A 144179-nucleotide genomic window follows, 5' to 3' on the forward strand; every position below is an offset into this window, starting at 1 on the left:
GTGTCCTAAGGATAGTATTCCCGTCCATGCTCTGCGCAGGTAAATTGAAACTGTTCTAAGGACACGCGCGGTATCAGTGGATATTAAAATTGACTATATGCTGTAGTTAAAATGTTTGATTCAATGGTTGTGATACTGAGTTATAAGCCACCATGGGTGTGATATGCTGCAGTGGTTGTGGTCAGGGCCTAGCGTCTTGGGTGCATGGCCGCAGGCCATAGAGCATAGGCCATACTCCCAAAACTCTAGGCCCTGGCCACAACCGCTGCAGCATATCACACCCATGGATCACACCCATAGAATCGAATATCTATCAGGTGGTTGTGGGCAGGGCCTAGAGTCTTGGGTGAATGGCCATTCACCCAAGACCGAAGTTATAAGTACTGAAGTTGTAAGCCACCATGGGTGTGATATGCTGCAGTGGTTGTGGCCAGGACCTAGAGTCTTGGGTACATGGCCGCACCGAAGACCGAAGTTATAAGCACTGAAGTTATAAGCCAGCATGGGTGTGATATGCTGCAGTAGTTGTGCCAGGACCTAGAGTCTTGGGTTCATGGCCGCACCGAAGACCGAAATTATAAGCACTGAAGTTATAAGCCAGAATTGGTGTGATATGGTGTGGTGATTGTGGCCAGGACCTAGAGTCTTGGGTACATGGCCAAAGGCCATGCACCCAAGACCGAAGTTATAAGCACTGAAGTTATAAGCCACCATGGGTGTGATATGCTGCAGTGGTTGTGTCCCGGACCTAGAGTCTTGGGTGCATGGGCAAAGACTGTAGGCCGCAGGCCATACACCCAAGACTCTAGGCCCTGGCCACGACCACCGCAGCATATCACACCCATAGATTACACCCATAGAATCGAATATCTATCAAATGTTTGAAATCTACAGTTTCTGTACTGTTTGATTTGTATAGTTTGTATGTGAAGTTTTGGCTATGTCATGTTGTTAAGATTGTAGAGTTTGGTAACAAGCAGTGCAGTACAACATATCCATGCAAGTGAACATTTTATATTGTGGTGTATGGTTAGATGTTTCCTTCAATGGTTCTGTTATGCAGCAGTATTTATGTGTTCTATTAGAATATACATACTGTTTGATTTGTTGAGATTGGATCTATTTTTTTCATGAGTTTGGTAACTGGAGTGCATATTCTTTTTCAATTTCTGTGATAAAAGAAAAGAGCATGTTAGTATATGTATTTTATAAAGACTTATTACATTGCATAATAGACATTTCAGCTTTTTTTTTACCCTCATATTTAGTTTACAAACCAGTGTACTGTGCAATTTGCTCAGTTTCTGTGTTTGTTTTTCAAATCATTGGGTCTGTGGGAAAGAAAATCCATGTTGGATTAAAAAAAACATGTTTTGTTATGCTACAGTCTATTTGTTTGTTTTCAGTGTTTACTTGTTGTTTCTGGCTAATGTTTTATCTGTTGGCTTGTTGCAGATTTTTGGAGCAGTTAGATACCTGTTGGCGGATTCTAACTGTCTATTTTTTGTTATAATTTAGTGGTATTCATTTATCTGTTTGGTTGTTATAGAATCTTGGGCCAGTTAGATACCTGTTGGCGTATTCTAACAGTTTATAGTTTTTTAATAGAATTTTTGTTAATGTTTAAGTACAGATTAGGTATTCAATTTTGGTTTTAAGAAGATTAAATAAGTGTTTTTAAGATGTGCTGGTAATCTCTGCTTTAGAGTAATGGTTCTATCATTACATTCGAACCATCTGCATTTCTTTTTTATATATGCAGTGTAGTGACCTGCATTGGTTGTGGCTCCTGCGTGGTAGATTATACCTATTGTTGTGAAGGTTTTCCACCAAGTGATATTTGACCGTGTGTGAATCCAGTCAGCTTGCAGTTGTTTTTGGTACCATCTGCATTGTAACGTAGAAGCATTAGTATTACATAGTTACTATGTGTTTGTATTAGTAAGGTGGAGCGATTATCTGAATTGCAGGTAGTACATAATCTACCATGGTTTGCATTTTGTACAAGTTGCTGAAATGGAACAGGTTCACAATTAGGTATGGATACATACACGAAGCGCTGATTAGGGATTTTTTCCTGTGTCATATTGTTGCAGAGAGTGCATGTATGTTTCCAGATGTATGAAATCTGGAAGATTTCATTTATAGGTATGTTTCTATTTTCCAGTACTTGCAGTAAGTACATTAGAAATTCTTGTGGATCTTCTTGTGAGTTTATAGTGAATTTCACTATTCCAGCACAGTAGTCCAATTCTTGTCTCAATCCATGAACACTACTCGTGTTGTCAGGATTGTGTGTTGCATTTCTATGAAGGACTAACATTTGATAACAATTGGTCTGTACTGTGTAAGTAAATGTTGTCAACAATTGGTGTCAATTGAAATAGAATATTCATTGCTACATTTGCGTAGCAACTTACACCAGTTAAATTTGAAAATTTGAATGGACCAGATACTTTTGTGTCCAAGTCATTTTTTTGGAGTGTGTTTCTTTTTTTGAAGAAATACCTGAGTTACTTTGAGTAATAGGTTCTTCTTCGGCTGTGGTAATTGATGAAGTATTAGCTTCTTTTGCAGTCAGATCCTGTTGTTTGAATTAGTTTTCTTTTACAACGTTTTCCTTTTTGTGGAACAGGATATGTTTTTAGATGGAGGGTGTATATTGAACGTAGTCTATTGTATTCTAAAATGTAAGGAATATCAGTGTTTACTTTACTTGCATCAAAGTTGATTAGAAATACACTGTCAAGTGTACGTAAGCGTGATAGTTCTACATAGCTCATGCCTTCTTTAAAGACTGTATTATCAATATCTATCAATGCTTTGTCTACGGTAAGACCATGAATGGTGACTACATATGCTAGCGTTAGATAAAATTGTTCTCTGCGTACATACATGTCTTTGAAGAGAAGGAATCGAGCTGTTGAGCGCCCTATCCTTTTTACTTCTGAAAGTTTGTCGAAGAGAATATTGACAAACTGAATGTTGTTGTCACGTGGGTATTTTTGAAAGCCAACAACTGTACCCAGTGCTCCATTAACTAGTCCTTGCTCCACGTCAAGGTTACTTTTAAGCATTACTCTACAGTTTAAGGATGATTTTTATATTTTCTCCAAACCACCTGTGTTGGAGATAGAATTTACTAAGGTATTTAGTCTTGTTGTGGTTGTTGACACATGGTAGTGTCATACCATGTACGTCCAGTTTGATGTGGAGCAAATTTCAATTATTGGTTGAATTTCTTTTTTCAACATTGTTTCATTGAATTTGGAACAGCTTGCAAGAGTTGGCATTAAGGACATACAATTGACATTTGTGTGTGATAATTGTTCAATAAAATCAGTAGCACATGAGTTATCACCATAAAGTGCATGGATGTGCCAGGTTTTTAATATTGCTTGTGCTTCTTGAGATAGTACACCAAATCTAATACTTTGTAATATGTTGGCGCAAATGAGGTCTGCAGATTGGCACATGTTTTCTGTTAATTCTCTGTATTGGAAATGTTGCCAAAGGTTGACATGTCGTATGCTGCCAACAGTTTTACGGCAGAGTTTGTGTCCTAAGGTTTTAAATAGGTTCACCTTTCACTGGTGTCAATTGAAGAAGATCTCCGAAAACAATAATGTGTTTTCCTCCAAAGAGCTCTTCATAGTTTGTTTTAAGTACTTCTTGCAATCTGAGGTGAATCAAAGCCAACATTAGGTTGGAGACCATGCTCACTTAATCTATTAGTAGCATTTTCATTTGTTTTAACACTCTGCGTAGTTCCATTGCAGCTTCTGTAGAATGTTTGTAATTGTCTAATTTGTTTTGGTGTTCTACTGGAAGGAGTAGTAATCAGTGTAAAGTGGCACTGCCTATGTTGTAGGCAGCTAAACCTGTGGGGGCAGTTACAACAGCTGACAGTTTGTTGTTTGTCAATTGTTCAAGGAACTTGCTGATGATTTTGATTAAGAATGTTTGCCTGAACCAGCTTCACCACTGAAGTATAGTAGTATAGGTTTGTAATTTTGGCAGGTACATTCTTTATTTTCATGTTGTACACCATGGGCAATTTCTTTTGTTACTTCTTCAAACATGGTGTGCTACTCTTTGATTAGTTTTGATTGTAGTACAGTTAAGTCTTCTGTATCTTCTTCATAGTGACACATGGTGTTTTCTACTTCTGTCATAGCTAATTCTGCCTCATTTACTGTTAGTGGCTGTCCCAGTGGTTCTAAGCTTCCTGTTACAGAAGGTTGTCTGCTGTTGGAGTGTGCTTATCTAGTTGGGCCTGGAGTTCTTCTTCGTGTTGCTGTTCATTGTGCAACATTGTTTTGTACTGCATAAAGTTTACATCAGTGATAGTGATTTCATTTGCTTTGAAAGCATCTTCATAGGAGTCATAGTTATCTAGTATCTCTTCTTCTTTTCTCCATGGTTTAAAAAGTTGTAGTAGGGACATGTAATATATTCCTTTCTGTTGAGGAGTTTTTAATGACAATTTGATATGATTAATTAAGCTGCATTTGGTAAGATTCACTAAGCTGCCTTCACAATCTGTCACTCTCTATCTACCTTTTTGTTCATCAGGTTTTATATTATTTTTTTGTGTACAAAGTTTTGGGCTATGTGGTATAGACACATGGTTTCCAAAGTAGTACTCCTGTGTGGGTAATATTGGTCTAGTAAATTGTTTTTCAAAATGTCTTAGCAGTTGGGATCATTTGTGGCTATTGTTTCTATGCCCTCGTATGATTGGAGAACTCTTTTTCTAGATTTAGCAGGACCAAGACTTAGCCATACTATATTTTCAGATTTTCCATACAAAGCAGCACCGGTTAAACTGCAGCTTCATAGGAGCCACATTCTCTATGAGAGAGCATTTGTATGCCTAAGCTGTACAATTTCTGACATAGTGTTTTGTCTGATGATAGGTCATTCCAGAGGTCTTGAAGCTCTGCTTTTTCTGCTTTTGTTAAGTAGGCTGTAACATATCGTGCAACTGCAGTGGAATTGTCTGCAATGTACTGCACATCTATGTTTGCATTCCATAAGAGGGCAATGATTGCATTGTAATCATTGATATATTTTGATTCTTCTGTTCTTTTTATGTAATATGTGCTCTTAGGTGATTTACCTTTAACACTATGTCTAACTGAAGACACAAAGTTGTTGACTTCACCTGTTTCTGTAACTGGTCTAGGGAAGCCAAAGCGGCATTTGGTGTAGTATTTCCATTTGTTTTTGTATTTGCGACAATATTTGCCTTACTAGGTCACTATGTGTCGTTTGTCAAGGAATTTCACAAGTGACATATTTTTGGATGAACTGCAAAACAGTGGCATCACTGCCCTGACCAAATTTAGGAGCATCTTTAATCCATAAAAGCATGTGGATATGTGGTGCTCCTCTGGCTTGGAATTCTTTTCTCCAAAAGAAGTGTTGCACTTCTCCGAGGGGAGGAACAGTTTTATTACAAATAAAGTGTAGCATAGCAATGAAACGATGGTGGAAATATCTTGAAACATTAACAGGATCTAGAGAGCAAAGTTCTCCAGGTGTTATTATAGCTATATTTGTTTTGTTTTTGTTTGATATGCGTAGGAAATCATGTAAATCTTCCCATGCATATTCTGCACAACTTAATGTAACAAACCAAGTGGGTGGGCCAAGGTTTCTTATCATATAACGTACATCTCCGGGACGTCGGAACCAGTACTCTTTTGTACCACGCATGTTTGCAAACAGATTTGTACTGCTTGATTGTAAAACCTCATCTTTTTTCTTGCACTTTTTGTATTAATTGCATAGCTGACATATTTTCAAAGTGGGTTCCTGATTTCAATATGTGTGCAACTCCGTAACATAGAGTTGCTCGTTCACTTTCAAAGAGTAGGTGGAATATGTATTCCACATTTTGTCTAAATCTGGGATCTTCAGAATACCTTCCTCCTTTGCCAGTACGAAATAGTAGAGGAAAAGCATGTGCTCATTGGTGATCCCTTGGTTTGTCGCATTTGGTATGTTTCTAGTGCTTCATTATGGTGTCATTAGAGTGTAATGGATGAATTGTATAATGGTCTAAAATATTGGATACTGATGCAGGATCTAGAAGTTCAAATTGATCAGTTTCTGGTGACTCTTGAATTATTTCAGTTGTTTCTTCAATATTTATTTCTTTGTAGTATTAATTATTGTCTTTTAGATATTGGGAGTCCTTCTTGTCCTTGGACACTTTTCCCTGCTGGGAACTGAAGGGGTTAATCATTGCATGAGCCAGTAGGAGGAGTTTCCCTTTCAAAAGGGCTTGATCACGCGGAGCGCGTGGAGTCCGCGCCGAGTCCTTCCTGTCCTTGGACACTTTTCCCTGCTAGGAGCTGAAGGGGTTAATCACTGCGTGAGCCAGGAGGAGGAGTTGCCCTTTCAAAAGGGCTTGATCACATGGAGCGTGCTGAGTCCCCGCTGAGTCCTTCCTGTCCTTCGTGCTCCGACGTTCATCGTGCAGCTGACCACTGTGAACCGCTTAGTGGGCTAATGCTGGATGCGCCAGTTCGAGGTCCAGAAAGCAAAAGCCTCACATGTCACAGGGGCTCACTGGAGTTGAGCTGACATACGGGTGACTCACAGCTGTCCAAGAAAACAAACGCCGGCAGGTAGGCCATTGGGTGCATTTTAACGCCTTTTCACATTTTCCCTACGAACAGCAAGAGGGTGGGGAGGTAGTTGGACTCAGGCAGCTCCTTAAGCTGCCGGGCGTTTCCCCACCCTCTGCATTGTATTGTATTGTATATGACACATACTTTTGCCATAAACTTCAGTGTCACACTGCGGTATGGAGTGTGTGCTATGAGAGCTGGATGCACTGGATTACAGGGACAATAGGGGCCATCTGAAACATTGTTTTTTCCTTCTGTTAAGCAGTGCCTGAGTCTGGGAGTTTGCTGCCTCTGACACTCTTTTGCCTTTGCCTTTGACTCTCACACTTTGCAACAGTGTTGATATTAGGGGGGCTGCAAGTTCTTCTCTTCTCCCCCCCTTTTCTTTTTTTTTTTGGGGGTTGCGAGTCAATCTCCAGCCTTCCCTTTTTCTTCATTACTTGCCCACATTGTCCTTTCTAACTGCTAATTTGAACTGGTTAAGAGTATATGAATTGTGCCTTTATACCCTGTACCCTGAACATTTTATTATTGTAGTGTATGGTTTATTGTGTTAGGCAATTTGTTTTATATACCATTTATATACCATTGTTCGGTAGAGGGCTTTATGGTAACCCATTAGATATCACTGGGTAATTGTTAGTCGTTGGCAAACGTAGAAAGCATCTACTTGCTGATTTTTAGATTTTTCTTTTTTGTTCCACTGTTCTTATTTTTATCTGTTGGCTGGATTTGAGTGGTTACCAGCTCTCATTGTGAGCCAACAGGTTGATTTTTACTACCTAGCCCAATTTAGCTCATTAAGACTTGAAGTATGGGGAAAAGAAAAGCCGGGGACAAAGGGAGACCTGGGGGGGCAGGAGACCCGGGGAGGGGGGTGAAAAAAACAAAAAATGTCAAAACAGTAAAAGCAGGCAAAGCCGGAAAAACCCTGGCGATCATCATTCCTCACAAAAATCCCTTGATTCCTATATGGATGTGCTGGCTAACAAAATTGTAAGCTGCATGAATGCTGCTGAGTGTGTCGAGAGGGTTCTACGTTATTTCGCCGAACGAAATTTCATCGCCGCCCCTTTCATCGCCAACATTTTTGTTTTTATTTTTTTATTTATGGGGGGCTACGTCCCCCCAAACTCCCCTTACTTAAATAATCATACCCCAACCCGCACAAACACCCCCCCCTAAACATTTTAAAAAAAAAATGTTGGCGATGAAAGGGTCGGCGATGAAAAGTCCCACGATGAAAAAGTGGTCGACGAAATGCGTGTATACCGTCGAGAGAAAGGACGCTCTGCTTTAAGAGGACCTTTGCCAAGGTAATAATGGGGCTCTTGGCCCTGAACTCTTGCAACCTGAGAAGAGGCTGAGGGTTGGGGAGGGGAGGGTTACTGGGGGACTGGGAGTAGGTAGGGAGTATGACCAGGAATTAATCCCAATGGGCACCTCGAGGGTGAGTAGCCCAACACTAGAGGCTCATGATAGTTTGCTTCTGGACTCCTCGATAGCATGCAAGGGAGAGAAGGAGTGGTTGGAAGCCCTTCTTGATGAAAAGTTTAAACATTTTCAGGTGATACTGCAATCCCTACGTGGACTGATGGATGGGGTCCTTAATACATTAGCCATTATGGATGATTCCATAAGAACCATATCACTGAAGATATGTGGCTTGGCCAAAGGAGGGTCAGAAGGGGTTGTTGAATGTAAGCCTTGTACCATGTGTCAGCTAAAAAAGGGAGGCCTCCCTCTGAGCGGTGATAGGGTGGTAGAAGAGTAGGGCCAGCAGCAAACACCAGTAGTAGTTACAGTGGATGTGGAAGAAGGGTCAATAGCCAAAAAGGTAGGGAGGAAGCCTAACTGCAAAGTAGTGTTGGACAAAACTTTGAAAGCCACAGTACCTCCACAAGGAGTAGGGGAGCAGACAACTCTTAATCTTCCGCCTGAGGCGGTTCCATTTGTGGGGATAATTACTGATCTGCCCGGTTTACCAAAGGCCGGATATGAATCGACCCTCTCCCTAATTAACAAGGCTTCGCATTGGTTGAATACCAACTTGATGGGGCCCAAGATAGATCCCGCCATCATTCGTATGGCCAGAAGAGTGGGCTGGGTTGGTAGTAGGCCCAAAAATCTGCCAGGTGATTGTGTAGTGGTGACCTTTTCGGATGCAACTATGGTCAATGACCTTCTAAATTCCAACCTAGTTCGAGGACTTAAGCCTAATGGAAACCAACTATTTAGTAAGCTTCTTCCTCTGGACTATTTTTATGTGAGGGCAGGGGGGCTGGGGGTGTGGGTTCAGTCCCATGGGAGCAGGGCTAGGGAGGAGGACGAGGGGAAACAAAATCCCTTAGCTCGCCCGGAACCAGTCTGTCAGATAGTGGGTGGTTGGAGTAGGATTCCATCCAAGAGAAGGAACTCTACTGACAAGGAAAGGGACCCCCCCCGGTGCTTTGGATCCGGCAAATCAATTCTAGATCCTAACTTCTTGCGAGGATCTGGATTGACAGACGGTTGCACCGGTTGGGCCCCAAGTCTTGGTAAGTGGTGTGGTGGAGCAACAGAATGCCCTAACTCGAACCAGAGGTGTACTGGCAGACAAACTGGTTGAGTTCTGTCTGCTTTCATGGAACATTGCAGGCTCTTCAGGAAAGTTGAGCAATGGGTCCATTGTTGAACTACTCCAAGCAAATGGGGTGGTAATTTTACAGGAAACAATGGCATTGGACACCCCACATCTAGATGGGTTTGTCTCTTTTGGAATCCCTGCTAAGAAGAAGTTGAGAGGTAGATGTTATGGGGGTTTGTGCATCATGATCAAGTCCTCTCTTGACTGTGGAATTAGGGTGATTGACACAGGGATGGATTTTCTGCAGGTGACGGCCCTATCCACAGTGAAGAGGGACTCGATATGTATCATTCATTTTTACAATAGTCCACACACCTCGGAAGCGGATATACTGACAAACGTGAAGGGGTTAATGGAGGACTTGCTGTGTGCGGGTATGCCTAAAAATGAATTCTATGTTTGGGGAGGTGATTTTAATATAAAAATGGGGATGGGCATGGCTAAGGATGCTTTAGATCCCTTGGAGGACATGTCTGTGAGTATCCCGGCTCCTTGTATGATACACGAGAGAGTGTGTTCAAAGGGATTGCAGATGTGTTTGTGGCTGTTGGAATGGGGGTTGCAAACAGTTAACGGCTGCCTAGCTCCGGACATTCCAGACAAGATGACCTTCAACAACCATATGGGCTCGTCAACAATTGTCTATTTTTGCATTTCTGTTGGTCTATGGGAACGCACTACAAGATTAGAGGTGATCCCCAATGTCAATAGTGACCATCACCCTATATGTTTGTCTCTTGTGGGTCTGTTGGTGGTTGGGATCTCACGGGACGTGGCACCATGCCTAATAAAAGGGGTGACCGGTGGATCCAGAAGAATCAAATGGGGGACCATTGTAGAGGAGAAATTGCATTACAAATCTATTATGGGGAATGCACCGCTTATGGTGGATATTTTGGGGCATACTCTACCTGCAAAGGTAGTTGTTGATAGATTTGTAGGAGTAGAGGGGGCTCTAACAATTACATTTACAAAAGCAATTAAGGCCAAGGGGAGAACATTTCAGAAGGGCTAGTTTGATGATGCATGTAAAGGAGCAAAGCAAGCGTTACTACTGATCCTCAAGGACCCAGCTTCCAGTAGAAGAGCATTAACTCAGGCGAGAGCCCATTTTCAGAATGAGCTCAGATGAAGGAAAAAGGAAATTGAAGGGGTGGCCTGGGAAGGCTTTCTGGATGCCGCTAAAAGAAGGGACCAGAAGGCATTTTGGGAGTTTGTGAAGGGTGGTCCAGTTGGGTGTGGAACCCATGTGGAGGAAGGAGCGTGGATAAAGCATTTTGGGAGCCTTTTCAGGGTTACTCCCACTGAGGGGCCTGTAGCTATAGCTGTATCAGTTTGAAGTGGAGGAAGTCAGGAAGGCCATTCTTCAACAGGCCCATAATCGGGCACCAGGCCCGGATAGGATTCCGGCTGATATGTTTCAGGACCCCTTGGATTTGTGGGCTCCCCTTCTAACGATAGTGTTCAATGCTTGCATGAAATACGGTACTTATCCCTGTTCATGGAAAGGGCTATAATTTTCCCGATTTTTAAAAAGGGGGATATGGCTTACCCCGGGGCTTATAGGCCAATCTCACTGTTGGACTCTTCCTTTAAAATTTTTGGAAGGGTATTGTTAGCCCATATAGAAACTTGTCTGACAGAACAATCCAAACTTTCAGACATTCAGTTTGGGTTTCGGCCAGGAGTTGGCACCATGGAACAGAGTCTAAACATGTACCTGTTAGTGGCAAATTTGGTTTTCTGTAAGGGTGAGGTGGTGTATTTGGCATTCATGGATCTGAGCACGGCTTTTTACAAGGTAGACAGGGCAAATCTCTGGGCCGTGCTTGGGTCGCTGGTTGTCCGGGGGATATCTTGAGGGTGTTGGTCGACATACACACGGACAATGAGGCATGCGTGCGTAGCGGACTGGGGGGTCACTGCACGGCCTGCTTCAGAGTTGGATGTGGTGTGCTGCAGGGCTGTGTGTTGGCCCCCATATGTTTTTGTTTGTTCATAAACAGTCTTTTTGGAGTCCTCATAAACATTTTTGATGGCTTTTTAGTTTTGAGGGTAAGGGCTTTCCCCGTCCTTGCGTACGCAGATGACACAGTATTGATTGCCAGAACACCAAGAGCTTTACAGACCCTGATCAATGCATATACACCATTAATGTGCGAATTGGATCTAAAAGTTAACACCAAAAAATCTGCTGTGATGGCATGCGTGGGCAGGAAGCGGCCTGTGGCTATGAGACTGATGCTATGTGTGGGAGAGGTGATACCCAGGGTAAAGGTATTTGATTACCTTGGGATAAGCTTCTCGGAAGCTTTATCTGGAAAGGCACATTTGGCTAAACAATCTACGAAAATGAGGCAGCAAATTGGGGGCATATTCCGTTTTATGGCACAGTGTGAGGGAGAACCACTAGAAGTGATTTCGAAGATTTATAGTGCCCAAACAACGGCCGTTACATTGTATGGTGCCCCAATATGGGGCTTTCAGAGGGTTGAAGAAATGCAAATAAAAGAGAACAAATTTATTAGGAGACTGCTGGGGCTCCCAAACTCAGCTGCAAGTATCGCAATTCACTGCGAAATGGGAATGGAGTTTTGGGAAGACCTGTGGGCGTTGGCCCCGATTTTGTTCTAGGTCCGGCTATGGGCAAATTAATTTACCTCCCTTTGCCATTTTATCATTCGATCTGTATTGGGAAAGAGGTGTGGCAAAACATTCCTTGGCTGGACTATATTTCCAAAGCCCTTGAGGAGGCCAACTTAGGCACTCTTTTTCCGCCTGAGGCATTAATAACAAAGGTAGAGGGGAAAAGTCATAAATTGGTGCTGAGTGAGGCTTTTACTAGGAAAAAAACACTACTGGAGTTTGGAATCAAATATGGTCAATTAGATTTGTTGATCAGTAGGCCCTCGGTGATTCAACAATACCTAATCTGGGGTTCCTATAAAAAAAAACAGTGGTTAATCACAAGGGCAAGGTTTGACTCCCTCCTTCTGCAAGGAAATTCAGTAGAATGAAAAGGGTTCCCAGACTCTGCTAGTTGCCCGGTGTGTGGACACCAGCATGAAGATCTGGCACATATATTACTGTTCTGCATTGCTTATGCTGGGATACGTAGAGCCATATTGTTACCGGCCCTGAAGAAGTCAGAGATCCGCAATTATAAGGCAGCACTCATCTTTCTTTTGAGTGCAGATACTATTTATAGTGCCTGGGCATTGCTCTCCTTTTTGAAAAGAGCAATGTATTTTAGAAAGGGGCTGATGAGGCTCCAGGGAGATGGAAGTTCTTAATGTAAGGATGGAACAAAAGGGTATGTGTTTCATCAGGGATTAAATAATTGTTATATTTCCTAGTAGGGAAGGGATTATTGTAACAGTGGTTTTTATTAATATCATGTTTTACTAAGAATAGAAACATCATTGTATTTTTATGGATTTTTGTAGGTTTTTTAAAGGAGAATATTTTAAAATATGAAATTGAATATTGGGGAACTGTGATGTTGTTTTTTTGTATTTATATGTGTATGTTTAATGGATCTTTGCATCCGAATAAACTTTTTGACTGACTGACTGATATTGCAAGGCTTGTCTAACTTTATGTAAGTCCAAGAGTTGTTACCAATTTCTTTTGTCTTTTGTTGGTACACCATTTACTAAGACAATTAAAGATTGCTCTATTGGACGATGCACTCCTAGAGTGTGCACATTTTCTTTCAGATCTAATGGTAAATAAACTACTTTGCCACAAATGCCTTTCACTAAGTCAGAGGGAGGTAATTTTGCTGTTTTTGTTTGAAGGCGTATTATTGCTTGAAATGGGTGTACTGTTTGAATTATGATGCTCGCATATACATTGAGTTGTTGGAGGGGTTTTGGTAGTGGGAATAATTCCAAGTTATTTTTGATAGCACGTGAAGGAGTTTGGTTGTTGTCAAGTTTTGTAGTGCAGTAACTGCAAAGTATTAAGGGGGCAGTTATTTAGTATTTGTTTTCTGCTACAAGGTAGAGAGCTAATTCAAACCATTTGGAATCTTCATTGTCTTCTATTTTGTATGTGACATCTATAGTTTTTGTGTTACTTTTGTAAAAGGTTCTGCGGCAACACACACACACATCGTTTGGTACTTCAGTGGATGTACTTTTAAATTTGAGTATTTCTTTTTCGTTTGTGTGTATTAGAAGGTTGCCATGTGCAGAATTGTTGCTAGTCTGTTGTAAAGCTATTGCATTTTGTAAGTGGCTTTCAGTTCCAAAATATTTTCTCTGGATACGGTTGATTTCTTCTTGTATGTCTTTGGGTGTAGCATGTAGAAGAGTGTTATTTAAATTGGCTAGTTCTAAAGAAGGACTTTTAGCATAGTAGAGTTTATAGACTCGAATTCTTATAGTTGAATGCTGTGTTGATATCATTTTGATATCATGGAAGGTGCTTTTGCAAATAGGTCCTGATGTGCAGGCTAATGAATGTCCTTGTAGTCCTGTGTATTTGCGCACTGGGCAGGTATCCATATTTTGCAGCAGAATTATTTTGATTTTGTCTTTACCTTTCACAGACTGATTGAGGAAATGGCGTAAAGATTTGAAAGATTTTTTGGGAATGTTACACATTGACGTGCATGGCTATTTGTATACTGGACGTTCTGGTTCAGTCAAATGGAGAGGTAATTCTGAGTTTTCTGGGGATATTTTTGTAAGCAGTATTTCTCGTTCCATTATGGTATTATTAATTTTTTCATAACCTCGTCCACTGCTATGGATGGCAATTGTGTTTGTTCGGTTTTGTTTGTATGCTTCTTCATTAAAATATGATTCTGTGGTCATGAACTCCATTCACCTCCACAGATATTTAAGAAGTTATTTTTGTTGACATTCCGTTTATTGAGAAGTTATTTTTGTAGTTTAGTAGTTAGTTTTGTTAGTGGTTTCATCCTGTTTAAAATTCAAATAATTAACTTCCTTTTGAGAAGGATTGCACTGTCGAGAGCTTCTAGGATTCATTTTCTATGGTAGGTTTTAAGGGTTGTGCATGATTTCGCACCTGTTTTTATAAGATTATGAAGGACTCTGTGGCGGAACATTTTTGCTAAAATACTTTTTTTGGTATGGTTACTGGCTAGTATGTCAAGATTTATAGGTGCAGTTTTAGCAGTAGTGTTAGTTGAATTCCTGTAAAGCATTTTTTGTTTTGTTTTACATTTTGATAGAGGAGGCATAGTTTCTGTACTAGAGGCTTGTTTTATTATTAGCTGTTTTGTTTGAATGTTTTGTACAAACTCTGGTAGAGATGGATGCCTATTTTGGACGCTTTTATTTTCATTTGCTCTATTTCTGTGTTGCTTTCTATGGACTTGCTTTTTGGTAGGCATTCTTTGGGGTCTGTTGAAAAGAAAAAGAAGGTATGGGTTGGGCCGTTTTGCAATGTATGTGTTCTGTGTGCATGAGTGTGTGAGTATGATGGGAAAGATGTATGTGGTGGTGTGTGATTGTGCATTGGGCAGTTACAAGGAGTTGGGAAGGGTATTCTTGTATTTGTGTGTTACTATACTGGGGTTCAGATGGCCGTAAAAAGTATACTAGTGGTGAAGAGATGCACTAATACTAAATTTAATGGTGTAGAATTAAAACAGTTCTTTGTTCTGCAATACTAACATTCTAGGGGCTGAGTTATGTCATTTGTGCACCGAAAAACAGGGATTTGTGCACCAATCTGCCTGCAAATCCCTGTTTAAATAATGGGGATTTGTGGGCAGAATGGTTCAGAAATCGCTGTTTTTTTTTGTGTGCGCAAATTACATGAATGAACCACACAGTGTCTTTGAGGAACAGTAAGAACATTAAGGTAGTATTGTACTTACTCTTTTTTTGTGGAATGAGCAGGTTTATTCGGATATGTTGTTTGTCGTTTAGATGCTGCTGATTTTCAGGAGGGTGGTCTTCACTGCAATTGTAAAAGAAAGAAGTTAGTAATTTTGTGTGTTTATAGCACTGATGTTAATGTAGACATTGATTTTTATGTTTTTGTGGTAGTATTCTTGTTTGATATCTGAACATAGTGTATGCATGCGTTTCATTTGACTATGTGCAGCATTCATATTTTATTTACAATATGTTAGTTCAACATTCTTTGCAAATGAGTACAATTTTAAGTGCATGAAATTCATTCACAAAGCTGTGTTGTAGATAGCAGACATGTTTGGAAGTGATAGTTGATTATAGTAGATGGGAAAAATATCAATAAGTTAATTTTATAAGTAGACATACCAACAATCGGGAGCCCCAGAGACGGAGATTTCAGCACAGCAATCAGGAACATTTATTTTTCTAATACGATTGCATTGGACTTAGCATTAATTTAGGTGGGAGGCAGTAAAACATTGTTCAATTTTTCAATGAAAAATCGTGAGTCTCGCGCCTAAATCAGGAGGGTTGGCATGTATGTTTAGGTTATGCGGGAGACAGTAAAAAATAGTGCGATTTTTATATGAAAAATCGTGAGTCTCGTGCTTAAATCGGGAGCATTGGCATGTATGTATAGGCTATGCAGGTTTATTGGCATTACTCTGTTTATATGGATTCATAAGAGTTGTACATGTACTCTGAATAAAATATGCATACCTGTAGCTTGTAATCATGCATATGGATATGCATGGAGCTGTAAGTAGAAATCTTCGAGACTTGTACAGTAATTTATTTAGTAGGTACTTTCCAATGATATGAGACTTGTACTCAGAGTGATCCACAGTACATTTGAAGTGCGGAACTCTGATGATGGAGTTAGATGTAGAGGTCTTGGATGTGACTGGTGGATGGTTGTGTCACTGCTTAGCTGTATCCAATGAGGAAATGGCACCGAGAGTGATGTGGAAAGGGTAGAAGGGCTGGCTAAGAGTTACATGCCGCGCGGACACCGTGGCTGTCCGCGGGTAGGGCGTGCCTCATCCGGGGTTTTCAGCAAATCTAGTATGGAAAGGGGACTGTAGGAATCAGCCAATCAGATGTTGACATTGTGGATTTTTGTAGAAAGAGACTGTGTGTGTAGTGAAGATGGCAGAGGTGGAGAAAGTCAGGGTGTTGGTGCTCGGAGATATGTTTGTCCATGGTTTACAGCCGTATTCTCAATGCAGGCATGTGGCAAACAATTTCGATGTTAAAGGAGTGGAGGTGGTGTGGAGCGCTGTGCCTGATTGCAATGTAGAGGCAATTCTCCAAGTTTGTGAAGATATGCGTAGGATGAACAGTCCTCATCTGGTAGTTTTGCACTATGGTACTTTCCATTTGGGCTACGTGAGTGCCCCTACTTTGTTGGCAGATTTCGACCAGTTGCTTCAAGGAATAATGAACATCCTTCCAAATGCGAAAGTACATTTTTCTGGATAACTACCTAGGGCAATATGGGACAATAGTTCTGTTTTTTGTTCTCAGCAAAACATTGCTAGGTGTGCAATCAATTGAGGCATGCGTGCTATCATGCTTAAAGCTGGTATGTTTTTCAGCAACAATGAGAATATTGATTGAGTAATGCTGTTTATTTTGAAGAAGATGGTGTTTCTTTATCTTTTTTGGGAAATGCCATGCTGTTTTGGAATGTAAGGGTTGCTTTGGAGAAGGTTCTGTGAAGATTTTAGTTAAAATACAGGACTCAGAGCCCACCTCAAAGGGTAAATCGGGCGCACTCTTTAAATGTACATTCACCACGCTCAGATCTTCGATATGTTCGTGGACATGGCGGTAGTCTGCGGACAGTGCATATTACAAATGTGGATTCTGGGGTGGAGAGGCATGCAAATGAGAATGAGTGGAGCTAGGGATTGATCAGTAAAGTTTTGTGGGTATGTTTTGTAAGGAGAGATTTTGTGAGAACGCCTTTTTCCTGAGAGAAGAACAGATAGCTATGGCTGGGTGTTTTCGAAAACAGATTATCTGGATTTTGGGAGACTCATGGATACATTGGTTGGAGGTGCATGCAGAATGTTGTGGACTAGCTGCAGATCTTGGATTCCCTCATGTGGAAGTGCACTGGCATGGAGTGCGTGGAATGAAGTGGCTGGACTTGGTACCTCTCTGTGCTACTTTAGAGACAGAGCATCATCCAGATATAATTATAATTCATTATGGAGGGAACCGTTTAAGACATGTGTCTGGAATTTCTTTGCAATTTGCAATGAAAGAAGGACTTGAGAAGGTCATGGACATGTTTCCAAATTCCCAAGTAATTCTTTCTCATTTTTGCGCAAAGACAAATGTGGCTGCGTTCTTCTTCATTTGGTCCACAAATGAAGAAAGCGAGGCGCAATGTCAACAAGGCTGTTTGTGCCTTTCTAAGAGATGTTGGCATGTCCTCTTTTCACAATGAAAATATTATGTTTCTTAGCACATACATTTTTCGCAGAGATGGAGTCCATCTTACATATGCTGGCAATACGATTTTTCTGAGAAATGTACAAAATGCATTGCAACTTGTTTTGGAATTATAGTCATCTATTTTGCAGTAGATGTTGACGATTCCAAGTTTTTCAAACACACAAAAACACAGCCGAAAGGCTTTTTTCAGAGCCACCACTTCCTCCCAGAGAAAAGTGCATTAGTTTTGCTAGGGCAGCACCCCAAAATGTTATCTGTCCTAGGACTGTCCGTGGACTTTCAAAAAATATGGGGGGCCCTGCACTGTTTATTTGACACTTCTATTTTTAACCTGTGAAAGGCGTATCTGAAAAGAGCCTATTTTTGGATTTTTGTTGTTTTATATTTTTTTGCTTATTTTACACACAACACACTAGGAGAGGAGGGGAAAATAGGGTAAGGAAGGGACAACAACCAAGGGGATGAGAAAGGGCAGGTGGAGAGAGGAAGATGTAGGGTTGGCCTTATTTAGGTAGGTTGCAGGTCTTCTGGTGGTCCGTGACCGTAGTCTCGAAAGCACTTCGAAGACTCTCCCACCTCCAGAGTACTGCGTTGCAGTACATACACAATATTATGACCCTCGAAAGGTAACGGTCAACAGCATCGCGAATGGCCTGTGAAGCAGATGGAGACATACGCTCTCCCACAGGAATGTGTCTTTTGGCGAGAGGAGCGGAAACTGAGGATGCTGTAGAGGAACTCAACCTACTACTTTTATCACAAGGTACAATCTTGCGAAAGTCCTCACTGTGGAACGAAGTTAGGTGTTGCTTCATGGATGTCGTACCAAAGCTGTACGAACCACGTCTCCCATGACTCAGCATAAATTTGCACTGGTTACAGGTGACCCTGTTCGCACATGCTTTTGGTACGTTACCATGAATGGTAAACAACCGCCACACCCAAGACTCCCGTTGAGTGCTGGTAGCAGGGAGTTCTTCAACCTCATTCTCTTCATGCACTTCATCCTCGTTCTCTACATCCACACACGTGTTCCCCTCTTCAGGCCCATGGCGAGGTGGTGGTGGTGAAGAGTTTGTGGGTGGTGCTGAGGCAGATGTAGCAACAGCAGTCATGGATGCCTTTAGGGTTGATGAGATAATCTCAGCAACAGCAGCAAAGGCAGCAAAAGTAAATCTGCAATAGCCAGAAGTACAATGAAGTTCAGCTCTGTGGTGTGGCTTTTTATAGGGATGGAGGGGTGCGCCTCATGACCATATCAAACACTCAAGAGCATTCAAAAAGTTACAGAAAGTATGTGGAAAGCCAGGGCCATTGTTTGGGACATGTGAAATGGTGAATTGTTACTGTAAAATAATTTGGATTGTCTGAATAAGTTATTTTAAAATGTTGGGGAACCGGACAGAGTCCGCAAATTAGGACACATGCCCAGCGTGGGTGCGGTCACATGATGACGTTGGGAACACGTCCGCGAAGGGAACGGTTGTCCAGAGGACACCAAATGCACAGAAACGGTCTTGCGCAGGCGCGCGGGTGTTCTACGGACAGTGTTTGGGTCCTGAAAGTAATTAAAAGGCGACACAAGTTAGATGAACAGTTACGGACAGGCGCGATGTTCTCAGGACTTACAGTTGTGGTGCACATCTGCGTACATGTTCTGCAGACTGAACGGCCAGGTATAGTGTCCTTAGGACACCTCCATTTTGTTTGACTACGGACACCCCGGACACCGTGTGTGTTCTACGAACAGTTCCATCTTGGTTGCGAACGTTATAGACAGGTATAGTGTCCTTAGGAAACCGCCATTTTGTTCTTTTACGGACATCCCGGACACCTGGTGTGTTCTAAGAACAGTTCCATCTTGGTTGCGAACGGTACAGAGAGGTATAGTGTCCTTAGGACACCCCCATTTTGTTAATGACGGAAAGGCCAGACAGATGCACTGCTCGCGGAAATTTTGACTGCGTTTAAAAAAAAAATAAGACACACAGAATTTCATTAAAGAAACATAACATTTTTTTATTATGTACATGTACACAATTTATGAAAGAGAGGGGGAAGCAGAAACTGATACAAATATATGGGAATTAGGGGTTTGGAGAGGATGGATGGGAGGGGATGAAGGGATGGAACTCTCAAAACATTTATCTTGGTGTTCAGGGTTTGGGGATAGTTCATTGGGACATGGAGTGGGGTCACAGGTACAGGTGGGACAATGGTACTTATTTTTTTCTTTTATGTGGTCCTCCACTAACTGTTTCAAACCATTGACCCTTTTCTTGAGCATGTCTATTTTCTGTTCCATGCGTTCCAGAGTCTTTTCCAATGTGTCTTTTGGTGTAATATTTTCAATGTTTGTATGGTCTGTTAAAAATAAATATATACATATTAAGTACACATAAAGTAATGATTATTAATTTGCTTATATGGAGAAGTGTCTACCATTATTAGCACTGTCTTCAGACATTTCTTCACGTGGAAAATTGTCCTGAAGCCACTTCAAAGTACTGCATATTTCTGTGTGAAAAACAAAAATATATTAATTGTAGTGTACCTCATACAAACAGTTTAGACATATATAAGAAAAATGAAGTTTACTTACTAGTTTCTGGTAAGTTGTATTTGTAGTGTTTTGTAGGTCTACTGTTGCTTCTAGCTCTGCAGTTTCTGTGAGGTAATTATGTTGGAGGCATATATTTTTTGTTATGGTATAATCCATTTTATTATATATGGTATTTAAATGGATGGTTGATGTATTAAATATGTAGGTTCCACTGCTTATTTATTATTATATATAATGCGTTTATGTGCTGCTTTTTGAACTTGTGCAGTGTTTATATGGTTTGATAGAACAATTTTAGATACTCCCTGAGTGTTTGGGTAGTGTTGATGTCATCCGTGACCGTCCGCAGACATTAAAATCATTAGCGGAGTGTTCGGTATGTTCTATGTTACATGTATATAAAGTAAGGGAATCGTAGTAAACATCTATCAAATTCACACTATGAAAATGTATATTCAGTAAAAAAAATATTGCTAAAGGGACGTTATGGTTCCAAGTAAAACCAAAAAACCACTGAAATTTGCTAGTTATGGTAAGCTAAGCAACCATAACTCCTGCCACCACCGTGCACTGCTAAGACCAACACCCAGGACATCACTGATGACATCACATGTCTGGCTCCCCCTTTTTTCATTTACTGACATATCTAGGCCAAATGGTTTTCTTCAGTAACAGTCAGGAACAAAAAAATTAAAAGGTACTATATTTGTAGACTTATCCTTCAAGTATGTTCTTACAGTAATTCCCTTAGGGTCCAGTCATCTTTGATGTCCTGGGTGTTAGTCTTAGCAGTGCACGGTGGTGGCGTGAGTTATGGTTGCTTAGCTTACCATAATTAGCCAATTTCAGGGGGTTTTCAGTTTTACTTGGAACCATAATGTCCCTTTAACAAAGTTTTTTTACTGAATTTCATAGGTTTTTTGTAGCGCAACTTAACCATAATGTCCCTTTAACAAAGATTTTTTACTGAATATTACATGGCCACGGTAGTTATGGTTAAGTTGGTGTTTCCATAGGAAGAGCACTTTTTGGGTGGCTTATAACTTCGCTCCCCCTGGACGAATCCTCACCAAACTTTGCAAAAAAAGTATATGGCCCACTCTGGATTTTGCAAAGTTTGGCGAGGATTCGTCTAGGGGGGAAAAGTTATAGGGGGGGTCCCAAAACTTTTTTTTTCCCCATAGACTGAATGGGAAAAAACTTTGCGCACGGCTACAGCCCGAACCGCTGGACGGATTTACACCAAATTTGCGGCAGGAGCGGCGGCCTGGTCCCGAAAGCGTGCTTTTGCAAATTTGGTGTAAATCCGTCCAGTAGTTTTTTTTAAAAATGACCAAAATGTAAGGCAAAAAAATTAGTGATATCTGTGTTCGCTTTGCAGACGCACTTCCCTCTTCGCTCCGCGGACACCACCCCAATTGGCCCAGCGGACATGCAATGTGTTCGCTGATTGGGCGGCGTGGTGCGTGATGCACGTCAGATTTTCAGTCGCGCCCGCCATCTTGCATTTGCGGACGTCCGCAGACAGCGCAGTGAAAGTTTGTTCAAAATGTGTATTTAGTAGAGTGTGTTGGTGTGTAGAAGTCTTTGGGGAGGATGGGGGAGTATGAGATAGGTTCAAAGTTGTATTTTATTTATGTGCTAGACGCTTTTGTTGTGTTCGATTTGTCTGCGGACAACACGGCTGTTCTGGAATGTTCGTAAATAAACAGAATGGATTCGGTGTCAACTTGAAAGTGTTCTAAGAACACTCGTGGGGTCTTAGAATATTTGCAGGGGGTGTCCTGGAGACGTTGTCTGTATTGTTCGTTGGCAAGGTGAAAATGTTTTAAGAACAATCGCGGTGTCCTGAAATGTTTGTACATAAAGAAAATGGGGGTCTCCTGAGGACGCTGTTTGTATTGTCCTCTGGCAACTTGAATGTGTCCTAGGACCTTCCCCCTGTCCGCGGACATAAAAATGGTTGCAATACTTGCATCTATGGGTGTGATATGCTGCGGTGGTTGTGGCCAGAGTATAGAATGTTGGGTGCATGGCCATTTGGCCATGCACCCAAGAGTGGATGCCCTGGCCACAACCACCGCAGCATATCACACCCATAGAGGCTTTCAACTTTGGGTCAAAAACTAATTTATAAGGAACAATGTTATAAGCTTGTATGGGTGTGATATGGTGCGATGGTTGTATTTATCTTGTTATACGTACTATTTGGTTTAGTAACGGGAGTCCATGTTTTTCTTGTTCATTTCTGTAATAAAAGAAAATAGCATGTTCATATTAATATTTTATAATGACTTATTGCATTGTACAATCAGCATTTTCTTCTTTTTATTGACCCTCATATTTAGTAGATTACAAACCAGAGTACTGTGCAATTTGCAAAGGTCTGTGTTTGTTGCTAAAATCATTGGGTCTGTGGGAGAAAAAAAATCCATGTTGGATTAAAAAAAAAACCTTTTTCTGTTATGCTACAGTTTATTTATTTGTTTGTTTTCCGCGTTTACTTGTTCTTTCTGCCTAATGCTTTATGCATTGGATTGTTTCAGTTTTTGTGAGCAGTAAGATATTAGGTATTTGTTTGGATATTGTAAAATTTTGGCCCAGTTAGATACCAGTAGGCGTATTCTAACTGTTTATGTTTTGATATAATTTCGTGATATTGATTTATCTGTTTGCATATTTGTAAAGTTTGGGACAGTTAGATACCAATTGGTGTATTCTAACTGTCTATTTTTTGCTCTATTTGAGTGGTATTAATTTATCTGATTAGTTGTTGTAGAATCTTTGGGCAGTTAGATAGGTTTTGAAATATTGTGACAGTTTATATTTTTTTACTACAAGTGTACTTAAGGTTTAAGTACAGTTCAGTTATCAAATTTTGGTTTTAAGAACATTAAATATGTGTTTGTAAGATTAGCTGGTAATCTCTGCTTTAGAGTAACGCTACTATCATTACATTCAAACCATCCACATTTTTTTTTTTATATATATGCAGTGTAGTGCCCTGAGTTGGTTGTGGCTCCTGCGTGGTAGATTATACCTATTGTTGTGAAGGTTTTCCTACCAAGTGATATTTGACCATGTGTGAATCCAGTCAGCCTGCAGTTGTTTTTCGTACCATCTGCATTGTAACGTAGAAGCATTAGTATTACGTATTTACTATGTGTTTGTATTAGTAATGTGGAGCGATTATCCGAATTGCAGGTAGAACATAATCTACTGTGGTTTGCATTTTGTACAAGTTGCTGAAATGGAACGGATTCACAATTAGGTATTGATATATAGACAAAACGATCATTGGGGATTTGTTCTTGTGTCACATTGTTGCAGAGAGTGCATGTATGTTTCTGCATGTATGAAATCTGGAAGATTTCATTTATAGGTATGTTTTTGTTTTCCAGTACTAATAGTAAGTACATTAGAAATTCTTGTGGATCTTCCTGTGAGTTTATAGTGAATTTCACCATTCCAGCACAGTAGTCCAATTGTTGTCTTATTCCATAAACACTATACGTGTTGTTAGGATTGTTTGCTGCATTTCTGTGAAGTACTAACATTTGCAAACACAATGGGTCTGTACTGTGTAAGTAAATGTTGTCAACAATTGGTGGTAATTGAAATCGAATATTCATTGCTACATTTGCGTAGCAACTTACACCAACTATATTTGAGAATTTAAATGGTCCAGGTAGTTCTGTATCTAACTGATTTTTTGGGAGTTTGTCTTCCTTCTTTAAAAAGCTTCAAAAGCTACCGCACACATAAATACAATGTTTTTAAAGCTGCGGTTTTATTTCTAAGTTTTCCGGGCTCCTCCAGCTCGGAAAACTTAGAAAAAAATCTGCAGCTAGTGCTTATTTTTTTAAAAATAAATAGCACTTACCGAGATGCAGCTGCAGCTTTTCTGCCTGTAGTCTCCGGTCTGCGTCCTCCGAGTCCCGGTACCAATGAAAGAAAAGCCACCCAGTGGTAGCTTTTGTTTACTACAGCTGGCTGGCTTTTCCTTCATTAGTGCCGCAAAAGCAAGCACAAGCGGACATCCATTTCACAAAATGGAAGCCCCCATGTGCTTCCTTTTTAAAATGTTGAGCTTAATTTTCTCAAAATTTTACATAGGGACTTAAAAAAAAAAGTGCCAATCGATTTTTTTTATTATTGCCCATCTTTTTTTGCAATAACATTTTTTGGGCGAACCATTCCTTTAAGAGTAAAAAGGGGAAAATGAGTAATAAGAACCCAAAGAACAGAGAAGTAGATTTAAACAAAAAATGCAAGGTGAAAATGAAACACAAAATGAAGAGTCAGGATCAACAGATAGTTTATCCTTACTTGATATTGAAAATTCTGTTGATACCCCCAGAGAAACAACAATTCCCCAAAAGGCAGGTCTGCTACCTGGGGAGTATTTTGAGCCACAGATATTCCAAGGGACAGAAATTACAGGCACCATGCAAAATGCAGATAAGTGTCACACAACAGAAACGAACATTCTGTCATGTGACACTTGTGAAAATACACAGCCAATAGGTTCCAGAGTGGAGGTAAATATAGAGGATCCAAGCAATGGGGAAGGCACAATGGAAAATTGGGGTATGGACACTAGTGGTCCCAAATCAGAGGGGCAGTCAGTGGCTGCACTTCAAATGGATTCTAAGCCCAGGAAAATAGATAAAGAATTGCAAAAGGAAGTGGGCAAAAACGAGGGTAAAATTCCATTGCACATGTCTCTTTGCCTAGCAAAAAGTCAAAATGACCTAAGAAAAGTAAGTCCTGAAATTAGTATAAATTCACATTTTGTATGCATTCTAGAAGAGGTTGAGGATAGGTACTGTGCTCCTATCACTATTGAAGAACAATGAAACACATTTGCAATAATTGACATAGGTGCCCAAGCAACAATAATGTGAAAGGAACTGGTTCAAAGTATCAATGAACAGATATCCCCACAAAACCATGTAAAAATGAGGCAAAGTGAAGGCCTATGCACAATATCAATGTGGAAGAAATACCTATGGAAGGTGTCAGTGAGGTTTGCGGGAAGCAAAGGATGAGACGGGAAGTGTTGGTCACACCCATTAAGGAAATACCCTTCCTCATAGGGATAAAATGCCTGAGGAGACTGTTGTCCCTCATTGATGAGGTAAATGGGATATTGTGGTCCTTAGCCAAAAACAAAACATTGAAACCTAAAAAGAAATGACCCAAAGCAACAGTGTAAAAGAATGCCAATTTGTTGCTAACTTGGAAAGTGCATTGTAAATATATCTTCAGAATTTCTGTGTGCCTAGTGCCACTATAATTCTCATGTGCCAGGATGAAATGCGAGGAGGAAAAGAGAAGCAGTCTTTGGAGATTGATTTGGATCCTACGAAAAACTGACAAACAGAAGTAGATGAAAACATAGTGTGTTTTTATCTGAATGAAGAAAAATACAAACCAAATATTACTCCAGAGTCAAACCAGGAAAAACGCATTTCAACAATTGCAGAAATACACATGGGAGAAGGGCAATGATGGATCCCTATCCATGTGAATGGGCATTCTGAAATGATTGAAGCCACTTTGGCGATTGAGCCTGAAAGGAGTTTCATTGATGAAATGTTACTCTGGCACATACTTGCCAGAGAGGAGATCTCAAAGTTTAAAATAAAAAATTAACACATCTTTGACCTAGATGACCCTGGATTGGGACACAGAATGTTCGGAAGATTACAATTGGCTCTAAAAGCATTCATCACAATGTGTGGATCGTGAGCGGAACATAAAACAAATTCTATTTGGGAAATGATATCATGTACAACATGTGTATGGTGTTAGACTTTCTAAATCCAAAGGTCTGGTCCAGATTGGGTGGAGCTGCACCCTAATTTCAAGACAAGAGACAAGCTTATCTTTGTGCCCAAATGATGCCATATGCAATTGAACTTCATGTGAAATAGGATGTTACCATGCCTGCATTTACCAGACAATTTACAATAGCATTAACATACAGGAAGGGAAACCAGATGAAAGATGGACCCATTCAAATCCTGGTGGACAATAAATGGTGTCAAGAGATTCAGATGAAAGAAAATACAGCATTAGGAAAGGCAGTGCAAGGATTTATTGATTTATTGATGTATTTATGTATTTATTTATTTATTTATTTATTTATTTATTTATTTATTTATATTTATATTTATATAGCGCGCAAGCAGCCCAGGGGCATTGAGGCGCTGTTACTTGCAATAACTTAGTTACAGGGTACAGGCAAGATAGCGATTGTTGACACATTATGAATACTACAAAGCATCATACTGTTGTTACAGATATTGCATTTGGTCATATATTACAACTTATATGATAAGTATTCATGCTGATGTGACGGGCCTTATGTGTTAGGATCTTACTACAGTGCTGATTTCAGTAACTCAGTGATCAGGAATATTCCTGAAAGCTATGTGACTGCACAGGGAAATTACCCAAATCACTGGATTCTAAGGCAAAGGCCATCTTTAATCAGTCTGTGTACCCTTATGATCCAAGTGACATGATAGGCTGTCATCAGGAGGATTGTGTCCTATTTGAATTAGGTGAATCTAAAAGAGAATAACAGCATATTGAATTAGAGGTCAATATTCAAAACTATCTGAGGGTAGCGGCTCTCCAAAGAGACACTGACACACAGTTATAGGAAAGTACAGAGGTTCCTCCTTTGGAGGATATACCATAGTCTTCTAAAATGGTAGTGCAGCAGATTCAAGCTGCAGATACTTGCATGAATGAAGTAGAAAAAGGCCAATTCAGAAAAATATGGAGTTCAAACAGGTTTTTGCCAAAGATGCCTATGACTGTGGGCTGACCGATTTGCATGTTGCCACACTACCAGAAGGACATGAGAGGGAGATGGTATTTGTGCAGCAATATAGGTTGCCCCTGGCACCGGCTGAAATCTTTAAAAATGAAGATTCTAGCAGCATCATTAGGCCTATTCATAGTACATCCAATACTCCCATTTTAAGTGTGCTAAAACCCAATGGTCAATGGTGTTTGTGTGCAGATTTAAGAGAATTGAACAAGAGAGGACCTGTTTTACAATGGTCACTTCCATTTATTGATCAGGGCCTTGCGCAGATTCATGGGTCAAAAGTATTTACCACCTTACAGCTGGATACTGGTGTGTCCCACTAGCTGAAGACATTCAACATTTATTTGCATTTTCATTTGAAAAATCACAATATGCATTGGCCCCAGACACCTTTTGGATATGTCAATAGTGGGAGTGAGTTTTGGATATTCCTGAACAAGCCACTACCGGATGCATCTGAAAGGGGAACAATAGGTTATGTGGATGATGTGCTAATAAAAAATGATGATTAGAAAAGCCATTTCAATGAGATTAGACCTGTACTTAGTCAGCTACAGAAGGCTCGGGCAAATGTATCTCTACAGAACGCACAGTGTTGTTGAAAAAGAGTAAACGTCCTAGAACATGAAGTGACCGAACATGGATTAAACACACAAAATAAAAAGGTGGACGCGATTCAAAAACTAAAAGATGCCACTATTTGAAGAGTTTAAAATGTCTATTGGGAATGACAAGTTACAACAAAAAGTGTATTGAAAAGTATGCAGAGATTACACATTCCTTGATGAGATTACTGAGGCCGGTTTCCCGTGGAAATGGGAAAAGGAACAAAGTGAGGCATTGGCCATGTTTAAAGGGTGTCTGATGAAAGCACCATGTTTGGCATATCCAATGAAAAGTCAGGATTTCTTTGTAGAAATAGAATTCACAGATCAAGTATGCCAGCGTGTTATATCAAGAATACAATGCAAATAACAAAACCATTGTATATGCTAGCAAGGCATTGTCACAGGTAGAGACCAAATATAGTGAATGTGAAAAAGTGCTTCTGACCACTGTCTGGGCATTACAACATGTCCATCCCATAATTCCATAGGAGCGGGTGATTGTTGAAACAAATCATCAGCCTTTACAATTTTTGCAGAGTAAAAGGATCAGATCAGGAAATGTGTACCAGTCAAGAATCACTTCATGGACATTAGCACTTTAGGGATTTCCAGTAAAAGTCACATACAGTTGCTCAAGGGCTAGCAGAGTTGCATGATCGTGCAGCTGTCTGTGCACCCGAAGACAAAGAGTTAGAGACAGTTTAAATGAATTTGAGTAATCCCCATACAAAGCGTTCAACGTAGAAGCATGTAAAGATTTACCAACTGTGTTTTTAGATGAATGTGCATACCGTGTAGAAAATGATAGTGAAAAATAACTGTTGGCAGGAATAGGAAATGTGTGGTTTAAATACAATGGCATTCCAAGAATAAGCATGAGGATATGCCCCAAATTGGCCGCCATATATAAGGCAATATCTACAGCAGTAGAAAATAGGCCTAAAGAAGTAGTTTGTCACTGATTCTGATTATGCGCCAAATAGTTTTGTGGAGTATTTACCTAGCTGGAAGATGAGAGGTAAGCTCACATATAAAAAGAAGCCACTTACTCATGGCAAGATGATTCAAGCTATAGACAAACTTGTTTCCGAAAATGACCTGAGCATCCATTGGAGGAAAATACGTGGCCATTTAAGAAAACACCAGGTGAGGATAAAGAAGGAAATGACAAGGCAGATCAATTAGCCAATATTGGAGCTGTAATGGGGGAGTTATTGTCTATTGAACACCGGCTTGGTGAAATACAGTTGGATGCAATAACACGCTCCAAAACTCCAAAGATAGTTGAACAGCCTGTGGCATAATGGCATTTAGATTCTCCAGATCAAGTCTTGATTAAGGCGCAAAAGGAGGATCTTATTTTAGGCCCATTTTACGATCATTTGCTACATGCAGAACAAAATCCTCTGACTGAAGAGGACTGCAAAGGGAAAGAGGAATTGAGGATGTTATTGAAAACAAAAAGAGAATTGTTTCACAGGGTTTACTGATGATTAGGGAATCCGTGACAGGCCAAATCCAAGGGGTAGTGCCTTTGTCATTTCAGGTATTGCTGTTGCATCTTGCCCGTGACACAATAACTGCAGGCCACAGAGGTTCCCCGAGAAATTGTGACATTATAAAAGATTATGCCTATTGGCCACACATGTCACAGGATGTTGAACTCTACAACAAATGATGTTTAGTGTGTGTGCAATTTCAGCCTGCATCAACAGCTCACAGAACACCATTAATGAAAAGTGGTTTGGCACTCCCATGGTCCAATCACCAAGTCAATTTTGTAGGGTCTGAGCGAAGATCGGCAATGGGAAACAGGTACATGTTATTTGTTTAATGTCTAAATGGGTGGAGTGCATTCCAGCTCAAGACTGCAGTGCTCAAACAGCTGCCCCTTTACTTGTGAATCATACATTTTCAAGATTTGGTTTATCTCAAAGAATAGAATCAGATTGTGGAAGTAATTTCTCTACTGCAGTAATGACAAAAATGTGGCAAATGTTGGTTGTGAAAAGGAAGTTGCACATTTCATACAGGCCCTCCTCTTCAGGGGGAGTGTAAGGGTGTAACAGATGAAAAGTTGACATTTAAAAAAGGTTTATAGCTGAAGCAGGATCTCCCTTGGATCTGCAACTTCCTTTGCTATTGATGGCTCTCAAGTTGACGCCATCTAGATCGACATATATCAGCCCCCATGAAATTTTGACAGGTAGGAAAATGGTTTTGCTGCAACAACTACTTTACCGAACAAATGAACAGGTTTGTGTAAATGCATTCACAATCCATGAATATGTGGAAGAATTGAGAAAGCACTTACAATATGCTTTTGCATTTGCACAAAGAAATTTGGAAAAAGCCGCTGACAAGAAAACATCTGTGAGAGAATATGAGATAGGTGTACAAATTCAGCTTTGGGAAAGGTAAACATAAAAAACTCAACATTTCTTGTATCATGGCATGGACCATATAGAATTTTAGATAAGGTTTCACCTGTGGTCTACAGAATTGCTAAAAAGGAGGGAGAATTAAAAGTGGGACAATCGGTCCACGTTAATCAGAGTAAGCTGTTCCACCAAAAGCATGAGGTGAAAAGACTAGAGCAAATGGAGATCAGCAGGGAGTGAGCCACGTGAGTGTGTTCTGAAGATTACGCATGTGCACATTAAATAGGCTTACCATAGATGGTAAATAGGGGTAAATATTTTGAAAATTGTCAAATTGAGGTGTAAAGAGGTCAGAAAGGGAGAGATATGTCAGGTGGATAATTGCGTACATCTTTATAATGACATGTGAGAAAAGGAGGGATGAAACAGGTGATTACATGAATGGAAACATGAGCCAGAGTGTTCAGGAAGTAAAAACATTACAGGGCCTGCGGCAGCGGCCCTGTAGTTATGGTTAAGTTGCAGAACCCAAAGGAAGAACACGTTTTGGGCAGCTTATAACTTTGCTCTCCCTGGACGAAGCCTTACCAAACTTTGCAAAGAAAGTATATGGCCCTGTTTAAATATTTGGCAAGTTTGATGAGGTTTCGTAAAAGGGGGCCAAAGTTGTAGGGGGGTCCCAAAACTTCTATTTTTTCCATAGATGGAATGGCAAAAAGATTTTGCTCACATCTAGGGCTCAAACAGCTGGATGGATTTTCACCAAATGTGTGGCAGGAACTGCAGCTTGTTCCCAAAAGCGTGCCTTTGTAAATTTGGTGTAAATCCGTCTACTAGTTTTTTAAAATGTCTCAAAAGTAGGTAAAAAGATTAGTGATGTCTGAGTTTAGTCTGAGACCCACTTCCCTGTTCGGTCTGCGGAAGGGCATTAGAATGGCCTAGAGGGCGACATGATGTCCACGGATATTGGACGCACCCACTGATTGGATGGTGAAAAGAGTGAAGTGCGTCAGATTTTTGGAAACACCCGCCATGTTGGGTTCGTGGACAGCCGCCGTTGTCCGTGAACATTGCGGTAAAAAATATTAAAAAACACAACATTGCTCTTGTCAAACTTATCAAACAATCACTGGGGTGGTGGAGGGTGATGAGGATGGAATGAGATATGGTTGTAAGAAGCCAAAAAGATTGTGTTTTTCATCCCCGATGTCCGCAAACAGTCCGGATGTTCGGGTAGAGTCATGTGATGTTCGCGAACACTTCAGATGTTCGAGGACATCTATGCCTATTTCTGCATTACAGGCTTGATAAAAATCAGTTTTTGGATAGCTTATAACTTTGGCGCCACTAAATAAAACTGCATGATATTTTTGAAATATATTCTAGAACTGATTCTGAATGGTTTTGGAAAGTGTGGACCTGTTTTGTCAAGAAGGAACAAAATTAGAGGGGGTCCCAGAATATTGTAAAGGCTTATAAATGTGGTGCCATTTGATGGATTTACACAAACGTTTGCAAAACGATTTTAAATCTAGATATAAATGTTTTTGTAAAATTTGGTGGGATTTTGTCAAGAGGGGGCTAAATTAGAGGGGGTCTAAACATTTTTAGATGGCTTATAGCTTTGTTGCTGTTTGACAAATGTCTTCAAATGTTTTCAAAAAGATCATAGACCCAACCTTGAATGTTTGTATAAAGTCTGAATATATTTTATCAAGTGGGGGGCTACGTTATATGACTATATATGTACATACATTTTGACACTTTTGAAAAAAATAACACATGGGCAGATTTCAAGAAAACTCGTCTAAGGAGCATTGGCAAGGACCTTAAAGCATGGTTTTGCAAATGGGCCTGTGTATTATTTTTTGACAAGTGTCATAATGTAGGTACAAAAAATAGTGATACACCTGTGGTATAGCCTGTGGCCATGGGCAGTGGCCCGATTGTCCGTGTCATGGCATAAGGTCATGAACCAAACAATCTGGCTACTGCCCATGACCGCGAGAGATGACAAATGGGGTTAAAGTGGCCACATCCACCGCGGACCGGCTATGTGGTAAAGTTCTTCGAAAGTGTGGTAGGTTTGAAAGGGAAAAAATGTGCTTGTGGTAATATGGTCATAGGGTTCTCTCTTCACCTTCTTTTGGCTGCCATGGAAAGGCAAGAGTAGCTCTGTATGGAGCCTCACCTTCCCTTTCCATGGTGGCCATCTTGGAAAGGATTTTCCTTCCTAGAGCGGGACGCTGCAGGCCTCTCGGTCTAGGTAAAAAACAACTTTTTTAAGCATCCCGGGTTCCCGCTTTGGGAACCAGGGATATTAATGGCCTTCATCCCCCATTGCAAGGGTTGGAATGGGGGAATAACAGTCCGGACCCCTTGTTATTTATTTATTTTTGTATTTATTTGTAATGCGCTGAAGCCTGCAGGCATCAGGACACACACCGACACACTTCAATTGGGCAGATAACTTGGGCTGCCGGGCCGTTATCCCCCATTTCCAGATGAACGCCACATTATTCCCATTAGCATAACACAAAATGCCATTGGAAATGTTGGAAAATCTTATTGAGTCTATCTACTTTATTGAGAAATGTAAAGTAGATGGAGCCTATAAGATTTTTTTTTAACTGCGAAAGGTGGTTCCTAAAGGATATGATATGGTATTTGTAACGCGCCTATACACAAGTGTTTCAAGGCGCGACGAGGCAGGGAGGGAGGGAAACAAGGGGAAGACAGACAAACGATCCTACTAGGCCAGGTGTCATTCAGATCGCGCAAGTGCAGAGGTAAGGGGAAAAGGAGAAAGTGCAAGGAGAGGAGGTGGGGAGGAAGTGCAGTACAAGGTAAGTAGCGTAATAAAATAATAAATAATAAATAATAAATAATAAATAAAAAGGGCCCGCTGGTGGCAAGTGCGAGGTAAGTGCAGAGCAAGTGCTGGGAAGGGGGGCTGTAGGGATACAGTGACAGTCCCACAGTGCAGGGGGAGCCAGGGAGGCAGTGCAAGTGGAGAGTGGCTGGGCCCTGGACCGAGGTCGCTGAGAGTGGCCCAGATGCAGGTTTAGTGCAGAATTCAGTGGGGAGTTAAGCAGGTTTAGCAGGGGAGAGGGAGAGAGAAGGCAGAAGCGAAGAGGAAGGTTTTGAGGTACTTCCGGAACCGGAGATGGTTCTCCTCAAGTTTCAGGGAGGCAGGAAGGCTGTTCCAGAGGGAGGCCCCTGCTGCGGAGAGAGATCTACCCCCAGCTCGTTGCTTCGAGAAGCGGCTGACCATGAGGGAGTTGGAGACGGATGAGCGAAGGGCTCGTGAAGGAAGATATTTAGGAAGAGAGAGTTGAAGGTATTTAGGCCCCAGGCCCCAGAAGGCCTTGTGGACAATGCAGAGGGTTTTGAACTTAATCCTCGCAGCCACTGGGAGCCAGTGAAGAGATTTCAGTCCTGGAGAGATACGGTCCCTGGGCTTGAGGCCAAGGACAAGTCTCGCAGTTCTGTTCTGGATAAGTTGCAGAGGGCGGAGAGTGGAGGCAGGCAGATTAAGATAGAGGCTGTTACAGTAGTCCAGCCTAGAGAGAACCAGGGCTCGGGAGACAGTGAGCTTCTGGGGGAAGGAGAGGAAGGGAAGAATACCTCTGAGGAGGTGCAGCTGGTAGTGTGACTTCTTAGAGACGTCAGATATATGAGGAGAGAAGGAGAGTGTGGAGTCGAAGATGACCCCGAGGTTTTTAGCCTTGCAGGTAGGGGCGGGAAGGGGGCCAAGGGAGGCCGGCCAGAGAGCTGCAGGGAAGGAGGGAGTGGGTGTGCCGATGAGTAGAATCTCAGTCTTACTGGCGTTAAGGCAGAGGTCATTGGCGGCACACCATTCCTGGATAGCAGACAGACAGTCGGAGATGAGGGAAGGAGAGGAGGAGGGCGAGGGTAGCCTGAAAATGAGCTGGGTATCGTCCGCATAGCACTGGAAGTGGGGGCAGAGAGCGGCGATGCGGTGGGCAAGGAGTGCCAGATATTGGTTGAAAAGCCAGGGAGAGAGGTTGGATCCCTGGGGGACACCACAGGTGGAGAAAAAGATGTCAGAGAGGAAGGAGCCCATTTGGACCTGGGAGGGTCGACCGGAAAGGAAAGAGGTCAGCCATGCCAGAGCCTGACCAGTGATACCCAGGTTATCACGGAGACGGTTGAGCAGGATGGCATGGTTGACAGTGTCAAAGGCAGAGGAGAGATCGAGCAGAATGAGAACGCAGGGAGTGTTGGAATCGAGGTTCAGGTGCAGGTCCTCACGGATGTTCAGGAGAGCAGTTTCCGTGCTTCTGGCCGCTCTGAAGCCGGATTGATGGTCATGAAGATTACCAACAGATTCAGCATGGAGGTTAAGCTGGGAGATGGCCAGTTTCTCCAGGAGTTTGCCCAGGAAGGGAGTAATGGAGATTGGGCGATAGTTGGCCGGGCAGGAGGGGTCGGAAGAGGGTTTCTTGAGGAGGGGGTGCACAAGGGAGTGCTTGAGGGGGGATGGGAAGACTCCAGAGGCGAATGAGTGGTTGCAAAAGTCAGCCAGGGCAGGAGCCAGGGAGTCGATGTGGTCCTTGATGGTTTTGGAGGAACAGGGGTGAACCTGTTTAGACGAGGCTTTCATAGATCGGACTTGTCTGGAAACCTCATCAGCAGAAAAAGGTGGAAAAGCAGAGAAGGAGGGCGGAGGGGCGGCTGCAAGAGAGCAAGAGGAAGAGCCGGGAAGAGAGGGAGGGAGGGAGGAGAGCGGAGGAGAGCGAGGACAGGATGTCCTGAGTTTTTGAGATGAAGTGCGAGGCCAGTGCAGTGCAGAGGGCCTGGGAGGGGACAGGAGAGGTAGAGACTGCAGCAGGGTTGGCCAGCTCCTTGCAGATTTTAAAGAGTTCGGCCGAGTTGTTAGATGCCTCAGAGATGCGGGCTTGGATAACCTTTACTTTGTTGTTTTTTATGTATTTATTTGCAGCAGAAGAGGTTAGAACCTAAGGGAGTGGCCATTTTTCATTGAATTTCACAGGTTTTGATTAGTGCAACCATAATGTCCCCTTAACAATGTGTTTTCAGTGAATATATAAACAGATAACTAAGAGAAGGGGTATTGTAAATAGGTACATGTTTAGTTACGTTGCATTGTTTTTTCCTTAGATGTTGTGTTTCAAACATATGCCTGGAAGAGTGCTGTGTTATGTTCATTTGCTTAATTTATGTTATTTTCAGATGGTCCTGAAGAGATGTCCTTGCTACATTATGTTGTATTTTGTGTATAATGTGCATTTGTGTGTATAATTCATTTAATTTCAGATATCTAAATGAAAACACTTGTGTATAGGCGCATTATAAATGCCATATCATATCATATTAAGGGGAAAGTGAATGGATTGGTGTGCTTGATTCTTAATTTGTCTTTTCTCTTTGCCTTAGAAATTAACTGATTTTGCCGCTAGCGCTTTGGGACATAGAGCACGCTGGATCCCTGGAAGTCCTGGATACAAGGAGTCCCCTGGAAAAAACCCTGGACTGGAAAAATGGGTGAAGATGATGGCTCCTGTTGGAAATCCTGTTTACAGAGGAAAGATGGACTGGCTGTGTTTCCTGCATGGCAGAACAAAACAGCACATTTGTTAGTCATTTTTGGTGTTAGTAGTCATGAACAGTTCATGTGTCATTTTTGTGGAAGGACAAGTTCTGATAGAACTCGGACCAGTCACAGGAATTCCAGTAGAAGAAGCACTGGGTTTAATATTAGTGAATAGTAGGTTGGTGCACCAGACTATGTATATTAGCCAAGGTCCTGATTTGGCAATTGAAAGATTACTTAATGGATCAGAAATAAAATCAGAGCAAGTAGAGGAATGCGTGCGGCCCCATAAAGAGCAAGCTCGAAGGGCAACCAAGGAAGTAATGTTGCAGTTACAAAAGACTTTTAGGAGTTCATCGAGCATCAAGAAAAGGAGGGGAAAAGGGTGGCTGGTCTTTTGGTGGCGACAAATGTGATGACTATAATTGGCACTGTGGCGGGCACAACAATTTCTACAGACAATGCTGTATCTGTAGACACATTGGGTAACAAGGTGCATGAATTGAGTTATGATTTGAAAGACAAACTTTAGATGGACGCAGGGGTGGACAGAGTGAAATGATCCATTATGTGAATCAAACAATTTTGTCTCTTAATGAGCAAGCCACAATTGTAGAGCATACTACCAATATCATTGTTAAACATGATAACTGCTGGATGATATTTTAAATGTGGTAATCACCTGATGTCATTCGTCAAATGATGGCACAGATTCAGTGAGATTCCATTATATATTAATTTGGAACAATGGAAATAGGTTTTCTACTCTGCATTCCATTTGTCATTCCAGAATTGATTTACCAAACTAAGCTTGTACATAATGTACGGTTTTCGAAAGATGACACATATGTCAGGATTATGACTCCAGAGATGGTAGCATTTCAAGCATGGGAACCTGAGTCATATCTGATGCCAAACTTAGATACCTGTCTAAAATTTAAGGAGTAGAATTATATATGCCCAGGCAAACCATTTGTACCTGATGCAGCGGGTTCTATTTGTGTGTTGAGTGAAGACCATGGGGTCTCTGAAGGATGTGAGATAGCACATAAGTAATACAACGTTTGAGGATTTGGGGCATGCTAGATTGATTAACCACAGGTGGATGGTGAGTCCTTCTGTGACAAATTACACAATTGCTCACCTGAATTATGGTTGTTTTATTGGCAAGCAATTGCAGCATAGCATGTTATGCATACCTGTCCCTAAAGATACAGTGGTGTCAGTGGGCGGATTTACCCTTTTTTATGCAGAGGGCTATTTGTGGGAAGGGAAAGTGGAACATTTTAATTTTTTTCAGAAAACTACGTTTCCCACTGATCCAGTTATTCAATTCCTACGAAAACATAAAGCATACAAACAATTAGAATACATTTCAACAAAGATAAAATGACTTTAGGCGTGGCAGAGACAGATATGTTCAATTGGGGGACCTGGATGGAAAGAAGTTTAGTGGTTTTGGCAATTCCAATGTTGATTATTTTGATATGGTTGATTGTACTTACAATTAAGATGAAGGTGAAGATATTTGTTTTTTAATTGCAATGGGAAAATAGAAGATCCACTTAGGAGAAGCATATGTATTTTCAAACATATATTTTCTTTCCTGCAGTGATTTTTGTTATGTCCCAGCAGGAAAAAAGTAGGGTGTGTGGGGAATGTATTCGGAATGGTAGAGCCTGGAGTTGTCAGAAACGGTTGCTTGGGGGCAGTGACGGTTTGCCAATGCTTTGCTTTCACAGTGCTTTCACGTTGCGAGGTGCCTTTGTCGAGTGAATACATGTCCGCAGTGGGCAAAACTTGGTTTGACCATTAGGGTCTCTACCAGGTCTGTTCGTTGAGTATGTGAGAGAGGGTGATACCCTCTGATGAGGAAGTGGTTTGTGAGGTGGTCTGCAGTGTCCCAAAGTGGGGAGACGAGAGGAGCTCCTGGTTATCATTCCTCCAAGCCTTAGTGCCCAACTAGGGACCAGCTAGCCCTCCATGTGGGTAGGACCTTCTGTCATTGCAGTGACTTCAGTCCGTTGAGTCAGGCACTTTGTCTATCTTTAGCTACAAACTCTTTTAACTACCACATGCAGGAAGATCTGATGCCCCACTCTTATAAATGAAATTGTACTTGCTTAGAAGCGGAGCAATTCCACCCTTACCAAAAAAGTTGTTGGCAAGGGAGGTTCTTCTAGCGAAGCACAAATACGCTGCTTGCACCACTAAGGCCATGCCCACTCCCAGCTTGGGAACAATAATTACAATTGAATAGGTTCAAGAAAAATAGGTGCTGTCAGAATACTCCTGTTTTTTTGTCACCCTCTGCATCAAGAAAGAATACATATTTTCAAACTCTGTTGTAGAATCAGTCTTATTCTTTATCTAAAGTTGTACAGTTCAATATAAAATGGACGCTCCAGAGTTAACATCAAAAAAAGGGGGAGGTCATTGACCTAAAGTACAGAAAATATTTACATCACACGGAGCCAAAAGTTTTTCGGTAAAACAACCATTTTGTGTGTGCAAGACAAAATCAAATTCAAATTTCACTTGTCATGGAGTTCGCATGAAAATGGCAAACATATAAACATTTGGACATTTACAACATCACTTGAACATTTCAACAAAAACAGGTCATTTTCTTTGTGTAAAGCATCATGAATATACTGCAGTTGGGGATAGTGCGTCTACACCACAGTGTTTCAGCCATTTCTAGGTGGGCCTTCATCAGGACGGGGGTCTGTACTGTATGATGTCTGCGCTATGGGTGTATTAATTCCAAAGGTTCTGTTATTTGAAAGTTGTCACAAGGGCTGATCTCTGTCTGATCCTCTCAGCTGGAGGTGAAGTTTCACTTTTGAATGAGCCTAGTTTCTCTTTTCTTTAAAGTGGGCACGCGGACAAAAACCTGTCAGTTAACAAATATACAAAATACAGAGTAACATTTGCAAAACCCAATATCTAGCTTATATTTCAAACTTAAACACAATTCATTTACATATATTTTCCCTGTGATGAATCATAGGCTTCAAAATGCACCGCTTTATAAAACTAAGCTTTTCCTGCAATAGTTTTCAAAACATTCTATTTGTGATAATGGCCAGAGTTCTGCCAACATTGGCCTTGAATTTTGCAACAAAACTTGGCACAGCACGGCCTTCTGTCACATCTGAGTTTTATCGCATCCACATTTGACAAGTTTATAATGATATTCGCCACTGTACACTGTACACTATCTAATATTGTGCATTCAATCATTAACACGCTCCACCTCAAATTAACTGAACTCACCAAGGATAATCTTTGTGTCAGTATAGTTGTCGGGCAGAAGAACTCTTTATCAGGTCCACACCCTTTTGCACCTGGAACAAGCCCACGGATTCTTCCCCTAGCATTTCTGCCGTACGTTTCTCCAAAATGTTGCCAAAGAATAAGAGCGTTTGAGACTGCAAGCTTTCCTGAGCCAGTGAGTGAGAGAAAAAAAAAAAACCTTTCCTGACAAGCCTTTTTCAGCCTTTTTTTCTGAGACCTCCCTAAAATATGGGTCCTACCTAGATAAACTGTAGAAATGCCTGCCCAATTACGTGACCTCATGTGTCATTCAAAACCACCTCCCCTTTTGTCAAGCAGCCAGCCCTCTGGAAAGCCTGACTGTGTTCATCCTTATTGCTTATAATTGTAGCAACGGAAGCAAATAGCCACACCTCAGTGCTGTTTTCCTGCTCTGAAAGTCTTTTAATCAGTACAATGTCCTTAGCAGAACGGATCTCGCATTCCACACTTCTGACTTGGCACATCTTCATTCAAACACAGTGCAGCCTTAATTCTGCACTTATTATTTATTGCATTTCCAAAAGCTCACTATGCACAGCCCAAATGCCATGCACGCTGGATTTATCAATCTTCACAAAGCTTATAGAAGGCATGAACTGATTTGCACTGATTGTTAGTATGGAATATGTTATACGTTAGATGGATAAGGTAAATTAGTATATGATAGTCTCCTGTTTTTATTTTTAGTGCAACTCAGCCCACAACTGTGGTGCCGTGGTGCAAAGTGATAACACCCTTCTGCGCAATGTCCAATTCAAAACCTTTATTTTTTAGCATCGGTTCTGTGCATTCCCAATATTGAAATCTACTAGATTCAGCCTGAGCTGAGTCTCACACTCTTGCTCACCCGAACTGGGACCGATCATTTACCCTTGTTGAAATGTGGAGTCCTAGTTGAAATTCAGAACTTTGCTAAAGTGTGGATGTTGAAATGTGGAGTCCTAGTTAAAATTCTGAATACTATTATTTATTTATTGTATTAATTGCTTATGGTTATACAAAACCTTTATATTAAAAACAGTCATAAAAGCAACAGATGACACATTTTTGTTAAAAATAAAGATAAAGACAAAATGCAATGAAACAGTGCAATTCCATTATTTTTAAAATTCTAAGCACGTGATGTAAAACGAGAAGAAACAGATTAAAACAGGTAATACAAAACCAATACAGCAGATTAGTTAGTGCACTACAAATGTAACTCATTTTTTAATAGAGATGTCCAGTGGAAGTTCATTGTTATTTAAAATTCTGACCCCGAACCACTCACTATTTAAAAAAACATACTCATGGACAAAGTGGTTGAAAAGTTGGTAGCGTAAGTCTGTCAAGACGGGGCAAAGTATAATCAAGTGAAAAAGAGTTTCAACACTCATTGCACAATACCTACAAACTCTCTCTCAGCTATGAATACTCTGTCTCACACCAATAACCTCTTTTGTTGGGAATACATTTAATTTAAAATGTAACATGTAAAATCTGTGTTTTCTGGCGGGACGTTGTGTAAGATAGGAAGGCAGAATATTAAAAGCTCTTATTTCACATTTAAGATGATAAAAAAGTCAATATTTCATAGCTATATCTCTGTTCCTAATCCAGTCAGATTCAAAAAGAAGCCTTTTAGTGTTGATTGAGGCAATCATCAATGGAAGTGGCTCTAAATGGTAACAATATTTCTTAACTTCTGATAAAGAATCCAAAGTAAAAGGTGAATTAGCCTCAATGTACTTATTCTGTGCTCAGCTTTCTTGGGTTGGCATACAGATAGATGTAGAAGGTGTGGTAAAATGCAAAGCAATGTTAGTCACTGTAAATTGTGTTCTTCTGAGATGCTCTGAATGATAGTTCATGTTTCATTTACATGGTAAATGTATTCTGAGATGCAAGCCAGAGGGCAAAATGTGGTATTGTGAATAAAATACCATAAAGGGAATATGTGCATTGTTTAGAGTGTACTAAATCCATTTCTGTGCGATATTCATATTATCCTGTGGATGTTAGATCATACAAGTGTACCTGTATTTCTGACTTCATGCCCTCACCTCTACCCTTGTGTCATTTGAACTTTGAAAGGTTAGAAATGTGTGTTGTTTGAGTTTTGTAAAAAATGTACGTGTATCTGGGGCAACAAGAGGGTGTTCCTTTATATGGATATATGGATGGCTATAAAAGATAGATTATAAAACAAAGTTTTGTATGTGTTTTGGTGTTCTCAATTGGTTGGTGCTAGTGTTGTAATTGTGATAGGCTGCAGTGAAACTGTGTTGGCCATTCTATTACTTTGCTTACCAGTCCTCTTTTTCTGACACCGATTTTCAAAAGTAATATTGCCACCATTTTGTAGACCTTTGCCATTCTGACTGCAGAACCCATACTGCGCATATGCTGAGACTGTGAGGTTGATGTAAAGGTTTATTTGCAGTGTGGTTTGTGTCTGCTATATTAAGTAATTGTTTTTGTGTTACAGAAGATTACAAATTAGATTATTTATTAAGATTATATTCTGTGGTACATGGCCATTTGTTTTTGAAGGGATAAACTAGAAGATACTGAGGGCCTGATTCACAGAGTGTTTTCCTATGCACCATTGTAAAATGCTTCTGTGAATCAACCCCTAAATGTCAGTTAATATTTACAGGTTTATTTGCAGTGGATGTTCTGAGAGTGCATTTGACCGGAGATGCAGAGCTTGCGTTGTCTTAAACTATCGCTCACTCTGTTACAGATTTCTATTTGGAGATTCAAGAAGATTTGGACAACTTCCTTTCATTCACTTCACTGCAAATATATTGGTTTGGTGTGCTGATTCATGTAGAATGTTTGTTTTGTAGAGGGATTAAGGTTGATCTGAGGATAAAGGTGTATTTGCTTTCACTTTCTCTAAACGTTCTCTGCACCTCCACCATGAAGTACCTCCAGCTCTCTGCAGTTTTGTCCTGGGAAGGAAACGTAAACAAATCAAAAAAGACATGAGAAATATCACTATGCCACTGAAAATAAAAAACAATGTTTTAAAAATAATTTACTAAAATAATGATTTGAATTTGCTTGAACTTGACCTACATTTTCTCTGGAAGAAATTGGCATCTCCCACCATAATCCCATTGTGTGTCATTTGCATCACACACCTATTGCAATGATTCAGATCTGTTTTGGGCAGCAGTAGGAGAGGTTGGGTCAAGGTGGAGGTCATGGAAGGTATGGTGGTGGAGGTGGACGGAGCAGAGTTTGCTTTCTGTGGAATAAAATGGGATCAATCAATGGTTAAAGGTTTCTTTGCTTGCACTTGTCCTACACTTTCTCTGCAATTCTGATCTTGAGACACAGCTACTTCCCTATCAAATGGCATTGCAGCGCCTGCAAGAATCCTACTATGACATACAGTGTAAAGAATCTTTAGCACAAACAAAAAAAATTGGGTGCCTGTAAATGGTAGCAGGTGTGTGGGAGTGAGGGGTCATTTGAGTCCCCGCCATACATTCAGTACAGCTTAGACCACTTGCTCTTCCAATGGGAACAAATTTAACATCTCGCTCTTCCTCTGAGATCACTGTCCCGCGTGTGAACTGGCCTGAACCAGGCCTTGCAGCTCATCTGTCTCCACAAACCTGCCCATGCCCTCTTACCCTCGCTGTTGGAAAATTACTGCCAGTATAAACTCGTGTCCCTGTAAGGTATTCTCTTGATGGACCAGATACGTGACCCTGCCATGTAGCCCACCCCAGTGTGCCCAGAGCTAAAATCAGACCTCTGTCACAGTATATTGCATCCTGCAACTAACAAATCTCAACATGCCCCCAGTCCCTTGGATGAGACCAGACCCATCCTACGAAACAAACGTTCAACTTCTGCTTGTAGCTAACATCCACAGCTTTAAATTGCATCTAGAACAGCGTCCCAAATCCATACATTTCTCCCGTTATCGCGATTATCGCACAGTGAAAGGTTTGCCGCAAATTTCGTTTTTGGGAAATTCTGACATGTGTAAAACAGCTTTTGATTGCTTTCTTGGTATTAAATCATTGCTTGTGTTTATGTGCAATTATCCAAAGCGGCTCCCATAACAATGTATACAATTTCAACAAATTAGATTATATTTAGTGTTTTTGCCCAATCCATTCTCAAGATAACTTTAAAAGCCATTCAGACACCTTGACAGTCCATTCTGTGTTTCTCTTGTGTTTGAAAGGGGGAAAGTGGAATTGATATACTGTTGAATTCTGCCATTCCTGAAAACCTGTTCTCTCCTCCTATCTCTTTACATTGTCTATTGGGGGGTTGAGAGGTGTGCAGGGGGAACCTTTAACCACAGTGCTGTTTGACCTGAACACACACACAAAAGTATTATGTCTGTGCTGAATTGTTTTGCTCACTATTACTCTTGTGTATTAAATAGATTACTCTGTGTTACATCACCCCATTGGTGATTATTGTATACCCATTAAAACATAGTGTGATTAAATTGTAAATACATAAATACATATTTTAACTTTGCAAACCAGCCTGATTCCTGGTTCAGTGTGACCGGGAGGGTTCCAGTAGAGGGGCGTGATATGAGTGGTATATTGTTCAGAATAAAGAACTTTTATACCAAAATAAATAAGGATTTCAGTTGTGCATTACACGCTAGGCATTGACTTGGGTGTGTGCCAGATTGACAGTATCCACTCTCAAGGGAGGCAGAGGAAGGAATACGAGAAACAATAAATGCTCTGTTACAACAAGGGATAATAGTATCATCTAATTCACCAGGTAATATAGTGATTTTTCCAATCAAAAAAGTGAAGGGTGGGGCTTGGAAGATGATCCAGGACCTACACCCGCTTAATGACATCATACAGAAAGAATTCCCATTAGTTCCTAATCCAGCATCAATATTGTGTAGCATACCTAAGGATGCCACATGTTTCACAATAGTGGATTTGAAGAACGCTTTCTTCTCAATTCCAAATGACCCAAGCTCTCAGTACCTCACAGTGTTCACGCTAGTGGGGAGCAGATATGAACATTGCAGACTACCGCAGGGATATTGTAAAAGCCCCAGCATTTTTTATAGGATTTTGCATGAAGACCTCGGAAACATTGATGTAGAAAGCACGATAATACAATACGTAGACAATTTACTTGTCTGAAGCAAGTGTGAAGAGCAGTGCAGGGCTGATTCAATAATATTGTTGAATTTGTTGGCCACAAAAGGGTACAAGGTAGACAAAGGCAAACTGCAATATTGCCTAGTAGAGGTATTCTACTTAGGACAGTTAATTTCAAAAGACGGCAAGAGGATATTGCCCAACAGGGCAGCAGCCATATGCCATATGATAATATCAAAAACAGTTAAGGACATGCAAAAGTTTCTCGGCATCTGTAATTACTGCTGCGCATGGATACTTGACTAAGCAGCATACACACGCCCACTGCTTCAAGCACTGAAGGAAGCACAAAAGAATAATGTCCCAATAAAATGGACAGATTAGATGATGACACAGTATTTCAAACTGCAAGATCTCATTGTGCATGCACCAGTTCTGGCGAACCCAGATTATGACAGGGGCTTTTACGTATTTTCACACTGCAATGGTACTCTAATGACTGCAGTGCTGACACAGAAAACATCACTAGATCACAAGCCATTAGCTTATTACAGTGCCACATTAGATTCACTTATGCAAGGGCACTTCACATGCGAACAGCCTTCAGAATAGAAAAAAGCGCCACTATTGTATTGGGAGGCTCAGTGACCCTATATGCAGAGAACTCACTCTTTGCTATCCTAGAAAGATCCAAATCAACATTAACGACACAAAGGGCAACAGCCTACGAGATAATAATATCCAGTCCAAATGTCCATGTGGTCAGGTGTAAGACAGTAAACCCAGCCACATTCATCACTGAACCGTGCACAGTAGGAGACATGCAGGGACACAATTGTGCTACATGTGAGGTAAAAGAGGATGATATTCCCAAAGCGAGTGAAAATGCACTACAGGAAGGAGAGATATACTTCATAGATGGATCAGCATCAATAGACAGTGAAACAGGAGAAAAACATGTGGGAGTGGCGGTTGTAAGAACGGAGGAAGAAGGATATGAGATCATTGTACAAAAGCACCTCCCCTCTCATTACTCCGCACAAGCAGCAGAATTGACCACACTAATTGAGGCATTACGCACTGCTAAAGGATGTGTAGTAACGATGTACTCGGATTTGGCATACGCTACAACAACAGTACACTCAGGGCTGTCACAATGGCGACGGAGAGGGTTCAGGGGGGCAGATGGGTCGCCAGTGCAACATGCTGCATCACCAAATGAGTTGATAGAAGCACTGGCAGAGCCGTCAGTAGTAGCAGTGGTGAAATGCCAAGCACATACCTATAAAACAGACGCAATCTCATTGGGAAACGTGGCAGCAGACGCAGAAGCGAAAGACGCTGCGTATTTCAATGTTCCACCAGCAATCGAATGCATTATCAAACCGCTGAGTACAGGCACATTAGAGGAGGGAGGGATACAACCATACACCAATATCCCAAATAATACAGCTTCAAAGACATGCACTGGTAGAAGAGCAAGAATTATGGGCCAAGAGAGGGTGCAAACAATCATCAACAGAGTTAATATGGAGACAGGAACTAACACGGAAAGTGGTGATGCCAGTAGAGTTGCTGGAAATAGTCTTCCAACAACTACACTTTCTGACACATGTCACTAAACAATACATTGCAGCAGATATACAGGAACATTGGTTTATTCCAAACTTCTAGGAACACTTGTCAAAATTCACTATAGAGTGCTCAACATGTCAGACATACAGTTCAGGAATGACACTGAGGATGCTGTGAGGAACATTACGGCATCCTGTGGGCCCATTCAGAGAGCTCCACATTGAGTACGCAGACATGGGATAAATATATAACAGAGCAAGGTACTTAATTGTAATAGTTTTCCCCTTCTCACGATGGGTGGAAGCTGGACCATGCCCCCACTCAGACGCAAAGTGCGCAGCACAATTCCTAGTACGAGTGGTGTTCTCAAGGTGGGGCATATGTGATGTAATAGGATCAGATAATGGCACATACTTTGTGAATGACCTCTTCAAGGCAGTTACGTCATTACTGGGGGTCAAGCACAAACTGTGTTCGATTTATCACCTGATGGCTAACGGAGTGGTGGAAAAAATCAACGGCCTGCTCAAAAGTAAGTTATCAACGTTGTGCAACTACTAGCACTGTTCCAACTCAGGACGCAGCCAAGTAAAGACCATCATTTGAGCCTGCATGAAATGGTGGACAGGCGCATTCATATGCCACTCTCCCCAGTAAGAAGTGCTTCAGATGCTCACAGAGCTGCCACAGTGCTGCGGGAAGAATTCAAGGAATACCTTACCCAGTTAACATGCATAGTGCATAGCATAGCATGACAAGTTGCACCACCATTTACTGAAAATGCTGTGACAGACACTGCAATGCCAGCCCAAGACAGTCCAATGGGTCAGTTAATGCTGGGAGAGAATGAATATTTGTGAAGTTTTGTTCGAAGATGGAACTCTCCAAGGTTCCACAGACCATACAAAGTGATATACTGCACATCCACCGCAGTAAAAGTTAAGGGATTGAAGTAATGGGTGCATCTATCAGATGTGAGAAGAGCATGTGATAGTGCAATCCCTCAATGCGAACAAACTGACAGCAACAAAGTTGTTAGTGGATAAAAAAGAAAGTACGAGAAAGTACAAAGTGTCAGAAAGAAAATTTTAAGTAGTAAGTAAACATTGATTATACGTTTTCTTTTGTCTCTCTCTCTCTCTCTATCTCTCTCTCGCTCTTTCTCTCTCTCTCTTTCTCTCTCTCTCTATCAATTACGAGAAATTTCATTGACAGCACGTACAGAAAAATTATGTGCGTTACTGGGAAAGAAAAAAAGGAAAAAAAAGAGTTAATTAATGATGAAATAAAGTAATGTTAGTGAAATACATGAGAAAAATAAAACAAATAGTATTAAGGTGTGCACACCATAGAAAGTATTATTTAGCAATAGTAGATACGATTAACAATAAAATGACAACAAAATGAAATAAATAATCAAAAGTATGCATGTCACTTAACAATTTTATATTGCCCCTCCAGGTGACAAAATGGCCAAAAGGAGTGCACTCACAGATGACAACACAGTTTTAGTTAGTGATAGGGTAATTAATAGATTTAATAAATATTATAATTTAGAGTGCAGCGTAAAATATTCTGCAATATTGTTTTCGACTATGCTATTGTTCGTGGCATGGTACTATGCTGTGTTTTTCATTATTGATGATATGAAAATGGGAGTAGCGGGGAAAAGCTAATACGAGAAGGATCAATACCTTATATGGGCAGGTGTGAAAACCATGTGGAAACATAATCATTCTGTTAATAATGTTTCTGTTAATACAAACCTCACTATGTTGTACATGAATCGCATAGCAACAGCCCCCCTCCTTCCACTTGCTGCTATGAGCCCAAGTAATGACAATGAGATCAACCAGTATGATGGTGATTACTTTTGGGAGAATGAATCTAAACTGATAAATATTGATGTACAAACAATCACAGAACCTACCTCACAAGGCACTATAATGCACTTTTATGTTCCTAGTACCCAGGAGACCCCAGAACTACAGGCTGGGTACACTGCAAATGAATTCAATGACACAACATGGGCAGGAGTTTTTCCCATGAATTATCGAAAAGTAAAAACAATGAATAACCAGGAAGGGGGAGGAGGAGACGGAAAAAAAGGGGGGCGGAAGGGAAAAGATATGATATCTATAATGGCATGGGATTAGATGAAATAGAAGACCCCCGCCACCCAGACCAGTCAAATAAATGATACTCAGACATGAGTGCTACAGCAAAACAAGCCACGAATGAGAGCTGCTATGTCTGCTCTCTCATACCACATGCATCAGGCATGCCAAAAATACTTGTACCACAAGAAGTACCCTTGTCAGAAGCCTAATGTTTAATTCATCTCATATTATGTAGAATTCGGAGCACCTTCCAGGCACACACGGTTACAATAGAACTGCTGCAGAACGAGAAAACATGCACAAGCAGGCGCCAAGGAGTATTCTGCATTAATGAACCATTTTTCATCATAAAAGGAACAAGATTCACAGAAAACAAGTGGCATGATGGAAGGATCGAGTGTAAAGATGAAGCACTTAGGGGACTAACTGAAGAAAGCTTTCAATGGGTCAAAGAAACGTGTGCCCCTGTCTGGTCCCAGCACATTGCAAAACTCACCTGGGTTACCACTCTAGAAAAACCTATCAAGACCCAAAAAGAAATACTACATGAGCTTTGTTTTCACGGAGAAGGGAAGGTGGAAATGAGTGCCAACAAGCAGTGCAACAAAACAATCATTATCCCGGATATGAAAAAAGGTACAGCTGCGTTGATGGACATGTATTGGGTCTGTGGCAAATGACCCTACCTGCATCTACCGGCATCATGGAGAGGTACTTGTGCCCTGGCCACCCTGCATTCAGCTCTGATGGTAATCCCAGAAAGCCATATCCAAGGAGGAAAAGGGCAATTGGCTGGTATATCAGCAGCAGGACAATCGGCTGGCTTATAGGCAGCAGGGCAATCGGCTGACACATCGGCAGCACCCCAACTAGCAATAACAGAACTTCCTTCATACGACATCTTGTCAGAAATTGACCTAATGGACAGACTCTCCAGCAAAAAGCAGTCATCAAACTACCTTTCCAGCGAATCATCCGCTCTTCTCGCTGACATCCCAACAACATACAAACTCTTCAATTCTGCAGAGACCATTTTTGCTTCCATCCTAATGCCAGAACTCCAGGCACGAACAAACACCAAATGGTTACAGATCGTCCTCTGGGAGCTGATCCAACTGGCTAATGACACTGAGGAGGGATTCAATTTGTTCAACGTGGAACTTCGCGCCTTGCACTTAATGACAATGCAAAACTGGTACATCCTAAACCTTCTCACAGCGATGGATGGCGGTGTTTGCCAAAAAATCGGGAGCGCATGCTGTACATTCGCACCTTCTGAAGATGCAGATAATCGGACTCTCTCCCACGTAATCTCAGCACTACAGAGTCTGGGAGAGAGGATGTCAAAAGAAGGAGGAAGAGAACCAAGCAACTGGTTTGACAATATGTTCAACTGGATACCATCCTGGTTCAACACCATGATGAACATTTTTGTTCCTGTCATCGTTTTTATTTTACTATTTTTCTGTGTGTGCCAATTAGGTATCCAATGCTGTGCAAAGTCTATGCCTAACTCAACAATGATGATGGTAACAATGGGCCGTCAGACAACGGTGGCTACTATGATAGATGCACAGATGCAAACTGGAGAGCCAAATCCACCAAAATATTGCATGACAGCTGCATATTGCCAGAATGGGGACAGGGTAGATAATCTATATTACACCACCATAAAAGAACCAAGGGAGCTGCAATGGTACAGTGAAGTGTGGGTGGACCTGGATGGGGATGAAGGAATATACATGACATGCACACCAGATGAATATGCAAGAGTGGGCCCTAGCTTGAGAAGTGTATGTAGGGCTTGGATGCCAATAAAAGGAACACCTGCTTGGGATGAAGTGGTTGCAGAAGCGGAGTGTTATCAAAATGAGAATACGAATAATTAATAGTTTGTTACTTTAGATGTAACGAAAGGGGGGAATGTGTGGCAGTGAGGGGTCATTTGGGCCTCACCATACATTCAGTACAGCTTGGACCACTTGCTCTTCCAATAGTGGGAGACACCCCCATTGCCCTTATGTTAACATCAGCCTTATGCTGGCATTGGCATAGATGGGACTGTTGCGAGAGACACTTGGCATCCATTTTGTACACCCACGTCTCCATCTTTTTGGACTAGGCCTCACTGCAATAATACAAAAGGCTTCTCTCCCTTGTGCAGTGCTGCGCTTACCGCGCACATGGCCCCACCCTTTCTCACTGTGCCTGAAAGCTTTGCAGCTCCATTCTCACTCTCGAGCCAGAGGCAATTGCAACAAAAACAAATGTAACATCTTGCTCTTCCTATGAGATCACTGTCACGTGTGTGAACCGGCCTGAACCAGGCCTTGCAGCTCATCTGTCTCCACCAACCTGCCCCTGCCCTCTTACCCTCGCTTTTGTAAAATTGCTGCCAGTATAACCTTGTGCCCCTGTAAGGTATTCTCTTGATGTACCAGATACGTGACCCTGCCTTGAAGCCCATCCCAGTGTGCCCCGAGCCAAAATCAGACCTCTGTCATAGTATATTGCATCCTGCAACTAACAAACGTCAACATGCCTCCAGTCCCTTTGATGAGCCCAGACCCACCCCACGATCAATGTTATTACACTGGCCAAGACCCTTAACAAGGTACCCCATATAAATCTCAACAAGTTATGGTGTGATTACATATATGCAATGTGTAGATTTATGATGATTTGCTCCAAGGAGCTGTAATGACTATTGTTTAGTGCATGTTTTTTGGTAGTATCTCATGTTAGCTTAGTTAGCGGCCACCCTGCCTCACAGCGACCTGATCCTCACCCCCGCTTGGACACAGACAGATGGACCTCATGACGCTCACCCTCACGCCAACCCAGCAGCCAACCACGGAGGAGCAGCACCTATATGCGCCTATACAACATGAGCTTGTGTCCAATAATAATGAACTTTGCAACATTCATGTCTGACATCATCTATGACGCTTTCTGCCCTTATAATCAATGGTAAGTGTATTGTTTGCCAGAGCCCTCTCGGGCAGCAGAGTTCTCTGGATGCCAATTCTTTATAAAGAAAGACTAAATCTTGCAACCTGTTCTCTTAGTCTCATTCCTCATTGTGGTGTGTCTCATTTATTGGTGTTGCACGTGCTAAAACGGGGATGGGCCTTTACACAGGTTTGGTTGCTTGTTTGTTTGTTTATTAATTTGTATGGCACACCAAACCCATAGGTAGCTGGGCGCAACAGAGAACAAAATACATGGATACTTTAAGCTTAGTTACAGAGTAAGGCACAAGGGTACATGAAAAACATTGCAAATGAGTCATTGACAAATCGAGTGAAGGAATATACATATGCACAAGGGGAGAAGGTTAGAGTCAGGACAGGGTTCAAAGGCTGAGGTAGTTCATGGTAAATCCTGAAGGTTATTGGAGTATAGCCATTTGAGGATATTGCGTCTAAAGCTGTAAAAGGATTGATCTATTCTCATGTCAAGTGGGAGAGCTTTTCAGTGCTGGGCCGCCTTAACTGGGAAACTACTGCCACCTGTTCTTTTTTTAGCCTGAATCTCAGTATCTGTAGGCAGTAGGAGTTGGCAGCTCTGGTACGGCAAGTTTATGTTCTTTTCACTATTCTCTCTACAAGGTAGGGGGGAGCTGCATTATTGAGGCATTTATAGGTTAGTGACGCTGTTTTGTGTGAACTCCTGTCACTGATTTCTAGCCACTGTTGTTCTCTTCTTAAATTGGAAATGTGTTCTCAAGTAGATAAGTTAACAGCAGTTCTAAGGGCATTATTTTGCAAAATTTGCATTTTGTCAGTGATATATTTGTTGGCTCCCAAATACAGGGCATTGCAATAGTCAAGTTTGGAGAGTATTAAGGCATTGGCGAGGATGATACAGCTAGCTTGTGTTAGGAAGGCTCAGCATGCCCTAATGAGCTTGCACGTATAGAAGGTGCAGGATGCTAGGGAGTTTACATGTTTCTTCAACGTCAGGGAAGAGTCAAGGTGAAAGCCTAATGTTTTCACTACTTTGGCTACTGTAATTAAGTTGCCATCGATGTTGAATGCAGAGTAGTGAGGGCTAGGTTTCTTTAGGTTTGTAGCAGAGCCAAGGAGCATTATTTCAGTTTTGTCATCATTCAGGCAGAGGCCATGAGTGGGCATCCATGCCTGAATGATGATGTATATTTGGATGCGCCCCTGCCTCACCAACAGACCAGCCCCTGTCGCCTTTGCAGCCCACACGGCCTCCGCTACAATCAACATGCCCAAGGAGCTGTGTCTAAGCTCCATGACAATGAAGAATGCACAGCCAGCTGATTCGTCTGCCGCCGCCCGCAGCCCCTCCTCTCTCACTTTAAAGGGAGAGGAGTACAGCTGCCAGGCGAAGCCGCCACACGGCGAAGGCCACAGGAAAAGGCCTACGATCCTCTCTGCAGCTCGATGGCGCGGATGGCGCCTTCACGCTCATGCCGGCTCACACAAGGTAAGGCCTTCAGCCTCAATGCCCGCCTGCCACACATCCTACTAAGGCCTACCCAGGTCATTACCATGTTCACCATGCCGTGCTGCTACAGGAATGCATGACTATGGTCACGCACCCACCCTTCGATCCCCAACACCTATACTCCCAACATGGGATACCGCAATGTAAGGGTAGGCATGAGATGCCAGCCATCTTACACATGCACCTTGCCACCAAGGCCAACATTAACCTTAGGGCTGCCCTGTACACTGCAGCTACACTACGTCAGACCCGCAATGTTTACATCACTGACCCAGCCTCCACAGCCGCCTCAAACGCTAAGCCCAATAATAACTTTGACTTTGCACTTTTACCCGTGCCCAACTCCAGTGTTGTTACTATGCTCAATGCCCATGCTGATGCCCCCATGAGCACTGTTGCTACTGCTCTGCCCAATGTTGTTTCTGGGTTCAATGCCCATGCTGATGACCCCATGATTGCTGTGCCTAATGTTGCCTCTATGCTCAAGGCCCATGCTGATGATCCCATGAGCACTGGTGATACTGCTCTGCCAAATATTGTTTCTGGGCTCAATGCCCATGCTGATGACCCCATGATTGCTTTGCCTAATGTTGCCTCTATGCTCCCATGAGCACTGGTGATACTGCTCTGCCCAATATTGTTTCTGGGCTCAATGCCCATGCTGATGACCCCATGATTGCTTTGCCTAATGTTGCCTCTATGCTCCATGCCCATGCTGATGCTCCCATGAGCACTGGTGATACTGCTCTGCCAAATATTGTTTCTGGGCTCAATGCCCATGCTGATGACCCCATGATTGCTTTGCCTAATGTTGCATCTATGCTCAATGCCCATGCTGATGCCCCATGAGCATTCCTGATTTCATACTACCTACTATATCTGAGCCATCGTCCACACTGACTAGCCCTCCCACCTCCGCGTCTACTGCTGCCTACATGCTCAGCTGCGCCTTGCCCAATGCCCGCTCTGTACCCGCCCACGTCCTTGACATGAACAACCTGCTCATTAAGGACGACCTCGACCTCCTCATCCTTACTGAAACCTGGCTCAATGAGAGCTCAGGCCCAGCATTATCGCTGGCCATTCCATCTGGGTACTCCATCTTCAGGAAAGACTGCACCTCTCAGAGAGGTGGAGGCGTTGCCCTTATTGCCAGGGAAACTCTTGCCATCAGAGAAGTTGAAGGCCTGCTTGACAACAATAGCGACTACCTCACAGGTCATACTTCTGGGAGACTTTAATCTAGGGCTCAATGACCCCAAGGACTCCCCTGCCAAATCCCTCAAGAAGGCGCTGTCCAACCTCGGCTTCATGCAATCTATACATGACCCCACACATCTCAAAGAGCATACCCTTGACTGGATCAGTCATCACAACTGTTCCCTTCTCATCACTGCCAACACCCCCATCTCTTGGTCCGACCACCACTACATCCAATTTAACCTTGGAACCAAGAAAGTCACCCTCTCCCCCCCCTACCCTGCCCGGCCACCTACGCAAGGAGCTCACACCTACTCACTGTCGAGAACCTAGCACCTTACCTTCTTCACCCCGCCCTGCAAGCCTCGTCCTCCAATAACCCTGAAACCTTAGCTAACACCTTCAAGGAGGTCATCACGTCAGCCGTCGACGCCATTGCTCCACTGACCCTTAAAAAAGCTAAAAAAGCTAAACATGCTAACTCATGGTTCTCCAAATAACTCCTAGACCAACGTGCTCGGAAGAGGATTGACCTCTCCACATGGAAAGCCAACCCCTCTGAAGCCACCAAACAAATGTTCAAAGCCATTTCCAAATCCTACAAAACTAACATTACCAAAGCCAAATCTGACTCCTTCAACGTCAGGATGTTACAGTGTCAAGTAATACCACAGTAAACCAACTTAAAGGATACTGATGAAAAAGGATCCAATCAGAATTGCCCCAAAGTGAAGAGGTTAGGGCGACGTCCGTTGATATTAGACCTTCCAACTAATGTCACTCTCTAGCTAGTTGAAAAGGACAGCTAAAGAGAGTAATTATTGGAAAGGTTGTGTAAGGACCAAGATCACCGGACTGTGAAAAGAGAGGAGACTGACGTTAGTATTAAACCAACTTCAATTAGGGAATATTAGTCTTTTTGAACAGCACTAACCTGCGATGGGAACAGTCACCAGTAGAATACAAAGTCCATTGGTCATCCAAGGTGCAGCGAAAATTGGGAAGGTATGGGAACTAACCCGAAATATTCCTGTTGAAGAAAACGCAATAGGATATTGGAAATAGATGATCAAGGTCCCAGATGATAGATGACAGGTAAGCCCTAATAGGATCAAAGAGGACTGGGGTTTACAATGAAATGTATAGACTGTAAGGAAGGATGAAATGTCCGGCTACGTGAACTGCCGGCGACTCCTATGAATGGGAGTGTTTGAGAAGTAGTATGATTCACCGCCGAGGGTGCGGTGGAAGACAGCTGGGCTCCGGGTGGAAGCGGAGTGCTGAAGAGTTAAAGGTGCACTACCGAGGGCACGGTGGAAGTCAGCTGGGCTTCGGGTGGAATCGGAGTGCTGAGGAGGTAAAGGTGCACCGCCGAGGGCGAGGTGGAAATCAGCTGGGTTCCAGGTGGAAGCGGAGCGCTGAAAAGTTGTAAAAGGTGCACCGCCGAGGGCGCGGTGGAAATCAGCTGGGTCCCGCGTGGAAGCAGAGCGCTGAAAAGTTGTTAAAGGTGCACCGCCGAGGGCGCGGTGCAAATCAGCTTGGTTCCGGATGGACGCGGAGTGCTGAAAAGTTGTTAAAGGTGCACCGCCGAGGCCGCGGTGGACGACGACTGAGAACCAGCTGATTACTCCGAGCGGAATGAGTAATGTCAATACTGCCAAAAGATGCGTCGCGGAAGGCACGAAGAAAGGACCAAAGCTGCAAGAACACACTCCAAGCTCCGAACGAAAAACGATCAGAAGCGAGGTTGTAGAAACCCTTCCGGGTTAAATACAAGTCACGTGAGGACTCGCGTGCGACGCGTAGGTCCGACATAACACCACGTGACAATCCCCGATGCAGATGTAAAGAAACAGTGTTTACTAGGCACGTCCTCTAAAAAGGATGCTTCCCTGGGAGTTTGCTGCTGAAAAGACTCCAATGGGTAAAAAACGGTCTGGCTGTTTTACAAGCCGTATGGGCATAAGGTCTCTGTTGTCTGGTCTTAAGGCTGGCAGGCATGACACAGGATCTCTGACACCAAGTCAGGGTCTAAGGAGCTATTCACCATCTTCAGGGAACTGGAAAAACCATCTGCTCCCCCCCATCAGTCATCAAAGACGACAAGTGGTGTAATAGTATTTAATCGGCCATGCTAGAGAAGCTTAACACTCTCCAAACCAAAATTTGCGGTCACCAAAAAGCCTCTCCTAACCTGCACGCTGAACCGCCCTGCAATACCACCACCTCCTCCCCACTATTTGACTTCAAAGATATCACTGAGCTAGAGGTCATTGCCCTGCTCAACTTCATCAAGCCCTCCAACTGCAAGGGTGATGCCTGCCCAGCTAGCCTCATCAAAGACTCAGCACCCACCCTAGCTCCCTTCCTTAAAGCATTCATTAACTCCTCCTTCCAGTCAGACCATGTTCCTTCCGGATTTAAGGAAGCCTGGGTACACCCACTGCTCAAAAAACCCTCGCTCGACCCAAAAGTCCCCGGGAACTACAGGCCCATCACCACTGTACCATTCCTGCTCAGAATTTTGGACAAAGCAGCATACCTGCAAGTCCAAAAATTCCTGGAAGATAACCATATCCTCGGCCTGTGGCAATCTGGCTTCCACCCACGTCACAGCACTGAGACGGCCCTCCTAGACTTAAAGAACCAAATGGACGATCTTAGAGATGCAGACAAACCTGCTCTCCTATTGCTCCTGGATTTATCCGCTGCCATTGACCTGGTGGACCACAACACCCTGTGCCACCACCTAGCCACCCAAGCCAACTTCTCCAGCAAAGCCTGTTAATGGATCACCTCCTTTCTCCAAGAAAGGATCATGAAAGTCTTTTCTGACTCAGCCATTGCTTCTCCCAGCCTCATCACTTGCGGTGTTTCTCAGGGGTCCTGTATCGCGCTTATGCTTTACAACCTCTTCACTGGGCCCCTGTTCAGCATCCTTGATTCCCTTGGCATCTCATATACCAACTATGCAGATGACACACAGGTACTTATCCCACTCACGGGCAACTACCTAGCAGATACCAAAACCCTCACCACCATCTACTCTACCATCCAATCATGGATGGCAGAGAACTGGCTCTGCCTCAATAGTGAAAAAACTGAACTCCTCCTCATAGGGTCACCATTCAACCTCGGAGATCAGTATGCCTCATTCACCATTGATAACATTCCCATCAAGGTCTCCAACCACATGAAGACACTCGGAGTCTACCTTGACTCTGACTTGTCCATGGATAGACAGGTCAATGCTATCGCCGCCTCCTCAGCCTACTACACTAAAGTCCTCAACGCCGCCAGGCCCTTCCTGTCCCGCCATAACTGTCTCATCATTGCAAGGGCAATTATCGGGTCAAGGCTGGACTACTGCAATGCCCTTCTCGTTGGTATCTCCAACAAAAAACATTGCCAAATTGCAGCTAGTCCAAAACAACGCATTGAGGGCAGCCACTGGTACCGCAAGAAGAGACCATGGGCCTCATTACGACCCGGGTGGTAAGTGAATTACGATGCGGTAAAGGAATACCAGCATCGCTTACCGCTCCGCACGATTAGGACACGCCAACCCCCTATTAGCAGCACTGTCATTAATGGTGCTGCTAATAGCGGCAGGAGCGCGAGCACGCAACGCTTCATGCCAGCACAAAAGGAGCACACCCCACCCCTACCCACACCCAGTCACACACCAAAATGATTCCAATACTACTGGCAATGCTGGAGCTGGAGGACATGATTGCACTGGAACTGCTGCAACAACAACAACAGGCAGCACAGAGGAGACACAGGAGGAGAAGGAGGGTGAGGCAGGCCCAGCATGCCCCACCAGTGCAGCCACTGGCACCACGCAGGCAGCCCCCAATCCCTTGCATCAGAGCCAGTCCATTCAACCGAACCCCTGAGCAGATCCACACCCTGTACCGTCTGGACCGGGACACCATCACCACCATTGTGGACATGATACATGACGACATTGTCAGCCTGATTGAATCATGCGCCGCCATCCCACCCCTACTGAAGGTAGTGTCTGTGCTCCACTTCCTGGCACAGGTACCTACCAGCACACAGTGGGGCACATGCATGGCATATCACCATTATTCTCACGTACGCTGAACCAAGTGCTTGATGCCCTCCTGAAGCACACAGGCAACCACATTTTCCTACCACGGACTGGCCAGGAGATCTCAAACATCAAAGTTGGTTTCCATTCACTGGCCGGCATCCCTGGTTGCATTGGCACCATCGACTGCACCCATGTCGAATTGGTGGTCCCACATACCATGGAGGTAGTGCACCGCAACCGTAAGCTATACCACTCAAACAACGTGCAAATGCTATGTGACTCAAACAAGATCATCACACATTGTTGTGCCCGATTCCCCGGATCAACCCATGATTCAATGGTCCTGTGGAACTCCACGATACCACGCTACATGGAGTGACATGCAGGGCAGAGATACTGGCTTCTCGTTGAGTTGCATGTTAGGCTCATGGAAATGCGATGTGGGTAGGTGATTGGGAGAGAGATGCATACTTTACCTGGCTGAGATGTGGGGGAGAGATGCATACTTCACCTGGCTTAGATGGGGGGGGAGGGAGAACGATGCATACTTCACCTGGCTGAGATGGGGGGGAACGATGCATACTTCACCTGGCTTAGATGGAGGGTGATGCATACTTCACCTGGCTGCGAGTGCCTGAGAGAATGGACCATGTTCATACCCCAAAGCAGGCCAGACCGGACCTGACACCTGACCACATAATGCAAGATGTAAGCTGCCCTACCACGTAAATGATGCAGTGTCACAACTATTCCATAGCCATCTACATGTGCACTGTACTCAATCAGACCGTTTCCCCCTCAACACAATGCAGCTACAAGCAATTAGTATGGCAATACACAGCAACAAATACCATCAACAGAAAGGACAGTTTCCCTTTACTGCGTACAAAGGAGTCACATGAGGGCCAAATACATTAATACACCACTACACCGACAGAGGTCCAACAAAACTGCATGACACCATTTGTTGTGCATAGTGAGATCATAATGAGGCTGACATCAACGGTGACAGGATGAAAGCATACAAATGACTGCACATCAGCCAGATCATGGAAACAACCAGCGTGGACTAACACAGTGCATGAGCACTCAAGGAACAGGACCCCCCCTGCGCCCACTAGTAGATGGCACGCACACCAGTCCATAAGAGGAATACACACATAGCAGTCAGATTGTGTGTCTCCATTCATGCATGGAAATGTGGTTGCAATCAGGAAATCAATGCATGCTATGGTGCCATTGATACAGGTCCCATATGATGTGATGATTTACACATATACATTGTTGCCCACATGCAGGTGATGCAGGCTATCCCTTGAAGAGGTGGCTCCTTACCCCAGTCCGGAACCCACAGAACAGGCACGAGGAGGGCTACAATCATGCACATACACGTACCTGTGTGGTGATTGAGCAGACATTTGGCCTCTTAAAGGCACGGTTTCGCTGTCTCAGCAGGTGTGGGGGGCGCACTGCTGTACCGCCATGAGAAGGTGGCCAAGATCGTCATGGCATGTGTCATGCTACAAAATATGTGCATCAGACGGAATGTGCCCCTGCCCCCTGATGCAGAACTGCAACCACCTGACGATGAGGATGAGGAGGGTGGGGATGGGGCTGCACTTCAGGGAGACAGTGATGCACAGGAGGGCTGTGCCATGCGTCAGACTCTGATCAACCAATGTTTCTAGCACACATGGATGGGGAGTGTGACTTGGAGATGGCACTCAGGGCACTGGGTGTGTGAGGGGCATGGACACTGTAGACTGTTCACCAATAAAGCACACTTACACAATAAGCAATGTCCACACGTGTGAATCATGATTTACCAAAAGGTGTATTAAAGAAATATAACAAAGTGCTCAATCCCTCCACCCCACACACCCTCTCCTCCCTCCCCCCTCAAGTCCCCCACACACCCACTCCCCCCTCAACTCTCCCACACACCCTCTCCCCCTTCCACCTCATCTCTCCCACACACCCGCCCCCCTTCCCCCTTCCCCCTCAACTCCCCCACACACCCTCTCCCCCTCCCCCTCAATTCCCCCACACACTCACTCCCCCCACCCGCTCCCCCCTTGACTTCCCCACACATGGCATGCACTGGCATGCACCATTAGTCCACATGGGACCAGTATGGCTGGCTGTACCTACAGCCCTCCCCCTCTACCAGCACCAGGTGCGCCCCTGTCCGATCTGCGCAGGTTCCTGCCAGACCTAGGCACAGGGCTGGTCCTAGTTGAGCTGGCATTAGATGATGTTCCAGATTGTCCTGGCAACTGTGGTGGACGCATGGCCTGCATTGCTGCCACCATTTCCGAGAGGACATGCCACACTGCTGGCAATTCGGCGCAAATGTCCTTCGAGGTGGACTCGATGGCTGTTTTCAGGGATGCAGCACAATCCCTAATGTCATCCCTTGCCCGGGAACATTCCGTTATATGCTGCGTCAACAGCCCTGTGAGCTCCTCCTGGCGCCTCTGAATAGCCCTGATGCCCTCTTGGCTAGTTGGAACTGGGGTGGATGTGTGAGGGGTTTCCACCATGCTTTGTTCGTCAGGCACAGTTGGCGTGGGGCTGAAACTTGCCAGCCATGAATCAACAGGTGACACCCTTGCATGCTGCTGTCCTGCAAGCTGCATGGGGATAGTTGTGGTGAGTGCAGGGTGCCTGTGGCGGGTGTTGTGCCATGCAGCTGAATGTCTGCCTCATTGTCCGATACGGCTGCTGTGGCAGCTGTCTCACCCACTGTGCTGCTGGCAGCCGATGCTGTGCCCTCTGCCAATGCCTCCTGGGTGATGGTGGCTGGTTTGGGTGCTTTTGTGGGGGCCGTGGTGCACATTGTTGCTGTGGCCTCTGTGGTTTTCTTGGCCTTCCACAGTGGTGCAGGTTGGCCTCTACCCTTTGAAGTTGAGGGGCGGTGTTCTCCCTCCTCGCCCCTGGCCTTCTTTTGTCGTGTGGCATCTTCCTCCCTGGTGTCCTCGTCACCGCTGTCGGAATGCGTGCCTGTGGGGGACCAATAGAGGGAGAGGGTTAGTGATGGGTCTACAGGCATCGGGCATGCATTGGGGTGGCTGCATTCATATGGAATGGCAGATGATTAACATTGGGGGAGTGACATACGGGTTGCTTGACTTTTGGGTGGGTGATGCATGGAGGCGTCTGGGTTGGATCACATATGGAGCGCATTATGCATGTGGACAAGATGATGCTGTGCACTGCCTGTTGGCAGTCTTGTACATATGTGTCTGGTGGACCCTGCTCTACATCATTGCACTGTCAGTTAAGGTGGACATCATCGTGGTGGTATTAGCATTGTTTCATTTGGGACACCTACCTGTATCGGCTGATGACAGGGCTCCTCGCTCCATGTCCCCCACTCCCTCAATTGCCTTCGTCCATATGGTGCTGGCGCATATCTCCTCCCATGGTTGCAAGTTCATGGGGGAGTCCGCACCTCCGCCTGTCGCAATCCCCAGGTTGCGGTTGGCGGAGAGGATGCTCCGCACGCGCAAACGCAGATCATCCCAGCGCTTACGGCAATCTTTGGGAGTGCGAGGTGTGGTGCCACCGGCACTTACTTTCTGGGCGCCCTCCGCCCATATCTGTTACTTGCGCTGCACTACAGGGCGGGACATGTCAGAGGAGAACACGACATCGGCATGTTCCTGCAGCGTCTCTGCCAGCATGGTCAATTCCTCTCAGGAGAAGCGCTCCTTGTGCAGGCGATCTGTGTATTTTTTAACAACTTTCGGCATGGTGAGATGCAGCAGGTGGTGTTGGAGGTGTGACAGAGTTCTGGGGGTCAGATGGCTCCTGGTTGTGGTGGATGGCAATGGATTGTGTTTTTAAAGATGGCCGCCGTGCTCTTTCCCATTCCTGTGTGATGACGCTACTTCCGGTTCCGCTTATTAGCAGTGACCGCTAATAGCGGTTACCGCTATTAGAGGTGACCGCTATTAGCGGTCACCGCTAATGCCAATGCCTTGGATGCCGGAGGAGCTATTTGCACTACGTACGATGCCGGAAAGGGGGATTTTTCGCCCTTTTACGGCATGGTGGTGGGGTCATTACCGGCATGGCGCAAATCTCGTGCCCGCGTACTCGTAATAGGCCGCTTTTAGCGGTCTATTGCCAGCACGGACACAGTACTTGCGCCATGCCGGTAATGACCGGTACTTACCGCCTGGGTCGTAATGAGGCCCCATATCTCCGAAATCAGAAGGCAGCTCACTGGCTCCCTGTCAAAGAGAGAATTGTCTTTAAAACACTCGCCATCACCCACAAATGCCTTAATGAACTTGCCCCTCCCTACCTTACACACAGAATTACCAAGCACACTGCCACAAGACCTTTAAGATTGTGCTACGCCAACACGATTGTCACACCCATAACGCGTAAGGTGCGCGCTGGTGGCTCCAGCTTCCCCACCCAAGCAGTCATGCACTGCCACCTCACTTAAGACTGATTGAGTGAAAACTAGGCTCTTTGTTTAAACTGCCTCTCCCGTCATTATGAATCTGTATAAGTCTTTTCCTGCATCTGTGTTTGCTACTGTGTAACTATGAGACCTCTGGTCACCTGTTTGTAAATCATAAGTCTGTTTCATCCTCTGTAACAGCGCCTCGATGCCTTATGGGCTGCAAGCACGCTTGACAAATGCAAATAAATAAATAAATATTTCATTTACCAAGGCAGTATCGGAGACAAAATTGCCCGAAAGGGGAATGAGGATATGGGTGTCGTATGCATAATTAGTGTAGGTGACACCCAATCTGTCCAATTTGTCAAATAGGGGCTTGGTAAATATATTGTACATAGTCGCTGAGACTCAAGAGGCTAGCTATTTTGATATGGTCTGCTGATGCCGATGTGGAGAAAACTCTCCTAGTTCGGTTGTCCAAAAATAATTGGACCCTGGCTATTGCTTCACTTGAGAAGCGGTGGTCAATGCCAAGTGTTCACCAGGTCAAAGGCCGCCTACAGGTCAAGGAGGAGTAGCATGGCAGTATTTCCCTTATCGTTGAGCTCGTCAATTTGGGTTTTGAGATCAATTAAGGCTGTCATGGTCTAAACCCAGATTGGCGGACACATAGGAGTTGGTTAAATTCAAGATGACACTGAATTTGTAGATAGGCTACTCTGTCTATTATCTTGAGAAGGAAAGGTACCGTGGTAATGGACCTATAGTTGATGGGTAGCGGGGTCTAGAGTGTGCTTCTTGAGGAGAGGTAAAACCCATGACTCTTTTAAGTTGCTTGGTCTGGTGTTGGTGGAGAAGGAGGCTTTAATCAGTTTAGTTATAAAGGGGGCTAGGCACCTTGCTGCATCCTTAATTAGTTGGCCTGGGCAGTTATCACCCTCACAGTTGGAGGGCTTAAGGATGCAATAATCTTTTTGGTTTCCTGGATGGAAAAGTTGGCAAATTTGAAGGGAGCTGGGCTAGGTGTGTCTGTGGTAGGGCTGGTGAGTGGTGTCTTGTTAGGAGGCAGGGAAGCTTTTTTGGGGGAAATTTTAGATTGAAGTGTTATAATTTTGTTAACTAGGGCGTGTTGGATGCTACTGCACCATTGCTTATCTTTAGGTATATTGTTAGGTGGGGGTACAGGGGATTCCAATTCCCTTAAGATAGCAAATAGTTCTTTAGTGTTGGAACTTGCGTTGGAAATCCTTTCGTTGAAAAGGGTTTCTTTAGTGAGTAGAATTTCTTTTTTGTAATTGTTAGCGAAGTGTTTGAGTTGTAATTTATTTTCTTCAGAGGGGGTTCGTCGCCATTGAGGTTTCCTTTTTTGCATTCTTAGTTCTTTTACGTGAGGGGTGAACTAGGCATTGATGTGAGCTTGTTGTTTACTTTTGTGTAATTTCAAAGGTGCAATAGTATCTAGAGCTAAATTCATAACGTTATTGTAGCTTTCCACAAGGAGTTAGGGGTCCAGGTTATTGGGGAGAGCATTGATGGTAGGGAGTAGGAGTGGCAGGAGATTGTCCGGTGTGATGTTTCTTTTAGATCTGGTGGGTAAGGGGGGTGCTATGGCTTTATCTTTGGTGATCATTTTATTTAGAGTTAAGGAGAAGTCAATTAGGTGGTAGTCTGTCCATTGTTGAGGGGTAGTTTTATTGATAGTAGTATCACAGTTTAAGGCGGCAACCCAGTCAAGGGTCCTTCCTTTGTCATATATAGGGGTGAGGACTTTTTTGGGTTAGGCCATGTTCAACTAGCATGGTAGCTATAGACTGAGAAGGTTTGTCTTCATCGTCATTAAATCCTAAATTGAGATCTTCTAGTAATAGGAGTTACGATGAGCCTTTAGTATTATTAGCTATGAGGCTAGATAGGTCCTCCTCGAAGGTATGAATGGTGCCAGGTGGCCTGTATATTAAATAAATAGTTAAGGTGCAACAATTAGAGAGAGGCAATTTGGCTATGAGCAGTTCACATGAATTAAGTGGGGGGTTCAGTAAATGGTCTTAAATCAAGGTTAGTTTTTGCTATCATGGCAAGACCTCCTCCTTTGCTGTTGGGTCTGTCCATTCTGATTAGTTGGTAGTTTTCGGGGATAGCTAGGGAAAGCGCTGGGCTTGCTGCTTCGTGTAGCCAGGATTCAGTGACTGCCAGAAGGTCAAGGTCATCGGATAATAAGATGTCAGCTATTTCTGTGGCATTGGCCACTAAGGATCTGGCGTTAATCAAGGCTTCTGATACTATAGTTGGATTAGGCATATTCTGGAGTTTTATGGGAATAAGTTTAGGGTTGAGGAGTGGCTCTGAGTGAGGTGAGGTGGATTTATGTTGGCATTAGAGACCTTGTTGCTATGAGCTGCGGGCTCATAAAGGCGGTGTAATCTAGCTCGGAGTCTAGTATTTCTGTCCAAGGTGGGGCATGGTAGATGTCTAGAGAGAGTCATGGTTATGCAGATTAATGGTAAGGTAAGGCACAACTGAAGGGTCGCCTGTGTCTTTTTGGGGCACTTAGTAGTGACTAGGTGAGGAGATTGTGGCCAATTCGAGTCTCAGGGCTAGTAGATGTTAGTCTTTACAGAATTCATTTTTCAAAGGGCTAATTCGGATAAGCAGAGGCTAATGGAGGTTAAGCTATTCTAAAACATTTAGCGAATGCACAATAGGCTAATTCAGATAAGCAAGGGCTACTGGAAGTTTAGGCTGTTTCAAAGTACATTTGGCAAGTGAGCAATAGGCTAATTCATGCAAGCTAATAGAGGTTCAGCTACTTCAAAGTATATTTCTCAAGAAAACATTTGGCTAAGTGGTTATCCTAATCATACTGATATAGGCTATAGGGTCCTTGTGACATTTTACATTTAGGATAGTAACGTATACTTTTTACAATGATAATAGGCAAATCAAGAAAGGTTGGGTTGCACAGTGGTCATCAATGACATTTGTGATGTCATCTTTGATGTCCTGGGTGTTAGTCTTAGCAGTGCACAGTGGTGGCGCGAGTTATGGTTGCTTAGCTTACCATAACTGGCGAATTTCAAGGGTTTTTCGGTTTTACTTGGAACCATAATGTCCCTTTAAAAAAGTTTTTTCACTGAATTTCATAGGTTTTTAGTAGCGCAACTTAACCATAACGTCCCTTTAACAATGTTTTTTCATTGAATTTCGTAGGTTTTTAGTAGTGCAACTTAACAATAATGACTTTCACTTTATATACATGTCATATGGAACTGACTGAATCTCTTCTACTGTACTTGATGTCCGCGAACTCATTTAATGTTCGCGGACATGTTCTAAGAACAGTACCACTATCTAAAAAACTCTGGGGGGGTATGTTTGATTGTTATATCATAACATAGGAACATTTAACAAATTTTAAAAAAAGCACACAAACACATTATATGTACTAATACATAAGAAATGTAACCCACATATACAACACACTAACCATTCATTTAAATGCACTATGTTCTAAAATGGAATATACCACAAGAAAATAAATTGGCTTCCAACATAATTACCTCACAAACACAAAAGAACTGAGAACAAGAGCAGACCCACTAAGTACATAGGACATATCTTACCTGAAATAGTAAGTGTACTTAATTTTATTCATATATTTATAAACTTTCTGTATTAGATAAAAAAATATATTATCTTTTTTTTTCTCTCACAGAAATGTCTAGTACTCTGGAATGGCTAGAGGAACATTTCCCACATGAAGAAATGTCACAAGATAGTGAAACTAATGGTAAACACTTTATAATATAAACCATTTAATTATTATTATTTTGTATACATTTAACATATATATATATTTTTTTGTACAGAGCATACCAAAATAGAAAATACTTCAGAAAAACCTGTTATGGATAACACTTTTCACAGTATAGAAGAAAAAATGGATTTATTGTTGACTAATTTTAATAATTTGAAAACTTTTGTGGAAGATCATTTTAAACCAAAAATCTTGTACCATTGCCTCACATGTACTTGTCCCTCCTCACCATATCCCAGTCAATTATCCCCAAACCCTCTCCATAACCCAAAATGTTTTGATGAGACTTCCATCCCTTCTTCACCTAATAACAATCATGATGAAACCCCTAATTCTCCTGTTTTTGTTTCTGTTTCTGCCTCACCTTCTCTGTCATAAATTATTAATATATGTTAAATAAAGTTTAATTTTTATATTGTGTTGTAAATAGTTTCGTTTTTTAAAAAAAAAAAAACAATGTAGGTGTCCGCGGAAAGTGCAGGTGTTCTGAAATGTTTGTAAATAAACGAAAATGGAGGTGTCCTGAAGAACACTATACCTGTTCGTACTGTTCGCTAGCAAGATGAAACTATTCTAAGAACACACACGGTGTCCTGAAATGTTCGTAAAAAAAAAAAATTAAAGTGTCCTAAAGAACACTATATCTGTCCGTAGTGTTTGTTAGCAAGTTCAAATTGTTCTAAGAACACACGCGGTGTCCTGAATTGTTCGTAATTAAACAAAAATGGAGGTGTCTTAAAGAACACTATACCTGTCTGTACTGTTCGCTAGCAAGTTGAAAATGTTCTAAGAACACAATTGGTGTCCTGAAATGTTTGTACATAAACGAAATTGAACGTGTCCTGAAGAACACTATATCTGTCCTTACTGTTCGCTAGCAAATTTAAACTGTTCTACGAACACACGCAGTGTCCTGAAATGTTCGTTACACGTGTGACGGAATTTTAATTAGTTCAGGACCCGAACAGTGTCCGTAGAACATCAACGCGCATGCGCAAGCCAATCTCCGTGCATTTGGTGTCCTGCGGACATGCGCTTCCTTCGCAGACTTGTTTGCGAATGGATCATATGACCGCACCCACGCTGATCGCGTGTTCTGAATGAGGACACTGTTCGGGTCCCCGAACAAATTAAAAGTACATTTTCAATTAATCCATAATATTTTTCAATAAAATCTCACCATGGCACAAGTCCAACATAGTAATCCTGAGTTTCTACATACCTTTTGAAACTTTTCAAACTTTTTTTGTGTTTGGTCTGTCCACGAACCGCGCACAAGCACCCCTATAAAAGACCACGCCCTAGAGCTTATTCTCATTGTGTTTCTGGCTATTCTTCAGAGCACAGCTATTTCTCCACCAACTTGCTGATTACACCATCGAGATGGCATCCCTGGCTGCAGAACTGCCACCTGGTGCTGCACCTGCTTCAGCACCAACCCCACCCCCTCCACCACCACCACCTCCCCAAGGGCCTGAAGAGGGGAACAGGAGTGAGGATAGGGAGGAGGAAGAAGAGGATGATGAGGTAGAGGAAAACCCTACTACCCGCACTAGGCGTGAGTCTTGGGTGTGACGGTTATTTACCATTCATGGTAATGTTCCTAAGGCTTGTGCGAACCATGTTACCTGCAATGAGTGCAAAATGATACTCAGTCGCGGGAAGGCCGGTAAGTACAGCTTTGGGACCACTACTATGAAGCGACACCTGAGGTCATTTCACTCTCGGGCTATTTGCAGGGTTGTACCTTGTGAAGAACGTAGCAGGTTGATTTCCTCTACTTCATCCTCTGTTTCTGATCCTGTCACCACAAGGACCACCTCTGTGGGACAGCGTCTTCCTCAAGCTGCCTCACAGGCCATACAGAATGATGATGACCCTTACCTTTCGAGGGTCACAGTTGTATGTATGTACTGTGACACAGTACTCTGCAGGGGGGAGCGACTTTGTAGTGCTTTTGAGACTATTGTCTCAGAGCACGAGAAGATCTGCTCACTACCCAAATAAAACCCACTCTACATCTTCCACTCTCAGCTCGCCCTTTCTTATCCATGTGGTTGGTGTCCCCCCCTTTACCTTCCTTTCCCCTCCTCTCCTAGTGTGTCATGTATAAAAAACCAAAAGAAATACAAAATATCAAAAATCAAAAAGAAATAAGGCTCTTTTCAGAGCCGCCTTTCACAGTTAAAAAATAGAAGTGAAAATAAATGAAGCAGGGCCCTTTGTATTTTTTAGAAGTCCGCGGACAGTTCGCGAACATTTAAAAAATTGGGTTGCTAACCCATCACAAACATTGCAATTTTCTCTGGGAAGAAGTGTTGGCTCTGAAAAGAGCCTTTGGGTGGTGTTTGTAAGTCAAAAATTATAAATGCTTAACACCTACTTCAAAATGGTTGTTGTAATTCCAAAAAAGGTTGCAATGCATTTTGTACATTTCTCAGAAAAATCTGATTGCCAGCATAAGTAAGATGGACTCCATCTCTGCGAAAAATGTATGTACTACGAAACATAATATTTTCATTGTGAAAAGAGGACATGCCAACATCTCTTAGAAAGGCACAAACAGCCTTATTAACATTGTGCCTTGCTTTTTCCATTTGTGGACCAAATGAAGAAGAACAAAGCCACATTTGACTCTGCGTAATCCGTGAAAATATCACTTGAGAATTAGGAAACATGTCCATAACCTTCCCAAGTCCTTCTTTCATAGCAAATTGCAAAAAAATTCCAGTCACATGTCCTAAACTGTTCCCTCCACAATGAATTACAATTATGTCTGGATGTTGCTCTGTCTCCAAAGTAGCAGAGAGAGGTAGTAAGTCCAACCACTTCATTCCACGTACTCCATGCCAGTGTACTTCCACATGTGGGAATCCAAGATCTACAGCTACTCCACAGCTTTCTGCATGCACCTTCAACCAATGTATCCACGAATCTCCCAAAATCCAACAATCTGTTTTCTGAAACACACAGCCATAGCTATCTTTTGTTCTCTCAGCAAAAAAGGTATCTGAGAAACTCTCTCCTGGCACAACACACCCACTAAACTTTCCTGACCAATCCCTTTCAGTTCTCATTTACATGACTTCTGAACCCAAAAATCCCCAGATGTAACTCCCGATGTCCGCGAACTACCGCCATGTCCGCGGACATATCGTAACGTGAACAGCCCTTCTACCATTTCCACTTCACTCTCTCTGCCATTCCCTCATTGGATGTTGCTAAAAAAATCACATGACCATGCACCAATCACATTCAATACCTCTACATCTAACTGCATCATCATAGATCAGCACTGCAAATGTACTGTGAATCTCTCTGAGGACAAGTGTCATATCATTGGCAAGCACCATCTACCAGAAATACTGTACAAGTCTCCAAGATTTCTACTTGCAGCTCCATGCATATCCATATGCATGAACACAAACTTCAGGTATGCATATTTTCTGTACAGTAGATGAACACATTTTCAAACAGACTTTTAGCTTGTGTAAACTGTAAAATGAATTTACTGTATTTTTTAAATTTCCTAAAATCAACTATCACTTATAAACCTTTATACTATTTACTTTCTTTATACACACACACTCAAATCATGTTAAACTAACATTTTTTAAATGAAATATATAGACTACATATATTCAAATAAAATTGCATGCAAGCACAATCTATGTTTAAATCTTTAAAAAAATACTTATACAATTTCATATTTTTTGTTTTTTTTAATTTATTTACTTAATTACTTTAACTTAGACATGACATTGAGGCGCTATTACCTAGAACAGCTTACTTACAGAAATAGTGGTATTCATTGGTATATTATAAATTTCGCAAGACATAGTAAAGATTATTTTTTTTGCTACAGTTAGTCATTCAATACAATTTGTTCATTAAGAACATATCATATGTACTGAACTGATGCAATGTATCTTATGTAAATAAATTAGTTTAATGGTTTTAAAGAAGGCACTGAGGATTTCAATTAAAAAAATCAATATCGAAATTAAAAACAGCGCTATATACAAACAAAGTTACTAATTTGAAGCTTTTACAATTGCAGTGAAGACCAGTCTCCTGAAAAGAAGCAGCCGAATTCAAAGAACAAAGAAGAACTAAGAAGTTACCTGTTAATTTAAGAAAAAAGTAAGTAGAATATCACCATAATATTTGTATTAATAATCAAACATACTATAACGTTAATACAAGCTATTTTGGTGCCTAAAAATAGAGATTGTGTACCATTTTGTCCAAAAATCTCCATGTCTTAAATAGCGATTTACAGCTAGAATGGCCCACAAATTCCTATTTTTGGACACACAAATTACCCAACTGAACCGCTACAATTTTCATATTATAGAACAAACAACTGTTTTAATTGTATGCATTAGATTTACTATTTGTACTTTTCCACACCACTAGCTTTTTTTTGTCATCTGAACCCCAGTTTAGTAACACATAAATTCAAGAATACCTATCCCTACTAGTTGTAGTTCCCAATGCACAATCACACACCATTACATACTTCTTTATCATCTTACTCAAACACTCATGCACACATCACACATACATTCCAGAACACCCCAACCCATATCTTCTTTATTTTTTTCAACAGACCCTAAAGAATGTCTAACAAAAGTCAAGTCTGTAGAAAGCAACGCAAAAGTAGAGCAAATGAAAATAAAAGTGTCCAACATAAGCATCCATCTCTATCAGAATTTGTAAAAAAAAAGTTGAAACAAAACAGCTAATACAGTCATTTAGTGAAACACAAGAAGTTTCAAGTACAAAAACTTTGCCTCCTCTATCAAAATGTAAAACAAACCAAAAAACAATTAACAGAAAATCAGCTACCACTACAGATAAAACTACTTCTTCAAATTTTAATATAGTGCAAAGTAAGCATACCAAGAAAAGTATTTTAGCCAAAATGTACCGTCACAAAGTCCTTCAAAATCTTATAAAAACAGGAGAGAAATCAGGTTCGATGCTTAAAACCTATCGTAGGAAATTAATCTTAGAAGCGTTGATAGACAATGCAATTCTTCTGAAAAGAAAGTTATTTATTTTACTGTTAAACAAAATGAAACCACTAACAAAACTAATAACTAAATTACAAAAAAGACTTCTCAATAAGCGAAATGTCAACAGAAAGAACTTCTTAAGTATCTGAGGAGGTGAATGGAATCACACTACGAGCACAGAACCATATTTTAATGAAGAAGCGTACAAACAAAAGCAAACAAATACAATTGCCATTAATAGCAGTGGTCGAGGTTATGAAAAAGTGAATAATACCATAATGGAACAAGAAGTACTCCTTACAAAAATATGCCCTGAAAACTTAGAATTACTCCTCCATTCAACTGAATCAGAACGTCTAGTGTACAAATGGCCATGCACGTCAATGTGTAACATTCCCAAACAATGTTTCAAATCTTTACGCCAATTCCTCAATAAATATGTAAAAAGCAAAGACAAAATCAAAATTAAATTACTGCAAAATATGGATACCTGTCCAGTGCGCAAGTATACAGGACTACAAGGACATTAATTGGCCTGCATTACAGGACCTACTTGTAAAACCACTTTCCATGATATCAAAAGGATATCAACACATCATTCAACTATAAGAAATCTAGTCTATAAACTGTACTATGCTAAAAGTCCTGCTTTAGCACTAGCAAAGTTAAATAACATCCTTCTACATGGTACAGCAAAAGACCTACTTGAAGAAATTCACTATATCCAGAAAAAATATTTTGGAAGTGAAAGCCATTTACAGAATGAAATAGCTTTAAACCAATTAAGCAACAATTCTACATATGGTAACCTTTTGCTAAACACATACAAAAAAGAAATACTAACATTTAAAAGTACATCAGCTGAAGTACCAAACCATGTATGTGTATGTTGCCGTAGAACTTTTTATAAAAGTAACACAAAAACTGTAGACCTATCATACAAAATAGAAGTCAATGAAGATTCTAAATGGTTTGAATTAGCTCTCTACCTTGTAGCATAAAACAAATACGAAATAACTGAGCCCTTAATACTTTGCAGTTACTGCACTACAAAACTTGACAACAACCAAACTCCTTCAAGTGCTATCACAAATAATTTGGAATTATACCCAGTACCAAAACCCCTACACCAACTTAATTTATATGAGAGCATCATAATTCAAACAGTACACCCATTTCAAGCAATAATACGACTTCAACCAAAAACAGCAAAATTACCTCCCTCTGAATTGGTAAAAGGCATTCGTGGAAAAGTAGTTTATTTACCATTAGATCTAAAAGAAAATGTGCATACTCTAGGAGTGCAACGTCCAATGCAGCAATCTTTAATTATCTTAGTAAATGGAGTACCTACAAAAGACAAATAAATATGGCAACAGCTGGTAGATTTATATAAAGTTAGACAAGCCTTCCAATATCTTAAAGAGAATAATGAATATTACAAAGAAATTAATATTGAAGAAAACTTGAAAGATACAACTGAAATAATTCAAGAAACACAAGAAGCTGGTCAATTTGAGCTACTAGATCCTGCTACAATATCAAATACTTTAGACCATTATACAATTCATCCTTTGCACTGTAATGACACCGTAGAAAATGTACTGGAAACTTACCAAATGCGTCAAACAAAAGTATCGCCAATCAGCATATGGGAAAAAAGTATAGAAGCACGTGCTTTTCCTCTACTTTTTCCTACTGGCAAAGGAGAAAGGTACAATGATAGACCTATTCAAATATCAGCTTCAGAATACCGCTCATTACGGATGTATTCTGAAGATCCCAGATTTAGACAAAATGTGGAATACATATTCCACCTACTCTTTGAAAGTGAACTAGCAACTTTATGTTACGGAGTTGCACACATATTAAAATCAGGATCACACTTTCAAAATATGACAGCTACACAATTATTAGAAAAGGTGCAACAAAAGGATGAGGTTTTACAATCAAATATTACAAATCTATCAGCAAATATGCATGGTACTAAAGAGTACTGGTTTCGACGTCATGGAGATGTACGTTGTATGATCAGAAACCTTGACCCACCCACTTGGTTTGTTACATTAAGTTGTGCAGAATATGCATGGAAAGATTTACATGATTTCCTATGCATATCAAATAAAAATAAAACAAACATAGATATACTAACACCTGAAGAACTTTGTTCTTTGGATCCTGTTAATGTTTCAAGATATTTTCACCATCGCTTCATTGCTATGCTACATTTTATTTGTAATAAAACTGTTCCTCCCCTTGGAGAAGTGCAACACTTCTTTTGGAGAAAAGAATACCAAGCCAGAGGAGCACCACATATCTACATGCTTTTATGGAAATTATCCTTAAATTGCAGAGTAATGCTTAAACGTAACCTTGACGTGGACCAAGGACTAGTTAATGGAGCACTGGGTACAGTTGTTGGCTTTCAAACATACCCACGCGACAACAAAATTCAGTTTGTCAATATACTCTTTGACAAACCTTCAGAAGTAAAAAGGATAGGACGCTCAACAGCTAGATTCCTTCTCTTCAAAGATATGTATGTACGCAGAGAACAATTTTCTCTAACTCTTGCATACGCAGTCACGATTCATAAATCACAAGGTCTTACCCTAGACAAAGCAATGATAGATATTGGTAACACAGTCTTTAAAGAAGGCATGAGCTATGTAGCACTATCACTCTTAGGTACACTTGACAGTCTATTTCTTATCAACTTTGATGCAAGTAAAATAAACACTGATATTCCTTGCATTTTAGAATACAATAGACTTTGCTCACTATACACCCCCCACCTTAACACATATTCTGTTCCACAAAAAGTAAAACGTTATAAAAGAAAAATAAATCAAACAGAAATGCAACAGGATGTCACTGCAAATCCTCGAAAGAGAGTAAAAGAACCTAATACTTCATCAAGTACCACAAGCAAAAAAGAATCAATTAGGGAAAGTAAACCAAGTACTTCTTTAAAGAAGGAAGACAAACTCCAAAAAAAGCAGTTAGATACAGAACTACCTGGACCATTTAAATTCTCAAATATAGTTGGTGTTGGCCATGTAATATATATATATATATATATATATATATATATATATATATATATATATATATATATATATATATATATATATATATTCAATGAAAAAACTTTAGTTGCAGGGATGTTAAGGTCAGAATTTAACACAAGAAACAGCCTGAAGGTCTGCTAAAGCACCTTAACTGTGTGCCCCCTGTTGCGCAGCCTAAGACCACAATGACGATGTCACAGGTCACATTAATGATGCCATCACTAATTACATTACAACAGTAACTGGCAGTAAGCAAGACCTTCAGCCATGGTTAGTGTACATGGCCAAATATTTTTTAACACATGAATGAGTATTAGTCATGGCCTTCTGTTATGGACAGTAGCCAAAACCTTCACCCATGTGCACTCATTTTTTACTTTACTTTACTTTATTAGATGTATATGGCACAGCAATGGACACAGAGGCATGATGGCATGGACATGACAAAAAACAAACACATAAACATATAGACAAAAGGTCAAAACCAGCGGGGGATCAGGAAGCAGGGCAGTGCAAAGATTAGACAAACAGCTATGTTTTTAGCTTCTTTTTTAAAGGCTTGAGTTTCAATTTGAGCCTGAGGTCCAGCGGAAGGCTGTTCCAGGCGGCAGGAGCCAGCACTACAAAGGCTCCTTTTTTTGATCTACCTCGAAGGATTACCAGCATTTTAGACATATTGGATCTGGAAGTTCTAGTAGGGGTCTTGAACGTGATCACTTCTCTCAGATAGCACGGCAGGGTCCCCTGTAAACACTTGAAGGTGATCATAAGGAGGCGAAAACACATTCTCGCCTCCACAGGGAGCCAGTGCAGGACTCTTCTCGCTGGTGAGACGTGACTGTGTCTTGCTAGGCCCATTACCACCCTTACGGCCCCGTTTTGAATCACCTGAAGGCGGTTGGTATCGGCTTTGCTAATGCCGGTCAAAGGTCTACAACAGTAGTCCATTCTAGTGCCTACTATGGCTCTCTCTAGGGTTTCTGCATTGACCTGAGAGATGGGAGGACGCATCTGGGGGAAGAGTCTGAGATAATAAGCTACTCCAGAAACCACACTCCCCACGTGGGCCTTCATGGAAAGGTGCTGGTCTAGAGTAATCCCGAGGGATTTCTTTTTCTTGAGTGTGTTGATATTCACACCGCCAAGTTGAAAGCTTCCATATGCTGACTGCAACTTGGAGAGTGTGATAGGAGACCCTATGATCATGAGCTCAGTCCTAGACCTGTTAAGAGCCAGACCGTTCGCGGCCATCCAATTGTCTATGCATGTATAGGCTTTGTTCTGCATGGATTTGTCTATACGTGGGAGCCTGCCAGCGGGATGATACACTGAGTATCATCTTCAAAATTAGTGAACCATATCCCTTCCTGCTCCAACATGGCAATGAACGGGGCAGGGAAGATGTTGTAGAAACAGGGGGAGAGACTAACTCCAGTGGAACTCCATATTCAATTGGCATAACAGCCTCTTCTGCAGTTTCTGAACAAACACAGCTTACCCTGTTTTGCAGGAATGAGGCAACCCAACGGGAAGCTGCTGGAGAACGAAAGCCACTTCTTTGAGCCTGGAGACCAACATAGTGTTATCTACCAAGTCGAAAGTGGCGGAAAGATCTAGAAGCATGAGCATGGAGGCAAGGCCTTTATCAGTGCAAGAAGCCTAGATTTAAGTTCCAGCAATGCCATCTCGGTGCTATCACCGGCCCTGAAACCCGATTGTCGGCAGTTAAGAATATAGGAATCGTTGAGATGAAGGGCTACTTGCTTATAGGCGACCCTGTCCAGGATCATCAACAAAAAGGAAGTATTAGTGACGGGCCTATAGTTCAATGGGTTTTTCTTTGGTAGGTCAGGTTTTTTAAGTAGCAGAGTCACTCAAGACCATTTCAGATCATCAGGCAGAATGTCCTCTCTAAATTATGCATTTACAAACTGGATTAAAGCACCAAAGAGTTAGATATAATCTGTCTTCAGGAAACGTGGCTGAGGTCCCCCCTGATACTGAAAAGCTTTTCCATCATTTTTACACCTGCAGAAAAAGGTCTGAATGGCAGGCCAATAGCCAGTTTCATCATAGCCCTATGTGCTGAAAGAGGCAATGGACTTGTTGCAGAATTCCACCTCTCCTCATTAATCCAAGCAGTTCTACTTGAAGTAGGATCCTCTTTCAACAGGCCGACAAAGATGGTCATGATCCTGAACCTATACTGGAATACAGCTTCGAAAAAGTGTGTGACATTTTTGGAGACAGCTTTGGAAATAATTGACATGATCTGCCTACCTAAACTTGGAAATCTTGATAGTTGGTGATTTGAATATACATTGCTTTGATACATCATATACTCTGATTATTGATACACTGATCAAGTCATCTCATCAAGTACATCATGGCTTGCTTCTGAGACAGGAACTGTCCGAAAGAAACTTACATCTGGTTAATGGCCACATAGAAGGGGACCGACCTCCTCGCCCAACATGGAAAAGGGGTTCTGACTTAAAAATTCTGGATTACGTTTTCTCCTCCGAGTCCCTTCTTACGGATCTATCAATGATGGATATCCTTGAAACTAATAGAAGCGACCACACTATCATCGTAGTAACAATGTCAAATTAGCCTACTCGATCCGCCAACTATCAAGGGGGCCAAATAGAAGTGGAGTCTGGCAGATGTAGATTGAGGTCGAGACATTCACTGACCTAGTCTGTAAATCAAATAGACCAAACCCAGCTTGGAGCCCAAACCTTGTTTAACTCCTTCACTGCTAATCCAACAATGGCAAACAAAGTTGGATTTTTGTTTAAGCACAGTATGATGCAGCGGTAGCTGCAAAGAAAAAAAGGGACATGGTTAAAAACTTGAGATCATTCCCAAATCAGACTCAAAGGAGGGGAGAGAATGTCAGAAACATCTGAAACAAGCATTTACGAACTGGCTTAAATCACATAAATGCTTAATGATACAGCAGAATGCAGAGAGTGTGCTTCTTCATTTGTCATCAAAAACACAGCTGAGATATGGGGGATAATTAATAACACCTTGACTCCTCAAGAAGCTTTGTTGCTCAGTCCAATCTCAGAAGACAAGTGGAGATTGAACTTTGAATCGTTATTTGCCGGTATCGAGGAAAATCCATCTCAAGATGTTAACACTTTAAGTGAGCCGTGGACCTTTTCTACGACAAGGAGTGAAATCTACTACCTAATAGTAAAGGGCAGTAAATCCAGAGCTGCCGGACCCATGGAATGTCGAATCTGCACTTAAAAGAAGACCCACAATTTTGGCCGCTGGAGCTTGAACAGTGATTCAATGACATTAAAACGAGAAAAAATATCCTGGAATCTTGGACTACCACAACAATCGTCCCAATTTTCAAGAAGGGCGAAAGGGAGGTGGCAACCAACTACAGATCTATCGCCCTTTTGGACATGTGCGGTAAAATCTTTGCGTCACTCCTCTTGAATGCCCTGGGGACTTTGGTCAACCTCTTTATTTTGAACCTCTTGAAGGTAAAAGCAAAGGTGAAAAATGGCCAAGAACTTTTTATAGCCTCAATTGACCTGGTACAAGCCTTCGACACAGTCAATCGCAAGCGCATATGGCAAGAATTGGAGGAGTGGGGTTGCCCAGGAGACATCCAAGAAGGTCTGAAATTACTACACTCACAGACATCTCTTTCTGTAAGGTTAGACCAAAAAGGCCTGGTGACCGACCCCATTAAAACCTATAACGGGCTGTAACAGGGTTGTCCTCTTGACCCAGCGGTTTTTAATCTGTTTATATCCAACGTGGCCTTTACTGGCAGGAGTACCTATCAGAAGAATGCTCTTCGCAGACAATTTGATTCTACTTGATCGTACTAAAGTCGGCCTACAAAGACAACTAAATGCCCTGGAAAAGTATGTAGAGTCAAACTGACTGAAGATGAATGCGAAGAAATCAAGAATTGTGAATTTTGGCAAAAGAAAAAAAAGTCAGGTCCTCCAAAAATCTGGCATATGAACGAAAAAAACGAAAAAAAAGATCCTGGAAGTGACAGCTCTAACTTACTTGGGTTTTTGCATAAATGACAGCTCTGTTGACGTTCATAGAGTCATAGAGAACATTCCTTGCGGAGTAAAACCAAGAATTTAGCCGCCCAAGCTTGTATCATAAAATCTAGATACTGTAAATACTCCTTGATCCCTGTGATTGATTTTTTCTGTCTCAAAGTGGCTCCAATTTTGACATACAGGGCAGAAACTTTGTTTCCTCTATCAGCGCTTGTATGGGGGAAACTCGAGGAAATCTTCTGGAGGATGGTCCTACAGCTCACAAACTCCATCCCAATTCAGGAGATTAGGGTGGAACTCTGACTTACGTCCCTTTATTCCCTTACGGTCTGGAAAAGGCTGTCGCTTTTCAGGAAATGTACGGCAGAAATAAGAAATGGGGGCCTGGCAGCCATCGGTTTGGCTTTAACACGTACAGCTGACCACGTTCTGGAAGTCTGGAGGTCCCTATGTGCGGACGTACTATTGGACCTGGGTGAATCACCTGATAAACCCGGCGTGGATAAAAAGAAATCTATACGTTCAGGATTGGATCCACTCCTTAGAGGCTAGAGTAAACTCCAAACTGTACGGGAATAATTTTGTGGGAGTTGGAGCAAGAGGCTCCTTGCCCCCTTACATAACTAAATTGCTGTGTAACTTCAAACGTAATTATTCCCTGAGAGCAAGAATGAGCATCTTTCCAACGAAAGAAGTCACAGAGGTAAGAAAACCACTAGATCTATGTGACTACAAGGGCCGTCTCTGTGCCTGTGATTGAGAGACCCCGATACACCTCACCTTAATATGCCCAAGCAGTTCTGAGTTACGTTTCAAATGGTTGAACAAACATTTAATTGACTTTTCAACCTCCTTACTGAAAGAGATGTTGAGAAACCTGACGACTTTGGCTTTTCTAGTGGTTCTGAAAGCTCTCTTTGAACGTTCAGCGATGTAAATAAAATCAGTAGTCCTTTCTGGGGCTAACACAGCAGGAGCACCCTAGAATTGATGCTTGGTTTTTATTTTTATTTTAACAGGTTCTCTTGTTTAGGATGTGTACAGAATATTCGTTTAAAACTTAAGGATGCTCCTTAGAATTGTTTTACTTAACTTTTTTTTCCCCCTTAAACTTGAATGTAAAAGGAAATATCTTCATTTTTTTTTTGCTAATTGTGAAATTAATGTAGCAAAGGTTTGAATAATTTAAACCATATGCTAAATAAAAAAAATATCTTATACATGGGACAGCCAAAGAACTACTCGAAGAAATAGAGCACATCCAGAGAAAATATTTTGGAAGTGAAACCCACTCACAAAATTCAATATCTTTAGAACAAAGTAGCAACAACTTTACAGATGGCAACCTTCTACTACACACATATGAAAAAGAAAAACTAAAGCTTAAACGCACATCTGCTGAAGTACCATTCCATGTGTTTGTGTGTTGCTGCATGAATTTTTATATAAATTGCACAAAAACTGTACACATAATGTACAAAATAGAAGACAATTAAGAATCCAAGTGGTTCCAATTACCTATCTATCTCATAGCAGAAAACAAATTACTAACCACTCAATACTTTGCAGATACTGCACTGCAAAACTTGACAACAACAAAATGCATTCACGTGCTATCACTAATAACTTGGAAATAATCCCACTGCCAAAACCACTGCAACAACTTAACTTGTATGAGAGCATTCTAATTCAATCAGTGCACCCATTTCAAGCAATAATATGCCTTCAACCAAAAACAGCAAAACTACCTTCTTCTGAATTACTGAAAGTAGTTTATTTGCCATTAGATCTCAAGGAAAATGTACACACTCTGGGAGTGCAACGTCCAATAGATCAATCTTTGATTATCCTAGTAAATGGCAGCAACTAGTGGACTTACATAAAGTTAGAGAAGCCCTGCAACATCTAAAAGACAACAATGAATACTAAAAAGAAATACACATTGAAGAAAACCTGAGGGAAACCACTGAAATAATTAAAGTCTTGTCAGGAACTGGCCAATTTCCACTTCTAGATCCTACTACAGAATCCAATATTTCAGACCATTATACAATGCACCCATTGCACTCTAAAGACACCATAGATGATGCACTGGAAACTTACCAAATGTGGCAAGCCAAAGGATCTCCAATCAGCATATGGGAAAAAAATGTGGAAACACAAGCCTTTCCTCTACTCTTTCATACTGGAAAATGCAAAGGTACGATGAAAGACCCACACAAATAACAGCATCAGAATACCACTCTTTACAAATGTATTCTGAAGACCCCAGATTCAAGCAAAACGTAAAATACATATTCCACCTTCTCTTTGAAAGTGAACTAGCAACTCTATGCTACGCAGTTGCACACACATTGAAATCAGGTACCAATTTTCAAAATATGTCTGCTACGCAATTACTACAAAAAGTGCAAGAAAAAAATGAATTTTTACAGTCAAGCATTACAAATCTTTTAGCAAACATGAGTGGTTCCGACCTTATTATAAGTATGCTGTATAATAAACCTTGGCCCACCCACGTGGTTTGTGACATTAAGTTGTGCAGAGTATGCATGGGAAAATGTGCATGATTTCCTACGAATAGCAAACAAAACTCTTGATCTGTAAATGTATCAAGATATTTCCATTATCACTGTATTGCCATGTTACACTTCATTTGTAATAAAAAAGTTCATCCCCTGAGAGAAATGCAACACTTCTTTTGGAGAAAAGAATACCACGCCAGAGGAGCACCACACATCCACATGCTTTTGTGGAATAAAGATGCTCCTAAATTTGGTCAGGACAGTGATGCCACTGTTTTGCAGTTAATTCAGAAATATGTCACTTGTGAAATCCCTACACAAACTAAACATAGTGACCTACATGCACACATTTTACAATTTCAAAGACACAAGTGTGGCAAGTATTGTCGGCGCAAATATAAAAACAAAGGAAAATACTACACCAAATGCCACTTTGGTTTCCATAAACCAGTTTCAACAACAGGACAAGTGAACAACTTCATGTCTGCAGTTAGATATAGTATCAAACGTAAATCACCTAAGAACACATACTGCATAAAAAGAACAGAGGGATCAAAGTACATCAATGATTACAATGCAATCATTGCCATCCTATGGAATGCAAATATAGATATGCAATACATTGCAGACAATTCCACTGCAGTTGCACGATATTTCACAGCCTACTTAACCAAAGCGGAAAAAGAGAGCTCAAAGACCTCTGGGACGACATATCATCTGACAAAACACTGTCACAGAAATTGTACAGCTTTGGCATAAACATGCTCTCCCATAGAGAATCTGGCTGCTACAAAACCGCAGACCGTTTAACCGGTACTGCCTTGTATGGGAAATCTGAAAACATAGTATGGCTAAGTCGTGGTCCTGCTAAATCCAGAAAAAGAGTTCTCAAATCATATGAAGACATAGAAACAATAGCCAAAAATGATCCCAACAGCCAAGACATTTTGAAAAACAACTTACTAGACACATACTACCCAAACAGGAGTACTGCTTTGGAAACCATGTGTCTATACCTTGTAGCCCAAAACTTCACATACAAAAATAATATTAAACCAGATGAGAAGAAAGGTAGATACAGAGTCGAAAACTGTGAAGGCAGCCTAGCGAAACTTACCAAATGCAGCCTAATTAATGATATGAAATTGTCCTTAAAACTCCTCAACATGAAGAACTGTATTACATGGCCCTACTACAATGTTTTAAACCATGGAGCAAAGAAGAAGATTTATTAGATACCCATATCCCCTATGAAGATGCTTTCAAAGCAAATGAAAGCATTATAACAGATATAAATTGTATGCAGTACAAAACCATGTTAGACAATGCATAACAACAAGAAGAACCCCAGGCACAACTAAATATAGACACTCCTGACAGCAGTCAACCTTCTCTAACAGGAAGCCAAAAGCCACTTGGACAGCCACTCACAGCAAATGAGGCAGAATTAGCCATGACTGAAGTAGAAAACACCATGTGCCAGTATGAAGGCTCTATAGAAGACTTTACAATACTCAAATCACAATTAAACAATGAACAGCGTAGCATTTTCCTAGAAGTACCTAAACAAATTGAACATGGTATGCAGCACGAAACTAAAACCTGTACCTGTCAAGAGTACATACGTATACTGCTATATGGGAGTGGTCACGCTGGTTCAGTGAAAATATTTTAATAAAAATCATCAGCAAGTTCCTCCAACAATTGACAAACAACAAACTGTCAGCTGCTGTAACTGTCCCCAGAGGTTTAGCTGCCTACAACATAGGTGGTGTCACTTTACACCGATGGATACTCCTTCCAGTAGAACACCTAAACAAATTAGACTACTACAAACATTCACCAGAAGCTGCAATGGAACTATGCAGAGTGTTGAAACAAATGGAAATGCTCCTAATTGATGAGGTGAGCATAGTCTCCAACCTAATGTTGGCTTTGATTCACTTCAGATTACAAGAGGTCCTCTAAACAGACTACAAAGAACTCTTTGGAGGAAAACTCTTTATTGTTTTCAGAAATCTTCTTCAATTAACAGCAGTTAAAGATGAACCTATTTTTAAAACCTTAGTACTATGCTGTAAAACTCTTGGCAGCATAGGAAATGTCAATCTTTGGCAACATTTCCAATACAAAGAATTAACTGAAAACATGTGTCAGTCTGCAGACCTCACCTATGCCAACATTTTGAAAAGTATTAGAGTTGGTGTACTATCTAAAGAAGCACAATCTATATTAAATACCAGACCCATCCATGCACTCTATGGGCATAACTCATGTGCTACTGATGTCATGGAACAATTAGCACACCAACATGTAAACTGTATGTCCTTGATGCCAACTCTTGCAAGCTGTGCACAATTCAATGAAACAATGTTGAAAAAAGAAATGCAACCAATAGTTAAAATTTACTCCACAGACAAACTGGACGTGCAAGGTATGACACTACCCATATGTGAACAAGCCCCAGCACGACTAAATACCTTAGAAAACACTATCTTTAACACAGCTTGTCTAAAGAAAATATTAAAATTGTCTTTAAACTGTAGAGTAATGCTCAAACATAACATTGAAATGGAGCAAAGACTAGCTAATGGAACACTTGTTACAGGTGTTGGCTTTTAAACATACCCACGTGACAACATTCAGTTTGTCAATATTCACTTTGACAAATTGTCAGTAGTTAAAAGGATAGGATGCTAAACAGCCGGATTCCTTCTTTTCAAAGACATGTATGTACAGAGAGAATAATTTTCTCTATCTCTAGCATACATAGTCACCATTCATAAATCACAAGGTCTTACCCTAGATTACTAGATACATTGATAGATATTGGCAGCACAGTGTTTAAAGAAGGCATGGGCTTTGTAGCACTGTTAAGCCTACATACACTTGAAGGACTATTTCTAGTCAACTTTGATGCAAGTAATGTAAATCCTGATATTCCTTGCATTGTGGACTACAATTGACTGCGTGCACTCAACACACCCCATCTCAAAACCTACACTGCTCCTCAAAAAGCAAAACTTTGTAAAAGAAACAGAAAACTAGTGCAGACACAAATTATACAGGATCTCACAACAATACCACCAAAGAAATTAAAAGCAGCTGGCACTTCATCAATTACCACAACCAAAGAAGGATCTACTGCACACAAAAGCAACTACCGCTTGAAAGAAAACATGTGCACTTACATCAAATGACTCAGACACAGAAATTGTCTGGTCCATTCACATTTTCCAATACAACGGTGTAAATTGATATGCAAATGTAGCCATCAATATTCTATTCCAATTGCCACCAATTGGTGAAAACATTTACTTAAATGGGACAGACCAATAATGTTTGCAAATGTTAATCCTTCACAGAAATGCAACCAACAATCCTGAAAACACTTACAGCGTTTCTGGAATAAGGCAGGAAATGGACTACTGTGCTGGAATTGTAAGATTCACTATAAACACACAAGAAGATCGACAAGAATTTCTAATGTACTTACTACAAGTACTGGAAAACAAAAACATACCTATAAATGAAATCTTCCATACATGCACTCTCTGCAGCCATGTGGCACAGGAGCAAGTCCCTAATGAACGCTTTATGTATGTATCCATACCTAACTGTGAATCCATTCCATTTCAGCAGCTTGTACAAAATGCAAACCATGGCATATTATGTACTACTTGCAATTCTGATAATCGTTCCACCTTCCAAATACAGTGACTTAGTGAATATGTAATAGTAATGCTGACTGGATTCACACATGAACAAGTATCACTTGGCAAGAAAACCTTCACAACAGCAGGCATATACTACCACCAAGGAGCCACAACCAATGCAGGTCACTACACTGCATACATAACATCTACAAAATGTCCTCAATAACCGTTAACTCCATAAACTAATAGAATAAGGCAAACAGCTATCTAACAGTGTAAAATTATAAACAGTTAGAATACGCCAACTGGTATCTAACTGCAACCAGAAAACTGCAATATACATTTTTCTTAGGAAACCATGCAACACTTATTATGTATAAAAATACTGTCAACAACTTCAAAACTATCAACAGTTAGAATACGCCAACAGGTATCTAACTGCCCCAAAATTCTGCAACAACCAAACAGATAAATTAATACTGCTAAAATGCAACAAGAAATAAACAATTAGAATACGGCAACTGGCATCTAACTACAACAATAGTACCACTACTTCCAAACCAAAAAACATACACTTATTCAATTTGTCCTCATGAAATCAACCACCAAAAAAGATTGTATTATAACGTAGAAAGAGCAAATTGCACAGTACACTGCTTTGAAGCATAGTACTTGTAAAGTACTAACTGTGAGGGTCGACAAAGTACAGAAATATCTGCTATGCAATGCAATAACTCATTACAAACTACCTACACTAAAATGTGATCTTTTCTTTTATCACAGAGAATGAAAAAACTATTTCTGCTCCATTTTCCCATACGATGCAAAAAACTGCATACAACCTCAACAACACAAACAGTAAGTATACAATGATTGCAGTCACAACCACCACAAGATAACACACCCATGCAGGGAAACACCTGACCACTGAGCACAACCCAAAATGCATGCTTGCATGGGTGTGTTATGCTACGGTGGTTGTGACCAGGGCCTAGAGTCTTGGGTGCATGGCCGAAGGTGGGCGGGTTGATACACACGCCATGCACGTGTGTATTATTGCGTATTATTGTGTATTATTGCATCTTGCACAAGTGAATGTCGCATGCACAGAAGCCAAAACTGGAATCTAGCCTCCTGCAATTGAGGTTTGATGCAACCCTTCCCTGGTATACGCCTGTCTATAGGGCTTATGGGAAGCTGAGGTGTCCCCTGGATCAACACCATTGATCTACAGACAGAAGCAATACCATAGTTTTGGTCCTGACGAAGATGATCACAGCTATCTGGATCGTCAAAACAGGTTGACCCCATCAGGCATGCGCTTGCTCTGCAGAAGATGATGTCCATGAATAAAACATACAGACACATATGAGAACACTTTATTTAGTGTTTGAGAGCCATTCTAGTCTCTAGCTTGTAATGCCCCAATAAGAGAGCAGTTTTATAGCCCTTGTCAGAATAAGGTCCTAAATCATCGGCATATCCTCCAAATAACGGGTGATTAAAACATAGGGCCTCATTACGACCCTGGCGGAGTGGGTTTACGCCAGCGTTATTCGCGGCGGACCCGTCCGCCCTACTACGAGTTCCCGTAGCGCCATGGAACGTTTTCCGCCTGGTTTTACCGGGCGGAGAAATCCATGGCGCTACGGGACCTTGTTGTTAATTACGCCACTGTATTTTACGGTGGCGCAATTAACGCCTTCCCCACTCCCATTATACCCTATGGGGCAAAAATGGGAATGGGGAAGGGTAAAATGGGGAATGGGGATTTACCGCCCCGCCAAGGTCGGCATGGGGCGGAAAATCCGCCAACCTCCATGGCGCTATCGGCAGCTTTCCGCCGTGCTCCGCAGTGCATTTAGCACCGCGATTTCCGCCAGGGTCGTAATGAGGCCCATAGACTGAAAGTAGAGTAATGAGGTTAGGTCATTGATACTTTGATAGAAACATTAACGCATGCTATTACTGTCTCCTTACAGTGGTTGTGTTTATTGACCTTAATCTGACAATTTATGTGTGAATGAAGCCTGATTAGGGACTTTCTCTCACCTATCCTTGTTAGATAGGCGATGCAACACTCGATGCCTAGGGAAAGTTTCCCGCAGACAGGGACAGGGTGTTCTTCCTGAAAGGGAGATATATTGTATGTTTGTAGAAAACCCTTGTGATTTGTGAATAGTTATTGCATAGGCAGAGCATAGATGAAAGTGCTCACTTTTCACAGTGGTATCTTCCCTTTAAGACTCCTTTCACATTCTCATCAAGAACACCTATACAAATCTGATTAAGCATTTCCGCATACTCTAAGTCTACAGATTGCCTCATATTAATTTGTATTTGTATTTGTTTATTATTTATATCGCGCACCAAACCCTGAGGTAACTGGGTGCTGGAAAACTTAAGTGTTACACGCATAGAAAAAACAACAACAATTAGGAAGACCAATGGTTACAGTTAGGTCTGAGGCAAACTTTACAAATAAGCACAGGCGAGATAGGGACAAGTAGGATGGAGGTCTAATGTCGGCAGTCAAGTGACAGAGAACAGAAACATCATCAGATAGGCTTGTTGCTAAACCAGCTTTTTATTCCGGATTTGAAGGTCTGGAAGGAAGGTTATAGTCTGTAGGTGAGAAGTATGGAGTTCCAGAGCTTCGCTGCTTGGACTGGGAAGCTAGCTCCTCCAGCAGTTTTTAGGTTCGACCTAGGTGCTCAGAGGCAATGGGAATGGGCAGATCTGGTGGAGCGAGATGGTTGGTGCTTGCTGAATTTATCTGATAGATATTTGGGGGCTGTGTTAGAGAGGCATTTGAGCATGATTGCCAGAGTGCGAAGCATGATTCTATCATGAACTGATAGCCAGTTGGAGTCCCGTCTGATAGTTGAAATGTGGCAGGATCTGTGAAGGTTAAGTGCTGCTCTGAATGAATTATTTTGTAGGACCTGAAGCCTATTTAGATTCAGTTCAGAGGATCCAAGGAAGAGTGTGTTGCAGTAGTCAATCTTTCACAACGCTAAAGCTCTGGCAAGCGTTAGGCAACTGCTAGTGGACAGATAGGATATGCAACTGTAGATTAGCTTGTTGGTGTAAGCTGTAGAGGATGCCACGGAGCTGACTTGATTCTTTAGGGACAATGTTGAGTCGAGGTAGACCCCTAAGGTTTTTTTTCCTTGGCTACTTTGATCATGTTTCCATCAATATTGAAGAAAGTGTACTTCTGGTCTAGTTTTGTTCAAACGTGCCTGAGTGGCGACAATCAGGAGCTTGGTCTTATCATCGTTAAGGCACACACTGTTGGTAGCCATCCAGGCCTGGATTTCTAAGTAGATTTCATTAATTATCTTAGAGTCCTCAACATATCGGCCAGTAAGTGGAATGAGGACCTGGGTGTCATCTGCATAGTTGGTGTAGATGACACCCAGGTTGTCCAGGCAATTGAAGAGAAGCTTTGTAAAGATATTGTAAAGTGTTGGTGACACGCAGGAGCCTTGAGGTACTCCACAGTATATAGGGCTTGGGTTAGCTGAATCTGAGGGAGAGAAGACACAGGTGGTTCGATTGGATAAAAAGGATTTGATCCAGTTAGAGGCACTGGTGGAGAAGGCTGCTGCTGTGGTAAGATGACCAGTTAAGATTTGGTGGTCGACTAAGTCAAAAGCAGCAGAAAACTCTAACAGTAATAGGATCGCTAGATTGCCTTTGTCCTTTGCTTTGTGTCTCGGCCTGAAGCCGGATTGTCTCCAAGTGCTTCTGTATTTGCAGATATGCAACTCTGTTCAGGATTTTTACGAGGAAGGGGAAGGTAGTGCTAGGCCTGTAGTTTGTTGGAATGTTTGGGTCTAGATTGTTTTTTTTTTTAAGAGAGGCATAACCCATGCCTCATTAAGATTGTGTGTGGAAGGAAAGGTCATTTTGGACCCCCTTCCCTTTTATTCCCTATCCCTGCATGCACTCTACGCTCGCCCCACGGCTGGTCACGCACGTTTGGCCAAGGGTGCCAAGCAGCATTGGGTTGACACATTGGTCCAGCACCTGTAAGAGGGTTGGGATCCGACTCCGTTTTGTAATGAACCCTGACTCCATGTTCTATGTGTTCAAGCAGGCCTCATAGCAAAGCTAGCTTGCAGGCCTGCGGCTCTCCTCTGGAGCCGCACACAGTTAGCCAGCTACTCCCCCACCTCCTCCCCTCTGGTGTTGTTGCAGCTGCCCTGTTCACACGGAAGACAGGGCACGAAAGGCTACAAACTAAACACTGTATCTCTCTCATTCCTCCTTACATCACTGCCCTGTGAATGACCGGGCCAGAGCCTGGTCCTGGAAAAAAACATTCATCTCCACAAACCTGCCTCCTCACTTGCAGACTTTGCTCAAAAGATATGTAACCTGTATAGTCCCCGACCTAATACCCTGTTTTGATGTAGCAGATGCATGCCCCACGACTGTGTGCCAGCATGCACTCTATGCTCGCCCCATGGCTGGTCATGCACCTCTGACCAAGGGTGCCGAGCAGCCTCGGTACGACACATAGGTGCAGTACCTGTAAGAGTGTTGGGATCCGACTCTGTTTTGTAATGAACCCCAACTCCATTTTGTATGTGTTCAAGCAGGCCTCATACCAAAACCAGCTTGCAGACCTGCAGCTCTCCCCTGGAGCCACACACAGTTAGCCATCTACTCCCCCCATCTCCTCCCCTCTGGTGTCCATGCAGCTGCTCTGTTCACATGAAAGACAGGGCACAAAAAGCTACAAACTAAACACTGTATCTCTCGAATTCCTCCTTACATAACTGTCTTGTGAATGACTGGGCCAGAGCCTGGTCCTGGAAAAAACAATCATCTCCACAAACCTGCCTCCTCACTGGCAGACATTGCCCAAAAGATATGTAACCTGTATAGCCCCCAACCTAATACCCTTTTTTGATCTAGCAGATGCATGCCCACAACTGTGTGCCAGCCAGCATCACCCACGGTACTAATCCCACCTACGACCGAAAATTCCCTTCTGTGTAATGTATAATGAAACTGCCCCTATGAGATGTAACAGATTGTAAGGGATAAGATATTTCGAACCACATGCCCTTGTTCTATGATATAGATACATTGTTTTCTCAGTACCATGTACACTTGCAAATGTATTAGATGCTAACAGACTCATGTGTGTAATGCAAAAGGCACGGCAGGCCTACTGAGCCAATGTAAACTGAGTAATCCTGTAGCACGGTGACTATTTTATATATGAAGACCTAGCTCATGATCTAATCAGAAGCCCCTCTTTACTGGTTGCAAATGAGGTTATGGAAAACATGTTCAAACCCCATCCTAATGGTTTACTTATAACTTCATGTAGTGCAATAGGCCACACTTGGAGAGTCACAGGGCTGTCTCTCCCTTTCCAGCAGCGCACCAGCCCCCACCTTTGTCCTCAGACTCATGATAGCACTGCAGTCAGAGGACCATGTCTCACTGATGCTCTAATGCAACAAATGTAACCTCTCACCCTTCCACTGGGCCCGCACAGAGTGTTGACCCGGTGCCCCCTGACACAGATGACTCCCATATCTTTCTCCCCTCAGTGATGTAAGATAGATTTAGATGATGCAGATGTAAAGGAATCGTTGAAATAAGTCGATGAAATGTGATCATATTTGGATTTTCGTTGATTCTTTTGGACAATGCATCTTTCGCGGTTATCTCTTTATATGTACCTGTGCGTTCAACCCCAAGTGTGTGTTATGTTTCCAATATTGAAAACCATACTAATCCAAGTACTGTGTTTCAGGGAGACGACGGAGCTTCCACCACAATCACAACATCTCATTTAGATGATGCAGATGTAAAGGAATCGTTGAAATAAGTCGATGAAATGTCATCATATTTGGATTTTCCTCGATTCTTTTGGACAATGCATCATTTGCGGTTATCTCTTTATATGTACCTGTGCCGTCGACCCCAAGTGTGTGTTGTGTTTCCAATATTGAAAAGCATACTAATGCAAGTACTGTGTTTCAGGGAGACGCAGATGCCTCCTCTCCAATACAACCATTCATGGCAGTCCATGCAGAGCCAGAGGTATGGATACTGACAGTTCCATCGAAATAGATCATCACTGGTTGAATACTTGTCGTTTGATTGTTGCACACAATGTTTAAATCGTATTTGGCTATAGAGATGTACCTGTGTGTTTGTCCTCACGTGTTTTATGCTAACAATATTTTGATACATAGTAATGAAAGTACTATGTTTCAGGGAGACGATGGAGCCTCATTCCGTGCTGTCTATGCGGATACAGAAAATATAGTCGTTGCAGCGCAACAGGAAGGGAGGACATGCGGAAACGAATCGGAGATACAGCGTGCAGATGTTGAAGGTCGAGTCAAAAAAGTTGCAAAGAAAAAAAAACAAAAAAAGGTTAGTTACAAACAGTTCATAACTTTAAAAAAATGTTTGTGCTGGGGACTATTTTATGTTTTTTTTCCAATCAATTCTACTACACTCCATCTTGTGTTTAAACTGAACATCCCTTTTCCAATCTCTCCTCCAGTTACCCATGGGTGTCAGAACTATACACACACAGACAGTGAAGCGAATGAGAGATGTGGCTTGCCAGACCGTGTACACTATGGAGGAATTATTAATTGAGGCGAGGCGTGTTCAGGCTCGAGATGCTCATGTCCAATGGCCAGAACATGAATTAATTGTGTTTGGAGACTACAGCAAAGTTGCATTGGACCATGTTATTGTATGTATTGAAGATAGCTCTGAAGTGGTTGTAGATCAATCTACACAATCTACACCCGCCAAAAATTTGCCACCAAAAAACCTGTCGACATTGTTGTGTTCTCCCATCAATGTTGAAGTAATAGATGTTGAAATGACAGAGAATGAACCAGCCGCACCATCCATAGACGCATCAGAACTTGATATCAGCGATATTACTTTCCAATGTGTTGAAATCTCCACAACGTCAAAGGCCGAAACAACGTTGACGCAGGATGACAGTCTAATGAAAGAGAGCAAATACATTGTATTCAACAGTTGTTTGATGGAAATTATAAATATGCTGAAATGTGTGCATTCCATTAGAGGGAAAGTATGTGGGAAGCCATTGATTAATGTGACTCGTCAAACAAAAGGCAGTAACGTCAAAATAAATGCCGCCTGTAGATTAAATCATAGGTTCTCATGGTCTGCACAACCGATGCTGGGGAAACTGCCAGCAGGCAATCTACTGTGTGCAGCTGCATCACTTTTTAGTGGCTCCAGTTTTAGAAAGTTAGAGGCTTTCTTTCAGTTTGTGGGACTCCATTTCATTTCTAAAGCGCTGTACTACACATACCAACGTGATTATCTGTTTCCGGCCATTAGTGATGCTTGGAAAATTGAACAATTGTCTCTGGCAAGTACATTCGAAGGCAAAGGTTTCAGGCTAGCCGGCGATGGACAGTGCGACAGCCCTGGATTTTCTGCCAAGTACTGCACCTACCACTTTCAGGACATGGATAGTAAGAAAATTGTGAGTTCGTTGGTCGTGCAGGTAACACAATGTACATCCTCAGTGGCCATGGAGAAACTAGGTTTTATAAAATCAGTGGAATATCTACAATCGAGGGGAATGCACATCGACCTCATAGCCACGGATAGACACGTTTCAATTGCCAAAACAATGAGAGAGCAGTTCCCACATATTAAACATCAATTTGACGTATGGCATCTTGCTAAATCAATCAATAAGAAAATCTCGGCTGCAGGGAAAATAAAAAGGTTTTGAAAGTATTTTGCAGTGGTCACATTCTATCAACCATCTTTGGTGGAGCTCAAAAACTTGTGAGGGGTCAGTGGAAATACTACTTGAAAAATGGCGGTCACTGATGCACCACTGTACCAACGTTCACCGCTGGACAGCAAATGAACATTTCCACCAATGTGAACATGGCCCTTTGTCCCCAGAGGAGGCACGGAAGAAGAAGTGGTTGATTCCATCTTCACCGACACACAAAGCCATTGAGAAGATTGTTTTCAACAAAACTCTATCAAGAGATTTGAGAAGACTGACAGAATTCTGTCACACAGGAGATTTGGAGGTGTTCCACAATATGTGCCTAAAGTACATGCCAAAGCGCTTGCATTTTAGCTTTCGGGGCATGAAACATTGCACTCTACTAGCGGTCTTGGCCCATAACAGCAATGTCGGACGTGAACAATCTAGAACTAGGGGTAAAGTAAGGATGCCTCGCTACACTAAGGTGTTTTCAAAACGAAGTAAGCAATGGGTGATCAAACCAGTCTATGATGAAATGCAGTTCGACTTTGTGAAAGGCATTATTGTTGCTGTGTTAGAGAAGCACAGATATGGAATTTTGGACGTTTCTGTGCAGAGCAGTGATCCATTGCCACCGAACATTGCGACTGTGCCATGCCCACCCGAAGCACAGCTGATTGTGAAGTACAAATCCCGGTTTAAATAATTGCAATACGATTGTCTTTTTGTAAATAAATGTTATTGTACAGTGTACCTGTAAACCTAACCCATACCTTCACCATCATGGGTGGCAAACAAGCTGGGTGTCGTCTTTGAATTCTCTCTATTCACCTCACATATGTGTATGCATATATTTTTCTCATGTCTCATCTCATGTAAATGTAAATGCTGCGCACTGTTAACGGAGGGGAGGCTTGCGTATTGCAAATAATAAAACAAATAAACAAACAATAAATCTCACTTTTAACTCAACTCCTGTGGTACTTTATACTTTCCCTGACCTTCTGCCAAAAATTAAATGTCTCAATTTGGGCTGCAAAGCTCGCAGACAAAGGGGACAAAATTGGGGCACTTAGAACGCGCAAGCCAAGCGGGCCGTGGCATTTGGGAGAGAAGCCAGTTCGCATTTGCACATTGAGGCGCACTACATAGACGGATTCTAAACTTCAAGTTCTCACAGATGCCTATACTACGTGATGTTGCAAATAAAGAATTCGAAGGACAGCGCCCAGATGAGGCCCACAAGTCGCACTGGAAGTATAAGGGTCTATTGTTTTTGGACCTTGAGACAGGGACCATGCCGAAAGAACTACATTTGAAGGGAGTGCGCAATAACGTAAGAGACGATAAGGCAGAAAATTCCGAAACTAGACTGAGTTTCATTTTAGGTCAGTATACGAAAAATCGTTGTCAAGAGCACGGTCCGTTTTACAGACTGCATTACGAAGAGACACAATGGAAATTTCAAATATAATGTAAGTAAATCTTTACACGCTTTTATACCGGAATGAAGATTTAATGAATGAATGAAGAGCTAGGAAAAGCAAGTAAAACTGTTCGTAGTGGGCACATGGGCATGCAGGTCCACTGGTCTCACCGATCTCGGTCCTTGGCCCAGCCACTTTTCCCTGCACTGCCTACCTGCACTACGGGACTGTCTCTGTATCCTTCAGCCCCTTCTTCCGGCATTTACCTTGCACTTGCCACCAGCTGGCCCTATTATTTAATTTGTATTCAACTAACCATGTACAGCCCTTCCCCATGCGCAATCAGTAAGACACCTGGCCTAGTAGGATCGTTGTCTGTCTGCCCTTGTTCCCCACCTGCCTCGTCATGCCTAGAAACACTTGAGTATAGGCGCTTTACACATGCCATATCATATATCATATCATTCCTCACGCATGTAGACTGTCGTTTATCATTGTGTGTTGGCCTCGATTTATCTCGTTACTTTTCGCATTGATTTTAGAGACGAACATACTCCATTGAACTATCCTTGCAAGCAAATAGTTTCTGATCGGCCGTAATAAATAAAATGAGTAATATTAATGAAGTTCGGCTAGCGAGACTAACTATCATTTTTTTGTTTTCATAACAGGTATTTGATCCCTTTCTGCCACTGCCATCTGTTTGAGACACTGGCGGATGGATTCTTCAGCAGACACCTGCAGCTTCGTGTCAACAACTGGAGCATGATCACCATATTATGGGACGATCGCCAAAGGCCCACATGCCCTTACGCTGTACTAGTGGCTAGAAGCAACATATCAACCTTTTGGCTGGACTAGTGCCTAGTTGATGGAACAGCCTTCCAAAGTGATTCTTTTTATGAAAATGAACACCCTGTGTACCATAAAGGAACAGCGCGTGACTCAAGATGAAACGGAACAGTTATTGCGGATACAGATAAAAGAAAATAAATGGCTTCCGGAGTTCATATGCCAATTGCTGAATATTCTCTAAACATTTAATGTCAAATAAATGTACTTTACCAAATGTACCGTGTTGCTGTTTCATTTTAAAGTACAGTTTCATATTCCGAATTGTGGCGCGCTGTGTTGTGAGTTGATCTGTGTTGGTTTCCGGGTTCTGTGTGGAGTCGCGTAGAAGACGACTGGGCGCGTTTCCCTACACAGCACAGTAACGTCACGGGGAGAGGCGGGGAATATGAATGTTTTGATAATGTCAGGCTGAGGGGCGGGGGAATTGATTTAGTGCCGCAAAAGCAGGTCAGCCAGGGCGATCGGGGAAAAGATAGGATTATCAGAAAATGGCGGCTCCCTGGTGCTTGTTTTCGCGTGCGTTTAATGGACGAAAACTCGGGTAAGGTCCATAGGAAAGTTTTCTAAAATCGAGCCACTTAGGCTTAAAAAAAAACATGGCCGACCCGTAGGGACAATAAAAACTTTTACTAGACCATGCCTTTAACAATGCAAAGAGCTACATCCTATAAAATAATATTATCGAGTGCCAACATACACATGGTGCGTTGTAAAACAGTGAACCCAGTCACATTTCTCACAGAGGCATGCACAGTGGAGGATATGCAAAGTCACGATTGTGCCACATATAAGGGGGAAGATGATGGTACACCCACAGCAAATGAAGATGCACTAACAGAAGGAGAGGTACATTTTGTAGATGGATCAGCATCAATAAATTGTGAAACAGGAGAAAACCATGTGGGGGCAGCAGCGGTGCAACCGGAAGAAGGTGAGTATGAAGTGATTGTACAAAAAAAACTGACTACTCATTTCTCAGCGCAAGCAGCCAAACTGGTTACATTAATTGAGGCTCTACATATAGCTAAGGGAAGCGCATTAACAATATACACTGACTCAGCGTACATGACTACCACAGTACAAACTTCTTCTAGCACTTGGCCCAAGAGACCACACCTCCCCAGCCCTCAGAACTCTCCATTGGGTCCCGTTGGATGAAGGGTGACTTTCAAAACCTTATTCATCTCCCACCGAGCAACGCATAAAACCGGACCTCTATAACTACAGGACAAGCTAAAACCCTACCAATCACTGCGCTCGCTAAGATCGAGCTCTGCCCTCCTCCTAGTGATACCAAACACCAACTCAGTCAGGTTAGGAGGATCATCATTCTCAGCCGTGGCCCCCACTCTGTGGAACTCCCTTCCACCTTGCATTCGACTCATCAAAGACTACATGTCATTCCGCAAACTACTGAAAATGTGGCTCTTACCTTAAAAAAAAGGCTCTTCTCTTAAAAAATTGACGCTTAGAACAAACAGAGTAAATAGCCACAATAAACAGAAACCAAAGGTTGTGGAACAAAGAAAACAAAAGGGAGTCGATCAAACAGATTGAAAGACTAAAACAGATAGTGTAACTAAATCGAATAGACTGAGTGAAACAAATGAAATGGATGGAACGGATGAAGTGGATGGAACGGATGCAGTGATGGAACGGATTAAATGGATGGAATGGATGAAGTGGATGGAAATAATGCAGTGGATGGAATGGATGAAGTGGATGGAACGGATGAAGTGGATGGAACGGACAAATGTGATGAACAGACGGACTGGATGTTAGGGAGAATTCTCTCTTTAGGCTGAATTTCCTAACCTAGTGAGTGCCCCAGCAGCTTTGCTGGATTTCTGGAGTTTGTTTTTTCCTCCTGCCAAGAGTGAGACTCTTTTTCTCCCACTCTTGGACATGATTTTTGTTATCCCTTTGACTGGTTATGTGTTTTATGGGCTATGGTGTCCTTTACTCCATAGGGTCTCATGTGTTTTTCCTATATGTGTTACACAGCACCGTCCGTGCCGTAACACAGGGGTGTCATAGTGACACCCCACCATAGACTCCATACCCTGGGACTGACTACTGTCTCCCAGGGCATGTAAAGTCACCATTGGCTTTACTAGTCCCAAATTATTAACAGAAACCAGTACAAACTATCATATTGTGGACATACTGGTCTGGGCAATTCGATTGCCCCGGGGTCTGTTAGTCAAGGGGGCACGTCTCCGTCCCCTCTGATCGAGTTTTGGCTGGTGGCAGTGGAAACTACTTTTTATATTCGACCGCAAATATTTTCCTATGGGATTTTCCCATTGTTCGAGGCTACCAACTTTAATTATTTAATTCTCATAGCCTCGAACATACCGCCGGTTTATTTAATTAATATTAATTCTCCAGTTGGTATTTTTTGCCAAGACTCGATTCTAAAATGGCGTTTGTGTTCTCTTCTGTGACTCCAACCCAAGTCGAGCCCTTTGTTCCACTTTTTGGCGGGCTTCTCCACAGAAGCCTCCAAAAGTGGTGCCACTCTGTCTGGGTACCACAGGGGGTGCGGGAGCGGGCTTAGGCACCCTGGACTGAGTTACCTTGGTAACTCAAGTCGCACTCTTGTGTGATTGGCCCAAGTGGTGAGCCGGCCGGCTCACCACTTAGCATGTTTGAGTGACAGCTAGGCTGAGTGAATGGGGGTTTTCTGCATAAAAGCAGGGCTTTGGGGACGGGAACTTCAGAAGTCTCCACAGGACCTGAGAATCTGACGAGGCAGATGCTGAGCTGACCTACCACGACAACACCACCGGTGGAGCCCTGCAGAACCGACTCACCACTTCCCGACGACAGGGAAGATCTCCCGGCTGGAGAGGCTTCTTCCCCTGACTGGTGGGCACAACCAGTTTACCTTCCTTTCTTCGCACCCCAGCCCGGTTTGTGGTCGAACTGCCCGTGCCAAGCACCCCGGCAGCCGGATAGCCACTCCCCACTGAACCGCGAATCACCGGACCGCTCCTTGTACCTGAGAAACTCTGCTGCTGGTTTCTTCCTTGGCAGTGCAACGGACTCCTGTCTTCCTCCACGACGAGATCCTCTCTTCCCCCGGACGAAGCACCAACTTGCATCCGCTGCCAGGAACAACTGCCCCCGCTGGAGCGTTCTCGCCACTTTAAGGTACTGTGTCCGCCAGGCCTCCCTTTTTAAAGATTGCTACAAGGTAATAATAACCCCTCTGGACTGGGCTGGCCGCCTTGACCCTCTAACTGGTCCCTTTCTTTGGTCCAACTCCTTTTTGAACCTTTATGAGACTTTTGTGCACTGCAACCGTTTGACCCTGGACACATTTCGTTTGGTTCCTCTGAAAGTGGATCCGGCCTCTTGAACTCTAACGTCACGGCTTTACTTTGCCTTCCTCTCTTGTTATGTTCTGGTAAAAGTGTTGGGATCTCTTTCAACTTCTTCTCTGCTTTTCCCTCCCTTTTTAAAACGAATTATTAGAGTGCCATCTACGTTAAGCGCTCACCGCTGTCTGAAAATAAGTGGGGCTTTACTTAGGACTTGTCTAATATTCTTTTAAGGGAGTGTATATCATTTAGTGACCGTGTTTTTGAATTGCTTACTATTAGTGCCTGTGTGTTTTTCTAGATGTGGTTTTAAATAAATAATTATATCTCTTTTACACCAAGCCCTGGTCAGTGTTTACTTGTTCTACTGTGTCCTCTTGACCTATTGTTAATACTCTGTATACTGCCAAACTCTTCTTAAGGGAAGTCTGACTGCTCAGCCACAGCTACCAAGTGAATCTGTGTGGTACAGACTGCTACCAAGTGGGTTTACTGCCAAACACCTGTAGTCCTAAATCTTTTGCAGTGGTCCCAGAGGGAACTGCACAGGTTTCTGCCTAACACTGGATGGGACGGATGGAGTCGATGGAACTGATGGAATGGATGAAACAGATTAAAGGGATGGAACGGATGGAATGGATGGAAAGGATGGAGTGTGTGGATGGAATTGGATGAAGTGAATCGAGTAAATCAAATGGACGAAATAGATGGAGGGGATGAGTGGATGGAGTGGATGGAGGGGATGAGTGGATAGAGTGGATGGAGAGGACGAATGGATGGAATGGATGGAAGGGATGAATGGATAGAATGGATGAGTAGATACAGTGGATGGAACGGATGGAGTCTGTGACAAGGAAGGAGTATAAGGAACTGATGGAGTGTAAGGAACGGATGGAGTGAATGGAACGGATGGAGTGTAAGGAACGGATAGAATGGATGGAGTTGATGGAACGGATGGAGTTGATGGAATGGGGGCCGTTGATGGAATGGAGGGATTGGATAGAGTGAATGGAGTGGATGGAGGAGATGGAGGGGAACGAGTGGATGGAGGGGAAAGAGTAGTTGGAGGGGAACGAGTGAATGGAGATGATGAATAGATGGAGTCAATGGAGAGGATTAATAGATGAGTAGATGGAGTGAACGGAGGGGATGAGTGGATGAGTCGATGAGAGGATGCATAGATGGAGTGAATGGAGGGGATACGTGGATGTAGTCGATGGAGAGAATGAATAGATGGAGTGAATGGAGAAGAGGAGTCGATGGAGTCGACGGAGAGGATGAATAGATGGAGTGAATGGAGGGGATGAATGGATGGAGTGTATGGAGGGGATGAAGGGAAGGAGTGGATGGAGGGATGAATGGATGGAATGGATGAATAGATGAAGTGGATAGAACGAAGGAAACAGATTGAACAAATAGAGTGGATGGATCGGACAGAGTGGATGGTACGGATAGAGTGGATGGTACGCATAGAATGGATGGAACACATAGAATGGATGGAACACATAAAGTAGATGGAACCGATAGAGTGAACGGAACGGACAAAGTGAATAAACAGATGAAGTGGATGGAAGCGATGCAGTGGATGGAAATGATGAAATGGATGGAAGTGATGAAGTGGACGAAGGTGATGAAGTGGACAGAAGTGATGAAGTGGATGGAAGTGACGAAATGGATGGAAGTGATGAAGTGGACGGAACGGGTAAAGTGGACGGAACAGATGAAGCGGATGGAACCGGTGGATAGATGCATGGATGAAGTAGATAGATAGATGGATGGAGTGGATAGCTGGATGGATGGAAAGGTAGATGGAGTGGATTGAGCAGATCGAATGGACAGAGTGGATGAAGTCAATGGAACGGATGAAATGGATGGAACGGAAGAAATTGAGAAAATGGATGGAACAGATGAAACGGATGGAACGGATGAAGTGGATGGAACGGATGAAGTGGATGGAACGGTAAAATGGGATGGAATTGATGAAGTGGATGGAATGGGTGGAACGGATGAAGTAGATGGAACGGATGAAGTGGATGGAACGACCAAGTGGATGAAACTGACAAAGTGGATGGAAAAGATGGAGTAGACGATAGAGTGGATGGAAGTGGATGGAACGGATGATGGAGTGGATAGAACGGACAATGAAATGGATATAGTAGATGGAACGAATTAAGTGGATAGAATGGATAAAGTGGATAGAGCACATGAGGTGGCTGGAATGGATGAAATCGATGACAGGAATGAATTGGATAGAAAAAATGAAGTTGATAGAATGGATGTAAGTGGACGGAACAGATGAACCGGATGAACGTAAAGTAGTAATGACAAGTAAACTACTAGAGAACAGATATCAAAAATGGTAATAGAATGTACCACGTGTCAAACATACAATTCAGGAATGACATTAAGGGCATTACGAGGAACATTACACAGACCAATTGGGCCATTTAGAGAATTACACATAGATTATGCAGACATGAGAGAAAGTTTTAATGGATCATGATACATGATAGTGGTGATCTGCCCCTTTTTTCGAGATGGGTGGAAGCAAGTCCCTCCGCACACCCAGATGTGAAATGCGCTGCAACATTTTTAGTGAGAGAGGTCTTTAACCGTTGGGGAATATGTGATGTCATACACTCCGACAATGGAACACATTTCATCAACAACCTCTTCAAAGCGATAACAACGATGTTGTGCATCACCCACAAGTTGTGCACGATTTATCACCCACAATCAAATGACGTTGTTGAAAAAATAAACGACATCTGAAAAGTAGATTGTCCAAATTATGCCACACATTAACAAAAAAGTGGGTGTACTGATTACCGTTGACACTATTCAAGTTGAGAAACCAGCACAGCAAAGACTACCACATGCCCCCCCATGAGATAATGACTGGTAGACGCATGCACACAGCACTGTCCCCCTTACGAAGGCAGTCAGACGCACACAGGAGTGCAACAGTATTGGGGGAAGAATTCCAAGACTATTTGAAAAAACTAACAAGAGCAGCAAGCATGATTGCAAGGCAACTAGCTCCCCTTTGACACACGAGAATGCGAGTGACACAGTAACACCAGCCAAGGATAGCCCGAGCTGCCGGTTGATGTAAGAGGAGATGATATATGTGCAGACCTTTTTGAGTCGGTGGAATGCATCCAGATTTCACGGCCCTTATGAGGTAATGTAAAGCACATCTACTGCAGTAAAAGTGAAGGACCTGAGATACTGGGTCCTTTTGTCTGACGTGCACAAGGCATATGACAGTTTAGGGCAAGGTGAAGAAGAAGACAGAACAGAAGGAACAACACAGACGTAACAAAAGGGAGAAAGTACAGAAAAATGCATCTGTGAAAATAGGGTGAAAATAAGAGATGTTCAAGAGAATAAAATATGAACTAATGATGATAATGATGTTGAAGAAAAGTGAAAAAAGATTTATGAAATAATTTGAAAATAATTTATCATAAAGAGACAAGACAGAAGCAAAAAAATGACCTATTGAAATAATAGTGTGGTGAGGGAACTCTCTCTCTCTCTCTCTCTCTCTCTCTCGCTCTCTCTCTCTCTGTCTCTCTCTCTCTCTGTGTTTTTTGCAGACGCCAAGAAAAATATAGCTTTATGTGTGTTTAAAAAAATGATATTAACTAAGATAAGATATATATACAATGATGTATTAAAATGACTAAGTAAAAATAGAATGGTGAAAATCAAGTTTAGATGAATTTATGCTTAACCCCCTTATATATATCATTCTGTAGGACTATACATGGCAACAGTCGGGGCCCCCAATGTCAACATCAATAGCTTAAATAGAAATGGGAATAGAGAATTTAATTTGAGGACTTACTCATATGAATGTGGTCTTTTCTGTTGTGCAGTGATTTTCTTTTCAATGATGTTTGGCCTTGTGTTGTATTGGGCTATAGCATTCATGTCTATTGATATTAATGAGGGGGGAGGGACAACATTGGTGAAACAGGGCACCCATCTTAAATGGGATGGACTCAAATTGATCTGGGCACACAGGACCCATAAAAATGGCTCGCACAATGACAATCATACAGCCAGCACTCCTGTACCAGCAAACCCCACGGACCGCTATAATGTTCAGTATTTATGACATGAATGACCCGGACCCTTCTGAATTTTCCTGGTTGCATGATGACCCCTACCCAACTGTATTATCTACCTCAGACACAATTGCACAATACACATCAGACACAAATAGTGTGAGAAATACTGATAGCAATACTGTCGAAAAGGTGGGATATTTCCAATTCAATATGTGGAAGAAAGAAAAGCACTGGGAAGCCCGGGAGGTAACAGAAAGAAGAAAAGGGGGGCAGAACGGAAAAAATATGATGAGTAACATGGGCTGGGACTGGATACACTAGAAGACCCATAGCACCCACACCAATCTAAAGAATGGTGTGCAGACATGAGCACCACTGCAAAAGAAACCACAAATGAGAGTTGATATGCATGCTCCCTGATACCCCACACCTTGGGTACTCCTAAAGTGCTGCTACCACAAGAGTCACCTGTTGCAGAGGCACAGTGTCTCCTTCATCTTGCACTCAAGCTTTCCTGCTATAGCACCAGAGTGCTACTGGGAACCAGAGTGCGCACCTTGCCATCATTCTTAACACTATGTTCCAGGAGTCCCGGGCTCAAGAGGCTGCAGCACCAGGGCCATCATGCCTTAGTACGGAGAGCCATAAACATGGTTTTCCCCCTCCCGCTATCAAGGGTACTATTTGTGCTCTGGAGGGAGTTGTTTCCCAGTCACTTGCAATTGAAAAATGTGCGAAAATACAAGTACCAGAATCCTTAGAAACATCAATGTGAATTAACCTGAAACACCTGAAAAGGAAATGTAACTAGACGCACCTGAAAAGGAAAAGACACACAGCCTCCCTGATGATTGATGAAGTCAAGAAAATGTTTGGAGGAGAAGACAATTTGTTGCTATAGCAGGAAAACTTGACTGGAAACCAGATTGCGCACCTTGCCATCATTCTTAACACTACATATAAAGTGTAACAGAGCTAAAATTCTGTGATGAAAGAACCACAATACACTTGAAGGGTCCATGGAACACAATTCTGCCTGTGTCATGTGTTCTATGTCCTCTTTCTTTGAATTAATGTCATGAATCTACTCGGCAAGATCATCCCAACCATACCCAGTCACCAACAAAGTTGGCGGGTCCAAGTTTCTGATCATGCATCTAACTCCGGAGTGTCTCCTATACCAATATTCCTTGGTTCCTCTCATTGCAACAAGAACATTGGTAAGTTTACCCTCTAAAACTTAATTTTTTCTTTCACCTGTTGCAGCATCTCACATGCAGAAAGATTTAGAAATCTAGTTTCGATCCGAAGTTTATGAGCAACAGCATTACCTAATGTTGAAAATTCACTTTCAGGCAATAAGTGAAAAATATATTCAACATTGGTGCAGAATCGGGAATCTTCAGAATGCATTCTTCTACAACGATATTCTGAAGCAGAAATTCAAACCTTCGATCTTCCAATCTGCCCCTGTGCAAGTAGGAAATAGAAATTTGAAACAATTAGCTTCTAGCGTCTTTTCCCCAGATACTGATTGGTATACCTTTTGTGACTATCACCCATTACTTCACGTCAGTATAGAGGATGAATAGTGTAATGTTCATACAAACTATTCCCTTGTGCAACATATTGAAGTTGGAACTGACCTTCATTGCTTTTGTTGATTGACTTAACATCAAGCATAGACAAGTCTGGTAAAGTCAGACTGCCTTTGTATAAATCATTATGCTCCAATAGAAACATCAATATGCCTTTCACCTTTCCAATATCTATAAGCTCCTAGAGTGTTTGCATTGTCTTCAAAATTGAGAGATAAATACACAACTTTGCCTCTCATGCTTTGCACTAAAGATTTCTTAGGCATATTTGACATTTTTGTTTGCAATCTAACAATAACTTGGAAAGGATGAACAGTTTGCAATGCAATCACTTCAAACATGTTCAATTTTGGGAGCACAACAGGAATATTGGGTACTATCATGTCATGCAAGACACTTTTAGGAGGAATAATTATTTGATTATAAAACCCAACACTGTGTCTACAAACATAAAGTGCTTCACTTGTGTCAAATCATTCTTTAACAAACAAATACAGATAAAGTTCTTTTACAAACATCTTCTACACTGTGGTTAATTTTCTCCTCAATGTACACTAGTCGCACTTGAGACCTATATAACATGTGTCGACAAAACATGCCATGTCAGGTCGTTCAGGAGAACACAATTCAAACATTGCAATACTTCTTTTATACTGTTAAAAAATCTGATCCTTTGAAAGCATAGATCATTATTTCCACTTCCTGTAAGTGTTTAATCTATGCACACTTACTCTTTTAAATGCATCATATTTATCATTTCCACTGTAGAAATTGAACTTTCTAAAGTTCCAGTCAGAAGTGTTTGATTTAAAAGTGCAAGATACATACTTGGTGTTTTGCAATCATACTGTTTAACTAGAAGGTATTCCAAAGGTGCTAAAATACTACACTCAGTGTACCCCAACACTTTCCTTTTAAGGACTACTGATCACATATAAATACACAAACACAATAAAACAATAACTAAAAAGAAATGTTGGTATTAAACCCACAGCTACAGTTCATTGACTTTTATTATAACCACAGTTACAAATTGTTAAAGGGGGATCACTTCAGGTTTTATAATACAATAGAACTTAAAAGATCAATACAGTACAACACTGCATATATGGTTATGTAAGGTAGCTGAAGATAAAAAGCAGAGAATAATACATGATAGTAAACTACGTAGGGAAACATTTAATAGGCACAATTACACGGGAAATAATAGCATAGGTGAGAGTACACAGGCTAAAATACACTGTATGGGTATCTAGCACTAGAGTAGGTTGGCTCCTTTTTATATTGATTGTTTTTAACAGTTTTCTTCTTTTTTTCTCCACAGTCTCACATGTAAAAAAGTCTGAAAACACCCAGCCAAAATAGATAAGAATCGCATATACCTATTGTTTCACTGGCCAGTGATTTTTCACACTCAACATCACTATACCTATTAAAATAACTTTCAAAAAGAAATAAAACACTGACACCCTAAACTGTATAGCCGGGTGTACTGATCTACACATACCCTCGGCTATCCGTAGTCCTGCACAGTCTTCGACATAGCCGCAACTATCGGGAAAATGGCTAAAAGATTTCCTGCCCCCAGGCCCTGACCAAGTGCTTCCCTCATCTGTGCCAGCTCCACCCACTCCCCAAATGGCCTCCTCACCTTCCCTGCCCTCTCCCGTTCCCCGAAAACACATGCTGTTTCTGTGACACAGTCTGCTTTGAGATGTCAGCTATTCCAAGCTATCGCTGAGGCTACAGAAAGCTTTGCATTGCAAACTCAGTCACTCTACCTCCTCCAACTCCCAAATTTCATGTTGTGCCCTATACCCTAATGGCATTTGCATGTTTTTGACCTGCAAATAGCTTTTTTGCTGCATTTCATTTTGCAATATCCTCAGCTACAACCTCCAATATGTCTCGCATCGAGAGAAAAACAGGATGATGCTTGTTTCATTTCTAAAAGCCCCTGGTTTTGGGTAAATCCCCAATATATATCTATCTATTTTTAAGTAGGGGCACCCCCTTCTCTGTCAAATATTTAAATAACTGATGCATGAAATAACCCCAAACCACTGAAAGTGAGAATTCCCCAAAAAGGCATTTAAAACTCCACAATGAGAGTCAATGATGGATACATCCCAGGTAGGAATGAGACCAAGACCAAGTGCGGGTGAAGTCAAAAAGTAAATGTTTATCTAAATCAATATAGGGCAAGCAGAGAACTCTGCAAACTCTGAGTGCGCTCTGCCAAACATCAGCAAACATTCACATTTATTACAAAGTTGCATCCCAGATGACATAAGCTATAGGGGGCACATAAATTGTGGGGATTGGGTGGCAAAGACTAGACACTAGGTAAACTTTAGACCCGGTGATCCTGGATTGGCGGAGGACCACGTGGTGCCAGCGTGATGCTTGCAGGTCAGCTGGGCTCATCAGGGTGGAGAATGCGGGCAGATGATGGTTGATTGATACATCTCAACTATTCTAACATTTGCCCTTGCGGCCACACATACTCATTAATCATTGTAAATCACTATGCCCAGTAAATCCTACAAATCGTTATTCTAACATCACAAGAAAAAATGACACGTAACTTGAAGGCAAGCATTTCATCGTTTTGGAGACAAATTACTATTCGAGGGGTGAGCAGTAGGTGAGCAGCATTCATTGGTTTAGGTCACTTGTAAGGGGGCACATTCCGGGAATACATCTGTTGCTTTCCTTACGTTAGATCTAGCAGAGGGACATCTTTATAGTATGTTAGTATAAGAGTGACTAAATGGCCATCATGTTCAGTCGAGGTTGGGGTGAAATGGACTGCTTTCCAGTCAGAGGGCACATGATATACATTAGAGAGGCGGTGGGATGAGAAGGGTCTGGGGGCCCAGGAGGGTGAATACCTAGTACTGACTCCAGGAAGGAGGTGAGGGTTTACAATCATAGCATTGCATCGCCAGTAGGCCCAAGGATTCACATCTCAGCCTGTACAGAGGGGGAGAAGGGTGGGGGCTGGTATGCAGCTCTGCTACAGAGGGGAGAAGGGGCCCTATATTATTGCTAGCCGTGTCTTGTTTAGTTGGGCAGGGAACATGCACACACACACATGGTGCATATGAATGAGGTAGGAACAGGTTAGTGTCTGTGTGTAAATACAATAACAATGCGCCACTTATAACACGGGTTACATGATTCCATTCTCAGCAAATATATATACATATACACGATTGAGATAACTACTCTATATATACTGTACCACATACCATAAAAAGGCCCTGCATATGGCGATACTGATAGGTCATGCAGAAAATTATGCATGTTTAGAAAATCATTCAGTACATATTGGTGTTAAACATTGCCTTGTGCAGTCTACAGCAACCAGTGCTATTTGATCAAGGGCAAGGAACTTAAACATACAAGTCATGGTGTCTCTGTGTCCAGTGGGGGGTAATTGAGGGTCTCCTTGTTTCATAATTTGCAATCGATCTTGTGGTGTATAACAACAGAACTGGATTTACAGTTTCTTAGGAGGGATTATCTGCAAGGGTGAAACAGGGTGGCACACCGGTTTGGCGTACGTGTCTGGCACTTCAAACGGGGAACAGGGTTGGGGGGGTTATTCTCAGCATATATCATAAATGTGGGGTCTGCGAGGGGAATGGACAAGTTTTATGGAGATAGCTTGTTTTTCTCAAACCCCAGATTCAGCCCGGTCATTTGCAGGTCAATGATGGACTGCGGAAAGTGAAAGATACACTGTTTGTCATGTAACTTGTGTGTGCAGAACAGGCCTGCAACAGGGCCGTCGAGGGGAGAAGGGTGAGGGAAGGAACTTGCTTGCTGTGCGTGATCAGGAGGGGAGAGCTGCAGCCCTGCCGGCCGCTCGGGCCTGTGAGGTCTAAGTAGTTTTGTCTCAAGATGGAGTCTGAGTGCGTCACAAAATGGAGTCTGGTACCATCCTAACAGATGAGCATTGCAGCCACATGTGTCGGCCCGCAGTCATCCTGCATCCCTAGCTACAGGCGCATGGGTAGCTGCTGGATGAGTCATAGTCTGAATGCTTGGTCAGAATGGAGGGGAGGGGGGCCATGAAGAACTTTCCTCCCATACACCACGCATGGATTGTGATTCAACTCTTCATGCCGAAGTTGTTTTGTCTATGGGAAAATAAATAGGAAGTAGGCTGCACTTTTGAAAAAAAAATGTGTATCTTCTTAAGTACCTTTTTTATTTTTTAATGAATAGTTATGAAACTTTGCAGTCTGGGGGTCGTGGTGGGCATGGAGTCCTTAATCATTTTCAAAATTTTGGTCAAATCTGTTACTCGAATCGAAAGTTATTAATGATTGAATTTTGAGGGGTTCCTATGAGAGTCTGACTCACATTAACTAAAGGGCGGCTTTTGCCACCCTGTAACATATATTAAGTAAAAAAACGTTAACTTTACATTTTCGTTAAGTTGCACTCCTAAAGACCTAAGAAATGTAGTGAAAAACGTTCTTAAAGGGATGTTATGGTTACATGTAGAACCGAAAACCCCCAGTAATTGGCCAGTTACAGTAAGATAAGCAACCACAACTCATGCCCTCACTGTGCGCTACTAAGACTAAAACCCAGGACATAATAAATGACATCACACATGTCATTGATGACATCACATATTAAATTAATTTTAATGACATTTATTACAAGTGGTTGTGTTTACAATATTAGTAACAAGATGTAATGCGTGATCAGGAGACCTATCATGAAGTACTTAATGTGATAAAGAATGTACTCATCTAAAATGATATTGGAGTGTTATTACAGGATCCTAATCATATATATACGCATGCAAAGCCTGCAGCATGCACCATACAAGTACAATATTTTTTAATCTGGACATTTTGGCTAGTAAAATATTGAATGCTACCATATCAGAGTAGTATTATTAAACATGGAATTAATAGTTAACAAGTAAATACTTACTACATACTTGTGTTAGTACAAACAATACATATGGATCTGTACAATGTAGACAAATCAGAGCCACATATAGGAAAACTAAAGTAAGGAAGAAAGAAACACCATCACTAGAAAATGTCAATAACATAAAGTTCATCATCATTTTATTTATTAATTTTTTGGGACATTTGTAAGGTGCTTATACAACAAAATGAAGGAGGGTGAGGCGCGCACTCCAGGTTCTGGTCAATTAAACCTGTTGCAAAAAATATATATCTGGGTTAAATCCCAAAATGGACAAGTATTCACCAGGGTTAAATCCCATCTGCTGCAAATCCCAAAGATGAACAAGTATTAACAGGGTTAGATCTCTTCTGCTGCAATGCAGTTGCTCAGTATTAACAGGGTTAGATCCCATCAGCTGCAGTTCTGTTGTCTGTAGTTGTTCTCCTCCAAGCGCTTTCTTATTTCAAATAATCATCAGGGAGGCTGTGTTTCTTTAACATGGGTTATTATGCCCCCACTTTGGAGAGCTATAGTCATGGTTTTCCCACCTGCCGCAATTTTGGGTAATATTTGTGTGTTAGGAGGGGAGTTGGTTCCTGGTCTCCTGAATGAAACTCTGGTGCCATCACTACAATAAGCAGAATCCCCTGAGACTGAAATTGAAAAAGTAATTAGCAACACCTGAAAAGGAACACAGCCAACACAGCCTCCCTGATGAGAGTTTGAGACTTCAAAGTACTTGGAGGAGTAGAAGTATTGTGCATTTGAACTGCAGAAGTTGGGATTTAACCCTGTCATTTTTTAACATTGTTGGGATTATTTGCATCTGGGATTCAACCCTGTTATTTTTTTTAACTTTGTTGGGATTTAACCCTGTTATTACTCACATCAGGATTAAATGACTGGGAACTAGAGTGCGCACCTGACCGTCTTTTTCTACTTAATGTTGCAGGAGCAGAGGCAGCAGCACCGGGGTTATTATGCCCCCACTTTGGAGAGCTATTGTCATGGTTTTCCCCCCTCCCACAATTTTGGGTAAGATTTGTGTGTTTGGAGGGGGGGAGTTGGTTCCTGATCTCCTGAATGAAACTCTTGTGCCATCACTACAATAACCAGAATCCCCTGAGACTGAAATTGAAAAGTAATTAGCAACACCTGAAAAGGAACACAGCCAACACAGCCTCCCTGACGGGAGTTTGAGACTTGAAAGTACTTGGAGGAGTAGAACTATTGTGCATTTGTACTGCAGAATTTGGGATTTAACCCTGGTAATTTTTTAACATTGTTGGGACTATTTGCATCTGGGATTCAACCCTGTTATTTTTTTTAACTTTGTTGGGATTTAACCATGTTATTACTCACATCAGGATTAAATGACTGGGAACTAGAGTGCACGCCTGACCTTCTTTTTCTACTTACTTTTGCAGGAGATCCGGGCTCCAGAGGCAGCAGCACCGGGGTTATTATGCCCCCATTTTGGAGAGCTATAGTCATGGTTTTTCCCCTCCCCCAATTTTGGGTAAGATTTGTGTGTTTGGAGGGGGGGAGTTGGTTCCTGGTCTCCTGAATGAAACTCTTGTGCCATCACTACAATAGCCAGAATCCCCTGAGACTGAAATTGAAAAAATAATTAGCAACACCTGAAAAGGAACACAGCCAACACAGCCTCCCTGATGAGAGTTTGAGACTTGAAAGTCCTTGGGGGAGTAGAACTATTGTGCATTTGAGCTGCAGAAGTTCGGATTTAACCCTGGTAATTTTTTAACATTGTTGGAACTATTTGCATCTGGGATTCAACCCTATTATTTTTTTTACTTTATTGGGATTTAACCATGTTATTACTCACATCAGGATTAAATGACTGGGAACTAGAGTGCGCGCCTGACCTTCTTTTTCTACTTATACTACAAGACAGTTTTTCAAAGTGCCACAGGGTACAAGGGAAGGGAACAAGAGAGACAAAAAAACAATGGAAATAACTATGAATAAATAGAAAGAAACATTGCTCCAATAGGCCTTATGATATTCAGGGATTGCAAGTGCAGTGAAAAGAAAAAAGAAAAAAAGGGGGCAAAGGTAGGTGCTATTAGTTTCCCCTAAGGGAGGAAGTGCCAGAGGTGCACGTTGGGGAGGCAACAGGTAAGTGCATGGGCAGAGACATCCCAGGGGAAGAGGGAGGTCTACTGCTGCAACAGGTAAGTGTGTGGCAGAGTGGCAGAGGCGAAACCACCAGACAGGCGGGTGAGGGCTCGGTAGGCAGTCCAGGGGGCTGCTGGGAGCAATTGGGCAGAAGGCCAGGACCCTATTTGACTCTTTAGGGAACAGGGCACTAATCACAGTGACAGACAGAGGGGGGTGGTTAGCATCTGAGGGGTAGGGGGAAGAGGAGGAGAAGAGGAAAGTTTTGAGTTGTTTGGAGAATGTGAGGTGGTCCAGTTCAAGACAGAGAGAAAGAGGCTGACTGTTCCATAGGAGGGAGCCATCTGAGGAGAGAGCTGCCCCCAGCTATCTTCTTGGAGAAGTGTTTGATCAGCAGAGAGATGGAGAAGGAGAGTATTTAGAGTTGCAGGTACTGTGAAATCAGGCCCATTACAGCATTGTGGATGATGCAGAGGGTCTTGAATTTGGTCCTTGCAACAACTGGGAGCCAGTGGAGAGATTTTAGAGCTGGAGAGAAATGATCCCAGGGTCTGAAGCCAAGTATAGGTCTTGCAGCCCTATTCTGGATTAGTTGAAGAGGAATGAGCAAACAAAGAGGCAGGTTGATTAAGAGGCGGTTACGTAGTCTAACCTAGAGACTACCAGACCTCTAGTGACATTGAGCTTCTGGGGCAAGGTGAGGAAAGAAAGAATGCCTCTAAAGAGGTGAAATTGAAATTGGGCCTTCTTGGCAAGGTCCAAGATATAAGGCTTAAAGGTGAGAGAGGAGTCGAAGATGACCAGAGGTTTCTGGCCTCAGTGAAAGGAGAGGGAGATGAGCCCATAGAGAGCGGCCAGAGTGCAGGAGGGAAATTGGGAGAAAGTGTCCCAATAGGTAGGATCTCAGTCTTACTGGCATTAAAACAAAGCCCATAAAAGGTGCACCAAGACTGAACAGCAAACAGGCAGTCAGGCATGATGGAGGAAGAGGAGGAGGAGAAAGAGGGGAGCTTGAATAAGAGTTTAATGTCATCTGCGTAACACTAGAAATGAGGAGAAAAGGCAGAGATCAGGTGAGCTAGAGATGCTAGGTAGATGTTGAAAAGGCAAGGCAAGAGGGTAGAGCCCTAAGAAACCACCAAGTAGAGAGAGTGGTGGATGAGGAGAAGGAGCCTTGGAGCATCTGGGAAGGTGGTCAGTAACCAAGGAGATCAACCAATCCAGTGCCCAGTCTGCTATACCAAGTGTGTTGTGGTCCTGTTTATGAGGATAGAATCACTGATTGTGGCAGAAGAGAGGTCCAGGGGAATGAGAACAGCATGAGTGTTAAAGTCAAGATTTGCAAGGAATTCTTCACAGGTGTTCAGGAGAACAGTTTCCGTGCCTCTAGATGCTAGGAATCCAGATTGATGGTCATGTAAACAACCAACAAGTTCAGTGTGTTGGATCAGTTGGGAGATAACCAACTTCGCCAGGACTTTTCCAAGGAAGGGTGTAGTAGAGATATGTATGTATACAAAGGAATTGCCTGCTTCAGGCCTTCTTATTGCCCCTTATATGTGCACCATGAGTTGAGAGCATACCCTAAGGAAAGTACTTTAAGAACATAGAAGAAGGTTAATGTCTGCATATATAGCACCTTTTAAATTTGCATAGTGGCTGCTGAGTTGTTGCAGTCTCTGTGAGGTTCTGTGCGGAGCTGCTGTGGGTCTGCCTTCACTTTCTGTTCTTTTGGAGGTGGTCCCTATCTGTAAAATCATCCCGAGCCCATGGGGCAGAGTGTCTGCAGACTGGTTGCAGTCTGCGCAAGGTATACCTTTCCTTGGGAGACTGTGGGGCTCTTGCGGGGTTCTTGCCCTTTTATCCTGTAGAGTTGGAAACTCTTGAAAAATGCTGGAAAAAAAATTATACCCGCTGCGAAGCAAACATGCTGTGCATGTGGCCTGTCCTGCTTTTAAGTCCCTAGAATTATGCCGTGTAAAAATGCAGGGTGCCGGGAAGGGGAACATTTGGGAATTTTTTCCAGCGAAGTCACTCCCAACTTATGCACAGGTGTCCCAACCAAATAGTTTGGGGCTGGGCCCGATGAATACTTCAGAAATGATAAAAAACTGTACAAATACAGACTGAGATATCCCTGGCTCGGTTCTAAAATGAGTGGAGCAGGAGACAAACACCTCTATTTTTGAAGTATGTGCAAGCTTGGAGAGCAACATCCAGGCAATTGAAGCCATCAGGGACTGAATGAGTGTCTCCACAGTTCTCTTTAGAACTCAAGAGAGATCATTGGAAACAAATCAAGATATTTCAGACTTGGATACTCTGTCCTCAAATGACAATCAGGGCAGGTAGTTGCTCTCCGCCATTCACCCCCGAGAAATGTCTTGGTTGTTCAGGACTCCATGGATTTGGGCGAGAGCTCGCTCGCAGCACTACATTTGGTTCTCCAGTCCTTTATCAGACTTTATGACACTGTGGCTTTTGGAGTTAGAATGAACACAGCTGCATTAGTGGAAATTCGTACATTCTTTGAAGGGATGAATGAGAATTTGTGGGCAAACTTGACATTGTGAAATGCTCCCGTATATAGACCTTTGGCAAGTAATCCCCCAAAACCTCTGGTTCTAATAAATCAGACCAACAAGGATGAATGGATACAGTTAGTCTCAAGGGTAGTGCTGAGCAACCAGTAACAATGGAAGCTAACTCTGCCGAAATAGAAATCTAAGAATACGATGGCAGATCAAACATGAAGGCTGAATGGCTCGCAAAAGTTCCTGTGAAAAATCTTGGCGGCAGCCAGCAATTCGCCCATTGGTAAAGGTCCTGCGAACTCTAATTGCATACAGCCAGAAGTGGCTGCCACTTCATTTACAACTGATCGGAAATCTGTGGGACCTCGAAGTAACCAATCACAAACGACCTGTTGGTCCCCCAAGTTGTGTTCAGTGGAACTCAACATCAGGCATAGACGAGATTGGGGTAAAATGTCCAAATCTTAGATGTAGTGGGGAAGAAGAGGCTAGTACCCCAATAGGGAACCATTTGATTTTTGGGTGGTGGCTGACCTAGGGTCCCCACTCAAAGTACCCTGAGGATGGTGGAGAAAGAGGAGCGTATTCCATATCTTCCAGCAAGTGCCCTTAGGAATGCAATCAACAGGGTGGGGTGGGACCCATTAAGGTCTACTGGGAAGGACCCTACAAACATCTACTTACTCTTAGCTCAGAAGGTTGTGGGGGCAATGAGCGAGGGTCTGAATTTGGTATTTGAATCAGTCTTTGAGGAGGAAAAAATGATTTCTTTAAATCAACAGCGAGTACTGGCCATCCTATCACCCATTCCCGATCTCAGTCTGATATCCCTGGCAGAGTTAAAATGTGTTCACCTGTTCGACAGAGATGTCTTGGGCAAGTGTGCAGTTCATTTCCACTCACAAATGATCAAGCAATTGGTTCTCAGACATCAGGAGGAACTCCTTATGTTGGGGTTTGAGTGCTATCAAGCAATTTGAGGTATTGCCAGCTGCAAAACACATGAACTGCCAAAAATCACCATCAGAAGCTATTTTGACCTAGAGCTCCAATCATCTGAGCCCCACGAAATTGAGCATGCGAGTTGGTGCTGGCTAGCAGCTGCGTTCCCTATCTCAAAACGGCAGGCATCCTAGATTTTAGGGATAGTCTTCAACTAGTGAAATGGAATTCCAACTGGTCTAATTCTGTCATATCAAACATTAAGAACTTCCTAGATAGCCGCGATATTATCCTTCTTCCTTCTCCAGCTCTAAACTCATCTACCTACAACTCTCTAAGGGTCAGACGCTTCTCGAAGCAAAGAGTTGGGGGCAGATCTATCCCTTCGTCTGGGGCCTCCCTCTGGAACAGCCTCCCTGCTTCTCTCAAACTTGAGCAGAACCACCTCCGGTCCCGGAAGCAACTCATGATCTTCCTTTTCGCTTCCACTTTCTCTCTTCCTCTCCCCTGCTGATGCACCAGACTGCTCTGCGCACTGGTAACCTGTTCACCCTCTGAACTCAGGCCCAGGCTCCTGCATGTCCAGGTGCCCTTGCACTGCCCCAGGTTCACCAGTATTTAAGGGTCTGTATCTGCAACCCTACAGTCCCTTCTCTCTGCACTTATGAGCCACCTGCTGGCTGCACTTGTGAGTTTGAGTTAACTGCACTTCACCCTTCCCATCCCCCTGGCAATTCTCCCATTCCCTCTTTCTTGCACTTGCATGATCTGAATGACACAATGCCTAGTAAGATAATTATTTTGTCTTCCCTGGTTTCCCCCTCCTTGTCGTGTTGCGCCTAGAAACACTTGTGCACAGGTAAGTTAATCCACATCATATCACATCATATCATATCTTTATTCAAGAAACGTGGCTCAGAAGTAATCCAGTTTGGGGTGGGTTTTTAATTCTCTCATCCCTGGCAACTAAGGGGAGACCAAGAGGATGGCTTCTGATGGCTGTAAACATTTAAAAATTCCATCAGATAAACTAATCCTAGCAAAATCTGAGGCCTTCCTAGTGACAATGATTTGCGAGAAAGAAAATGACATGCATAAACAAGGAGTTACTTTGGTGTTCAATGTGTATTTTAACCCCACACGTATGGATGCAGACACTGCGGTATTTTATTTGGATACAATTTTGATTGCTTGGTTAGCACAATACCTGACCGGGGTAGTGATTGTTGCAGGGGAGTTTAATTGCAATCTTTTGATCAGTGAGGGATTCTCTGAGGCGGCAGATGAGGTGGCTGCGGCCAATCCTGTTACCTGTCCGTCAATCAAATCCAGCTGTGGGAAACTGCGGTCAAATTTCCTATTGAGATGGAACTTTATCCAATAAATCATCTTGTTGGGGGTGCTCACGCAGAGTCTCCAGTGTGGTCAAATGCATTTGCTAGCTCTATTATTGATTATATCCTTTTTAAGAATCTAGAGGTAAAGGAAGTGGTAGATTTTTCAATCATGGAGACTACACTGAGTGATCACGCCATGTTGCATTTGACTATGAATGCTTCACACTATTTTGAGCCCTCTGAGCTATCTAAGGTTGGGTCTTTAGTGATGTTGAATAAAGCAAATAGGGTGCTCCACTACAGCTCTGGACTAGGCTCAGTGAATGTAGATCTGGCAGATTGGTGGGAGAATCTTTCCTCACAAGAGAAGTATTTTCAGTTTGACCCCAGTACATTTTCAGAAATTCTCTTCAGATTGAGGATGCAGAGGCAGGTTTATTCTCCTCCTCAAGTTAAGATAGTCATTGCAGGGGGCAGGCAGAAATACAATAGCAAAATTCAATGGCATAAATGCCTAATGCTAAGGAAAATCAGTCAACTGCAGAGTTGTCTAGTAGAAGGATGGGCGGACAAAGCGAGGGCGGAAAAAAGCAGAGGCGGCAGTTCAGATCACGGTGTCGAGTCCACTGCATGGAAAAATATATCACAAAAAATCAAGACTTATTGGTGAAAATTGTGATGCATGACACGCTTGGGTTTTGGTGGATTTAAAATGACATGGGAAATAAGCAGTTATTGCACCAGCCTTCTGGTGTAGCCGAGGTGGTCTTGGTACAGTCCTAATTTCTCTGATAAGTACGAGGCAAAGGGCGGGGACATACAAGATCTAGTGAAGGAAAGTGGTCTGAGGATTTTTACTGTAGAACCTTTCTTTGACTGGTCAGATATAGAGGTTATTATCAATAAACAAAATAACTCTCAAGCGTCGGGTTCCAATGGTGTGCCTAACGGTCTGTTCTATAGGCCTATAACTTGTATAACCTATTCTCTGACATTATTGAAGATGGCATCTGTCCAGTGTCTTGGTCCACTTCAAAGTTTATTCCCATCTTTAAAAGGGGATTGCCTTGTTTCACTGATCCAGCTTCTCTATTCAGATAAATCGACCAAGGTAAGGCTGAATATGTTTGGCAAACATTCTCAGAAGATATTCCTAAGGAAAGGAGTACGCCAAGGGTGCGTCTTGCCCCCATACTATTCGACCTGTATCTGGCGGATTTGTGGGCTAGGAATGTAGAATATGGGGTTTGTCCACAGCTGGCCACATCTGAAATTAAGATGTATAGCGTACGCTGATGATCTTATTCTGATGGACTATACTCATTCTGGATTACAGCGGCAACTGGACGGGCTACAAAAGTACTTAACTATCAATACCTTACTGATAAACCTGAATAAGTCTTACATGATGCTTGTCACCACACTGAAGAAGATCAGGAACTTTACTTGGTCACTGAATACTACTCTGATCCAGAGAGAAACTTCACTCTTCTATCTGGGTTTTATAATTTCAGTGTCTAAGCATTGTGATCAGTTGATTATGCAACTAGACAAAAAAAATGTGCTCATGCACGTCACTCTTATTGGTTATAAAAAGCAAATTATGTGCGTTCTCGCTGGTCCCATTTATCAAATTTTACAAATTGAATTTGACACCAATCATTCTCTATGGGTGTGAACTATTAAACATCAGGGATATTAATGTGTTTGATGTTCGTGAAGCCAGACTACTCAAATGAGCACTGGGCCTCCCAGTGTCAGTGCCAGTCAGTGCCATCTGACTGGAACATGGTTTGACCTCCTGGTGGGCTCAATATACCAGATGGTCTCTATCCTTAATGTATAGTCTTGAATATGCAAGTAATTCTGTGCTTGGGTATTATATGATGGCTCTCCTAAAAAAATATTCCAACCCCTATCTAAAGAAATACAAAAGGTGAGTGTAAATGATGAGGGAGGAATTAGATTACTAATGAAGAGAAAAATCGTCAACTGGGATGTACTAATGCACTCCGAGGACTTAAGTAGATTAAGGTTATATGCGGGTAAGGGGTCATTCTTTTTACTGAAAAAGACTCCTAGGAGATACTTGACGATATTTCCTTCTGCAAAGCTCTGGGACTGGTACCTCAGGTTTCGACTCACATTTTTTCCGAAACTGGAGTACCTGTGCCTGAAACTTGGGATACCAAAGGCTTTGAGGATTTGCAGAATGTGTGACACTGGGGCAGCCACAACCACCTTTCATCTGGTGATGTGTTGTCCATTTTTTCTGCCTCTGAGAAACAGAAGCTTAAGTGACTTTGTGCATTCTATAGCACACTTTATAAGTCAGGATTTGTTGTCCAGATTGATGACCACCCCACAGACGTCTCTCATCATTGCCCTGGTTAGAATGCTCATTACTATTTTTGCACAATTGTCCAGGGTTTCGGATCAAGGTATTAGGGATCTTGCATTAGTTGATGTGATTAAGCTGAGAATTTGACCATGTGGGTTCTTTCTGAATGGGGGTAAACCAGCATTTTTTATTTTATTTTTCAAAACATATAGCCACACAGGGCTTTGTACGAAACAAAAGAACAATGAGAATGCATACATACATACATCTCACAACTAGTAGCTCTGTATAAAAAAACAGAATTTGTTACAATGCTAAAAACTTTGACTACACTCAATCATTTAAAAAAAGAAAAATGTAAATCACTCTGATAACAGTTAAAAATCGGCATAATCTCTTTGTAAAGGCGCATTACATAATAGATTACATTAACATAATTTCCACGCATCAGCTCACACCACATATCAGTCGGTGAGAGGTTTAGACCCCCATGTGTGTATGCTTGCATTGTTCTCGTTCTCAAGATGTTCAAACTACATACATTAGATGAGTTCTACTGATTCCATTTAATTGTTAAAATATAGACAACAATGGCATTCATCACGTTTTAAGTGCTTGCATGCTCCTATTATTTCCATCACTTCAGCACAGTTACATTTACACAACTTGCAGTTTCTCATACTTTCACTGTTGATGTAAGCATCAATATAAGTACCTTGGTTTGATCTTACTAGCCAATAGGCCATGAATGGTCCACTGTTAACGAACAATGCTATGTTTACCATATCTCTTTCACGATAATGCTCTTGTATAGAATTTTTGCATCAATGTTTTATTTGGCAAAGGGATGCAGGATTATTTATATTTGGATTTACTTTCATCCATTTCTTATGTCTCTGACATAGTCACAAAAACTTTCATCAGAACTCTCATGATGGTCTCATTGTTGAGACGTTGTAGTTTCTCAAAGATCATAGAGATTGTGAGTTCATACACTCCCATGATTTTCATAATAGAGAATTCTAAAATAAGTAATCCTATAGGGAGGAATGCAGACATACGGAACAGAAGTCTCTGAATCTTTGCTTCTAGTTTCCCTAGTTCACTTGTGAATTTGTATCCCCAGACTTCTGCACGATATAACATGCAGCTAATGATGGATGCTACTAATAATGATGTGAGCACTACAAAACTAACTATGAAGGTTGCGCGAGCTGGAATGTGGGTGTATGCATGTATGTATGCAAGGTATGTTCAGATTCCATGTAGTTTGTGGACTGTTTATCTGCTTATCTGCATATGCATATATGGAACTTACTTTTCTTCTTCTTAATATGTGTTGTACATTTGTTGTTTTATCCTTTTCTTGCATATCTTTTGTATAGTGTAAAAATGCTTTTGTATTGAAAAACACTTATTAAATACAAACATAAAAAAAAATCATATTTTGACAGTTAACAAAAGAAACTGGTCTAGATATGTCAATGAACAAAAACAAGTAGGCCAGATATGTAATGGCATCAGTGAAGTCATCAATGACAATTTTGCTGTCATCTTTGATGTCCTGGTTGTTAGTCTTAGCAGTGCACGGTGGTGGTGCAAGTTATGGTTGCTTAATGGGCAATTCCTCTGGGTTTTTTCAGTTTTACTTCTAAGCATTATTTCCATTTAACAATGTTTTTTCACTAAATTTCATAGGTTTTTATTAATGCAACTTAACGATAATATCCCTTTTAACAAAGTTTGTTCACTGAATTTCATAGGTGTTTATGACACTGCTTAATTTGCTACAAGTTCCTCATATCATACTCACCCCCAATATATCATTACTTCCAGTCATTCTATGAGGTTTCAAGTAAAAACTGTGCCATTTCACAACTCCTAGTAACATTCTAAACACTTCTATCAACTTTCCACAACTTATTACACAATGTTTTCACTGCATTTTCAACCAATCTATGAAGTTTCAAGCTAAATGTTTACCCTTCCACCACTCCAAGACCCATTCTTACTCATTTTTCATCTGCAATCCAGGGGAAAGCACCTGCTTGGAAAGTATTGGAACACCTGCTATTTAACTTCAACAGTGCCATCAGCCATAGGCATTCCTCCTCCCCAAGAGCCACCACCACCATCACCACCACCAAATGGAGGGCCTGGACAGTGGAAAAGGTGCAATGATGCAGAGAAGGATAAAGAGGACAGGGAAGCTGAGATAGAGGAAATACCTACCTGAGGCACCCAGAGAGAATCATTACAGTGGCAGTTCTTTAAGACAGTACGAGGGTACCAAATGCTCGGGCTACCCATGTTGAATGTATTGAGTGTGGAATCATAATCAATCATGGACAACAAGAGCAGTACTCTTTCGGTAACACATCCATGCACTACCACACCCGCTCACACCACCCAAGTACTCTGAGAAAGGCTGTCTTCCTCTACCTCATCTTCCTCATCCACTACTGCCACCACACAGGCTACTCCTGCGAGGCAAAAAATCCGACCAGCTACCATGAAAGCCATAAAAGAAGCTGTTGATCCTTATCTTTCCAAGACAACAGTAATCTGTATATACTGCAACACACTACTCTGCAGAGGGGAACAATTTCGAGGCTGTAATCAGGTAGCATGAGAAACGGTTTCTCCTACCTTAGATTTACCGCACACTGAACATCTTCCCCTGTCCACCTGCCCCTCCATATCTGTGGCTGGTACTCTTTCCCTCATTTCCCTCCCGCACCTTATATCCTAACACCACACAAAAAACCTTTCACAGCTAAAAAATGGAACAAAAAGCATGTTGTAGTCTACATCTACTTTACATTTTTCAGTAAAGTAGTTAGACTCAATCGGATTCTCCAACATTTACATTAGCTTTTTTTACTATGCTAATTTAAATAATGAACAACTGTATACTAGAGAAAAAGAAAACAACACAGAAACAATGTTCTTTCCCAAATACCTTTCTCTAGCATACAATAAGGACCATAATTCATGGACCTTCATGACTATCTGTGGTCTCTGCAGTCCCCTTTCTAGGCCATGCATCATTAAAAGACCCAGATTACATGTGCACACCATCATACAGGACAACCCTTCTACCCTTTCTCAGATCCATCCACCAATAATTTCCAAAAACCATACATATAACCCTATCAACATATAAAACTTCCACGCATCAACTGCCACTTAACAATGTTCTAGAACTTTTTTGCATCTGCATTTCCCTTACGTATAGAGACATTTTTTATACATGGTTGTTATAAATGGACATATGCATTGTGCAGTAAAAGAAGTGCATGAATGGAAGGGGGAGTAGGGATGGCCAAGTGATGATAGGAGCCTGGAAGTAAAGTCCAAAGCAATGCCAAGGTGGGAGGCCACTGGCTATTTGTTATGGCCAGGGAATCCCAAGGGTGGACTACACAGCCGCCAGCCGGTACACCCGCAAGGGCAGTGCTGGAGGGGGGAGGTGTACTCGTATCTACTAGATATAGGGCATGGAACCTGTTAGGTTCATGAGGCACCAGGCCACCATTCTCAGTGGCAGTGGTATGAGTTTGCAGGGAAGGGATTGAGGGAAACAGGAAGAGAAAAGCAGAGTTTTGAGAAGTTTCCAGAACTTAAGGAAGTCCAGCTCAAATCTAAGAGGAACAGGAAGGCTGTTCCAAAGAGAGGTACTGGCCGAAGAGAGACATGCCTCCTGCTCTCTGTTTTGAAGTATTTGATAAGCAGAGAATTGGAGTTAGAGGAGCAGATGGCTCTAGCAGGAGAATATTTAGGGAGACAAAGTTGAGATATCATGGTCCCAGACCCCAGAAAGCCTTGTCAATGATACAGAGGATCTTGATTTTCATCCTTGCTGCCACCAGGAGCCAATGTACAAGTTTTAGGGCTGCAGCAATACGATCCCTGTGCTTGAGACCAAGGATAAGTCTTGCAGCCCTATTCTGGATTAACCAAAGGGGGCATTAAATACAAAGGGAGAGGTTGAGGAAGAGGCTGTTGCATGTTCCAGCCTAGAGAGGACCAGGAATCTAGAGATGTTGAGTTTCTGGGAGAATGTGAGAAACGGTAGAATGCCTGTAAGGAGGTGAAGCTGAAAATGGGCCTTCTTTACAAGCTCCAACATGTAAGGAGTAAAGGAGTGAGAGGACTCAAGAATTACACAGGTGTCCCAATAAGAAGGATCTCCATCTTACTGGCATTGTGACTGAGATTGTTAGCCGCACTCAATGCCTGGGTGGCGGTCAGACAATGAGGGATAAAAGACGGGGAGATGAAATTAGTAAAGGGAATTTTCAAGGAAAGCTGTATAGTCATTAACATAACACTGGAAATGAGAAGAGAAGAACTAGATCAAGTAAGCCAGAGGGACGAGATAAATATTGAAGAGCCACAATGATAGGATAGAACCCTGGTGTATGCTGCAGGTAGAGAGTAAGGTGGCGGAGTAGAAACGGTCCTTGGAAGGGAAGTTGGTGAGGAAAACAGGTCAGCCAGTCCAGTGCCCGGTCCGCGATGCCGTTGGTATCATGTTACCGTATCAAAAGCAGAGGAGAAATCAAGGAGCACCATCATCAATTGTAGTATGATTATACATACCATATACACTTCAATTATATAATTCCACAATATTACAAGTACTGTATCCTCGCCCTATGGTATATATAATAACTATACATATTAATGTAATGTATGGGGCCAGCATCCAGATTCTTGGGGACACAGCCTACGGCCATGCCCCCAAGAATATGGCCACCGGCCTCAACCATCACAATAGAATTAAACCATATAACAAGTACATACAATAGATCTGCAAATAACACACCCCACTCAGACTCCCTCTCCCAATCCTAATAGCGTCCACAGACAAAATCATTATTGCCAGACACTGCAGCACATGCACAGCTTTTTTTTCACCCATACAAAGAGCTCTATACACTTCCCCTCCCTTTCCAGGCCCTCCTTCTGCCAAAAAATAACCCCAAATTGCATTTTCCAGACTTCTTTCCTCACGGTGTTGTCCGTGGACAAAGGCCATGATCCAACCATCCAATATGGTGACTATTTCTAAAATATGACACACCTCACATTTTCAAACATCTAATCATCTGTCTCTCTGCAAACTTTGGTGAACATTCGTCAAATGAAGCCAAAGTTATAAGCTGCCAAAAAAGTACTCTTTCTACTAGTTGAGCGACATAACCAAAGATATTATTACCATTCATTATATAAACATTTCTCATAAGCAAATATCACCATTTCTTATTTTGACAGAAATGCCACACACACTTCTGTGGTCAGAAGAAAACTTTCCCAATGAAGAAATTAGTGAAGATAAAATCTGTAATGGTAAACAATACATCTTTCAATATAAACACATTGGCCCTCATTACGACCCTGGCGGAAAGGGGTTTACGCCGGCGTAAACCATGGCTCACCTTTCCGCCTGACTACGAGTTCCCGTAGCGCCATGGTGATTTTTACGCCTGCTATTTGCAATTTACGGTGGCGTAATTAACGCCTTCCCCACTCCCATTATACCCTATGGGGCAAAAATGGGAATGGGGAAGGGTAAATGGGGATTGGGGACTTACCGCCCCGCCAAGGTCGGAATGGGGCGGTAAGTCCGCCAACCACCATGGCGGAGTTGGCAGTTTAGCGCCATGGACCATGGTGCAAATAGCACCATGGATCTCCGCCAAGGTCGTAATGAGGGCCATTATAATTTATGGAGAGCTTATTGAAATAATAATTTCTTATTTTCTTATAATATATAGTTTACATGAAGAAACTACACCACAGATTAATTATACAGAATCCCAAAAAGCAGCAATCCAATCCCAAACCCCAAATGTACAGAATGAAAATAATGATCTTGTCTTCAAAATTGGTTGAACTTAGCAATGTCTTTAAAGAACTTTTAAATGATATTAAATATCATTTCATAACATGTTAATCATCACTCTCCTACTTGTACCTGCCCCCCTTTTCCCCAGCCCTCATCCCAATTAAATTCCCAAAACACAAGTCAAAGACGGTTTGATGAAACTTCTCTCCCTCCGTCCCCAGATGAAGACTTTATTGAAATGTCAAACTCTCCCATTTATGTTTCCCATTCTGATACCAATCTCTTTAATAAATAGATGTATTTTTTCTACCAAAAATATATCTTGTATATTATTGTGTAATGAGTTAATATTTATTTTTTAAAACTACAATCAATAGTCTTCAAACATCTCGACCATTCAGAGGGTCCATTTGCACAACAGGCATCCGCGGATATCGAATCCTGTCTTTGCATGACCGGTCCCACCTGTCTGTCGATGTCTGCAGACACCCACCACCGCCACACACACTCCATGGATGTCATCATGTCACCGCAATTGTTCGCAATGCCAACATGTCCATGGACAGCGTTTGTGTCCACGGATGGGATGAAACTGCATTTTCGGCAAATGTAGAATGTTTCAAGCTGATAGTTTACTCCTCCAGTGCTCCTATACCTATTTTTAGTTGATCTGTCAACAATCCAGATGAGCACCACACATCCACATGCTTTTGTGGATAAAGGATGCTGCTAAATTTAGTAATGGCAGTGATGCCACTGTTTCACAGTTTATTCACAAGTACATATCCTGTGTCATCCCATCAGAAACCACACATACTGAACTACGTACACACATTTTATGCTTCCAAAAACAAACATGTGGCAAATACTGCCAACGTAAATATAAAAACAAAGGTAAATACTACACCCTAGACCAATTTCAGCATAAGGACAAGTAAACAGCTTGATGTTTGCTGTTAGACACAGTGTGAAAGGCAAATTGCCTAAAAACACATACAACATTAAAAGAAAAAAAGCTTCACAGTATATCAATGATTATAATGCAATCATTGCAATCTTGTGGAATGCAAGCATAGACATACAATACATTGCAGGCAATTCCACTGATGTAGCAAGATATGTCACATCTTATCTCACCAAAGCGGAGAAAACAGAGCTAAAAGACCTCTGAGATGGCATATTATCTGAGAAAACACTGTCACAAGAATGTGTACAGCTTTGGCATAAAAATGCTCTCCCATCGAGAATGCAGATGCCACGAAGCTGCAGACCGTTTAACAGGCACAGACTTATATGGCAAGTCTGACCACATAGTCTGGCTAAGCCTTGGTCCAGCTGCATCCAGAAAAAGAGTGCTGGAATCCTACCAAGACATAGAAACAATAGCCAGAAATTATCCCAACAGTCAGGACATTTAAAAAAAAACAATGTATTAGACATATACTACCCAAACAAAAGTACTGCTTTGGAAAACATGTGCCTATACCACATAGCTCAAAACGACTCCTACAAAAATAATGTCAACACAGATGAAAAAACTAGAAAATATGTTGCCTCAGCTTGGGAAGGAATCCTCGTTAAACTTAGCAAACCCAGCCTAATTAATCATATAAAATTATCATTTAAAACTCCTCAACATAGAGAACCTTATTACATGCCCCTACCACATCTTTTTTAAACCATGGAGTAAAGAAGAAGAATTATTAGGTAACCATGACTCATTTGAAGCTGCATTCAGTGCAAATGAAATCAGTATAACACATGTCAATTTCAAACAATACATAAAAATGTTGGACATTGAACGCCAATAAGAGGAAGAAGTTCAAGCACAACTAGATGAAAACACTCCTGAGGGCAGTCAAACTTCTCTTACAGGAAGCCAAGAACCACTTGGAGAACCACTCATTCTAAATGAAGCAGATATAGCCATGACTGAAGTAGAAAATACCATGTATCAATATAAACAATCAGAAGAAAACTTACTATTTGCCTAGAAGTGACTGAAGAAATTGGACATGGTTTGAAGCATGAAAATAAAACCTGTAGCTGTCAAAATTTTAAAAATGTGCTCCTCTATGTAAGTGCTGAAGCAGGTTCTGGAAAAACATTCATAATTAAAATCATCAGCAAATTCCTATAGAACTTAGCAAACAACAACCTTTCAGCAGTTGTGACAGCCCCCACAGGTTTAGCTGCCTACAACATAGGAGGTCTTACATTACACCAACTACTGCTCCTTCTAGTAGAACAGCAAAACAAATTAGAATACTACAAACTGTCAGCAGAAACTGCTACTGAAGTATGCAGAATTCTGAAACAATTGAAAATGCTCCTAATAGATGAGGCAAGCATGGTTCCCAACCTTATGTCGGCTTTAATTCACCTCAGATTGCAAGCGATCCTAAAAACAGACTAGGAACAACTTTTTGGAGGAAAGCACGTTATTATTTTTGGAGATCTCCTACAGTTAACACCAGTGAAAGATGTACCTTTTTTTAAAAACCTTAGGACACAAGCAGTGCCCCAACCCACTTGTCAGCATAGGAAATGTAATTCTCTGGCAATATTTCCAATACAGAGAACTAACTCAAAACATGTTTCAGTCTGCCAACCTCACCTTTGCTAAAATTTTAAAAAGCATTAGAACTGGTCTTCTTTCTAAAGTATTAAGATAGATATTTGACTACAAGTAAGGAATTGCAAGAAAACTAATCAAAAGGCAGTGACAATGCCTTACATTTCTGTCCCCCTGGCCAATGTAAGTAACCATCTATGCCAAAAAACATTGGGCCTCATTACAACCCAGGCGTTAAGGGGTTAACGGCGCCGTAAAAGGTGTCAGTGCCATTAAACCCTTAATGCCTGATTACGAGGTCCCTTTGCAGGTTGCACTTTAATGCCTGATTTTAGCAGGTGTTAAAAAACCAACCCGCAAAGGGACCTAGGAGCTAATTACGGCATACATGTCTAGTCAATTCTGATGCAAATAAGTCAAGGATGACATTCCTTGCATCCTTAGAGTACAACAGACTACGTGCACTCTATACACCCCATCTAGATATGTACACTGTTCCTCAAAAACGTGAAATTTTAAAAAGAATATTAATGCAAACAGAACTTATAAGATATTTCCCAACAATACCATAAAAGAAACAAAAAACAACTGCTACTCTATCAAGCAGTACAACCACAAAACGATCTAGTGCAAACACAACTGCACATCCATCAGCAGATATAAAGATATATAATTCTTCTAAAAAAACAAGCGGAGGTCCAGCAAATGACACAGCAACATAACTTTCTGGTCCATTTACATTTTCCAACACAACTGGCATAAATTGCTATGCATATGTAGCAATCAATCTTCTGTTCCAATCGCCACCAACTGTTCAAAACATTTACTTGAACGGCTCAGACGAGTTGTGCTTACAAATGATCATCCTTCATAGAAATGCCACAAATATTCCTAACAACACTTACAGTGTCTCAGGAATATGGCAAGAGTTGGACTACTGTACAGGAATAATACAATTCACCATAAACACACAGATAGATCCACACAAATGTCTAATGTACTTACTGCAAGCACTGGAAACCAAAAACATACATATAAATGAAATCTTCATACATGTGGAAAAATACATGAACTCTCTGCTACCGTTTTTCACAAGAGCACATCCCCAATGAACGATGTGTGCATGTATCTATACCAAATTGTGAATCCATTCCATTTCATCAACTGTTGCAAAATCCAAATCATGGCATATTATGCAGTTTTTGCAATTTAGACAATCATTCCACCATGCACATAAACTTATACAGCCAATATCTGGTACAACGCAGATGGTACCAAAAACAACTGCAAGCTTACTAGCTTCACACACGGGCAAGTATCTGTTGGCAAGAAAACCTATACAACCATAGGCATAATCTAACACACTGGTGCAATAACCACTTCAGGTCACTATATTGCATACATTAAAAAAAATAAGTGTTTGGTTTGGATGCAACACCAAATGCCTACTTAGACTACGCCAACAGGTATCTAAATGTTTAACAAAATACCCTTTAGAACTATAAAATTATCAACAGTTAGAATATGCCAACTGGTATCTAACTACATCTATGCTACTGCAAAGCTGCTTTTAACATGCAAAACAGTTTCAATACACCAACAGGTATCTAACTACTTGAAAAATACCCTTCATTACACTTCATGCAAATACACCATCACAATGCTTCTTACTCCAACATTGCTTGTAACAACAAATACACTTATCTGTGTACTTTAAACATTCCCTTCTCTTAAGTACTGCACACTCCAAAAAAACATACTGTCAAACTTAAACTCACATAGATGTAGTATTTTAAAAAAAAATCCTGTATTGATTTTTTTTCCCAATGACCAAATGATTATGCAAACAGAAACAGCAACTGTGCAGAATGCACAGTGATGTCTTTTAATAATAGTACTTAGAATGTATGAATTATGAGGTTGGTCTAAAAAGTAGATGAATGCCTAACACATTATACTGTGTTTTGTTTCTCAGAGAAAGAAGCAAAGATTTCTCCTTCATTATCATATACAACAAACTCAACCTATACCCTAAATTGTGCAGCAATCATAAGAACTATTTGCACTTCAATTGTATTATGTCACCATGTTACAAATACTGTATACTACCCATACACAATATATAATTACTATACACATATATTATAATGGTTGCATCTAGTGGCCAGATTCAATTTCTAAACACATATTATTATAATGGTTGTGGCCAGTGGCCAGATTCTTGGGTTCATGGCTGTATTATGCTGTGGTGGTTGAGGCCAGTGGCCATGCACACAAGAATCTGGTCACTGGCCACAACCATCAGAGCATATTGCATAACATAACTCATTATCTTTATGCACAGAAACCAGTGCTTTGTCATATGCTTTCCTCTTCCCCTATATGCATATGTATCACATGATGTGAGTGAACTATAAGGAAAGTAGTGTAAGAACATATGAGAAGGGTGCCATACACAAATATAGAACCTTTTGAATTGTTAGTTCCTGACTGTTAGTGAAGAAAAGCAACTGGCCTACTTATGGTAGTGAACAAAAGAGAGTTAGCCACACATGTGATGTCATCAGTGATGTCATGAATGAGATTTATGATGGCATCTTTGATGTCATGGGTGTCAGTCCTTGCAGTGCACACTGGTGGCACGAGTTATGGTTGCTTAGCTTACCATAACTGTCGAGTTTTGTTTCTTTTTCGGTTTTACCTGTAACCACAACGTCCCTGTAACAACGTTTTTCCATTCAATTGCATAGGTTTTTGCGAGTTCAACTTAACCATAACGTCCCTTTAATAAGGTTTTGTGTTAGTAAATTTCATAGGTTTTTAGCAGGGCACTTTAAGCATAACGTTGCTTTACGGTAGTTTGTTCAGTAAAGAGAAAAGGTTTTTAGTAATATATATAGACTTCAACTGGTTGGCGTATGTGCAATTACACGGCAAGTATCCGTAGGACCCCATTAGTGTGTGCATATCCGCATCTTGAAATGCACTTTTAAGTAGTTGTGGAAGCACACGTGTTTATGTTCCATACCTAGACCCATGCATAGGTCATGCAGTGTATGCTGATAACACTGTCCCTGTCGCCAGCCCTATGTATTCATGAAGTAGGCTACTGCATTTAAAGTATTGCTGACCACTTTGTGGGAGGGTCTGCAAACTTAACAATGTATGGCTAAAGTATTCCTAACTGTATAACGGCCACTGCTAAGCAAACAACAGCAACCTGCACTGTGACGTGGGCGTGTTAAATGTGGAATTATGTAGATTTATCTGCTGCTTCCCTTTCCATGACCTATGAAACTGATACATTGTATGTGCACTGAGCAGTGAGACGGAAAGTACGAACAGGTGACCTGCCGTTTAGACAGTTGAAGAAAAGATGTAACTGCAACTGGGACAGTTTGTAATAAGGCTGCAAAACTGCAAAGCTAGTGCAATTTTCACACGCACATACTAGTGCATGTAAAGGCAAGTAAGGAAACAGCAGAATATGCAGAGCGCAAACAAACTTACTGGTGGTTGGAAAAGCACTGTATCTGCATGAGTTTCACAGAATAAATGGCTTTGTGGTTGGCATCGTTGTAAACATTCTTGTATTCCAAAATGTATTTATATCTGCGAATGGTACCGCTAACAGTAATGGCGTAGCATAAAGTGTTTGTACTGCATGTGACGACAACTCAAATTGAAGGACAAACAAGCAGTGGGCCGGCTACTGCCTTTCAAAGAATGACGTTGGGTACTTTCATGTACAGCATTTGCCACATATGCTGTGGGCAACAAGAGGGGCACTCCTGTAGGGCAGTGAAGCTGTAAAACAACCTTTTCAAAGCATATGCTGCATAACAGACTTTACCTGGCAAAGGGCATTGTATTGTAAATGTAGTGCAATGCACGACTGTGCACAGGGAAGGTATTTGGACGTGCATTGCAATGGTCGTTAGCATTACAATGAGTACTGCCTATATAGGTGATGGCCACCCAATAATTCTGTCTACCGGCATGCGCCCTGTAATATCTAGGCAGGTGCTGCCCCTTCTGTACCAGACTTTTCCTGGCTTTCCGTCTGTGGCGTGTATGAGAACACGATAATAAATAAAGATGCACTGGGGAACGGAAAAAGGTAAGCAAAGAAAGCACCTTTCCCAGATGAACAATGGAATTGCCAATGCACACATGCAGGGCGGAAGGCATGGCATTGTGGAGAACACTGTAGTGCAGTCAGTTAGAAATGAGTGTGCTGTACAAAGAGGTTTCTTTACGTGTTGCAGAGCGTTTTGAAGACAGTCACAGTGCAACACTTACTGCAAGAAAATATCACTACTTGCAAGAAAGGCACCAAGCCAATTTAGTTGGGGTGTGCAGAAATCGAGATAGCTGGCACAGTAAGTTGAACGTTGTAGGTAGGGAAAAGTATTTGTGCTGTGAAATGTCATAATGGCATGGGCTGAGTATGCCATTGGCACATGACAAAGAAATGCACAAATACACTTCTTTGCAATGTACTGCGCTTTTTCCATTGACGGACCAAATAGATATTGATGCTCCCAATTTGGTAGCTCCATATTGCGATAGAAAGTTATGCAAGAGATCAGAAAGAAACACATGAATTGGGAAAGTGACTCCTTCATTGCAAATGGCACTGGAACTCCTGTAACATGCTGTGCAATGTTCCCTGCAAAATGAACAACAATAATGTCAGCCTGTTTGCATATCACTCACACAAACCAAAAGCAGGCCCTTCATTGTACCTAGTCCATAGCAGTACACATGTACATCATAGATTGGTAAATGAGTAGCGAGTGCACAGTGTATTGCATTCACTATCACTGAATGTATGTCGGCATACCCTGAAATCGGTATGCTGTGCCTCGTAAAACACACACCTATAATGGCACCCTCTGCATTTTTCTGAACAAATACACAGTGTAGCTCTGCCAGTCCGTACACACCACATCCACAAACTTCATTGCCCAATTCTGTAGCCTCTGCAGGGCCTTTTCTATGGGAGTCATCTGCAAAGGGGGCGTATGTACTACGAGCCACCCTGCAACTATCGCAATATTTTCTAACTTTTTGTGCTGCACGTGCGCGGGAGAATAACTTTGTACCAGGGGAGCGAGCGCACGTCGTTGGTTGTGGTGGCTCTCAAAAGAACCATTGTTTTTTTGTGTTTTTTAAAAAAAAAAATGTTAAAGGTTCTTCCCTAGAAACACTTTCTTTGCTGTTTTCATATGTGAATGTGTGTTTTGTTTGAACTGCAGCTCACAATCTTACAGTAGGGTCTTCAGTGCAGTCTGTAGATTGTGCACAAACATTTCATTGCCACTGGCCGACAAAGACATGCCATTTCCCTTGAAAAGGTGTATGTATCGGGAACCAATGTTTTCATTCTGACAGGAGAACACCCCAGCAGCACTCAAGAAGTCACACATGCTTCTGTTGATGAGACCCCTTCCAGCCTCAGGCTGCGCACAGGACGCATTGGAATAATGCCAGGCGATTCTCAGCAGTATACATGAGAAAAGCACCTTGGCAGTAGGAAAAATGCGCTGCACTGCTTTATTCAAAACCTTCAGTTGACTGAACACACGGGAACAAGGCATGGAACCCAACAAGAAGCCTCCAAAAGGCAGGATTACAACATGTACCATTGTTGAAGAGGCCACGTGTCGACATTCTGAAAGCAGTCCGCCGACACAGCACAATTCCATACCACCTGACAAAACGTCCACTCTCTCCAAACCTAAATTGCTAGACAAGTCTTCTTGGAGGGCATAGACGCACAGATCTTCCACAAAGTAATCACCCACAATGAAAACTGTGCACCTTGCCATGTTTGCCAGCCGCAGTACACAATGTTCTGGAAAAGTGAATGCCTCCCTTTCCTGTGAGACACACCCAGAACACCTGAATGGCCAAAGGACATAGTCCCATTTCCATAGTGCAACATGGTGAGGAGAATCACATGTGGCATGTGTGAGTCCCCAAGTATGTCGAGGGCCGGTCCACAGTGCAGCAGCAGTCCCTTTTCCTATTGCCGCACATCCGAAGCAACTCATTGGACAACCCCCACTGTTCCATTTTCGTGGCTGCCACCCGCAAAATCCCTGCATGTGACTTTTGTGCTGTGTGAGGCCGTGGGGTAATAATTTGCATCCAGGGCAGGGGGAGTTTGCAGTAAGGGGCAAATCTTAAAAGAGTCTGTTTTTTTCTTTTTTTTTAGATCCTTCTACAAAAACACCTTTTTTGTCTGTTTTTGGTAGCTTATAAGTTTTATACTACACACGTTAGTTCAGTAAACTCTTCACTGCATCCTGTAGACGAGAAAACAAAACTGCTTTGCCAATGGAGGACAACAAAATGCCATTTCCTTGGAAACACTCTGCATGTCCACAAGTAATAAGGTCACTGTTGCAGAGGAACATTCCACTATTGGACAAAAAAGTGTACATGCTTCTGTTGATGTGATACCTTCCTTCGTCTGACTCGGAACAACATCCATGAGCAGTAAGCCATGCTCTTTGCTGTATTGTAGATGAGAAAGCCCCTTGGCAGTGGGAAAAAACATCATCACAATACCCTGCAACCTCCTCAGTCTATGGGACAAATGTAAGCAAGGCAGGTAACCCATATGCATGCCGCCGTAAGAAATTACGATAACATCTACTGCTGGAAACGTGGCGAGGTCTTTGCAAAGTGCATGCATATTGACGAAATGGCACTCATACGGTGTTCCAGAATGGGTCCACTCCTTCCATCCCAAAATTGCCATCGAAGTTTCTTTGCAGAGCACAGTTGTGCACATCTATTACAAAGGGAGCACCAAGAGGCAACACAATAAGTTTTGCCATATCAGCCACCCTCAGTACGCAGAGTATAATGTGCAACCGTGTCACCTCCCCTTCCTGTTAACCACACCCACTCTACTTGATTGGCTAATTTCCACACTGCCATGGCAATTGGGCAAGGTGGTGTAAAGGGCAGATTTTGCCATGTGCACCTCCCAAAGTAGCGCGTGGGCCGCACCCCTGTAAAACTGGTATAGTCTTCCTTCCCTTTGCACTTCTCTGCAGCTGTACCTCATTAGGTTACTGGTAAACAAGCACACACGCGTCCACCAATCGCGTAAAGGTACCATCAATGAACACTGTCTATGTACCGTTACACACTCACAGTACAAATGTCATGCCATCCAAAGCACGTCCACTGCAAAGTTCAATGAAAGTATGCACAATTTCTCCATCCGCATACATCCACATGGCCACCCAGGATGTGGCACGTGCCATCCTGAAAGTACTGCGTAATCCACTACCTTTTCATGATAATGAAGGTGGGTTGGGGGTGTGGTGGGGTGGGTGGCAAACAATCTGAAACTAGGCAGGGGATTCAATCTTCTAGCCTATATGTGTGAATGTTTTTTTTTGTATGTGCGTGCAAGCAAAAATATTTTCTGTATTTTCTCTTCGTATGAGTTTCTGTTTGCCTGTCCTCACATGTTTACAACATTCTGGTCAATGCTTCTTGCACAGTGCGAACTAAAATGGCATTGCCAATGGGGCTCAAATAAATGCCATTTCTACGGAACCACTCCATATTTTGCGACCTTATGATCTCATAGTGGGTGGAGAACATGCCAGCAGTCTACATAAACTGAGGCATACATCTGTTTATAGCACACCCTCCGACTGCTGGCTGGGGACAAATTATATCGTCATGGACCTACACTGCTCTTGGTGTGATGCATGAGAAAACCACCTTGGCAGTAGGGAAAATATGCATCACTGCGGTCAGCAACCTCATCAGTAGATGGATTAATCGTCCACATGACATGTAACCCAAATACGTACTTCCACAGTGCACCACGACACAGTCCATGTTCGTGACGGACGCCACATATTTACAAAGGCAAACCATCCTGCCAAAACTGCTGTTACCCTGACTGACCCTGAAAGCGTCCACTCCTTCCAACCTGAAATTACCAACAACGCCTCTTTGGACACAACACCTGTGCAGATGGTGCACAAAGATATCACCAATGATAAGCGTGGTGCGTCTCTTCATGTCAACCACCCTCACGACACAGTATTGTGATGAAATGGTAACCCCCCTTCCTATGAACCATGCCCTAAACTCCTAATTGTCTATTTCCCACAATTCCATTTCCATTTCCACCCTGCACATAATGGGAGGATGTGCATGTGCGCTTTCCCATCTACAGTGAGAGCCACGGCCCAATGAAGCTGTGCCAATACTTCTTCCCTTTGCACTGTCACTTTTTGCAGCACTCCCCAAATTGGGTGCTGTCACATTTCAAAACAAGCATGCACCAATTGCATACAAATCCTCTGCATTGCATACTGTCATTTCTGTACACCACTCCTTTTTACCATTCAACATTCTCAGTGCATGTTCCATTTGTTTGCAACGCTCCATCACCAGAAATGCCTGTTAAAGAAGGCAATATTGCAGCATCCACAAACAACCTAACCCACCCCCAGCACACCTTTAGGTATGCAGACAACATTGCAACCCTTTTCACACACACCGCAACACTGCACATCCAAGCAAGCAACCATGTGGACACTCAACATTATGCACAAATGTTACATACGTAGCGCCAGTTCCACCCATCTCCCTCAAACCATAAAACACCCATGCACAAAAACGTGTCACACTTAGCAGAAGCCACAACCATAATGCAGCCTGCACCACCACTACGCAATATCGATCACAAGCTATTGTGTCACTGCCAACCTATGCACACCACATTCACAACATTGGGCCTACTTTAATACATTTGCACACAGCACAGTAATCAACCACATATAAACTGCCCTTCAACCATACCCACTTTCATAGTCACATTACGTATGCACTGCACCTTGTGGCCACACTACACAACTTCTCACTGCACCATCTCCTGCCACACACCAACTACTGTGGCATGTTCCAACTATCCGCACAACCATAGAATGCAGAATTCACGCTTTGCAACTCACTTGGTCTGCTTTTCCACTTCAACAATGTGCTTCACACGCATTTCCCAAACATCACCACCCTGTGCCGCATGCACTGCCAAACCTGCATTTCTCCAGTGGGTCTGCTCCTTGCACACATCCCCCCCCGTAATTGAACAATACATGTCAGTACAATACAATGCACCACTGGCACAAGCATTGCACCCAGTGCCCACACAGCGTGACTTTACTCTGCAGCAACTCCAACCACAGAGCACTGCCATGGGGGTATGCAGTAACAAATTGCAACAGTTACCATAATGTACAAACAAGACACTCTCTCCTGCATCCCTGCACACTTTCTATCACATATTATGGGTGTACCCAGTACCATTCACAAACTATTGTGCCACTGCCATACTACCCACAATCTATTTGCAACAGGGGCCTATAATGGCTAAAATTGGCTCCACACTCATTCCTTACATGTCACCACCCTCTAACTTATGCACATTGAAAAATGCATTAATGGCGTGCATCTCCTTAAGGTCTAGGCTCTTGAATGCATGGCCTACGGCCTTCAGTCATGCATCCAATAGTCTAGGCCTTGAACACACTCAAGCCAACCTAATGCACCATGCATGTCCCCATGTCAGCTTCTGCAACAATCCACATAGACACCTCTGCCACCAAGACTCTTATCCAACCTGTACACCGCCATGGCACTACGCAGCAGGAAGTGGAAAATGTTAACATGATGGCCATGTGGGCAGCTACCACTTTGCACAAAAGTACCACATGTAGGTAGCAGCACTTCTATTGTGCCATCGGAAACCTATGCACACCACCTTGACAACATTGGGCCTACTTCAATAAATGTGCACAAAGCAGAGTAATCAGACACAGATAAACTGCCCTTCAACCATACCCACTTCCATAGTCGCATTAGGTATCCACTGCACCCTTTGGCCATACTACTTAACTTCTCACTGCACCATCTCCTGCCGCACACCAAATGCTGTAGCATGTTCCAACTATCACCACAACCATGGTGTGCACAATTCACGCTTTGCAAGTCACTTGTCCTGCTGTAGCACGTCACCAAAGTGCTCCTCATGCATTTCCCAAACATCACCACCCTGTGCCTCATACACTGGCAAACCTGCATTGCTCCAGTGGGGCTGCTCCTTGCAGACTTTCCCCCACCGTAATTTAACAATACATATCAGCATATCGCCAACTACCACTGTGCACATATGCACCACTGCCACAAGCATTGCACCCAGTGCCCACACAGCGTGACTTTTCTCTGCAGCAACTCCAACCACAGAGCACCGCCATGAGGTATGCAGTAACAAATTGCAACAGTTACCATAATTTTCAAACAAACCACCCTCTACTGCATCCCTGTGCACTTTCAATCGCATATTATGGGTGTACCCAAGTATTGTACCACTCCCAGCCTACCCACAATCTACTTGCAACAGGGGCCTATAATGGCTTAAATGGGCTCCACACCCATTCCTTACATGCCAGCACCCTCTTACTCATGCACATTGAAAAATGCATAACTGGCATGCATGTCCTCAAGGCCTAGGCTTCAGCGGAGCTGCTCCTTGCAGACATTCCCCCCACCATAATTTAACAACACATATAAGCATATCGCCAACTACCACTATGCACATTTGCACCACTGGCACAAGCATTAAACCCAGTGCCCACACAGAGTGGCCATGCTTCCAATGGTCTAGGTCTTGAACACACTCATGGCAACGTAATGCCACCATGCATGTCTCCATGTCAGCTTCTGCGACAATGCACATAGACACCATTACCACCAACAGTCCTACCCAACCTGTACACCGCCATGGCGCTACACAGCAGCAAATGCCAACAGTTAACATGATGACCACATGGGCAGCTACCATTTTGCACAAACATACCACACATAGGTAGCAACTCCCCCACACCATAAAACATGCAATTACGAACATGTGTCGCACTTACCAGAATGCACAAACGTACCAAATCCTCCACCACCTCTACCCACAGCTATTTACAAAGTACTGTGTCACTGACAACCAATCAGTTTGCAGCACTAACACTACTGTAACCAATCGGCACACACCGCACTTTGCAAGCACCACCCTGTATCAGATGCAGACTGAAACATGCCTTCCTGTGGTGTGTATGATGCAGCCCTATGCTCCTCAGTGCATGCCCTACAGCCTACGGGCTACGGCCTTCGCCCATGCACCCAATAGTGTAATCCTTCCACAGACCCACTGCAACTTCATTCACCCATGCATGCCTCCATGTGCCCAACTACCCCTTTCCATCCGCAGTGCACCGCCACCCACACTCCCACCAACCTATCTCATGTGCAATTCACTCCTCATCTGCAAATGAGCTGCCACCACTCACCACGAAAACAGTTCCATGCAAACAGGTCACGGCAGAAACTAAGGGACTGTTACTACAGCTGCCTCCAATCATCACAGAAAATAATAGCCTTCGTATGTCACATGAACCACTTCTCACTCCCCAAGACATTCCTTCCTTTAAGGCCACTGACACAATGTGTACAGTACATTTTGTAGACCCTGCTGACCCTGCTGCCACCGCACTGTCCTCCGATACACCATAGCGGCTTTCCCAAAAAATGTTGACGCACAGCACGCTTCCCTCCAGCCAACCACCGGCCGTGTCCAAACTTTTCCGACACCAGGCTGTACCGCGATGCAATAACACTTCCGCAGATATCACACATTTTCTGGGATGTACATTTCAGTGTTTTGCAACAAATTTACCAGACCAATTTCCACCGAACACACAAAAGCATGATTTCTGTCCCAAGCCCCTGCTCCTGGCACAAATTTGGTGAAAATCCGTCCAGTCGTTCGACCTTTAGCCATTCAGTTTATGGGAAAAAAAAATAATTGGGACCCCCCTGTAACTTCCCCCCTCCGCACAAACCTTGCCCAACTTAAAATTCAGAGCCACCCATATACTTTTTTTGCAAAGTTTGGTGACGATTCGTCCAGGGGGAGTGAAGTTACAAGCCGCCAAAAAAGTGTTCTTCCTATGTATTTAGCAACTTAACCATAACTACACGGCCATTACCACTATATATGTAATAGCTTATAATAGCTTATACCTTTGCTCCCCTAGAATGAATCCTCACCAAACTTTGCAAGAAAAGTATTCGGTCCACTCTGAATTATTTTGCAAAGTTTGGTGAGGTTTGGTCAAGGGGGGGGCAAAGTTATAGTTGGGTCACAAAATGTATCTTTTTCCCATAGACTGAATGGAGAAAAAATGTTGCTCACGCCTACAGCCGCTGGATGGATTTTCACCAAATTTGCGGCAGGAGCGGCGGCTTGCTCCTAAAAGCGTGCTTTTGTAAATTTGGTGAAAATCTGTCCAGTAGTTTCTTTTTTAAATGACCAAAAAATAGGTCGTAAAAAATGAGTGATATCTATGTCTGCTCCGCGGACACACTTATCTGTTTGCTCCACGGACAGGACACGATAATCGGCTTGCGTTTTGTCCGCGGATATGTGACGTGTTCGCTGATTGGTTGGGATGAAGCATGAGGTGCGTCACATTCTTTTGATGCGCCCGCCATATTGTATCCGCACACACTGTGGTATGGAAGTGAGCATAACTCCAATTTTGCTGAGTGTGTTAGCGTGTAGGAGTGCTTGTAGAGGGTGGGGGAGTAAGAGATGGGTCAAATGATGTATTTATTTAGGTGGGAGTAGGCTGTGATGAGTTCACATTGTCCGCGATCACCGTCGTTGTCCACGGACATACTAAACACTAGGCGCACTGCTGACTATTTTAGTTTACTATGATGTTGGTTTTGGGTCGTTAGTAGAGCATTGGGTGAAAAGGGTATGTATTGAAGAGATTGTGCGTTGGTTGTAAGTATTATTTTAGAATGTTAATTGAAGTGGATAGGTTTTGAGGTGGATGTGTTATGTTTTTGGGTTGTGGTAATTTGGTAGGTGTTTGCTTCTATGGGTGTTTTATGCTGCTGTGGTTGTGGCCATGTACCCAAGACTCTAGGCATTGGCCACAACCACTGCAGCCTAACACACCAATGCTACCAAACATTTTGATTGTGGCTTGTGGGCTGCTTAGGGGATATATTTCAAATATTTGGGTACTGCTTAGCAGTAGTGTAATAATGTTCATAGGATAGTGAGATGATGTGTGTTAGTTTGTTTGTTGGATTGTGTTCAGAATGTTGGTATTGAAGACTGAAGGCATTTTGGGTTGTATTTATTGGTGAGGTGTTTGTTTGTATGGCTGTGTAAGGTTGCAGTGTTTGTGAGTCTAATTAGTATATACTTACTGTTTCCTATTGAGGCTGTATGTAGAGTTTTAGCCAGGCCATGCAGTCAAGATTGTAGTGTTTGGTAACAAGCACTGCAGCACAAGATACCCATGGAGGTAAACATTTTGGATTGTGGTCTATGTGGTCAGGTGTTTGCTTGAATGGGTTTGTTATGCTGTGGTGTTTGTGAGTCCAGTCATTATATACTTAGTGTTTCATGTTTTGCGGTTGTATGCAGTTTTTTTCATGACATAGGTAGTTGGAGCAGACATTTTTTTTTCAATCACTGTGAAAAAAAGAAAAAATCACCTTAGTGTAGGTAGTTTATAATGAGTATTGCATTGCATAGTAGACGTGTCTGTATTTTGTCAACCCTCATAGTTAGTACTTTAGAAGTACTATAGTTCAGTGCAATTTGCTCAGTTCCTGTGTTTGTTCATTAAATCGTTAGGTCTGTGGGGAAAAATATCCATGCTGGATTAAATAAAAAACATTCTACGCTGTGGTACAATATATTTCTTACATTGGTTTCAATAGGAGGAATTGAATAGGTATATCGTTTTTGATTTGGAAGTGGTAGTAGTATTGTTGCAATTAGAAAGCAGTTGGTGTATTCTATTTGTTTATGTCTTTTTCCAATTTAGAGGTATTCATCTATCTGTTGTCTTATTGCAGATTTTTGGGGGAGTTAGATACCTCTTGGAGTATTCTAACTGTTTATTTCCTGCTTCATTTTAGTGGTTAATTATTTATCTCTTTGCTTGTTGCAGAATCTTGGGGCAGTGAGATACCTGTTGGCGTATTCTTACTGTTTATTTCTTGTTTCATTTTAGTGGTATTCATTTATCTGTTTGCTTGTTAAACAATCTTGGGGCAGTTAGATACCTGTTGGCTTATTCTAACTGTTCATAGTTTTGAAGTGGAAGTTTTGTTTATGTTCATACACAGATTAGTTATTACATTTTGGTTTTAAGAATAGTAAGTAAGCGTTTACAAGATTTTCTGATAATCTCTCTTTTAGAGTAATGGTAGTATCATTACATTCGAACCATCCACAATTGATATGATATGATATGATATGGTATTTGTAAAGCGCCTATACACAAGTGTTTCAAGGTGCGACGAGGCAGGGAGGGGGGAACAAGGGGAGACAGACAACGGTCCTATTAGGCCAGGTGTCATTCAGATCGCGCAAGTGCATGGGTAGGGGGGACGGGAAAAGTGCAAGGGGAAAGGGAGAGTGGAAAGTGCAGTACAGGGTTAGTAACGAACAAGATAAATAATAAGGGCCAGCTGGTGGCAAGTGCAAGATAAGTGCAGACAAGTGCAGGGAGGAGGGGCTGTAGGGATACAGAGACAGTCCCGCAGTGCAGGGGTTGCCAGGAAGGCAGTGCAGGGGATAGTGGCTGGGCCAAGGACCGAGATTGGTGAGTGGACCAGTTGCTGATTCAGTACAGTTTCAGTGATTTAGCAGGGGAGAGGGGGAGAGAAAGCAGAAGCAAAGAGGAAGGTTTTGAGGTGCTCCCGGAACCAGAGATGGTTCTCCTCAAGTTTCAGGGAGGCAGGAAGGCTGTTCCAGAGGGAGGCCCCTGCTGCAGAGATAGATCTCCTCCCAACTTGTTGCTTGGAGAAGCTGCTGACCCTGAGGGAGTTGTAGGCGGATGAACGAAGTGCTCGAGAAGGAAGATATTTAGGAAGGGAAAGTTGAAGGTATTTTGGCCCCAGGCCCCAGAAGGCCTTGTGGACAATGCAGAGGGTTTTGAACTTAATCCTCGCAGCCACAGGGAGCCAGTGTAGCGATTTCAGTCCTGGAGAGATATGGTCCCAGGGCTTGAGGCCAAGGACAAGTCTCGCAGTCCTGTTCTGGATGAGTTGCAGAGGGCGGAGAGTAGAGGCAGGCAGATTTAGGTAGAGGCTGTTACAGTAGTCCAGCTTCGAGAGAACCAGGGCTCTGGAGACAGTGAGCTTCTGGGGGAAGGAGAGGAAAGGAAGGATACCTCTGAGGAGGTGCAGCTGGTAGTGTGACTTCTTAGAAACGTCAGAAATGTGAGGAGAGAAGGAGAGTGTGGAGTCAAAGATGACACCGAGGTTTTTTGCCTTGCAGGTAGGAGCAGGAAGAGGGCCAAGAGAGCCCGGCCAGAGAGCAGCAGGGAAGGAGGGAGTGGGTGTGCCGATGAGTAGAATCTCAGTCTTACTGGCATTAAGGCAGAGGTCATTGGCGGCACACCTTTCCTGGATAGCAGAAAGACAGTCAGAGATGAGGGAAGGAGAAGAGGAGGCCGAGGGTAGCCTGAAAATGAGCTGGGTATCATCCGCATAGCACTGAAAGTTGGGGCAGAGAGCAGCGATGCGGTGGGCGAGTGCCAGATACTGGTTGAACAGCCAGGGAGAGAGGTTAGAACCCTGGGGGACACCACAGGTAGAGAAAAAGATGTCAGACAGGAAAGAACCCAGTTGGACGTGGGAGGGTCGATTTGAGAGGAAAGAGGTCAGCCATGCCAGAGCCTGACCAGTGATACCGGTTGTATACTAATTGACCTTTTCACAATTGATCTCGGGAGAATTGACCTTGTGAGAATTGACCTAATTCAGAAGGTCAATTACCACATATATGCGGGGGGAAACCCCCCGCAAACCCCCCACCCAATCCAAAAACCCTTGCAACACCCCACCCAATACCCTCATATTATTTATAATCCAATACCCAGGTTATCACGGAGACGGTTGAGCAGGATGCTATGGTTGACAGTATCAAAGGCAGTGTAGTGACCTGCATTGGTTGTGGCTCCTGCGTAGTAGATTATACCTATTGTTGTGAAGGTTTTCTTAGCAAGTGACACTTGTCCATGTGTGAATCCAGTTAGCTTGCAGTTGTTTGTGGTACCATCTGTATTGTAACGTAAAAGCATTACTATTACATATTTAATATGTTTCTGTATTTATAAGGTGGAGTGATTATCTGAATTGCAGGTAGTACATAATCGGCCATGGTTTGCATTTTGTACTTGTTGCTGAAATGGAATGGATTCACAGTTAGGTATGGATACATATATGAAGCGTTCAATAGGAACTTCTTCTTGTACGACATGGCTGCAAAGAGCGATTTCATGTATAGGTATGTTTTTGTTTTCTAGTACTTGTAGTAAGTACATTAGAAATTCTTGTGGATCTTCTTGCGTGTTTATAGTGAATTTGACCATTCCAGCACAGTAGTCCAATTCCCGCCTTATGGGAAAACTCAAATGAGCGGACAGAATGCAACAGTGGTCCTCTTTTTTGTTAGGGGTTCGTGGGGGAGGACAGAATATAAAAAGAGAGAAAAGGAGTATCCCAACAAGCTACCTCTGGATTTGAGCACTGGAGGTGACAGAGCTATGTGGCAACTTTATGTGCTTATAACCACATATATATCAACAGATGTAAAGAGATGGGGAGATCGGAGGTTACAAAAAAATATATTCTTATTTTATTTTGTGATTACTCATAGGTTAAAAAGAGCACCAGTTCACGTTTACAAATTGAAACAACATAAAACAAAGTTAATAGGAAGACAATTCGTTTGACACTTTTTTGTCCTTATGTTCACTCCTTTTTAAGTTTAAGTGATGTTAGTAAAACATGGGTGACATTGCAATGTACAATTCATGTCTGACTATTTGCAGGGTCCCCATATATATTGGGGACCCTGCAAATAGACAGACATGAATTGTAGATTCTTCTTTGGTTGTGGTCCTTGATGAAGTATTAGCTTATTATATTTTCTCTGGAGGAATCGCTGTGAGATCCGGCATAAGTTGAGTCTGAAGTAGTTTTCTTTTACAAAGTTTTGCTTTTTGTGGATCAGGATAGGTTTTTAAATTGGGGTGTAGAGTGAACGCAGTCTATTGTATTCTAGAATGCAAGAAATATCAGCATTTACTTTACTTGCATCAAAGTTGATTAGAAATAGTCTGTCAAGTGTACGTAAGCGTGATAGTGCTACATAGCTCATGCCTTCTTTAAACACTGTGCTACCAATATCTATCAATGCTTTTTCTAGGGTAAGACCTTGTGATTTGTGAATGGTGACTGTGTATGCTAGAGTTGACTGTGTATACTGAATGTTGTTGTCACGTGGGTATGTTTCAAAGCAAACAACTGTACCAAGTGCTCCATTAACTAATCATTGCTCCACATCAAGGGTATGTTTAAGCATTACTCTACAGTTTAAATATAATTTTAATATTTTCTCCAAACCAGCTGTGTTGGAGATATAATTTTCTAAGGTATTTAGTCTTGTTGTGGCGTGTTGACACATGGGTAGTGTCATACCATGTACATCCAGTTTGTCTGTGGAGCAAAGTTGAATTATTGGTTGCATTTCTTTTTCAACATTGTTTCATTGAATTTGGAACAGCTTGCAAGAGTTGGCATTAAGGACATACAATTGACATTTGTGTGCGCTAATTGTTCCATAACATCAGTAGCACATGAGATATCACCATAAAGTGCGTGGATGTGCCAGGTTTTTAATATTGCTTGTACTTCTTGAGATAGTACACCAACTCTAATACTTTTTAAAATGTTGGCGTAAGTGAGGTCTGCAGATTGACGCATGTTTTCTGTTCATTCTCTGTAATGGAAATATTGCCAAAGCTTGACATTGCCTATGCTGCCACCAGTTTTACGGCAGAGTTTGTGTCCTAAGGTTTTAAAAATAGGTTCAACTTTCACTGCTGTCAATTGAAGAAGATCTCCGAAAACAACAATGTGTTTTCCTCCAAAGAGCTCTTCGTAGTTTGTTTTGAGTATTTCTTGCAATCTGAGGTGAATCAAAGCCAACATTAGGTTGGAGACCATGCTCACTTCATCTATTAGTAGCATTTCCATTTGTTTAACACTCTGCGTAGTTCCATTGCAGCTTCTGTAGAAAGTTTGCAATAGTCTAATTTGTTTTGGTGTTCTACTGGAATGAGTAGTAATCAGTGTAAAGTGACACCGCCTATGTTGTAGGCAGCTAAACCTGTGGGGGCAGTTACAAGAGCTGACAGTTTGTTGTTTGTCAATTGTTGAAGGAACTAGCTGAGGATTTTGATTAAGAATGTTTTGCCTGAACCAGCTTCACCATGGACGTACAGTAGTATAGGTTTGTAATTTTGGCAGGTGCATTCTTTATTTTCATG

The sequence above is a fragment of the Ambystoma mexicanum genome, chromosome 12, assembly GCF_040938575.1.
Source record: "Ambystoma mexicanum isolate Mex_15411 chromosome 12, UKY_AmexF1_1, whole genome shotgun sequence".
In the NCBI taxonomy this organism is placed as follows: domain Eukaryota; kingdom Metazoa; phylum Chordata; class Amphibia; order Caudata; family Ambystomatidae; genus Ambystoma; species Ambystoma mexicanum.